We start from the raw sequence: 144179 nt of genomic DNA, 5'->3' as shown, positions 1-144179 counted from the left end.
GTCGCGGTATTTATTCAGATGCCCACATGAAGAAGTGAATTGTAAATGTGTTGGGCATTCCTGGGTAGTTACAGGTGATTGGCTAATCAGACAGAGATGTAACATAGTATAGGTGAGTTATTGGAGTGTCGCTGCAAGTGGTTGCATACAGAGACGTGGAATCGCTCACATTGGAGGCCATACTCAGATGGTCCTAGGATAGGACTGGTACAAGTTTCACTGATGCACCCTACATGGAGAAACCCATTAATATACCATATAGTCCAGGAAAACAAACATTGGCAGTTTCAGTTTTAAAAAAAGTTTGCTTCTGGGGAGGGAGTATCCCACCCCCCTCAACAGATCCTGCCCCTTAACATACTCTTCCTCTGCAACAGACAACACCTCCGCAACAGACCCCACCCCTTAGGGCTGCTTCCAAAAATTTGCCAGGCTGGTTTTCCATCCCAATCCGCCCCTGCTCCCAAATCCTAATTTTTAATATTTTTTGCCCTTAAATTTGGCATGCAGCACTGAGCGACAGTTCTACCCTTCCATGCCAAATTTCAGCTCAGTATGTCCAATACCTTTTGAGGTGTAGCCCCTTAAACATCATGCCCACCCTCTCAGGAATTCTCTATGGGAGAATTCTGTTTTTTTTTAGTCAGCCTTAATACAGTATAAGGGTTTTTGCAGGTGCTGGATTAGATGACACAGGGGAGTATTGTGTAAATATCTTTAAGTGAGAATGGAAGAGCAGTTTTGTCCTGACTTTGCAGAAGTTTTGCAGGCTTAGTCTAGTCCCTTGTGAGTATATTTATTAAAGTGTGTGTTTTTAAAAATGGATATGTTGACCATAGTAACCAATCAGATTGTACCTGTTATCTTCTAGAATGTGCTAGATAAATGATAAGTAGAATGTAATTGGTTACTATAGGCAACATCTCCATTTAAAAATAAAGCAACTTAGTAAATAACCCCTTTAGTATCTCACAGACGTGATATTAGTTGCATCAAACAACACCAGCTACTCGGGTACATCAGCAGGCACTCCAGCATCATTCCTGAAGTAAGATGACGACAACAGCATAATTTTGAAGATTTTAATAACAGGATCCAGCAAATTATCATCTGTGAAGAAGGGTCTTTAGTTTGTTAAGATGTCGAAAGCTGTCAAAAAAAGAAACAAATTAAACATTAAAAAACACAATTTTCTTGAATTATGTATTATTACAATATATTTGAACAAAAGTAGTGGAACAGGTTATTAAATTTTTTTTTTTTAATTATTATTATTTTGTTTTTAAATTTGTCTTGTGGGGTGGGAGTTTGCTACACCATGCATTTGTGAATAAATGTTGCATTGGTGGGATACCTGTCTATTTTTTTTTTTCAATGTCATCTTGACAAGACTAAATGGTCCAACAATTGCCTCCCTCCTGGTATAAATTATTTAATATATAACGTGTTTTTAAAGAATAGTTATCCTAAATTGCCATTCTAATACATTTTTTGGAATTCAAATTGCTAAACTTGAACACAGTTTTACACCCTTCTAAACCAGATGTAGTTAATTTGCCCACTTTTGGGAAGCCACCCATCAAAATCCCGACTCCTGAATCCCAAACCACGGCTAAAGACAGATGCCAGTATCCAGACCTGGGGCCATATTCAATATGGGGTCAAAAGGCCGTTATCGGCGATAATTTATCGCCAATGACATCATTTCAGCCTATTTCCAATATCCCCGTATTCAATTTAATTGACTTTTCGCCTGTGCAAAAAGTCAATATAAAAAAACGTGAATAATTTTTCGCTTGCCTTTAGCATTTGAAAAAAAGTGCAGAATTGGGGTTTAGGGGTGCAGGCTATTTTTTTAACCCTGCACCCCTAAATGATCCCTAAAAATGTTTTTAAAAAAGTAAAAAAAAAAATAGGGACACCCCAAAAAAATCGTTTAAATTTTGGGGTTTAAAAAAAAATAAAATAGGGAACACACTTCTAAATTAGAGGAATGGAGTCCAGAGGGGTTCCCTTATATGCGGAAGGTGTTATCTTCACTGCAGGAGTAACGGCAGGTGCATTTTTGCAGAATTTAAAAAATCATTTAAGGGACTTAAAAATATGCTTGCACCCATTTGATGGGCATAGTTATTTTTCCCCAAAAAAACTTCTAAATGCTCTTCTGCATCACCTTCTTCCAAGCCGCATTTGTGCACCTGCAGCGGCTATTTAAAAACCCAACTTTCTTCTGCAGTCAAAAATGGGGCTACCCAAAGTGATCCCCCATATTTGGACATCTTTAGGTAGGTCCTAGGATTATTTCCCAAAAATTCCCTTTTTTTTTAACGGATGCAAGTTTCGCCTGTTCCCGATTTCGCCTACTTTGAAATTGAATATGGGGAATAGCGGGCACATGCGCGATAATTTTCCACCTGGAAAACAGGCAAAGGCTGCGAGAAGTCCAGCAGGCGAAAAGTCAGGTCTTTTCACCTCAAATTGAATACGGGCCCTGGTATGAGTTGCCGACGCCTGCATCCCGACAGCCGACATCCTCAACGATGTTACAGTGTGAAAGTATAGTTTTATGCTGCGGGGGGGTGGTTTAGATTTTGGCACCACGGGGGGGTTAGGGTAAGGTACTAGGGGGGAGGGTTAGTTTTACGCACTAAGGGGGGAAAATTAGGCTTAGGCACTAATAGTGAGGGTTAGGGGGTGAAGGAGGAAGGGTTAGTGCAATTTTGGAGCCCACCTCAGCATGCTGATGATTGGGATGCTGTTGTACGGCGGCATGCCATCACACATCCCCTACACATACACTGGAAAACAGACAAGAAAAACAGAACAGTAATACAAACACACACAAGCACTCATCACAATGTACTTGCCGTCTGCTCTGCGCCATTACTGCTCTATGCCGGCCTAGAATGTTCTTTTTTGTAGACCGGACCCTTTAAATCCTGCCATTAGGCTGGACTGCAAGCTCCTGGCTGTCATGCAACAGCTCCTGCCAGGTGAAAAGATTACAAAGAACAAAAATTTAGACCTACAAATATATTCAACTCACCACAAACTCCCAGGCCCTAGCTCCATTCCATTTGGCCCCTCTACCTACAAGTACACTGTTTAACAAACAAGAAAAACAGAACAATAAACAAACATACACAAGCACTCATCACAATGTACTTGCCATCTGCTCTACGCCATTAATGCTCTATGCTGGCTTGCAATGTTCTTTCTTGTAGACCAGACCCTTTAAATTCCGCCATTAGGCTGGACCGTGAGCTCCTGGCTTTCCTGCAACTGCTCCTGCCAGGTGAAAAGATGACAAAGAACAGAAATTTAGACCTACAAACATATTCAACTCACCACAGACTCCCAGGCCCTAGCTCCATTCCATTTGGCCCCTGTTCCTATAAGTACACTTGAAAAAAGACATGAAAAAACACAACAATAATACAAACATACACAAGAACTCATCACAATGTACTTGCCATCTGCTCTGCGCCAGTACTGCTCTATGCCGGCCTACAATGTTCTTTTTCGTAGACCGGACCCTTTAAATCCCGCCATTAGGCTGGACCGCGAGCTCCTGGCTGTCCTGCAACAGGTCCTGCCAGGTGAAAAGATGACAAAGAACAGAAATTTAGACCTACAAACATATTCAACTAACCACAAACTCCCAGGCCCTAGCTCCATTCCATTTGGCACCTGTTCTTACAAGTACTCTGGAAAAAAACAAGAATAAAAGAACAAAATACAAACACACACAAGAACTCATCACAATGTACTTGCCGTCTGCTCTGCACCAGTACTGTTCTATGCCGGCCTACCATGTTCTTTTTAATAGACCGGACCCTTTAAATCCCGCTGTTAGGCTGGACCGGGAGCTCCTGGCTGTCCTGCAACAGCTCCTGCCAGGTGAAAAGATGACAAAGAACAGAAATTTAGACCTACAAACATATTCAACTAACCACAGACTCCTAGGCCCTAGATCCATTCCATTTCGCACCTGTTCTTACAAGTACTCTGGAAAAAAGTCAAGAATAAAAGAACAACATACAAACACACACAAGAGCTCATCACAATGTACTTGCCGTCTGCTCTGCGCCAGTACTGCTCTATGCCGGCCTACCATGTTCTTTTTAGTAGACCGGACCCTTTAATTCCCACCATTAGGCTGGACCACGAGCTCCTGCCTTTCTTGCAACAGCTCCTGCCAGGTGAAAAAGATGACAAAGAACAGATATTTAGACCTACAAACATTCAACTCACCACAAACTCCCAGGCCCTAGCTCCGTTCCATTTGGCCCCTGTTCTTACAAGAGCACTGGAAAGAAAGACAAGAATAACAGAACAACATACAAACACACACAAGAACTCATCACAATGTACTTGCCATCTGCTCTGCATCAGTACTGCTCTATGCCGGCCTACCATGTTTTTTTTCCGTAGACCGGACCCTTTAAATATCGCCTTTAGGCTGGACCGTGAGCTCCTGGCTGTCTTGTAATAGCTCCTGCCAGGATGAAAAGATGACAAAGAACAGAAATTTAGACATACAAACATATTCAGCTCACCACAAACTCCCAGGCCCTAGCTCCATTCCATTTGGCCCCTGTTCCTACAAGTACACTGTTTAACAAACAAGAAAAACAGAACAATATACAAACATGCAAGCACTCATCACAATGTACTTGCCTTCTGCTCTGCACCATTACTGCTCTATGCCAGCCTACCATGTTCTTTCTTGTAGACCAGACCCTTTAAATCCCGCCATTAGGCTGGACCACAAGCTTCTGGCTGTCCTGCAACAGCTCCTGCCAGGTGAAAAGATGACAAAGAACAGAAATTTAGACCTACAAACATATTCAACTCACCACAGACTCCCAGGCCCTAGCTCCATTCCATTTGGCCCCTATTCCTACAAGTACACTGGAAAAAATACAAGAAAAACAGAACAATATACAAACACACACAAGCACTCATCACAATGTACTTGCTGTCATCTCTGCACCAGTACTGCTCTATGCCGGCCTACCATGTTCTTTTTAGTAGACCGGACCCTTTAAATCCCGCCGTTAGGCTGGACCGGGAGCTCCTGGCTGTCCTGCAACAGCTCCTGCCAGGTGAAAAGATGACAAAGAACAGAAATTTAGACCTACAAACATATTCAACTAACCACAAACTCCCAGGCCCTAGCTCCATTCCATTTGGCTCCTGTTCTTACAAGTATTTTGGAAAAAAGACAAGAATGAAAGAACAACATACAAACACACACAAGAGCTCATCACAATGTACTTCCCGTCTGCTCTGCACCAGTACTGCTCTATGCCGGCCTACCATGTTCTTTTTAGTAGACCGGACCCTTTAAATCCCGCTGTTAGGCTGGACCGCGAGCTCCTGGCTGTCCTGCAACAGCTCCTGCAGGTGAAAAGATGACAAAGAACAGAAATTTAGAACTACAAACATTCAACTCACCACAAACTCCCAGGCCCTAGCTCCATTCCATTTGGCCCCTGTTCTTATAAGAGCACTGGAAAAAAAGACAAGAAAAACAGAACAATAATACAAACACACACAAGAACTCATCACAATGTACTTGCCATCTGCTCTGCGCCAGTACTGCTCTATGCCGGCCTACCATGTTTTTTTTCTGTAGACCGGACCCTTTAAATCTCGCCGTTAGGCTGGACCGCGAGCTCCTGGCTGTCTTGCAACAGCTCCTGCAGGTGAAAGATGACAAAGAACAGAAATTTAGACCTACAAACATATTCAACTCACCACAAACTCCCAGGCCCTAGCTCCATTCCTTTTGGCCCCTGTTCTTACAAGTACTCTGGAAAAAAGACAAGAAAAACAGAACAACATACAAACACACACAAGAACCCATCACAATGTACTTGCCATCTGCTCTGCGCCAGTACTGCTCTATGCCGGCCTACCATGGTCTTTTTAATAGACCGGACCGTTTAAATCCCGCTGTTAGGCTGGACCGGGAGCTCCTGGCTGTCCTGCAACAGCTCCTGCCAGGTGAAAAGATGACAAAGTGACAAAGAACAGAAATTTAGACCTACAAACATATTCAACTAACCACAGACTCCTAGGCCCTAGATCCATTCCATTTGGCACCTGTTCTTACAAGTACTCTGGAAAAAAGTCAAGAATAAAAGAACAACATACAAACACACACAAGAGCTCATCACAATGTACTTGCCGTCTGCTCTGCGCCAGTACTGCTCTATGCCGGCCTACCATGTTCTTTTTAGTAGACCGGACCCTTTAATTCCCACCATTAGGCTGGACCACGAGCTCCTGCCTTTCTTGCAACAGCTCCTGCCAGGTGAAAAAGATGACAAAGAACAGATCTTTAGACCTACAAACATTCAACTCACCACAAACTCCCAGGCCCTAGCTCCGTTCCATTTGGCCCCTGTTCTTACAAGAGCACTGGAAAGAAAGACAAGAATAACAGAACAACATACAAACACACACAAGAACTCATCACAATGTACTTGCCATCTGCTCTGCATCAGTACTGCTCTATGCCGGCCTACCATGTTTTTTTACCGTAGACCGGACCCTTTAAATCTCACCTTTAGGCTGGACCGTGAGCTCCTGGCTGTCTTGTAATAGCTCCTGCCAGGTGAAAAGATGACAAAGAACAGAAATTTAGACATACAAACATATTCAGCTCACCACAAACTCCCAGGCCCTAGCTCCATTCCATTTGGCCCCTGTTCCTACAAGTACACTGTTTAACAAACAAGAAAAACAGAACAATATACAAACATGCAAGCACTCATCACAATGTACTTGCCTTCTGCTCTGCACCATTACTGCTCTATGCCGGCCTACCATGTTCTTTCTTGTAGACCAAACCCTTTAAATCCCGCCATTAGGCTGGACCATAAGCTTCTGGCTGTCCTGCAACAGCTCCTGCCAGGTGAAAAGATGACAAAGAACAGAAATTTAGACCTACAAACATATTCAACTCACCACAGACTCCCAGGCCCTAGCTCCATTCCATTTGGCCCCTATTCCTACAAGTACACTGGAAAAAATACAAGAAAAACAGAACAATATACAAACACACACAAGCACTCATCACAATGTACTTGCTGTCATCTCTGCACCAGTACTGCTCTATGCCGGCCTACCATGTTCTTTTTAGTAGACCGGACCCTTTAAATCCCGCCGTTAGGCTGGACCGGGAGCTCCTGGCTGTCCTGCAACAGCTCCTGCCAGGTGAAAAGATGACAAAGAACAGAAATTTAGACCTACAAACATATTCAACTCACCACAAACTCCCAGGCCCTAGCTCCATTCCATTTGGCTCCTGTTCTTACAACTATTTTGGAAAAAAGACAAGAATGAAAGAACAACATACAAACACACACAAGAGCTCATCACAATGTACTTCCCGTCTGCTCTGCACCAGTACTGCTCTATGCCGGCCTACCATGTTCTTTTTAGTAGACCGGACCCTTTAAATCCCGCCGTTAGGCTGGACCGCGAGCTCCTGGCTGTCCTGCAACAGCTCCTGCAGGTGAACAGATGACAAAGAACAGAAATTTAGACCTACAAACATTCAACTCACCACAAACTCCCAGGCCCTAGCTCCATTCCATTTGGCCCCTGTTCTTACAAGAGCACAGGAAAAAAAGACAAGAATAACAGAACAATAATACAAACACACACAAGAACTCATCACAATGTACTTGCCATCTGCTCTGCGCCAGTACTGCTCTATGCCGGCCTACCATGGTTTTTTTCTGTAGACCGGACCCTTTAAATCTCGCCGTTAGGCTGGACCGCGAGCTCCTGGCTGTCTTGCAACAGCTCCTGCAGGTGAAAGATGACAAAGAACAGGAGTTTAGACCTACAAACATATTCAACCCACCACAAACTCCCAGCCCTAGCTCCATTCCATTTGGCCCCTGTTCCTACAAGTACACTGGATAACAGACAAGAAAAACAGAACAATAATACAAACACATAAGAACTCATCACAATGTACTTGCCGTCTGTTCTGCGCCTTTACTGCTCTATGCCGGCCTACTATGTTTTTTTCCGTAGACCGGACCCTTTAAATCTCGCCGTTAGGCTGGACTGCGAGCTCCTGGCTGTCTTGCAACAGCTCCTGCAGGTGAAAGATGACAAAGAACAGAAATTTAGACCTACAAACATATTCAACTCACCACAAACTCCCAGGCCCTAGCTCCATTCCTTTTGGCCCCTGTTCTTACAAGTACTCTGGAAAAAAGACAAGAAAAACAGAACAACATACAAACACACACAAGAACCCATCACAATGTACTTGCCATCTGCTCTGCGCCAGTACTGCTCTATGCCGGCCTACCATGGTTTTTGTCGTAGACCGGACCCTTTCAATCCCGCCATTAGGTTGGACCACGAGCTCCTGGCTGTCCTGCAACAGCTATTACCAGGTGAAAAGATGACAAAGAACAGAAATTTAGACCTACAAACATATTCATCTCACCACAAACTCCCAGGCCTCTAGCTCCATTTTTTTTGGCCCCTGTTTCTTTGTGCAATGGAGTGTGGAACTTCTTTATGCGCATTACTGTACGCCATCAACAACCAAGATTTCTTTAAAAACCAATAAGTTCAATACAAAATACTTAAAAAAAATATAATACAGGCGGAAATACCTGATGCTGTCGGCCTCCACACTGAGCTGCAGCAGTACATTGTCCCGGCCTCTCCCCACCACCTCCCAGTTGGCCTGGACCGACACCAGGATGGTGGGCATCGCCATGATACCTCCCTGCACCTGTCACTTCCTTGTAATGGGAGAACTCTGGCTCCGTGGTGCCCCCTGGGGCCTCCTGAGGTCACTGCACTCTGTCCTCTGTCTCTGTCCTATACACAGTATGGGGGCCACTCTGTCACTAACCTAGAAGTTGTATGGGGGCCCTTCTTTCACTGGGCTAAACACTGTATGGGGGCCCCTCTGTCACTGAGCTATACACTTCATGGGGGCCCTTCTTTAACTGACTATACACTGTATGGGGGCCCCTCTGTCACTGAGCTACACTGTAGGGGAGCTTCTCTGTCACTGACCTACACTGTATGGGGCCTCCTCTGTCACTGACCTGCATTGTATGGGGTCCCCTCTATAACTGACATAAACTGTATGGGGGCCTTTTTGTCACTGACCTACACTGTATGGGGGCCCCTCTCTCACTGACCTACACTGTATGAGGGGCCCCTCTGTCACTGATCTACACTGTATGGGAGCCCTTCTGTCACTGACCTACACTGTATGGGGACCTCTGTCACTAACCTACACTGTATGGGGGCCCCTCTGTCACTGACCTACACTGTTTGGGGGCTCCTCTGTCACTGACCAACACTGTATCGGAGCCCCTCTGTCACTGACCTACACTTTATAGGGGCCCCTCTGTCACTGACCTACACTGTATGGGGGTCTCTCTGTCACTAACCTACACTGTATGGGGGCCCTCTGTCACTTACCTACACTGTATGGGGGCCTCTCTGTCACTAACCTACACTGTGAGGGAGCCCCTTTGTCAATGACCTACACTGTATGGGGCCCCTCTATCACTGACCTATACACTGTATGGGAGCCCCTCTGTCACTGACCTACACTGTATGGGGACTCCTCTGTCACTAACCTACACTGTATGGGAGCCCCTCTGTCACTAACCTACACTGTATGGGGGCCCCTCTGTCACTAACCTACACTGTATGGGGGCCCCTCTGTCACTGACCTACACTGTATGGGGGCCCCTCTGTCACTGACGTGGGATCTGTACTGCGCATGTAGCGATCTGTGTCTGTGACGACAGTCACAGTGACCCCCAAGCTGCAGCATGTTAATCATGTTGAGGGTGGGGAAAGTACAGCGACAGCCAGCATCCCAGAAAATGGGGTTGTGATGTTCCTGTTTTCTGGGCGTGCAGAGGCCAGTGTCTGCGTCTTCCTAAGCAGCTTCACTGGACCCGAAGCATAAATTTCAAGCCATCGATGAATGGACCATCCCGTCATCACAACTTTGCATTTCCCTGACCACTGCTCCTCTGGTGGCTGCTGGAATATTATCTTCCCGGCAGCCGCCCAGTGTGTGTTGCTGACTGATGTCGCAAATGATGAGATCACGCTAGGCAAGTGGTTAAAGGAAGGGGAAAACCAGGGGAGCGACTGAGCAGCACATGACATTGGCATTTGGAGCAGTGGCCCACAGGGCATGACCCACATTTGAGTGAGAGTCCCTGGAGAGTCATGCTAAGAGTCAGAGGAGGCAGCCAGTGTCTGGAAGTCTGGTGTACGCTTAATTGCAAATTCACTTGTGCCGTCAGCTGGGTCGTCCCATCTGATGTGCTGCACGTCAAATGGACTGACCACCCTGTCGATGGCATGCAGGTGAATATAGGATGGAAGCGTTGTATACCAGATCATTGGGTGTCAGGTCGGCCAGGAACCAGGTGAGTATTGGTTCTTTTTTTACAGGTACTTCCATAGGATACTTTACGTTGAGAAGGGGACGTGAAGATCTGGGAGAAGGTGAGTATGTGTGTGTATGTATGGATGTAATAACACTTTATTATCATGGTATGCGTGTCTTGTGTTTCTTTACACATATCTTTACAGGTGAACTACACGTACCAGTGGGGCCTTAATGCCCCGCATGCTGGTACTTGTGGTTCTCCAAGTACCAGCATGCAGGGGAGGCTTGCTGGGACCTGTAGTTCCACTGTAAAGACAATGTTGTTAATTCTATTATTAACACTACACATATACTATCAACCCGCCACCCACTGCCCAGGGGTGGCGGGGATAGCCCCAGGCTATCAGCCTAGCCAGGGGTGCCCTGGAGAGGGGGACTCCTTTATTGAAGGGGTCCCCAACTCTCCAAGGATTCCTGGCCTGGGCTGACTAGCAGTCAGGGCTGATGGTGCAGCTGGGGTGCCCGGTGAAAGGGCACCCCTGGCTTTGGCATCAGTCCCCCGCTAGAAAGGGTCCAGGGCTGGTTTTAAATATACGTGGAACCTCACGCCAATTTTTTTCTCCATATATTTAAAACCAGCTCTGTCCCTGCTGCCTGGTGCTGGTTCTTAAACTACAGTGGAACCATACACATTTTTTTCCCCGTAATTTTAGGAACCAGGACTGGCTGGCAAGTCCGTGGCTGGTTAGTCTTTTGGGGAGGGACCTCACATCATTTAAAAAAAAAAAATTAATCAGTTTTTTACAGGTACAACACAAGCAGCTTACACATATCTCACTGATATGTGCAGGCTACTAGCTCGGGAGAGATTTGCAGAGAGAAAACACTGCAATCTCAGGTGAGTAATGTCATCTTCACTTGCAACTCGGGGGAGATATCTCAATCTGCATCACCATCGGCAATCTTACTTTTAGCTAAACTCACTTCTTAGTAAATTTTTGAGTAGAAAAATGGGAAAATCACCCGAGATTCGGCGATGCAAACTCAGATTAAAAAAAACTAAACTCGACCATTCTCGATTCTTAGTAAATTTACCCCTTACACTCATTTGCAGGTATTACATATTTGCTGTTATATTTGTATCTTCTGTATGTTTTATTGCATATTATATACCATATATTTATATACTATACCCCCTTTTTCTAACCCCCAGCTCCTCTAAACACATGACCAAGTATAAAGGGGGGTTGTGCTTTTATTCCTATTATTTTACTTGTAATTATAAAACTTGCAAAAAACCTTCACTGTGTCTTACGTTCGCTTGTTGGCAAGTCCGCGTATCACGGCAGTGAGCGGGTCCTAATGTATGAAGGTTTTCAGGGTGGTAATATGCCTCGCTAGTGCCTCGGGATCTGTGGATGGGGTCGGAGCTTTTGCTGCTTGGCATAGCATTGCCTTTAGAAGGTGTCTGTCAGCTAGGGTATGGTAAATGGCCTGTATGTGTTCACTGTCCCTACACTCGCTGCCCTCTTCCAGTATGATGGCCTTGCAGCCAAGATGGGTCAAGCACTGGATGAGGCAGACCACGGCAGCCGATACCACGTCTGAGTTAGTACTGTGCAGATTTACCATCAGTGACAGGCAATGCTCCTTAACTAGTCTGGTGACAGGACTAAATGGAAATACTCTGCAGCGCTGAACTAGCTCCCCAAACAGCTTGGTTGCATGGCATTGGAGCACGTGGTTTGCATTAGTTAGATGTCTTGCAGTGTAGTGGAGGATTTTATTATATTTCCACCAAGTTTTATCTCCATGCATTTGAACAATGGTCATCAAAGTTCTTAGGATGACGGGAAGCAAGGCTGGATCTTCTTTCTTCATCTCCCGCAGAAGTATCTTCATTAATGCATTCCTGAATTGCATAGCCATGTTTGGTAAGGCCTTTGTGAAATGTTCTGTGCACTCTATGACCTTGAGGCGAGTATTGTTATCCAGTTCATCCATCATGGGCAATATGTTGTTAACAAATGCATTAGGTAGGTCGCTAGAGACACAATCAGGATATGCCATAAGACCCGCACAAATTGTAACACTGGCAAATTTGGTTTGTAAATTATGTGATCTATATAGAGGCCTAAGAAGACCCAGAATCTCTCTCCAGTGTCCGGTCTGGACAATAGTTTTAACAAAGTTGTCAGCATCTTCATATTCATCACACTCCCTGTCAGATACAACGGTCTTATATATCACTTCAGGGCCAAAAGTTGTTAGTGGTTTTGGTGTTACCTCCTGGTTTGTGCTGCTCACATGACTTCTGCAGGGTGTAAATCTGCTGCAATGGCCGGCCAGCAAGGAATTCACTTGGTGTATGGTGGTAATGATGACCCTTTTATCCTCAGTGCTGTTCCCGTTTTGTATTTTCCAGCTGGTGAGTATATCGCAGGCCTTTGTAAATAACAGCTTAATATTCGACTCTTGTATAGCAGGACTCCCAAAGGCCACAGCAGCATTATTAATGAAGATGGATAGAACGATCCGGGTGCAGGGATCAGTTACAGTCTCCATATGTGGACATATCAGAGATAATAGATACACCTTCTGAGTGAAGGGCACGGTGGTATAAGACATTATAGCTGCCAGTGTGGTAAATGCAGACAGTGGAGGGGAGTACCCGTGTACCTGAATAGTAGTCACCAGCTCCACAATGGTGGTCTCCATGTAGTCCTTGGCCAGGTAGAATAGAACTTTGCTTGCTGGTAGCCACTTGCACTCAGTGTTACAGCGCTCTGACGCTGTCATTGCTTTTGTAATAACAGGGATCATATTTTTAAATAAGCCACTTACATCCCTCCTCACCTCCAAGACGTGGCACAGAAAATCATAGATCATATTCACCTCAGTAATGGGCAGCTGCTCCTTGCTGAGGACATCATTTATCATGTTCACCCAACACACAGTTTTTACCAGTGGCATATTGGCAGTCTTCTTCTTTTTGTTGTTCGTCTCAATAATGGCCAACTTCTCCATCTCCTTTGTGAGGACATCATTGATCACGTTAATCCTGCGCACAAGGTTTTCCAGTGGCATAACGGCAATGATTTCAGACAAACAGCCCCGTAGCACCGGAGAGTAGAGGAGCTTGATGTTATGGAGGATCGCCTTGGTGTTATCGGTAACCTCCGCGGGGGGCAGCATGGCCGGTAATTTTTTGTTACCCTCTCCTCCCTTATGCAGCGTCACATCAGATGAATCACTGTCCATCGTGTGGAAATTAGAAACTGCAGATACCAGGGAGGGAGGTGTCTGAGGGGGGTAAGTGTGACAGGCCAAATGTTGTTATTTCATCCTTACCCAAAAGATGATCCTCAGTCTTTTTTGAGTCCTTATTCAAAGATGTCAATCAGGACCTTATTGTAAGATGTTAATCAGGACTCATCAGAAGATGTTAATCCAAGGTCCTTAATCAATTTTCGTTTTCCAAAGTCGCCTAACTAAAATAATCCGGAATTACTCAGTGAGTAGCAATGTGAGACGGAATGTCACCACAAAGTGGCTGCCAGTAGCTGGGCATCCTTTATATAGGGCTGTGGCCTGGATTGTGACATCACAATGCCTGCAGGCAGCAGTAAGAGATGGCTGCCACTTAGATCAGCTCTGTGCCCTACCTGCCACGTTTATATAGCATCAGTACATGTTTGTGTGGGCCCATAAACAGCAAGAATACCATTTCCCGTATATATGTATCAGGTGTTCCTCAAACCTCTTAGAATAGAGCTTACACTCAATGGGAGTGTCATTTGTTTAGGCCATGATCCTATCAGTGTACAGCGCTGTGTAGGATGTCAGCACATTGTGGGTCTCATTTATTAACGAGTTTTATCACCAAAATTAGTGATAAATGTCACTGTGTATGATAATGGTGCTCCAGCCAATCAGCTCCCAACTGTCAACTGTTAGAAAAATGACAGTTGGGAGCTGATTGGCTGGAGCACCATTTATCATACACAACATGTATCACTTATTTTGGTGATAAAACTTGTTAATAAATGGGGGCCTACATATGAGATAATAATAATAACCTGTGTATCGGATGAATGAACATATAAAGGTAGGAAGAGCATTGGTGCCCCCCTCATTTTTCAAACGGACATAATGCACCCAAAAAGGGCTATGGCTTCATGGGGGAAGGGCCAGGGAAGAGATAGGAGAGGCCAGGAGATGATGGGGATGAAATAAGAGGAAGCTACAAGCAAGAATTATAATAAACAGACATTTGACAGGCCCAAACAGCGCCCCCTGACCTTTGGTGCCCTGTGCAATGGCACCGGCCGCACTACCCTAGCTACGGCCCTGACTCTGATGTGATATAAGGGACTCTGTAGCCTGATAGCAGGACCTATGCAGGCCCACAAGGATATTCCATGTATGATTTTTTAGTAAATTTCTGTGTTGTATTGTTTTTTATTGAACGTACTTGTGAGTTGGTTTGGCCTACGTTGGTGAACAATATTGTGTGAGGTGGTAAAAATGTACCGGAAATTAATATTATTGAGGTTAATAATACTGTAGGAACAAACAAAAGCCCAAATTATTTGACTTTAGCTGTTTTTATAATTTTTTGATAAAAAATACAGATCCAAAACACAGATACAGAACCAAACCAAAATGTGGGGGTCGGCGCACAGCTCTAATGTATATGTCCAGACCTGGATTAAGCTCTGTGGGGGCCCCTGGGCAATAAACATGTGGGGGCCCCTAAAAATAAAAGTTTTTATATATATATAATATATATATATATATATATATATATAAGAAATATATATACATACACATATATATACACATATAGTATGTTTCATTCTGAATGGATATGGGATCCCGGCAGTCAGGATGCCGCCAGTCAGAATCCCAACACCATCAGGTAAGTACCCTAATGCTAACCCTTACACTAGCGCATATAGGGGGGGTTTCTGAGTACCCAGACACCCCCCCTACCCCCAGGGCCGGCAACAGAAATCACGGGGCCTGGTACACACATTTATTTAGGGCTCCCCCCATCCCTGAGTGAGAGAGAACAAATTGAGAGTATACTGATAGTAAGGAACTCACCTTTCACCAGTCCTTGTGCAGAAGATGCTGTTTACATCAGGTTACTTCACCTGGCCGCAGTAGGGCGAAGCCAGAGCCCTAGAGTACACAAGCCACCTCTCAACTAGTGTTTGCGTTGGGGCCGGTCACTAGAGTGTGACGTCAGGACCCTGGCAACTGCAGTCTAGGAGAGGAGAAGAAGGTAAGAGGAGGGGAGGGAAAAACAGGAGGAGACGAGAGGGGAGGAGGAGGGTCGGATCACCTCCTCCTTCTTTGCTACGGCCCGCGGCACTGCGCCAGTGCACTGTATACATCAGTCTGACTCATTACAATTAGGATTGTCTGTGGGCCCCTCCGGTACTGCTGTGCCCCTAGTCCCCCCCTGTCGCCGGGCCTGCTGCCCCCCTGACCAACCAAATCTTTTTTTTCAGAGATGGAGACAGCCTTGTCTCCATCTCTGCACAATCAGCCCGGCCGCTGCCTGTTCAGCTGTCAATGCTTCTGCATCAGGAGGCTTTCATACCACCTCATGCTGAAGCGCTGACAGCTGGCCTGGCAGTGGCTGCGCAATGATCACAGCCCTCTCAGAGGGAGCTAGAAAGAAGGAGGATCACGGCCGCCCAGCAGCAGCCCAGCACCGTGTGTGTGTAAGTACATACCTCCCAACTGTCCCACATCCAGCAGGACAGTGCCACGGTGGGGCAGTGGGGGGGAAGTTTGGGGGAGCAGGAGGAGAACAGATGCCGAGCGCATGTGCATCTGTTCACTTGTGTATGGAGACCCTGGAGGCTGCCCAGCATCTTGCGTCCAAAGTGATGTAAATGGGGAAAGCTGTGAGGCTCCACCCCATTTTCCATAGACCACCCCTTTTACAGAAGCCCCGTCCCCTTTTCTGTCCCTCCCCGGGATTCCTAAATGTTGGGAGGTATGCAAGTATACTATGTGTATGTTTGGTGTCTGTGTGTGTGTGTTTGTACATATGCTGTGTGTATGTTTGCTGCATGTATCTCACGTGTGTGCGTATATATATATATATATATATATATATATATTAACCAGTCAGCTCACTGCAACCTTTGGCCAATAATGATGAAAACAATATTATAAGCTGTGAGGTGGTCTAAATTGACTGTAAATGACTGGAAATTAATGTTATAGAGGTTAATAATACTCTAGGACAGTGGTTCCCAAACTGTGCGCCGTGGCACCCTGGGGTGCCCCGGGACACTTGCAGGGGTGCCTCAGGCTGGTGGTCCAGCACCCAAAAAAATTATGTATGGTCAATGTAATGTAAATATGTGAACAAACAGAAGTTGTCCACCACCACATAACTGAGCCTAGGGATGACAGGTCAGCACAATTTACTTCACTTTACTACATTTTTTTCTGAAATACTCAATAGCAAACTTTCGGCTTAGGGGTGCCGTGAAAACAAGGCTGATAGTCTAGGGCACGGTGATTCAAAAAAAGTTTGGGAACCACTGCTCTAGGAACAAAAAAAGCTCAAATTATGTGATTTTAGCTTTTTTTGTAAAAAATCCAAATCCAAAGCCAGACACGGCAGGTTTGGCAAATCCAAATCCAGATGACAAATCAGAGTCAAATCCAAATCTAGCAAAAATGGACCGGCGCACATCCCTAATATATGTATATATATATATATATATATATATATATATATATATAATCCACTCCCAATGTATAGTTGTAACCATGGTGATGGGTCACTTGTGGTTGTACGTGTCTCTGTCGGCTGCTGAGAAGCGGACGCTGCGGCGTAGTCTGATGACGTCATCAGATCTCCACGAGACGATGTACGGTGAAGGTGATGCACGGGGGTGTTGTCTATAAAGGTATGTAATGTTTTATTGTTTATATGTCTTGATAAAGGAGTTAATACTTCGAAACGTTGACGGATTAAACACTGGTCCTAGCGTGTTATTTTCGTATGTTGAGGAAAGCCACGAGTGCCGTCCATTCGTCCTTGTTGTATATACATATATATATATATGAACACATATCCTTTGCAGTATATATATATATATATATTGTGACACAGTTAGGTTAGGGGGTCCCTCTCCTGGGTAGAGGACTCCTTCCTTACACACACACACAGCAGCAGGGAAGCAGCACACCAGTCTGGATGCAAGTACAAGCTGGTCGGCGCCGTCTTTATTGTACAATGTCAGAAATAACACAAAGAAAACATAAACGTAAATCCTAGCCCTGTCGGGGCACTAACTTCACAGGTAGTTCCCTCACTACCAGAACCTGGCAGGGCCTAATGCCCTCGCCAGCAACAAAGCACAGCACAGTACTCACAGATAGGTTTTTCAAGTGTCTCTGAGCAAACTCCCTGTCTGCTCTCCCAGGTGAGACAATCAGCCCTCAACACACTAGGCTTATATTGGCCACTCTCAGGTGGGAACCCAATCAAGCCTGTTACCAGGCTAAGAGAACCAAAACCTGGAGTGGCCGTGGGTGGAGCCCTCCCTCTCCTCTCACCCACATCCCCCAGGTCCCAAACCGGCTTTTCAAAAAGCCGAAACTCAAGCCTGCTACACTGCAGACTTTCTCCTGGGGGTTTAAAACACAAAAGACAGGAATCTGGGACAAATGTACCTGCCACAGACCACTTTACCAGTGATCCTATCACAATATATATAAAAATATATATATATATATACTGTATCTATATATATTATACAAAGAGCCCCATATAGTAGCAACTAACCTTAATACCATATTTATTTTAGTATTGAAGTGATACTTACAAATGTGTCGTGATATTTAACATGACTTACCCCACCGGTAAGTCAGGCGACATCATCCTCCTCGGCGGCATCCTCCACACTGTTACTGACAGCCTACTACTGCCAGCGACAGACTGCTGTGTCATGCGCGATGGCCAGTCTGCACATGACACTTTCACCCAGCGGGGACACAGTAAAGCCTGGAAGGTGTCACTGAAGGCGAAAAGGCTGTTGCTGGGTCCCTATTGGTGGCAATGGGGACCGTATCACTTTCGCCATCTATTGCAGTGACAAACAGCGGTAATCTTAGTTTAAAGATGTTTGTTAAACACTGCGTACATTACATAACCCCTTTAGCGAGTGCTAGAGGCAGTGGCAAACGCAGGATTTCTAGAGGGGGCTTCCAAATGCTTGATTTTAGAGTGAGTGTGGCCAGTCCATGAAGAGGGCATACTTAGCACTTATCCAGCTTTAATATGCGTCATACAATGTGTATTGTATTTCATAATTCCAGCATATTCAGGACCGGTGATCACAGTAAGCCATTAGATGCAGCAGTAGGGCCATCCTGCCTGAGCTGAATGTTTTATTTTAGATGTGAGCACCATCTCAGAGCATTGGAGCAAGTCCGGGAGTCTGGGGGAGCAGCAGAAGAACCTAGCACCAGTGGCGTCCCTCCCCGCGGTGTCACCCGGTGCAGGGAAGGACTTTTTAAGCGTGGCGTAGCTGCACGCGCCCCGAAAAGGGGTGTGACCTCGTGAGAAGGGGCGTGGCCTTGAGGGATGGGGGTGTGGTCTCGCGGCCCGATCCCGATCCCCGGTGGTCCCATTATTAATATTACTGGGGAGGGGGTGCAGGGGGTGCTCACTGCTTGAGTTGCAGTGATGGCTCCCTCACTGTCAGGAGCCGGGTGCTGCACTTAATACTACAGTGCAGCACCTGGCTCCTTTCACTGTGGGGGAGTGTCAGTCTGCACCTTGGTGTCACCCCTCGGCGGGTGACAGCCCGCACCCCCCTTATGACGCCACTGCCTAGCACTGCCCTGGACATATATGTAAATATGGGATGTAGTCAGGATGCCAGCGGTCAGAATCCCGACACTGAAAGCCTGTCATGGGGCTAAAGATAGGTGTCTAAATACCGACGCCTATCATTAGCCCCACGCCGAAATCCCGATGCCCGGCATACCGAACGTAGGTAAGCCGGGCATCATGAGCTGTTGGGGGAGGGTTAGGCACCCCCGGGGGACTTAGAGTTAGGCACCCCCTCGGGAGGGTTAGGGTTAGGCACCCCCCGGGGTCAGGTTTAGGTGGCAGGAATTGGGGGGGTTGGGGTTAGGCACCACGGGGGAGACTTAAGGTTAGGCACCACTCCCGTAGTCTTAGGGTTAGGCACCACTGGAGGGAGGTTAGGGTTAGGCACCCCCGGGGGACTTAGGGTTAGGCACCCCCTCGGGAGGGTTAGGCTAGGGGAAGGGGGGTTAGGGTTAGGCACCACTGGGGGGAGGTTAGGGTTAGGCACCCCCCGGGGTTAGGTTTAGGCGGCAGGAAGGGGGGGTTGCGGTTAGGCACCACGGGGGGAGACTTAAGGTTAGGCACCACCCCCAGAGTCTTAGGGTTAGGCACCCCCCTGGGAGGGTTAGGGTTAGGCTAGGGGAAGGGGGGTTAGGGTTAGGCACCACTGGGGGGAGGTTAGGGTTAGGCACCCCCCAGGGTTAGGTTTAGGCGGCAGGAAGGGGGGGTTTGGAGTTAGGCACCACGGGGGGAGACTTAAGGTTAGGCACCACCCCCAGAGTCTTAGGGTTAGGCACCCCTAAGGGAGGGTTAGGGGGGGATAGGGGAGGGTTAACTATACTTACCAGCCGGTGTCAGGATTTTCTGCTGTCGGGCTTCCAGGGTCAGGATTTGAACCAGCGGCTTTTATTTCATACCCAACCCGTACATATTGGCCTCCTTATGCACTGGATAGTGCATACGGAGACCATATTATACAGTATTAATAATTAAATATGCTATTGACTATATTGATGGTCTATAGCAGTGCATGTTTTCCAGTTCTCCTAGTTCAGGGGTTCCCAACCTCGGTCCTCAAGGCACACTAACAGTCCAGGTTTTGAGGATAGCCATACTGGAGCACAGGTGACTTAATTTGTACCTCAGTTATTTTGATTTAACCATCTGTGCTCCAGCCTGGATATCATAAAACCAGGACTGTTAGTGTGCCTTGAGGACCGAGGTTGGGAATCACTGTCCTAGTTGGTGCACAGGTGTATTTATTACTCACTACATGTTAAAAGATCCACAGGTTATGCTGACTATTTAATTTGTGATCCTGAAAAGAACAGACAGCACTAGTAATAATGACAATTTCTATTGTGGTCACGGTGTAGGCTGGGGAGGGGGGGTTTCCAGGCAACTAGAAACGTCCCCTGCATTTGCCTATGAAAGGGGTTATGTCTCGTTGTTAAATGGGGTTCAAAGTCTGTCATGCATCAGACATGCACAGTGGGGGCTCCTGTACATACTCAATGGCTCCTCCCTGCTACATTTCCCTCCAGCATTACATATGCGGTGCTGGAGAGAATGGCATGATGCCACATGGGCAAATGATGGGCAACCTTTCTGCCCCCTTCATCTTTGCAAGCTAGATAGCGACAGTAATTGCACCACCCTTGGTGCGGCCCTGGTTTAATCCCTGATTTATTTTTTTGGCACTTTCAGCAAGATCCATTTAAAATATTTCAGCTCCCTTCAAGGCAAACATTGACCAATAAGATACTAGAGATGTGCAGTGGTTTGGTTTCGGTTCTGGATCTGGATCTCCCCTTGTTTTGGATCTGGATGGGTTTTGCCAAAACTTCACCTCTGTGTTTTGTTTTTCAGTTTTGGTTTTGGATCTGGATTTTTTAAAAACAGCTAAAATCACATAAAATGGGCCTTTTTTTGTTCCTACAGTATTATTAACCTCAATAACATCTATTTCCACTCGTTTCCAGTCAATTTTGACCACCTCACAGCTCACTATATTGTTTTCATCCAGTTTAGGCCCAAAATTTTCACCAAGCTAGCTGGCTCACAAAGCTAGGCGGCAGCAGTGGGCACAAACACATGGCAGTTCAACTTCAAACATGGCACATCAGGAAACACTTTTATTATTCAAGAGAGGCCTGAGGGAGTTGGAGTATGTACTGTATGTGGATGAAGGCAGGACAGGGACAGGAAGGGTTGATTTGATTGGTAGTAAATTTAATTAAATTTTTTGAATCCGAAGAAAATTTATGAGGGAGAAGGGGAGGTGAGGAGGCATTTGCAAAAAAAATGTGATACATTCACACAGGGCTCCAGAAGGGCCAAATGGGCTGGTCCAGTCAGTGGCCCCGTGCAGCCTTCCCCTCTAGCTCAATTCACTGTTCCATCTCCTCCTCCAGCAGCCCGCCTCTCCTGTCACTCACCGTGATGCTGCCTGCATGACATCCAGATGGCTCCTTTTGCGGCACAGAGTTTGAAACGTCATACTGTCACTCAGAGGCGGGCTGGGCCAGGGGGCAGGGTGACACCGGGTGTCTGCAGCTGCGCGCTGCATCACATACCCTGCATGCGGCTGGGGGACAGAGAGAAGATGCTCCCTGACCGCTCCATTTATGTTATTATATCCAGTCAGAGCGACCGGGGAGCATCTTCTCTCTGTCTCCCGGCCGCCTGTCACATACTTGTGCAGCAGCAACATCCGTCTGTGCTTGGCAGAATGCTGATTGCTGGATGGCTCTAGTCCCGTCCACCAATCACAGTGGTGGGATGTCTCCCCTCACTGATTGGTGGATGGGTGGAGCTATCCACCAATCAGATTTCAGAAGGCTGCAGGAGAACTAGATAACGAGAGAGACTGATTGCTGCAGGGTAAGTAATATGGTGAAGGTTCAGAGTCCTATAGTTGGGTCAACCTCATAGATCTGGGCACTATTTACAATGAGAGAGGGAGGGAGAACATATTTGGACCATAACTTTTAATAAAAAGGGCAGGCAGATTTGGGTAAGATGTTTAATAAAGTGGGTATTTGTGGCATTATTTTTAATTATGGATTTGTTTGCTTGTGTGTGCATGGGGGGGGTTAATCTAGTGCATGTGTGTGGTTTTGTATATCTGTGTGTTTATGTGTGTGTGTAAAATCTGTGGTTTGATTTTTTCATGAGGGAGGTGGGGGATTATCCAAATTGAGGTAAAGCTTTTAATCAGGTGTGTGGGGGGAGGTTATATCTGGGGTAGGAATTTAAATAATGGAAGTTTGGGTCAGTGAAATCTGAGGTCTGATTTTAAACAATAAACCCCTAAATCTGACCACCTCCCCTCGCTCCCCCGTCAGATCTGGTATAAAATGTTTAAAGAGCGAGGAGAGGCGGTCAGATTTGGGGATTTAATTACTAAGTCTGGGGTACTAAACCCAGCGCTTTTGATTGAGTTAATGGCCAAATTTTAAAAGGGCGATGCTATTACTAGCCGGATTTTTCTATGCCTTGGTAGATAAAGCATTGGCCTTTTAAATTTCAGGCATTAACACAAACAGAAGCGCTGAGTGTTAGAACCCGACACTTAGTAAATTAACCCCTTGAAGTCTGATTTTAAATGTGTTTATTGCATAGACAATAGAATAGTACCTGCTTTGTCAGTTTGGCTGGTAGGTTTTGTATTTGTTTATAGGTTTTTGACGTAAGATTGTTTTTATATTTAAATTGCTACTTAAACCATATCCACATTACACAAGCTAAACCCACATTAGATAAACCATACCCACATTACATAAACCATTCCTACAAGATTTTCATTACACTAATTTTCTCATCACAGTGTGCTGGTAGAAAAGCTGGGGCCAAATGCTTGTATTGTCCCCCAGGCTGAAAGTTGCCAGCCAGCCCTTGAGGAGCCACAAAGAGAAGCTGGGGCCAGGAGTGGACAGGATCCGAGAAGACATAGAAGGTGAGTGGGGGCTGCAGAGACTGAGCGACAAGGAACCAGTGGGAGTTGCTACTATACATACAGAAGGGGGGGGAGACACAGGACAGGAAGCTGCTGCTATACAGAAGGGGGTTGGGTATCATCTACTGGGAGAGGAGACACAGGACAGGGAACTGCTGCTATGGGGGGGGGGAATCATCTGCTGGGAGTGGAGACACAGGACAGGGAGCTGATCATCTGCTGGGAGAGGAGACATAAGACAGGGAGCTCTGCTGCTATGGGGGGGGTAATCTGCTGGGAGTGGAGACACAGGACAGGGAGCTGATCATCTGCTGGGAGAGGAAACACAAGACAGGGAGCTGATCATCTGCTGGGAGAGGAGACACAGGACAGGGAGCTGATCATCTGCTGGGAGAGGAGACACAGGACAGAGAGCTGATCATCTGCTGGGAGAGGAGACACAGGACAGAGAGCTGATCATCTGCTGGGAGAGGAGACACAGGACAGAGAGCTGATCATCTGCTGGGAGAGGAGACACAGGACAGAGAGCTGATCATCTGCTGGGAGAGGAGACACAGGACAGAGAGCTGATCATCTGCTGGGAGAGGAGACACAGGACAGGGAGCTGATCATCTGCTGGGAGAGGAGACACAAGACAGGGAGCTGCATCTATGGGGGGGAATCATCTGCTGGGAGTGGAGACTCAGGACAGGGAGCTGATCATCTGCTGGGAGAGGAGACACAAGACAGGGAGCTGATCATCTGCTGGGAGAGGAGACACAGGACAGGGAGCTGATCATCTGCTGGGAGAGGAGACAGGACAGGGAGCTGATCATCTGCTGGGAAAGGAGACAGGATAGGTGGTTGCTGCTATAGGATTGGGGGGATTTACTCTGGTGGGAATGGAGAGACACAGTGACAGGGCGATGCTGCTATAGGTGGGGGGGAATCATCTGTTGGGAGAGGAGACACAGGACAGGGAGCTGATCATCTGCTGGGAGAGGAGACACAGGACAGGAAGCTGCCGCTATAGGGACGGGGGGATCATCTGGTGGGAAAGGAGACACAGGACAGGGAGCTGGTGCTATGCAATGGGGGGGTGGGGTCATCTGTTCGGAGAGGAGACAGAGGATGGAGCTGCTGCTATAAGGATGGGGGGATCATCTGCTGGGAGAGGTTGACACAGGACAGAAGCTGCTGCTATAGGGATGGGGGGGATCATCTTGTAGGAGAGGAGATACAGGATGGAGCTGCTGCTATGGGAGGGGGAATCATCTGCTGGGAGAGGTTGACACAGGACAGGGAGGTGCTGCTATAGGACGAAGGGAGGGGGGTCATCTGGTGGGAGAGGAGACACAGGACAGGGAGCTGGTGCTATAGGATGAAGGGAGGGGGGTCATCTGGTGGGAGAGGAGACACAGGACATGGAGCTGCTGTTATAAGGACGGGATTAGGTCTAGAACAAGATGCTTCACAGGACCTTTGACATCACAACCACGTGACCGGCGACAAAAGGGGAGGGGCAAGGTTTAGAACAGAAATAAAAATTTGGAGGTCCACGCTATTTGTGCGTGTTAATTTATCTTTTATGTGAATTAGATATGAAATATATGGAATGAGTTTTTTAGATTTTGAATTTATTATAAAATCCTTATCGATACCCTGACCGGGATTATTGTGGAGTGGGTGTTACCCTGACCGGGTGAAAAAAGGATAGCTGTCAATTCCCTAATCGGGTGCAGTCTTTACAGGGTTAACTGTATAGTGTACATGCCATCTACTATTAGATATAGGTATGGGTGATGTCCAGGGGGCTGAATGTGGCCGGCCGCTTGTGTTTTGAAGTGTGGCCTCCTGGTCATTAGCTAAGCTGTCGGTTACCACCCACAGCTTTAGCGACCGACCAGGTTGATGGTCGCGATGGTCAAGACCATCGCACCCATCGGGGCTTGCGACGAGACCCTAAGGTTGGGTCTCGGCAACCGCAAGCCCCAGGGAGCTTCCTGCTCTGATCGAGCAGGATGCTCCCTACTGACATCACTGCTGATGTCAGTGCGTCCGCCCACAAAACAGCATGCGCTCCTTAAGGAACGCCTCCATTTGTTAAACCACCCCCCCTCCCCGCCTACTAAACGGGGCGAGCTGTCGATCAACATCGACAGCCGCCCCGTTGGTAGCGAGCCCCGGAGCGAGAGACTTTCTCTCTCGCTCCGGGGCTTGCGCACGCGCAGTGCGGCTGCTGGGCGTGCGCAGGGCCTAAACATCGACCTGCTTGTGAGCGCTCAGCGCTTGCGAGTGGGTCTGAATAAGGTCCTGTGTCTGGTGGAGCGGCGTCCCGTGTCCGCCAGGTGCACAACTTACCCAATGTAGCACTTACCTCCTGGTGAGCGATAGAACTGTCTTCTTTCTTCAGCGTCCTAGCGGGCATGAGTCCGCCTGTTAGCACTCCTTGGCTGCTTGGTCCGTCACTTTCCTTCCGAGGTAACACACTCTCGCGAGATCACGTGGTCCTCGGTATTCCCGCTCCGGAGCCAGTCGCTTTACTTGCTGAAGCGAGGAGACTTGATGGTAAATGGGTATGCTGGATCCTGTGGGTGTAGGTGGGTTAGCTCCGACGTGTATCGGCCACTTGGCCTTCCTCAGGGAGTTGAATGAGCTCCATCTTGGTGTGGTGTCTATTTATAGTGGTTGTGTTCTAGCGCCATCTTTGTTGTGGCATAATTTCATTGTTCTTCCATTCCTGGGATTCTGGGTATTTCTTCATGGGGGCCATTTTGATGAAGGGCAAATAACCATTGTATGTCAGCTTGCTATTGTTATTAGGTGAAGTTGATGATCTCCTTCATTAATCGGTTGCTTAAATGATGGTCATCCCATTTGTAACTGTTTTGTCAGATACATAATGTTTGGAGTATTTCTTCATGCATTTCTAACTCTTGACAATTATTAGGGATATTAGTTTTATTATTTTTTTATTTTTACGGTTTGTGGTTTATTGTGTTGAACTCATTACTGTGTGGCTATAAGGTCATACATTCATGATTACTGCTTTGATTTCGTTGTCTGCATTCAGATCTCGGGACTTGAGGATTTTTAGGGTGAAGATCCATTTCAGTTCATTACAGTTTAACACCTTATCAAAATCACCTCCCCTCCAATTCTTCTCGCTCAGAGCAATCCCTATGAATTTCAGACCCTGTGGATTCTGATTGTGTTTTTCCTTGAAATGGAGCGAAAGGTTGTGTGTATCTACCCCTTTCTTGATGTTACGAATGTGTTCTGAAATTCTCACTTTAAATGTGCAGGTGGTTCGGCCTACATATTGTAAACCACAACGGCATTGGATGAGGTATACTACTCCTGTGCTGTTGCAGCTGATATGGTGTTTGATCTTATAGGTCAAATTGGTAGAAGTGGACTGAAATTGCTCTACCCTCTTGGTAGTGCTTACAATGCTCTTGCAAGTGGAACAAGTGCCACAGTAATAGAATCCCTCCCTTAGATGGAGTTCATTCAACTCCCCGAGCAAGGCCAAGTGGCCGATATGCATCGGAGCTAACCCACCAACACCCACAGGATCCAGCATACCCATTTACCATCAAGTCTCCTCGCTTCAGCGAGTAGAGCGACCGGCTCCGGAGCGGGAACACCGAGGGCCACGCGATCTCGCGAGATCGTGGCACCTCGGAAGGAACGTGACGGAGCGGTGACCATAGCAGCCAAGGAGCGCTAACAGGCGGACGGACGCCCTCTAGGACGCTGAAGAAAGAAGACAGTTCTATCGCTCACCAGGAGGTGAGCGCTACATTAGCTAAGTTGTGCACCTGCCGGACACGGGACACCACTCCACCAGACACAGCCCCCTGGACATCACCCATACTTATATCTAATAGTAGATGGCATGTACACTATACAGTTAACCCTGTAAAGACTGCACCCGATTAGGGAATTGACAGCTATCCTTTTTTCTCCCGGTCAGGGTAACACCCACTCCATAAAAATCCTGTTCAGGGTATTGATAAATATCTTATAAAGTTATAATAAATTCAAAATCTAAAAAACTCATTCCATATAACCTGGTCCATGATAACAACGGGAGCAGTGTGCCTCCCAAGGTCATTTACTCATTGAGCAATAAAAATAGACAATTAATACACAGTTTTGCTGAGTTTATTAATTTCATATCTAATTAACATAAAAGATAAATTAACACGCACACTTCACCACCAAATAGCGTGGACCTCCCAATTTTTATTTTTTACTTCCAGTAATAGGGATGGGTTACCCTATGTAGGTCCAGCAGCTGTTACAACCAAACCCAAAAATCTAGAGAGCACAGGCCATAATTATTCAATCAAGGTTTAGAACAGGGGCTAAAAGTGTTTGCTCGCCACACTTCGGGCACGGTTTATATTTCCTCTCCATGCCCTCGTGTATAGTAACATTAGAAGCTGTCTGGCCTTGTCATAACAGTCACGTGGTTGTGACATCAGAGGTCCTTTCTTCAAGTTGGATCTAGCAACAACCGACGAGGGAGGGGGTATAATCTGGTGGGAGAGGAGACACGGGGCATGGAGCTGCTGCTATGGGGACGGGGTGGTTGGAATATGGTGGGAAAGGAGACACATGGACAGGGAGCTGCTGCCACAGGGATGGGGGGTTTACTTTGGTGCGAATGGAGAGACACAGTGACAAGGAGATGCTGCTAGAAGCACACGTTGGGGGGGTCGAAGCTGCTGGTCGGAGAGGAGACATATACATACTTCATTTGTTTAAAAGGGGCATAATTTGTTTAAGGGGCATTACTGTGTGACATAATGTGTTTTAAAATGCATAATGTGTGGAGACCTGACCATCGAGATCGGTTACACTCCCTCAGGCAGAGGACACAGAGCTGGTATCCCGTGGACAGTGCGGGGTGTTTCAACCAGGCGCAGCTCTGGTCCGCACTGGCAGTGTCTGTGCCCTTGTCTGGAGTCCCTGCTTCTAGACCCCCCTGGGCAACCCCGTATTCCACCTTGATCACCCCAGGTAACGGACGCTTCACTGCGGCATGACAAAGACTAACAGCATCTAGAGGGGGGAGTAGCGGGATACCACTCCGACTCCACACCAAAGTTCTCCAAGTACTGACTCTTAAGGCATCCAGCGCATCACCATTATTATTATGAGACATACTGGGGTGGACTATAATCTACAGCGACTCCAGTGCTATATTTAAATTTGAATTTGTTTTTGTTTCCTACTCTGAACATGTATCCTACTGTTTATTGTTTTTAGTCATGACCATCGAACACTCACACTCCCTTTTTACCCCTGACCTGATATGTACTTTTAGTTTATCAGGTCAAGTATGTACATGTATCTTGAGATTTGATTGCATAAAAGTTTCATCATTTTACAATTTAGCAATAACCCTTTTTTTTGTGGTCAATTAAGGAGCTGACATGACAGGCGGTATAGCTGTATAGTATAGAGGGGTTCTGAGTGCATTTACTACTCCTCTTTACTTTTTGTACATAAACAGTAGGGAGGGCACCCTTCTATGTAAATGCAGCACACCCCGCCTATTACATCAATCCCATGTGCGCAGTGTTAGTACTCAATGTTTTCCATAATGTGTTTTAAGGGGCATTTCTGTGTGTGGCATAATGTGGTTTAAGGAGTACTACTGTGTGGCATAAAGTGTTTTAAGGGGCATTCCTGTGTGTGGCATAACATTTTTAAGGAGTACTACTGTGTGGCATAACGTGAAAGGGCTCTGTGTGGCGTAAAGTGTGAATAAGGGACACTACTGTGTGGTGTCATTTCAATTGGTGGCAGGAGTGGCTCTAGGCCCAGGCGAGCTGGGCCATCGCCAGGAGTGCCAATGTATCCGGCGGGCGCAAGAAACACCCACCCTCCCTCCCGGCGCTATAGTCAATAAGTAAGCTCAAGGGGAGGGAGTGGAGGAGTGAAGGGGTGGCAACACAGGACAGTGCTGGGCGCAGCAAAGCCTAGCACCGGCCCTGATTGGCGGTACTATTGTGTGGTCATGCCTCTTCCCAGTGAGACCAAACCTTCAGCCTGCACTCTCACTACTTCAGTTGTGGATGGCGGCACCAATGTTCCTTATGTGCACAGGGCACCAAAATGTGTACGGCTTTGGTGGCACAGATGTGTCCTCCTCTGTATTCAGCATCCCTGCACTAAAAAATTCCTACAGTGACACTATCTAATCTTATACAATGTTAAGCTGAGGCTTGGTCAATTGGGAAAATCCCTTTCCTGATCCTTGTGTGTAACCTAACCCAAATGAAGTGCTAGCTTTACGTAACAGAATGAACCAAATGTCTGACTATGGCACATGTTTGAATCCCCTGCAGAATGTCTCCTGTTGTGTATATTTTAATACAGAGAATAATGTATACTTGTATGGTGTTCTAATATTAATTATATTTGTAACAGCATAGAATAAGAAGTGGGAGAGTCAGGAATAGTAAGGGGAGGAGTCTATGGTGGCTATTCAAATGAACCGTTCGCTCTTTGCGGTCTGTACACGCCTCTAGGTCTGAACGAGCGAACCAAACATGCGGTCGTTTTTTGGAAAACTACGCCCCCTGGCCGCTCGCATCCTACGTCATGTCCGCTATTTATTAGATTAATCGAGTACATCGACCAGCGTATGAACTGCTCGCTATTCTTGTGGTTGGTTTTTCCTACCGCAGTTCTGACTATAAAATAACCCAGTGACGTGGTCAATGACGCTGCTGAATTAATTATGCACACCCATAAAACACCTATTTTGACCTTTAAGCATGCCTGCGTTCGGATTTCCACTCCCCGTTTTCAAGCACCTTCCCCTGTTACCACCCACATACGCCTCCTCCTGTCACTCAAAATAGCAGGCATTCGCTATTTAGCGAACAAATGATTTTCGGCCGCACTGACAGGTTCGTGCATGCGTATTACGATCTGTACGCATGCGCAGTTGTGCAAACATCGCTCGGAACGAACGAGCGGCCGCTTACGAGTGGCTCTGAATCAGGCCCTATGTCAGGAGCCAGATGTTCATGTGAGGTGGGCCTGTGTGCTTTAAGTGCCAGGGCCTATTTTTAGTCCCAGTCCGGCCCTGCATTCACATCAGTCCTTGCCACAGAAGAATCCTTGAGCATGGCTGCTGCTGCTGGGAGTTGATTTTCCCATCCCAGAAGGGGACCAGGAAGACTTCTAGTAGTGCTTTCCACATGAAAAAGCATTTCCCAACCTGTTCAGGGACATAAAAAAAACATAGTTAGTGGCCTCAAGTGTAAGATCTATGATTTAAGGCAGGGGTAGTCAACTCTGGTCCTCGAGAGCTACTAACAGTGTTTTCCAGGTCTCCTCACAGAATCACAACTATAATAATTAACTTCACCTGTGGATCTTTCTAAATGTGTTGGTGAGTAATGAATACACCTGTGCACCAGCTAGGTTGTCTGGAAAATGTGAGCTCTCGAGGACCGAGGTTGGCTACCCCTGATTTGAGGTCTTTCTTGAGAATCCTGTGCCTGCTTCTGCAGCTAGGAGTGGATTTTCTTCCCAGAAGGGGACCAGGAAGAGTGCTTCCAAAAACAATTGATTTAAATAAACCTTTGGATTATCTTCTGTAAAGGCATTTTCCAACCTGTACAGGGACATTAAAAAAAACAGAGTTAGTTTCAGTGGCCTTTGGGCCTGATTCAGAGCCGCTCACTCGCGCTGTGCATACGCAAGCGGGCCGATGTTCTGTGTACGCGCATGCACATGCTTCTTTCTGCGTGTGCGAGAACTACACAGTGAGATCGCAACCCTCTCGCTCGCCCAGCAAAGGCAGCCCAGGGTAATGAGTGACAGGAGAGGCCGTTTGTGGGTGGTAACAGGGGCAGGACACTAATAACGGGGGGTTGGAGATGCGAACGCAGGTGTGCCTGAGTGTTTCAATGCCGTTTTAGAGGCGTGCATAATTAACAGGCAGCGTCATAGTACACGTCACTTGCCTTTTTTTTACACTGATTTCCTCGTAATGCTTGCGGTAGGGTAAAGCAACAGCAAAGACTGCGTTAGCATCCGATGGTGCTCGATGTACCAATGTTTTAATATACTTCCTGGAGATGACGTGTGCTGGTGGGCGGCTCTGCTTGTGCGTTTGGGCGTACGCTCAGATAAAGTGGCCGCTTGCTAAGACATGTTGGGCGCACTTATGCCTTGGCGAGCGTTTGCTTCCCGTGGTGTCACTTTCACAAATTTGCATACGCATCCAGTGAGCGTATGCAGATAGCGAGCGGGTCTGAATCAGGCCCTTAGTTCAAACTGCCATTGTTCCCACTGTCCACTTAACCATATCAGATATGTGAACAAGCGGAACAAAGCATTAAATGCAACATTTCAGATTAGGTTTAAGTCTTACGTTGTGTCTTTCTTGGGAGTTTTTGAGCACCATGCCTGCTTGCTAGGAGTGTATTTTTTTCATCCCAGAAGGGGACCAGGAAGCGTGCTTTCCAAAAAGAAATAAACAATTCACTTAAATTATCCTTTGCAAACTTTCTGTAAAGGAATTTCCCAAAGTGTACAGGGACATTGAAAAAAAACAGAGTTAGTTAGTGCCCTTCAAATTGCCGTTGTTCCCACTGTCCACTTAACCATATTACTTAGATATGTGAACAAGCGGAACAGAGCATTAAATGCAACATTTCAGTTTAAGGTTTAACTTTTACGTTGTGTCCGGAGATCATTGAGAAAGCAGAAAAAGAGCTCCACCATAAGCGGCAGATGACTAAACTCACTCACAAAGGTTTAATAGAAATAGATACAACACCAGGGGGCCTATTCATCAACACTAAAATAATGTTTTTAAGGACGTTTTCCTTAAATAACGTTATTTTGGTATTCATGAACAGACTTAGCACAGGAGATATCACAGATATCTCCTCGCTAAGTTCCCCTGCGTTAATTTCCACACTCCCCATACATTAGTATGGGGATGTGGAAATTGTGGTATTCATCAAATTCCGAAAATAATGAATTTTCGGAATTTGATGCAGTTACTATTCGCCACTGTGAGGTGGCGAATAGCAGAATCGACTTACCTGTATCCACGTGTGCAGGTCCCCCGATGAGTCCCTCCGGCGCTCTGCTCCGTCCTCAGGCTCCGGAGGCTGGTCAGACATGCGTGCTCCCCAGCAGAGCACAAGAAAGTTTATAAAATAAAAAAAAAGTTTTTTTTTTCTAATCTGTCATGTGGTCTGCTGGGAAACCACATGACAGACCAGCAGGACGGAGCCGGAGGCTGCTGCATGGACAGGTAAGTCGGGGGGGGGGGGGAGGTGAGCGGAGGGGGGAGGGGGATGGGGGGGTCGGAGGGGTACACAAACTTAACGCATCTGTAGGCAGTGCTGCGCATGCGCTGGTTTTACAGATGTAACAGCGCATGCGCAGCACTGTTTCTAGATGCGATGTAGGCAGGGAAAAGTATCTATTTCCCGAAAAGCTGTCATCGCAAAAATGACAGCTTTTCGGAATAGATACTTATGGAGAAGTGGAATGATGAATTCCACCTATAATTAGGTAGAACTCCATGCGAGTTCTAAACCTAATTATCTCTAGAGAATTTTTAGGTTTAATGAATAGGCCCCCAGATCAGATGTTTATCCTGGAGCAGTGATTCCCAACCTCAGTCCTTATGGCACACTACCAGTCCTGGTTTTAGTGATGTCCGTGATTGTGCACAGATGGTTAAATAAAAATAACTCAGGTACTAATTAAGTCATTTGTGCTCTGGTATGGCTATCCATAAAACCTGGACTGTTAGTGTGCCTTGAGGGCCGTGGTTGGGAACCCCTGGAGGATCTGTCTAATTCATCATGGTGCCCCCAAGATTGTGCAAATTCTGCCAAAAGAGAGACTGACACCACAGCTAAACATAAAAGTCATCTTCTGGATGTGAATTGTCTCATTTGCATGGGGAAAACCCAACCCTCAGATGAGATGGATCTCAGACAGTCGACAACATTGAAATCGCCATTAAAAGTCACAATGGAAGACTACAGTGAGGAGAATCTTTCTTAACAGTCAGGAGAGGCCTCAGAGAACATGAAAAAAAGATGCTCTAGGTGCTGAACTTCAAGGGATTTCTCCAGGTTTCATTCACATGTCTTCTCTAAAGCAGTTCAAAGTTACAGCCTTCAAAGTGTCTGGCTATAACACCCTCCCTTGCCAGGAATTACCAAAGATTATCACAAGCAAAGGATTCATCTGTCCGGAATCTGTCTGGGAATTCATGGATCGTATCTGGCCTGAATGCATTAAGACATCCAGTGATTCTGTGTTCTGTAGCCGACTTTATTCCTACCTGAATTGCAAACTGAAATACGGAATAGTGAGCACAGACAACATGGATGCCTTTGTTATTCCGCTGCCTACATGCCAACCAATACCTCCAAGACTACACCCACTGGGGGGACAGGGTCTTGATAATGACCATCCCCATCTGTTGCTAGGCCTTCTTCCTCCAAACCATCCAAAAAGGGTGAGCAGGGTACAGAAAGAGGAGCTAGATGTCCCCGATTACATTTTTTTTCATCTATAACAGATGATGTGGAGAAAGAAGAGCTTCAGATGTTGGAACAGGGGCTCCCACCTATTTGGCTTCCCTTCAGAGAGCAGAGCTCTGTTCCTCAGGAAGTGTCTATGCCTGAGCTGAGAGGTAGTCTCTGTCTGTTGGTCAACACCCTTCAGGAGATGGAAACCCAGAATAACAACAACTATAATAAATAATGTGTCCACTGATAACCAGCCTGATCCATTAACAGCAACATACCCCATATTGCCAACTCATAACATGACACCCAGTTTGCAGCCTCCCCTTCCTTATGACACTAATCCAGTCGCCATGGTTGATCAATCAGCCATGTGTGGTCCACCCAATTGTTGTCCTTCTTCATTCTAACATCATAATAACACACTATAAGACACTAGACTTATAATCTTTGCTTTTATTTACATTTTTGAATAGAACAGTTTTAGAATTTAGGATGTCCACTCTATATAGGTTTGTAAATATAGGCTTTAGTTTTTTAGAGCATATAACTTTATAAGCTGTTAGGATAATATTTCTGCTATGTTTAAGATTAAAAAAAAACAACTTAAAAAAAAAATTTTTTATTGCAATATTCATGTTTGTTTTTAAAAAAAAAAAGATTTTTTATTACTGGTTTTGATTACAAAATGCTAAATATTTATCAAAATTGAAAAAAACAAAACAAAACTGTTTTTATTTTTCCACTGATGGTGTGGCTAACACGCACACAGAAAAAAATTGTTTGTTTATTTTTCACACTGGGGGTGAACCCCTGAAAGAGGCAGCAGCCCCTTGACAGACAGCAGCACAGCACCTCTGCGCACCTACGCCAATGACAGGTGTGGCTAACACGCACACAAAAAAATTTTTTTTTTTTTTTTTTAAGACAGCAGCCCTTGACAGACAGCAGCACAGTACCCCTGTGCAGCTACGCCGATGACAGTGACAGCCAGGTGTGGCTAACATGCACACAAAAAAATAGTTGGTTTTATATTTTGGGCAGCAGCCCTTGACAGACAGCAGCACAGTACCCCTGTGTAGCTACGCTGATGACAGTGACAGCCAGGTGTGGTTAACATGCACACGAAAAAAAATTTAATTTTTTATTTTTGGGCAGAAGTCCTTGGACAGACAGGAGCACAGCACCCCTGCGCACCTACGCGACAGGTGTGGCTAACACGCACACAAAAAATTTTTTTTTTTTTTTTTTTTTAAGACAGCAGCCCTTGACAGACAGCAGCACAGTACCCCTGTGCAGCTACGCCGATGACAGTGACAGCCAGGTGTGGCTAACATGCACACAAAAAAATAGTTGGTTTTATATTTTGGGCAGCAGCCCTTGACAGACAGCAGCACAGTACCCCTGTGTAGCTACGCTGATGACAGTGACAGCCAGGTGTGGTTAACATGCACACGAAAAAAAATTTAATTTTTTATTTTTGGGCAGAAGTCCTTGGACAGACAGGAGCACAGCACCCCTGCGCACCTACGCGACAGGTGTGGCTAACACGCCACACACAAAAAATTGTTTATATATTTTTTTTTTAACACTGGGGTGAACTCCAGAAAGAGACAGCAGCCCCTTAACAGACAGCAGCACAGCACCCCTGCACTGATGACAAGTGTGGTTAACACTAATTTTTTTTAGTTTTTCACACTGGGGGTGGGTGAAGAGCACACCTGAAGGACAAAGCACCCCCTGGGCAACACAGCACTACAGCCAGCCAGCTCCTATGGACAGAACAACAGCCAGCCCCTATGGACAGGACATCGACAGCCAGCCAGCCCCTATGGACACGACAACAGCCAGCCAGCCCCTCTATAGACAACAGCCAGCCAGCCCTTATGGACAGGACAACAGCCAGCCCCTATATGGACAACAGTAGCCAGCCCCTATGCACAGCATCAGCGTGCAATTAACAACAGCACAGGTCCCAGCTCCCTCCCTCTTCACTCTCCACAGCCAAAATTAAAAATGGCGGTGATCGCGGGACCTTTATAGAATCCAAAACCCGCGAGAATCCGACAGCGGGATGATGACATTTTGCCTCGTTTTCAGATCCGAGTCAGGTGGGAAAGCCCGAGGATCTGCCTTGGATCCCCGAAGTTCGGGTGGGTTCGGTTCTCTGGGTACCGAACCCGCTCATCTCTAATTTAAAGTAAGAGGCTTATAACGTAAAATTGTACTGTTCTGTAAATTGCGCCCTTCCCTGACATCGTACTGAGCACGTCAAGTGAGTAAAAAAAGGCAAGAGAACGGAACATTAGCCAAAAAATTAATATATGAATATATATATAGTATACATTATACATGCGTAAAGCAAATGATGATTAGTGCTACGCCTTTTCAGGGTTTGTACAAATCTTCAAAATAATAACAATAATAAAGTCTCTTGTTAAGATCAGTATCCAAGGCTAATACACTCTCCTCTATTCGGGTGCAGGGCCGTAACTAGGGTAGTGCGACCAGTGCCATGGCGCAGGGCAGGGGACACTTTTTGGGCCTATCAATTTTTCTGTTTAATATCATTCTCACTTGTAGCTTCCTCTTCTTTTATCGCCAGCATCTCCTGGCCTCCCGTATCTCTGCAATGGCCCTTCCCCATGAGGCCATGGCCTTTTTTCAGGTGTCCCTATTTAAAAAATGGGAGGGGGTGGGCACCAATGCTCTCTCTGGCACAGGTCACCAAAAAGTCTAGTTACGGCTCTGTTTGGGTTGCTGCTGTTTCTCTTCTCGTTTTGTCAGTCTGTGGTGAGTCTGGCAAATGGATGAGAAATAGTACCATCTAGTGTAGCTTTATGTTCCAAGGCAAGCGCAGGGGCTGGGGCCGATAACCCTTGCTTCTGGCTATCTGGGTACCTGGAACAGCAATCTGCAGTCAGGATCCCTGCTTTGGTGCCGCCAGAGCATGCAGTTTAGACACTCCAGACAGGCACCCTGCAGTGTGTGAAACTGATCTGGATCGTCCTCAGGACGCACAGGTGAGCGCTGCTCTTCCCGATGCTGCTGGCCCCACCCCCACAGCGAGACATACTGACATCATGCGCCCAAGTCATGAAGTTGGGCGCTATGGGGACGGGGCCAACTTAGGGAGCATTTAAGCTCTGTTATAGCTCAGCCTCCTCCCACACGCATAGCCTGACCAGCAGCTCCAATCATAACCACAATAGCAGTAGTATATGACACTAGGGTACCAAAACTGCGACCACAACAAGCAGTATAAGGGAAAACCAATGAAATCTCTCCACAGCCGGCATGTGACAGGCTATTACATAAGCCCCTATAGCTTGTTAAGTGCTAATTATTCCCTCTTCATTTGCTTGCCATACTCACTCTAAAATTAAGCATTTGAAACCCACCCCTCCAGAAATCATGCTTATTAGTGGAACGCCAAAAAGCAGGAAGTCATAACGTGGAGCCCTCCTGCATTTTTTTCATCTCCACAGATTTCAACAATTATATAACTTTGGAAATTAATTTATTTAAGTAGAATGTCTGTATATATAATGAAGACAAGAAAGCTAGGTAATAGTTGCAAAGTATTTGTAATGGAATCAGTATGTAATGCCAGTTGTCGGGATGCCTCCTGTCAGAATACCGACAGCGGAGTCCCGATGGTTGGTATCATGACAGGGTTCGGGTAAGTATACTTACCCTCCCCCCTTCTCCCCCTAACCCTCCCTTCTTGTAGCCTAACCCTAACCCTCCCCACCCCGCACCCTAACCCTCCTCATTAGTGCCTAAACCTAAGTTTCCCCCCTTCGTGCCTAACCCTAACCCCCCCAGTGGTGCCTAACCCCCCCTAGGGGTGCCTAACCCTAACCTCACCCCCAAAACTTGACCCCCTATGCTCCCTAAACCTAATCCTCCCCCCGCGCGGCTAACGCTAAAGGCGCCCCGGACTTATCTCGTCTGGCCTGGCATTCCGGCATCGGGATTAAGATAGGTATCGGTATTTCGACGTCCATCGTAAGTCCCTTGTCGGGATTCCTCTGTCGGTATTGAGACCGGCGGCATCACGGCCGCCGGTCTCATAACAACATCCCTTTTTAACATGTAATAGTATTTGAATTAAACCTCGAGCTCATTTCCTCTACCTATTGGTGTCCCCTGGCTCCCTTCTCTCTACACCCTCCTCCCTTGGAACTGTCATCAGTTCTTCAGGCTCCAATTCCATCTCTGTGCTAATAACACTCAAATCTACCTCTTCTTATGTAAACTTTTTTCCTCCATCCTCTCTCACATCTCTAACTGCCTCTCTGCCCTCTCTAATCCCGGATGTCCCAGCAATTTCTGAAATTTAAGGCAGAACTCATTGTTTTCCAATCTTCCAGGATCACACCTCTTTCCCTCCTCTTCATCCCTGTTGACTCTGTCACTCTCTCTCCTGTCTGCTCAGTCTTGGTGTCATCCTCAACTCCACTCTATCCTTCTCTCCTCACATTCAGGCCATCTCTTAGTCCTGCCACTTCTAGGAGAGGTTCCAGGAGAGGTTCAGTTTCCCACCTCTATAGATCTTTCTACCTTTGTTGGTGAGTCCACAAGGTTCAGAACTGATTATGGCCGCAATTGGATTTTATGGGTCATTCAGCTCAGGAAGTTTCCTTAAAGGAGGCACTGGTAAGGTAATGTCCTTCATGCAAAGAAGGTTAGGAGGTATTTTGGAAACAACCGACCCAATAAACCCAATGTTCTGGTTGACATGGCATCACCACAACTTTTCTCACACCTGGACTTCTTACTTCAGGTTGTGGAGAAAACCTTGCCAGCTTGCCGTTTGTCTGCTCTGTAGTCACGAACAAGCTTATCTTGACCAACAGCAAAATCTTGAGTGGGTCATTGACAGACTTGATGAAACTGTTTACCATGTACTTCTCTCCTCACACCCAGTTTCACAAAGTCCCACTGAGACCTCAAGTTTCTTTGTAGAAACAACATGGCAGATCATTGCCCAGTAGTGGAGTGTATGTATTGCTGTAGATAAACAGAAAGTTATAAGTTTCTCATGACCTAGAGCCTGATTCAGAAATGGACACAATCCCGTTGTTACTGTGTCTTTGTATGCAGCGACTGTGGAAAAACATGCAAATATTGCAGCCGCCGGGATTTGTATTGCGATGCGCACTGGCGGCTTCACAAATCCAACCGATTGTTTCCAAAAATGCAGCATATGATGCAGATCAGTCGATTATCGAAGTTCTGAGAAACCCTAAGGTCACACAGAATGGTCGTGGGAACTGAGACGCCAGAGCTTTTGCAACTGTATAAGGGATTGCATGAGACATGCCACGAAAATGGTTGCGACACGTCTGCATTTGAGTCTCCACTCCCCCATTGCTGACTTCCAAAGGTCCCTGCCTGTCAATCACTTTGCAAAATAAATCCTCACTGCAAGCGACAACGGTAATCCATCGGGACGCACGTGCAGTGTACTTCTGACGCATGCGCAGTAATTAAAGCAAAAAACATTAGCATTGCGTCCATCTCTGAATCAGGCCCCTAGATAGCGCTCTTGAAGGTCTGTATAAATCTTTCAACTAGACCATTGGTGGTAGGATGGCGAGGAGCCGAAGCAAGATGTTTGATTCTATTTTCATTCACGAATCTCGGAATTCAGTTGACACTAACTGTGGACCACTGTCATTATAAGTCTTTTCGAGCAACCCATTCCTGGCAAAGGTAGTTCTAAGAACATGTAATGGATTTAATTTTAATCATCTCAAGCCACTTGGAGTGGGCATCAACTGCAATAAAAACACATGTAGTCCAAGAATGGTCTAAAATCAATCTGCACTTTCTGCCATGGGGAGGATGGCCACTCCCATGGCTGTAAAGGCACCACTGGTGGAGTACTGTGCACCTTCATGCTGCCATAACATCCCATTTTAAATTTCACTATAAAATTCTGCCCACTATGCCTAGTTTCTTGACTTTTCATTTTACCTGTCCCCAGGTGACCTCCAAGCAATTTACTCAGGACCTTACTTTGAAGATTACGGGGGATTATCACTTTTTATACATATATCAAGGTACCATGTCATACAGACAACTGATCTCACCTGCCTGAGAATCCATGGTAGTCCAAAATACTGCCTCTGGGCCAGCCCCTAAGAGTTAGTTCAAAAACTTCAGACAAAACTGGATCGTTCTGTGTTTTTCATCTTTTTGCTCACTGCAAGTTGCTCAGACAATAAATTATAATAGATTCCCAGGGGTTCTCCTCTTCGTCCACCGCAGATTGTGGCAAAGGGGAACGCAAAACATCATCTGCGTTACCATGTAACTTGCTGCCTCTGAATTCAAAGTAACATTGATGGGCACCCAAATGCAGGGACCAACATTTTTTTGCTGCTGTCAAGGATTGGGGTGCTTATGAATCTGGTCATTTTTTACCATTGCTTGAAGTGCATTAGAGGAATGCACCTAAACCATAATTGGAAGCATCACATGCCAACCTGATGGGCAACTTAGGGTCCAAAAGAGTTAAGACTGTGTCAGACATTACCAGTTTCATGATTTCCAAGAATGCTTGTTCACAATCTTTTGGCCACTTCCAGCGTGCATACTTTTGTAGGAGTGCATTCAGTGGGTGTAAAACCGTGGAAATGTTTGGTAAGAATTTAAGGCAGCTATTGACTAAGCCTAAGTACGTTCTGATCTGCGTTAGAAATTGTGGGTGAGGTGCAGGGGCGTATTTATAATGGGTGCAGGGTGTATGGTGCACACGGGCCCCTGGGTCAAGGGGTGCCCATACCGCACACTCTGCACCCATATTTTCTAATACTTACTTCTCCAAGGTCCTGCATCGAGTGTCTTGGCCCTGCACAAAACGCTGAAAAATGTCAGCCATTTTCCTGACATTTTGCTCAGTGAGGAAATCAATGGGAAAATGAGGTGCTTGTAACACAGCCTCTATTTTATCCTCTGATTTGGGCAGCCTCTCCTTGTTGATCACATGACCGTACTACGGTATTCAAATTTTTAGAGAATGTTTGTCTTTATTGGCTCTAAGGCTCAAATGCGCCTGTGATTTCTGTGAGATAGCTACAGCAGCAATAGCAGCAATGAGTTATTAAGGCAAAACCAAAACACCAGCAAATCGCAGACTATAACATTTCGGCCGAGTCCTACATCATCTAGACGGTGGAAGACTTTGTGGTCTATGGGCCTGATTCAGACCCGCTTGCAAGCGGGTCGATGGTGGCCCACGCAAAAAGCACTCGCTCCGTGGCTCACTACAAAAGGGGCGGCTGTCAATGTTGATCGACAGCTGGCCCCGTTTTGTAGGCGTGGCCGGGGGGGTGGCTTCACAAACGGAGGCGTTCCCAAGCGAACGCCTGCCATTTGTGGGCAGCCCCACTGACATCACCAGTGATGTCAGTGAGAGAGCTTCCGGCTCTATTAGAGACAGAAGCTCTCTGGGGCTTGCGGCCACGAGACCCTACCACAAGGGTCTCGTCGCAAGCCCGATGGTCTTGACCATCGTGACCATCATCCTGGGCTGCTCGCAATAGCTATGGGTGGCCACGCACAGCTATGCGAGCGGCCTGGGGGCCGCTCCAAAAAAAAAAACACCCTGATTCAGAGCGAGCGCTCTTTCAGAGCGTCCATCTCTGAATCAGGCCCTATGTACTAAGCCTTGGATTTAATTTAGCCGGTGCTGACCAAGGATATTCCCGAGTGGGCGCCGTTCACCCCGGAGCCGGGTCTTCCGGCGTGGAAGTGGACGCTTGGAGATGATGTCATCTCTAAGCGCCACTGAAGCCGCCCAATCGGCCGGCATTCGGCACACTCCAGGTCATCGTGGCCCGGATCGTGTCATTTACACTGCAGGGTTTCACGGGTCATTCCCGTGTTTAACCCTGCAACTTACCTGGGTTGGATTGCTGGGTCACTCGACTCAGGAATCCAACCCAGTCCCCTTTTACACTAAGGAGCTAACCTGCAATAACCCGGGTTTTAGCTCTGGTGTAAAAGGGGTATAAGTATGGTGAGGTATTCCATGGAACCTTCATCCACCTCCTCCATCTGCATGCTTGTGCCAGGTCTGTTTTTGCAAAATGGTCCTGACCCGATAATACTGCAAAGATATCCATCCACCGGACTTCCTAGAACAAATAGTGCCACAACCACCATACAACACCACACTAATAATCCCATGTTATACTCCAGTTCTGTGTTCTATTTTCTGTTCCAGTCCAAAACCTAATACTAAAGTAACCTGGTTTTTGGTGTGCACATGTAAGGGTCACATGAATCACATGTCTGACATTGCATTTTGTAGTAATATTAATATGGCCAGCAAATAGCTGGTAGCAGTAGAATGTCCAATAATATTACCAGCAGTTATTTATTTATTTATAAAAGTTTCTTATATAGCGCAACATATTCCATTGGCTTCACAATTGGACACTTAAATAAAACGAAACTGGGTAATAACAGGCAGACATAGAGGTAGGAAGGTCCTGCTTGCAAGTTTACAATCTATAGCAGTTGTAATATGATGCTCAATGGCTGATCAATCAATAATCCAATCAGGCTGTAGCCTAGGGCACCGGGACTTGGGTTGGGTGCCACAACATCTTCTCTCTACATCTCAGAAAGATAAAAATGTTTAGAGTATGATTCATCTCCATCGTTTGCTGCCAATAATAATTAAAGGCAGCAGTACGATTATGATGTCTACTATAGCAATGATTGATTCTAGTGCTGGAGGCAATTTTATGGATAGAAAGGGGTCTATGTACTAAGCCTTGGAGAGATAAAAAAAATGAACTGAGATAAAGTACCAACCAATCAGCTCCTAATTGTCACTTTATAGGCTGTGTTTAAAAAATAAATTAGTTAGGAGCTGATTGGTTAGTACTTTATCTCCATACACTTTATCTCTCTCCAAGGCTTTGTACATAGACCCCAAAGTCTGTTGAGACAACCACATAGTCCAGGTCCAAATGGTCACCTATGATATAGGAAACTGTGGAGAGTTCACCTTGTTATACATGAAACAGAAGCACTGGAGTTGTCAATAGAAACTAGTCACTGCTATACCTTCTGTTGTCTTCCCCACAGTTCTCTGTTGTCCTTGGCTTATGATGACTCACAATCCTTCCATTGATTGGAAGATAAGTGTATTGAATGTTTCTTCTGAATTTTACTTCTTTAACCATCACCCTCCGATGCCACTGTTTAGATGCATGGTCTCAGATTTATGGAAATTGATAGATTGTTTCCTCTGCACTTGTATTATTATATACAGCCATGGCCAAAAGTTTTGAGAATGATATAAGTATTTGTTTTCACAAAGTTTGCTGCTTCAGTGTTTTTAGGCCTTTTTGTCAGAAGTTACTATGGTATAATGAAGTAAAATTACAAGCATTTCATAAGTGTCAGTGGCCTCTATTTATTAATTTTTTTTTACAAAAATAAAGTTATTTTAGTTTCACCTAAATTTACTAAAGAGCAATTGGAGTAGAAATAGTAAAATTCTACTCCAAGCCCTAATTATCACATATTTTTATTGGTTACTTCGTTACTGGACTCCTGTTCTACTCTAACTGGCAGAGCAGAGCCCGGAGCCGGCCCCAGTGATCAGCTGTGTGGTCTTAATGGACCACAAGCTGATCACTGCTAAATAAATAAAATAAATAAAAACCTTACCTGAGTCCAGGGCCGGTGATCAGTGCTCCGGTGATGTCCACCGTGGCTCCGGTCAGCTGGTCTCCTATCCTGCACTGTGATCCGGTCATGGGGGGTCGCAATCGCGCAGGGGGTAGCGGCGGCCGATCGGCGCATGCGCTGGCACCTTGTCACTGTATTTTTTATGAAACATACAGTGATAAGGCTGCGGAGGGGATTCGCAGGGACAGAGCTTTATTGCAAGCTCTGTCCCTGCAAGGGATTTTTAATAAATCCCTGTGATTTTGCGAATTTAGTCGGTAATATCACACTACAATCTGCATTTTAATGCGTATTGCAGTAAATAGAGCCCAAAGGCTTTTATTGACAATTACATTAAGTTTATGCAAAGAGTCAATATTTGCAGCGTTGACCATTCTTTTTCAAGACCTCTGCAATTCGCCCTGGCATGCTGTCAATCAAATTCTGGGCCACATACTGACTGATGGCCGCCCATTCTTGCCTAATCAATGCTTGGAGTTTGGCATAATTTGTGGGTTTTTGTTTGTCCACCCGCCTCTTGAGGATTGACCACGGGTTCTCAAAGGGATTAAGGTCTGAGGAGTTTCCTGGCCATGGACCCAAAATTTCGATGTTTTGTTCCCCGAGCCACCTAGTTATCACTTTTGCCTTATTGCAAGGTGCTCCATCATGCTGGAAAAGGCATTGTTCATCACCAAACTGTTCTTGGATGGTTGGGAGAAGTGGCTCTTGGAGGATGTTTTGGTACCATTCTTTATTCATGGCTGTATTCTTAGGCAAAATTGTGAGTGAGCCCACTCCCTTGGCTGAGAAGCAACCCCACACATGAATGGTCTCATGATGCTTTACTAATGGAGAGTTGGGAGCAAATAAAACTAAATGGTGCAATTTACACCTTAACAAAACCATGGTGCATTGCAGGTGGGGCAGATTGAAAATGTACAGAGACATTTAGGGCTAGGACACCTAGCTTAATTCTAAATTTCAGTGTAAAAGCAAAGCTACCCAGTATTAGTTTGCTACATGCAAAAGCAGTCAGTATATCTGATATCGGCTAATTGGCCCAATAACTGCAGAGGTATGTATGCACGAGCCTTAGCCAATAAATGGCTTTAAACGCTCCTCAAATGGTCGGATCGGGAGGTCGCATTTTATGAGGTTAAAAACTGAGATGCCCAACCTCTCGAACAATTGAAGAAAATACACACTGAGTTAAAAGTCCAACGTCGGGGGTCCATCTCTATGGATTTTGTGTAACTTCCCCATTCCAGAGGAAAGACCAGTATTGTAGTGGCTATACTTACTAAAATAGCCCCCTTCATTCCCACTGGCAAAACGTGTTTCATCTGCATGGCATCCCATGCAAATCTGTTTCTGATCAAGAAGTTCAATTTGTCATTATGGAGACATTTTTGTTGGACGCTGAGAAAAAATTTCAGTTCATTTTAAGCCTTTCATCCAACGTCAGTTAGTAAACCCGCGAGGATCTCTGTATTTAGTGTTATTGATCTGTTGCCTTGCTGAGGCAATTGTTATTTGAACTGGGAGGTCTGAGGGATATACTTTAGGTCAATGAAATCCACCAGTTCTCAATCTTTGACCAGTTAGAGGGCACTGATCTATACAAATCCAGGTGATTCGTTTCTCTTTCATGTTTATTGGGATCTCACCTTTCTATGGGGTTTGGGGATGGAGATAAAGTGAACAGAGATAAAGTACCAACCAACCAGCTCCTCACTGTCATTTTTCAAACACAGCCTGTGACATGGCAGTTAGGAGCTGATTGGCTGGTACTTTATCTTTGTTTTCTTTATCTCCATCCAAGACTTAGTAAATAGATCTCTGTGTCTATTATTGTTTCCTATTTACTGAACCAGCTTGTCCTCCACCTATGTAATCACATTGGCTTTAATGAAGGTTATTTAAGACCTGCAATCAAGTGTTGCTCTTGGGCTGGGAGAGTAATAAACTAGGAGTCTTTGTGTGGCTGGTGACGTGCACAGTGAATTTATTTTGTCATGTTTTAAACTGATATATCAATTTACACTAACAGAAATAAAGATACAGTGACATAAGTAGTTCAACAGCTCAGGAGTCACAATAATCAACCATTATACCATTTTAGAACAAGAGCCACGTACAGTACCAGACTCGGGAGTCACAATAATCAACAGTTATATAATTTTAGAACAAGAGCCACGTACAGTACCAGACTCAGCTCTCTGCGGGTTTTACAAAGAGTGAGAGCCCATGGCTGCTTGTGATCAGCAGATGTCTGAGTGGCTGGTGCAAATGGGACAGAAGGAGGAAGAGATAATGAGTGGTGTAGTTGAGGGGAGGGACACAGAGAATGGAGAAGGTGCTCGGTTATTTTAGGGATATGTTTTTAAGGGGTCCTAGGAGCACCTGTGTGACATTTGGTGGAGCAGGGTCAGCCATGGTATCCCTGAGGTGCGAGACGTCATTGAGAGAGCAGGAGTTTCTTCTTCATCCGAGCATTGAGCGAGTCACTTGGATGCTATGGATTCTATTAAGACATTGGTGTGATAGGAGAGGGACATGAGAGTGGAGTAGGCTAAGGAGGGGGAGATGGGTCAAGGTAGAGGAAAGTCAAGCTGGGAATGAATAGGTCAAGAGTGCGTGTCATCTAATCTGCTTAGAGACTGATGTCCCCTCCAGGCAGGGGAGTAGTGAGGGTTCCAGTGGAGCATGAGCTCCGGGCGACAAAATGGACAGAGGGCGCCATCCAGGGTTCCGGAATTTATGGGGCGCTGCACAGTATGATGGCCACGTGTTAATTTTATCTCGTGTTTGTTTGCTCTATATCCTAAATAAGTTACGGATCAGAGATCCAGCTCTACATTTCAGGCTCCCTCAAGCTGCCCAGATTGCTGGCCCTCCGGCCCTCCCTCCTCTGTGATCATCACCTGTCACCTCCCCTTTCCTGTCAGATTGATTACATTCACTTCTCACCTCTTTATTCCCTCCCCTCTACCCTTTGATTGGCTTTTTGCCCCTCCCTTCTCCTTTCTTATTGGCTACTGTCACCACCCCTCCCCTGTCCTTTTCCAATTGGCTTCTATCACCACCCCTCTCTGATCGACTCTTTGCCCCTCCTCACTCCTTTCTTATTGGCTTCTGTCACCACCCCTCTCCACTCCTTTTCTTATTGGCTTCTGTCACTGGCCCTCTCTGATTGGCTTTGCCCTTCCCCTCTCCTTTCTTATTGGCCTCTGTCACCTCCCCTCTCTGATCGGGACTTTCCTCTCCCCTCTCCTCTTTGATCCCCTCCCTCCTTCTCTCCTCATTCATTGTACTTCAATGGACTTAAAAGTAACACATCTGAGCTACAATAATAAACTTCAATTGTAAGGTATGAGCTTAAAAAAAAGTCACTGCTTTGCTATTTAAAGTAATAATGGTGATACTGCCACTGTTTGCTGCTTGTTTTTGTCTTCACTTCAGTATTTCCCCACAGGCCTGCCATACCCCACTGGCACAGTTCAGTACAGGGAAGGTGTGGGGGGGGCGCGCTATGACATGCACTTTCTCCAGGTGCCATTGTTCCACGCTACTCCTCTGCCTCCAGGAGAGACTCAAGGTGTCTCCTGGAGGGGACTGCTCTGCAAGATGTATCAGGGAGAGATAATGTCTAAGTATGAGTAATCTGCAATTTCCGTAAGTGATTGTCCTTGAAAGTGACTGGGGAGACACAAAGCCTGAGATATCTATAAGGTTATCTGAGGCTGAAATCTAATTGCAGAACTTCAAGGAGGAGCAAGAACAGAGAAAGTGTGTTAGGCACTTTAACACAAACTTCCCAAGTGGTTTGGAAGCATGAGTGATCTCATATAAAAAATGTGGTCGACTAAGCACTGAAAGGTGGCTGATGTGTCCTTCATCCCGAATGGCATGACCATAAACTTGTACAAGCCAAATGGGTTGATGAACCTCCAGCATCAGTGGAATCTGCCAACACCAGTTAATCGAGTAAAAGTTGTAAATGTACCTAACTTCTGCTAACTTGTTTAACAAAAGCATCGATAAACGGTAGGGTATAGGCATCAGACATGGTCACTTTGTTCCATAAAAAGTAATCTTGGACCGAAAGAGCAACCGTCTCTCAATGCTATCTCTTGGAACCATCAAGGAATGGATCTATGGTGACTGTCTTCAGGAGAAACACCAAGTGGAACTAAAAGTTGGGCATTTCTATTGCCTGTATGCTACCACATCGATCTATAATTGGGTATGGTCTGACATATCTTAACTCTAGCTACATAAAAGGCATCTTCAGGATGATGTTCTGTTTGAATTGCCCTCAGAGTACACCAGGCTATACCTTGTCCTCTGGACTGCATATAGCTTGTAGTAAGCTACCCTGTAGCCTCTTCCACAGTGTCTTTTAGATGTTGGATGTGTGTGAATGGAACCACAGTGGAGGGTGTGATGACGTACTGGGTAAAAAAAAGTGAATCATTGTAAATATATTGTGGATTTTCTTTGTATCAATCTGTCTCAGGGGTGGGTCAAATCCAAAAGCTTAGCTTTCATAGACATTGCAAAAGCAGCCACATGGAGAGGAGAGAACAGCCTCTCCATTAGAAGTACAGTTTTCCAGTGTGATCTGGTGGGAGATAGCATTAGTCTTCACATGTTTGTAGGTGATAACAAAATAATTAAAGCATGCCATGAAGAGCATTTACTGTGCCTGGAAAGAGTTTAGTCACTAAATTGTAAGCTCTCATGAGCAGAGCTTTCTCCCCTCTGTATTGTTTACTTAATTAGGTAATCTGAGCACTACAATTCGAGAAGAGATATAATAATGGTCAGGAAATCATGGTGTCCAATGTCTTAATTGAGCTTGGTAGATGAGAATCATTTTGAGAGGAAAGTAACTCTTGGATACATCCTCCTCTACAGTGTAGGCATGATTCTGGTCGCGTACCATAGAATGGGTGCCAAAGTTATTAATACTTGAAGTGTATCAGATGTTGTTGTTTTTTTTGTGGGATTGTGGAATTCAGGAATTTCAGTAAAAAAAACCCCAAGAAACTTGAAAAATATCCCGATGAATCTCCAATAGTAATTGCTGAACTCTACAAACCTCTGCACGGCCTTGAAACCTTCGGCACCACGTTGTATTTCCTATGAGCAACAATATTTTTAACACCAGTTTTTAGGAAGTGTAGTTAGGCTTTTGTTCCTTACCCCATTACACAATGGTCCCTGTTTCTACATATCTATTTGCCATGTATGCAAATGCCGCTGCAAAGCCCTTACTTGGTGTACATCCATGAGTCTTAATTTGCAAGGACTGAGACACCCACTGTCAGCATCTGTACACACTATAATACCAATTGGTGCATCTTTAGACGCACCATCGAAACTTGCACCTGCCCTATGGCTGGTACAGTTTCTCCGTCCTAGTATGGCCTCCTAGGTGAGCGGTTGAACGTCTGTACATGCAACCACTTTCACTGACACGCCTGTGGCACTCCTATAACACGCCCATAGACAGACCATCTCCGTGTCTGGCGTTAGGCTGCGGAAATGGGGGAGGGGAGGTTAGGGATTAAGGTTTGGGGTAAAATACTCACTGGAACGCCGGTCCTTCAAACGTCTCCACTGGAAATACTGGTCACCTGCAAAAGTGCTCACAAACCGCCAAGCGACAGTGGAGAAGATCACGCTCTAAGGCAGATTTTTTCCATTTCAAATGTATGTTCTCATCCTACAGTGCTGCCCTTTCCCTCTCTAAACAGCCATATTTCAAGAACCTTATCTCCTCTCAGTCCTGAAATCCCTAGCGTCTCTTCACCACCTTCAACTCTACCCTCCTCACTCTCTGCCCTTGACTTTGCTACCTACTTTTCATCTAAAATTGACTCCATACATCAGGATATCATATCCCCTTGACCCTATCCCTTCACGTCTCCTCCGCTACCTCCCTCCTTCTGCTTGCTCCCATCTTGCCCACCTCCTTAATCTCTCCCTATCATTAGGCACTGTCTCTTCTGCATTCAAACATGCCCTTGTTTCTCCCATTCTTAAAAAACCTACCCTTGATCCAACTACCGTCCCATCCTCCCTTTTTGCCTCTAAGCTCCTTGAGCATATTGTTTACAACCGCCTTATCACCTGTCTATCCTCCCACTCCCCCCTTGACTCTTTTCAGTCTGGCTTCCATTCTCTCCACTCCACTGAAACTACCTTCACAAAAGTCAGCAACGACCTCCTTGCTGCTAAATCCAAGGGCCACTACTCTCTGCTCATTCTCCTTGACCTCTCTGCTGCTTTTTACACTGTGGACCACCCTCTCCTTCTGCAAATCCTCCACTCTCTTGGTCTACGTGACACTGCCCTCTCCTGGCTATCCTCCTATCTTTCTGACTGATCCTTCTCTGTCTCCTCTCATGACTCCTCTCACAGCCTCTTACAGGTGGTGTTCCCCAAGGTTCTGTTATTGGACCTCTCCTATTCTCACTCTATAAGTTCTCACTAGGTGAACTCATTAGCTCTTTTGACCTCCAATATCATCTCTATGCTGATGATACTCAGATCTACCTTTCCTCCCCTGACCTCTCCTCCTCTGTCCTCACTCGCATCTCCAACAATCTCTCTGCTATCTCTTCCTGGATGTCCCAGTGATTTCTTAAACTTCATATGTCCAAGACTGAGCTGATCATTTTCCCAACATAACTCGCACTTCCCACCATTTCTATATCAATTGATAGCACAACTATCTCCTCTGGCCCCAAAGTGCGCTGTCTTGGGGTTATCCTGGACTCCTCCCTCTGCTTAAAGCCACATATCCAGAATCTCTCGCAGTCCTGTCATTTTCATCTTAAAAATATTTCCAAGATTAGACCCTTTGTCACCCAGGATGCCACTAAAACCCTCATACACTCAGTGGTCATCTCCAGATTGGACTACTGTAACCTCCTCCTATCTGGCCTCCCCAACTCCCTTCTCTCCCCTCTCCAGTCAGTTCTCAATGCTGCTGGGCTTATCTTCCTCTCCTAATGCTCTACATCTGCTTCCTCTCTCCTACAAGCTCTCCACTGGCTCCCCTTCCCTTTCAGAACCAAATTCAAGGTTCTCATACTCACTTACAAAGCCCTCACCCATTCCTCTCCCATTTACATCTTGGACCTCATCTCCCTTCGCTCTCCTGTCCGCCCTCTGCATTCAACAAATGTACACTGCCTGTCATGCCAATTGATTACTTCCTCCCACCTCCAAGATTTTGCCCATGTTGCCCCGCACCTTTGGAACTCTCTCCTTCTTCCCATCAGACTCTCCACCTCTCTACAATCCTTCAAACGGGCTCTCAAGACCCACTACTTCATCAAAGCCTTCTAGCTCTCATCTTAACTTGCTGCTACTTATTCTTACCTCCCTGCCTACCCCATCTGTGTCACACCTGTTGTCTGCCCCTCCCCTTTAGAATGTAAGCTCTTTTGAGCAGGGCCCTCTACCCTCATGCTTCTCCTTACTTTACTTTCATCTACTTCTTACTCCTCACTAGAGCACCTAACACTTGGTTACTTTGCTCTGTGGCTTATGTAGGTGTTATGCTTGCTAATATAGCAATGTATATTATCCATGTCCATGTCCTGTATTGTACTGTTCTGTAAGTCACTGGTCAATCTATTTGTTTATGTACTTTGTAAGGCGCTGCGGAACACTTGTGGCGCCATATAAATAAATGATAATAATAATAATAATAAACATGGCCTCTGGGACCAGAAGATGATGCGGGAGACATCTCTACCGCCGCGACCAGGTAAGAGCCCGCTGGAGTACAAGGGACGCGACGTCGACATTCAATCATGTCGACATGCCATCCATGTAGTCATGATGAATGTCGTCATACTAAACATGTCGACATTCACAACATATTGATATGAGAAATGTTGATCTAATATACTACACACAATTTGTCCAGACACAGCCACAGCTTACCTAGACTCTACTTTTATCCCCTGTGAAGAATTGCTGGGGGTACATGTTTGAATACAATAAAGAGAGAGCAAATAGGCAGCTTTCTGGTCAGCTGTTCGTGGTTCTGCAGTGATAGGAGTGCGTGGTCACAAAACAGCCATCCCACGGAAAAGATAAAAAATACTTTAACAAATGTTTTGCCTGCACCAGTATTGTGTAATTCAGTGACGTGTATCCGTCAGCTTCTGTGCAGCAATTTTCTGCATTTATGGCGACTATAAATTTATATTGTTTACAATGTAGTTTCACAAGTGTTACAGAAGGAGTCAGACCTGGGCATAGACCGGTCTATACACACACGAGTGATGTCAGTGGAGAGATTCCGGCTCTGTTAGAGCCGAAGTCTCTCTGGGGCTTGCGGCCACGAGACCCTACCACAAGGGTCTCGTCGCAAGCCCGATGGTCGCGATGGTCTTGACCATCGCGGCCCGATGGTCACCCACAGCTACGCGAGCAGCCAAGAGGCCGATCCAAAAAAAGAAAAGCACAGCCCTGATTCAGAGCGAGCGCTCTGTCAGAGCGAGCGCTCTGTCAGAGCGAGAGGCTCTGAATCGGGCCCACAGTTTCCTCCGAGGACAAGAAACATCCACAACATTTCTTTCTCTTCCTCTACTTTTCCGCATCCCTTTTTATAAATATATTTTGCCAAATTGTGTTGATTGTTGTATTCAGTTATTGCAGTACATGTGGGGCATGCTGCTATTTTAATATCTTGAAATAAAATAGGCTGCTGCTCTGATTACCTGGGCCTGGGCTCTTTAGAGGCACCTGGCAGGTGGTCTGGTTCAGCTGGTGAGGGGAGACTGCTGCTAAGGGGTACTGCGCATAGTATTTCTTTACATCTTTTGGAGGAAGTGTGGTCACACTAGGGATGGACATAGGGCCTGATTCAGAGCCGGACGCTATTTGCGGTCGTTCGTTCAGAAAATAGGGGTGGCTATTCAAATGAACCGTCCGCTCTTTGCGGTCTGTTCACGCCTCTATGTCTGAACGAGCTAACAAAACTTGCGGTCGTAATTTTGAAATAAACGCCCCCTGGCCGCTCACATCATACATCATTTCCGCTATTTATTAGATTAATCGTGTACATCGAACGGCATATGAACTGCTCGCTATTCTTGTGGTTGGATTTTCCTACCGCAATGTTGCGAGCAGTTCTGACTTAAAAAAAAACAAGTGGCGTGGGCAATGACGCTGCTGTATTAATTATGCACACCCATAAAACGCCCGTTTTGACCTTTAAGCACGCCTGCGTTCTGAATTCCACTCCCCGTTTTCAAGCACCTTCCCCTGTTACCACCCACATACACCTCCTCCTGTCACTCAAATTAGCAGGCATTCGCTATTTAGCGAACAAACGATTTTCGGCCGCACTGACTGTACGCATGCGCAGATGTGTGAACATCGCTCGGAACGAGCGAACGGCCGCTTACCAGCTGCTCTGAATCAGGCCCATAGACCATCGATGATTCATAATCATCGATGGTTTATAGCCGATGATGAATGCTTTTGCAATTGATCGGGGAGAACCAGATGGTTTCTCTCCATCAATTTCTAAGCATAACCAGATTTTTTTTGTATTATTTTTACAAGGTGCCGGGACACGGAGCATAGCTCTGCCCCCCCCCCCCCCCCCCAGGCACCCGTGAATCCCAGCTCACGGGCCAGTCAGTCAGAAATCAGGGATGACCATCGGTTGGTGAGATCATCGATGGTCGTCCATTGCATAGTTGGTCACCCTCAATGGGTCCTTGCTATTTTGCCATGGATGTTAACCACACCAATGGCCATCCCTAGGTTACACCTCCCAGATTTGGACACTCCCAGGCCCTTGTCCGCTCTTGACTGCCCTGTCCATACGCCTCATGTTCAGCCATCTAAAGGCCTCAGCAACAGCGGTGATCAGCGGCATCACTAACAGAGAAACAGTGGACTTATACGGCAGTCCAGCCATCAGCTTCCCAGACTCATAAGCTGCCTCTCCTATCAACTGAGGACAGTAGTGTCACATGGTGATCCTGTATAGGCTGCCTGGGTGGTAACTGGGATGTGGCCATTCAGATGCACAGAGATCATCAGTCTTATGGGCGTGCTATGGGCGTGTTTCTGATTCATTTGTGCGCGCAGATGCTTCATCGCTCACAATGGAGGCCTTACACAAAAAAAAAAAAAGTCGCAGGCACGGAGGATGCTGCGACCACCGTTGAATCAGCTGGATCAGGACAGGAGGGGGGAGGGGCCTAGCACAGAACAGCAATTGGCTGCCTCTTCCTCCCCTTCTGTACCTTGTAATCACCTCTTTATTGCCTCACATACCAGCAGCAGGTGAGTGCAGCACCCATTCACCTCTGCTCTCCTATGGACAGCAGCAGTGAATGAGACACAGCTCTCAACTGCTGAGCAGTGGGGTCAATGCACTCCTAATCGTGACAGTGGGACAGAGGATACCTCAAATTGCGCTACTCCCACCGAGGTGACTGGGAGGTATGATTAAGCTGTGGCTGTATTGCTCACCATTTGGGCTTTTTGCAGCAATGGTCTACACTGGATCATTGCCTAACTCTATAATTAGTACTATGCAAAATAAGCAGCAGATATGCTGGGCCCACGTAGAACATCATGTGTTCTTATTTACTAGAATTTAGGCTCTGATTCAGAGCCGGTCGCTCTGACAGAGCGCTCGCTCTGAATCAGGGCCGGTCTTTTTTTTTTTTTTAACAGCCTCCTGGCCGCGCGCATAGCTGTGGGTGACCACCCACAGCTATAGCGAGCGGCCAGGAAGATGGTCGCGATTGTCAAGACCATCGCGACCATCGGGCTTGCGACGAGACCCTTGTGGTAGGGTCTCGTTGCCGCAAGCCCCAGAGAGATTTCGGCTCTAACAGAGCCGAAATCTCTCCCACTGAAATCACTCGTGATGTCAGTGGGGCCGGAACCAAACGGAGGTGTTCACATGGGAACGCCTCAGTTTGGGCAGCCACTCCCCCAGCCCGCCCACCAAAGGGGGCGTGCTGTCATTCAACATCGACAGCATGTCCCCTTTGGTACGAGAATCCGTCGCTATCGAGGGTCTCGCACATGCCCACGACGGAGCCGGCTCCGTCATGTGCATGCGCACTGGCCCACCATCGACATGGTTGCGAGCGCACAGCGCTTGCAACCGGGTCAGAATCAGGCCCTTAGTTTTGGACCTCTATAATTGAAGCTGGCCTGCTAAATTTATACCCAGCGAAAGAGGAGGGGAAAAAACAGAAAAGGGGGAAGACAAAATAAATGAATTAAAAACACAAAGAAAATAAACTGAACAAAAAAATAAAATAAAGCACAGCGATGTAAGACTGGGGGAAGGGGAGAGGATGAATACTTGGTAACTTATCTTCATCGCTCACTCTCACCTTCAGGAAGCTGCACCTGGTGGTCAGTTATGGAACCAGATCCATCACATTCCTATGAGGAGAAACCAGATTAATACCTGACCCCCCGTCTAGTCTGAACAGGGGAAACCTAGCAACTTCACTATCTGGTTGGTTGTAGGATCATCACTGGCACAAGTGCCTCAGGCACCCTTTCTGTCTTTATTAGTGTCAACGCATTTCAGATTAGGGTGTCTATGTACTAAGCCTTGTAGAGAAATAAAGAGGACGGAGATAAAGTACCATCCAACCAGCTCCTAACAGTCACTTTTCAAGCACGTTTTTCAAACACAGCCTGTAAAGTGACAGTTAGTAGCTGGCTGGTTGGTACTCAGGACCTCATTCAGAGTCGGTCGTTGCGGCCGCACGGTCGTACGCCACCGATGTTCGCTAAACTGCACATGCGTAAAGTTCGCAATGCGCGTGCGCAAACTAGCTGCTACGATCAGAAATTTCTCTCTCCTTGAACACAGCCAGATCGGTAGTTTGAGTGATAGAATGAGGCATTTATGGGTGGTAACAGGGGAAGGTGCTTGAAAACGGGGGAGTGGAGATCCGAATGCAGGCGTGCCTAATTATGCGAACGGCGTTTTATGGGAGTGCATAATTAACAAAGTAGTGTCATGACACACGTGACATGGGTGGTTTGTATACTGACCTGATCGTAGAGCTTAAGAGAGGGTATGGTCAACCTTAAGCTCTACAACCAATTCCAATGGTTACCGATGGTCTCGATTAATCTTTATATGGCCGGAGATGACGTGTAATGCGTACGAGAAGGGGGCGTATTTTTTGTCTTACGGCCGCATCCTCCCCTTGGTCGGCCAGCTAACGATCCGATCTTAAGGACGCAACTTGCGAGTACATCATTTGCATATCCGGCCCCTTTTCCCTTACGACCGTGCGGCCGCAACGACCGACTCTGAATGAGGTCCTTAGTCCCCTTTATCTCTCTCCAAAGTCTTAGTACATAGGGGGTCATTCAGACCCGCTCGCGAGCGGCAGTACGCTCGCAAGCGGGTCGATGTTCCCCACTGCGCATGCGCACGACGGAGGGAGCTCCGTCGTGCGCATGCGCGAGACCCGGGGAGCGACGGGCTTTCCATCGCTCCGGGTCTCGCACCAAAGGGGGCGTGCTGTCGATGTTGATTGACAGCACGCCCCCTTTGGTGGGCGTGCCAGGGGCGTGTCTGTCAGACGGAGGCGTTCCCATGGGAACGCCTACCGTCTGAAGCCGGCCCCACTGACATCACTAGTGATGTCAGTGGGAGTGATTTTGGCTCTGATAGAGCCAAAATCACTCCAGGGCTTGTGGCAGGGAGACCCTACCGCAGGGTCTCCGTCACAAGTCCGATGGTCCCGATGGTCAAGACCATCGCGACCATCTTTTTGGCCGCTCGCATATGCTGTGGGTGGTCACCCACAGCTATGCGAGCGGCCAGGAGGCCGCTCCATTTTCATGGAGGAGGGCCCTGATTCAGAGCGAGCGCTCTGGTCAGAGCGTTCAGCTCTGAATCAGGCCCATAGATCCCAATGTCTCCTTTATTGCAGTGTTTTCTTGCTATGATACCTGTAAGAGTAAACAGAACTACTTTCCTACAGACGCTACTCCCTGGCATAACCTGGTGTAGTATACCATCCCCCCTAAGTGCTACCCAAACCCCATGCAGCTTTCTATCTTATACAATGATTTATTTCCTTGTCAGAATTTCACATTAGATATGGTACCAGGCAGGACTGTCCCCACTGGTCTCTAGCATTACACTGGGGAACAGTCAATCTGTTGCCAGGGATTTAAGATTCGATTTCGATTCATTTTGTGCCCCTGATCATGAATAAGCCATGCTTGTTTTTCAATTGGCTCTAGTTTTTGAGATATGCATATGTCTTTAATATTTATGAAAAATGTAATTAAACAATGTTAAAAATAGTTAAGATATTTTTTTTTATTCTGATTAAATTTGATTCATAAAATGTTATAAAAAGACACAGGATAATTACATACATAAGTGTTAGGGAGCTATGAGAACAATTTTTTTGTAGGATTTTCTTTTGTATTCTTCTTGCGGGCAGTCCCTCTGCAGACTCCAACAGTAATCGGCCATCATGTGACGATCCCACCTTCCTTGATATCTTTCTTACATTACCTGAATATCCTGATGGAACCGTTCACCCTGTTCTTTGCTTAAATCTCCTAGATTGGACGGGAAGTGATCTAAATGGCTGTATAAAATATGTACTTTAATACTCATGTTGGCACCTACTTTCTCTAAACATTTTAGCATGTTGTGGACTAATTCATGATAGTTGTCAGTGGCGTAACTTCATCCCAGGTGCCCGGAGGCAAGATAAATGTTGGTGCCCCCCCCCAAACTAAAATGTACCATCCCCCAGCACCTATGCCAGCCCCAGCTGCTGCCGCCCCCCTTATGCAGTTCCATTTATATAATGCCCCCAGTAGTGGTCCCCCTATGCAGTGCCCGCCTATGTAGTGCTCCCCAGTAATGGTCCCCCTATGCAGTACCTCCAGTAGTGAGCCCCCAGTAGTTGCCCCCAGTAGTGAGCCCCCTGTAGTTGCCCCCTGTAGTTGCCCCAAGTAGTGAGCCCCCTGTAGTTGCCCCCTATAGTGAACCCCTTGTAGTTGCCCCCTGTAGTTACCCCCAGTAGTGAGCCCCCTGTAGTTGCCCCCAGTAGTGAGCCCCCTGTAGTGAAGCCCCTGTAGGTACCCCCAGTAGTGAGGCCCCTGTAGTTGCCCCCAGTAGTGAGCACCCTGTAGTTGCCCCCAGTAGTGATGGCCCCCCCGCGCGCGCGCGCACACACACGCGCACACACACACACACAAAAACAAACACTTACCTTTATCCCTGCTTCAGTGCTGCTGCCGTCCATCCCCGGCGTCCGCTCCTCGGCACTATGGGAGTGACGTCATTACGTCACTCCCATAGTGCACTGTGGGACCCGGAAGACGGAGCTCACTCCTGAGCTCCGTCCCCGGCGTCCGCTCTTCGACACTATGGAAGTGACGTTATGACGTCACTCCCATAGTACACTGCGGGACCCGGAAGACAGAGGGAGCTACGTCCTCCGGCTGCAGCCGGCGGTTTGAATAGGAGGCGGGCGCACGCTGGTAACACACTCAGCGGGCGCCCGGCAAATGGAGGGTGCAGGGGGTGCGACCACACCCCTTGCACCCTCCGTAGTTACGCCAATGGAGGTGGAGCGCCGATCAGCGGCGCTCCTTCTCCATGCAGCTCCCGGGGACAATGGAGCTAGGTGCCCCCTTCAGGGCTGACGCCCGGCGGCAAATGACTCCATTGTCTCCGGGAGTTCCGCCACTGATAGTTGTCTGTCTTGTGATTGCCTAAAACTTTTTGAATGGCAGACATCTAACTCAGCCATGCTTCATATTCGGTTTCAGTCATAGATGTGGCAACAGTTGGATCCTTCACCAGTTTCCGTATCTGTGGGCCGTCAAAAACTCCTGCCTTTAATTTTTCAATACTAAGAGATGGAAATGTTTGAGAAATATACGTGAAACAATCGCCTGACTTGTCCAATGCTTTTACAAATTGTTTCATTAGACCCAGTTTGATATGAAGATAGGCGGCATAATTATTTTATTTCCTGTCAATTAAGGGCTCATGAATGATGTTGGCTTCTCCTACAGTTATAACTTCTCTTGGAGGCCATACGGCTTTTCTGCCAGTGCTTTTGTTTTGCACGACTATCTCATAAGCATATGTGACAAGGATACTTAGTATATCCACTTTGCTGCCCAAGAAGAAAGTTTACCATTTTTAAAACGACACAAACAGACCACTGATGCTGAGAATAAGCAATCTTTACTAAGACTAACTTGATATTTTCATACTGTTCTTTAAGTTTTGTTGAATGACCAATAGGAGTCAATGCAAATGTATTCCCATTGTGCAGCACTATGTATTTTAAGCTCCTTTGTGAACTATCCAAAAAGAGCCGCCAGTCTTCTGCTCGATATTCTGGTAAGTCCATCATCTGGAGAAGTTCCGGAATATTGTTGCAATACACAAGATTGTTATCTTGGCTAAAGAACGCCAGTATGGCTTGCTCTCTCTTTCGATACGACGTTATAATAACATCCGGCTCAAGACAGTGCTTTTCTTGAAGTTTGGATGCTAAAACCTCAGCTCCTTTTTTCGATAAATTCAAGTCACAAATGAAATCGTTTAGTTCCTTTTAAGAAAATTTGTTTGGAGTAGAGGAACTTTCTTCAAACTCACTTTCATCTGTGTTGTCACTTGCAATGGATGAAATGAACATTTCCACATCATCACATTCAACTTTGCACAAATAACTGAATGATGGTACAGGTAAATCTTCGTTATGTGGTATCGGTTGTTTTGCAGAATTCATACCTGGGTATTCCCATTTGCGTTTCTTAAATCGATTCATACCCTTCACATTTACAGCACAAAAATAACTGTCACTCAAGTGATCTTTTGGCCCACACCACATCATAGGTATGCCAAAATTAAGTCCTTTTCGATCACCTTTAGTCCAATTGCAGAGTGATTCCACTCAGGTTTTACAAACTTTGGGCCTGATTCAGAGCCGCTCGTTCGTTCCTACCGATGTTCGCACAACTGCGCATGCGTACGGATTTTAATACGCATGCGCGAACCAGTCAGTGCGGCCGAAAATCGTGTGCTCGCTAAATAGCGAATGCCTGCTATTTTGAGTGACAGAATGAGGCGTTTGTGGGTGGTAACAGGGGAAGGTGCTTGAAAACGGGGAGTGGAGATCCGAACGCAGGCGTGTTGAAAGGTCAAAACGGGCGTTTTAAGGGTGTGCATAATTAACAAAGCAGCGGTTGTGGTGGGACAGAGGGCCTGATTCAGAGCCGCTCGCTCTGAATCAGGGCCGGGTTTTTTTTTTTGGAGCGACCTCCTGGCCGCTCGCATAGCTGTGGGTGTCCACCCACAGCTATAGCGAGCGGCCATGATGATGGTTGCGATGGTCAAGACTATCGCGACCATTGGGCTTGCGACGAGACCCTTGTGGTAGGGTCTCGTGGCCGCAAGCCCCAGAGAGCTTTGGCTCTAACAGAGCCAGAAGCTCTCCACTGACATCACTTGTGATGTCAGTGGGGCCGCCCCCAAATGGCAGGCTTTGTCATGGGAATGCCTCCGTTTGGACAGCCACCCTCCCCCGGCCCGCCCACCAAAGGGGCCGAGCTGTCACTCAACATCGACAGCTCACCCCCTTTGGTGCGAGACTCGGAGCGACGGAGTGCCCGTCGCTAGCCAGGTCTCACGCATGCACACAACGGAGCCGGCTCCGTCGTGCACATGCGGTGTGGGCCACCATCGACCCGGTTGCGAGTGCTCAGCGCTTGCGACCGGGTCTGAATCAGGCCCAGAGAGAGGGCCGAACAAAGGAACAGGAGGTGTGCTAACTGCGTCACTCGGTCCTCTCGGTTGCTCCTCGCTGTATGCTGGGAGAAGGCGTGGCTGTGGTCTGAGGATGTCCCAGCAGGCTCAGCAGTGCACTGCCACGCCTCCTCCCAGCGTTAGGGAGGAGATATGAATGTGTTATGTGTTGCTCCTCTCTGTATGCTGGGAGGAGGCGTGGCTGTGGTCTGAGGATGTCCCAGCAGGCTCAGTAGTGCTCTGCCACGCCTCCTCCCAGCGTTAGTGAGGAGATATGAATGTGTTATGTGTTGCTCCTCTCTGTATGCTGGGAGGAGGCGTGGCTGTGGCTTACAATCTATGCTGGACATCCTGTGTCACTTTGCCCTATATTTTGCTGGGGCTGTTTAAAAAATAAACTACATTTTGGAAAAGCCTGTGCTGCCTTTTTCAGGCAATACTTAATTTCTTTCCTCCTGGGTCTTGTCAGTATTTTTGCTATCTATCCCTATTTCAGCAGTATCGAAACACACCCAATAACTCAGTTGGCAGATATTGAACACAGCTACCTGTTAATTAGCCAAATAGTGGAAGTGTCCTGACATGCCCTCTGTTTTCTCCATTATTATTAATAGAGTATATTCCATTTTTCTAATGGAATACATTATGAGTGTACTACATAATACCCCTCAGGGCCGTAGCTAGGGTAGTGCGGCCGGTGCCATCGCACAGGGCACCACAGGTCAGGGGGCACTGTTTGGGCCTGTCAAATTTCTCTTTATTATCATTCTCACTTGTAGCTTCCTCTTATTTCATCCCCAGCATCTCCTGACCTCTCCTATCTCTTCCCTGGCCCTTTTTTTGGTGCACTATGTCCATTTGAAAACTGAGGGGGGCGCCAATGCTCTTTCTGGCACAGGGCACCAAAAAGTCTAGTTACGGCTCTGATACCCCTAATAGCTATATGATTATGTGGTCAGCTTGGACCTCGCATTTTGAGGTCCCAAAAACAACAATTACATTAGATTCCTTTTCTCTCATTACTTAATGTCTGTCAAAGTGACCCCTAAATTCTTTAGAATGGGACTGTGATTTAGTGCTACTAGTATTTTTGGATTGAACCCACTGTGGACTGTGTGTCATAATACAGTGGCCCCTTTTTGTTACCAACCTGCATTAACTGTTGCAGACGGTACACAGATTTAACAGTCAACGGCTTCCAAATAAAATTAGCAATTACCAGGATATGTCAGTCTATTGCTGCCCCCAATAAAATGGGTGTGGGTATTTTCACCAATAAAATTAAAAAGATCCAAGACTTTTCAGTGTATTTACCTAAGAACTATAACTGTTATTGAATGAATAACAAGAAAGGTAAACCATAATATAACAAATATCTTCAAGACATTGGGCATGATGCAGACTTGGGAATGGAGTAAGATAGAGCAAGTCATTGTGTACCTGGACAAACCATGTTGCAATGCAGGGGCTACAAATCACACTTACCGACTTTGGGCCTGATTCAGAGCCACTCGTAAGCGGCAGCTCGTTCGCTCCGAGCGATGTTTGCCCAACTGCGCATGCGTACGGATCGTTATACGCATGCGCGAACCATTCAGTGCGGCCGAAATTCATGTGCTCGCAAAATAGCGAATGCCTGCTAATTTGAGTGACAGGATGAGGCGTATGTGGGTGGTAACAGGGGAAGGTGCTTGAAAACGGGGAGTGGAGATCCGATCGCAGGCGTGCTTAAAGGTCAAAACGGGCGTTTTATGGGTGTGCATATTTAAAACAGCAGCGTCATTGACCACGTCACTGGGTTATTTTAGAGCCAGAACTGCTCGCAAAATTGTGGTAGCAAAAACCAACCACAAGAATAGCGAGCAGCTCATACCCTGGTCGATGTACTCGATTAATCTAATAAATAGCGGACATGATGTAGGATGCGAGCGGCCAGGGGGCGTAGTTTCCCAAAAAACGTCCGCAAGTTTTGTTCGCTCGTTCAGACCTAGAGGCGTGAACAGACCGCAAACAGCGAACGGTTGATTTGAATAGCCACCCCTATTTTCAGGACGAGCGAGCGCTATTTGCGTCCGGCTCTGAATCAGGCCCTTTGTTTTAATCCTTTCCGGGAGCAACCCGGAGATCTGCTGCTAAGGGCCGGTTTGGGGGGCGGGACCAGATTGGTGACATAATTAGGACCAACCCCTCTATCGGTAAAGTCCACGATTCGTGGGTCCACGACGAGGAGGCAGAGCTAAACAATGCAAATCATACCATTTAGTCCTGCCCCCTCCTGGCAGTCCTGCAAATTCGCCATTAAATCTCCCCATCCTGCCTGCTTCACTAGTAAGAGGGCAGGATGTGGGATATCTGTCTACACTTCCCGGGGGTGCTACCCGAAAAATCGGGAGCATCCCGCGACTTCTGGGAGAGTAGGCAAGTATGCTGCAAATAGATATATTTATTTTTTTATGTGAGTAAATACTGGCAGCTTTTGCATGTAGCCCACAAATGCTGGACAGCTTTATTTTTACACTGCACTTTAGATTTCAGGGCCTGATTAATTAAGGATCGCTATTGCGATAGCAGCTCCGTAATGACACGCAAGTCTGCTGTGAAAATGTGCTAATGATTGCCATCGCACTGCCAGCATAGAGACTCCCACTGTCTCCCACTACCGCTATCTCACATCTGTAATACCTGACAAATCTCCATAAACAGCGGTAACATTGAGCACCATCGGCCCCTCACGTAGAATTACAGCAGCCCTGACCCTACTAAGAAATTGCTAACCTCGTTGCCCACAGTAAGTACTCAAGCTGCATATGCAATTGCACTGGCTAATTTATGCACGCCTATGCAACGGCTTTCAAACAGACAGGCTGCGTTTAGCCGACCTCCCCCATCACCACCCCCTAACACTTGCTGTCTATCAATCTCTCTGCGATGGCTCTACGTGGTCTGTGTGATCGCAGTGTGATCGCAGTGGTGCCTTTGCATGCGCAGTACACAACAATTGGCCAACTGCTGTTGCAGTTGCGATCCTTAATGAATCAGGCTCTCAGTTTGGACACGCCCCTCCCAAATCTAATCTCTCTGCACATTTTATATCTGCCCAACCTGCAGCGCAGCATAGTGTTACCAAGGTGCACAATTACGTAAGAATGTAAGCTCTCACGAGCAGGGCCCTCTTCCCTTATGTGCTTTTCCTTCCCTCACTCATACGATCATCTCCTCAAAACTCTCCATAAGGGCACTTAACACTTGGTAGCTGACGCCCTACTGCTCTTTTGAGTGTTATGATCGCTGCAGCAATGTTTATAAACCATGTTCTTATTCTGTATTGTCTTGTACTGTAAGTCGCTGTTTTACAAGTTTGCTCATTTGTTAATGTACTGTGTGAGGCAATGCGGAACTCTTGTGGCGCCATATAAATAAAGGATAATAATAATAATAATTACGTGTTCTTTTTTAAGCCGCCCATACACGGTGTGATATGCACCTTGCGACGCAACAGGGGATCCGAAAGCCGACATATCAGGCGATCCCCACAAACACACCCCCCCCCCCCCGCATGGGACCACACATCGCATCCCCAGATCAAGTGAACCTGCAGTAAGATCTAGTGGTGCGATGTACGACCCCACGGGTGCGCGCAATATCCGGTATCAGGCCTATACACGGTACGATATAGCTGCAATATCGTACCAATCTGTCGGATTGGCTGCTTTATCACACCGTGTATGGGCACCTTTACTCTATTCCCAAACCTGAGTCAGACCCATTGTCTGGAATATTTGTGGCTCTTGCTTTCTTCTACTGCCAGCAAGGCAACTACTAAGCCCAACGTTAGCAAGATTTTGGCAGGCACACCGCAGTGAGTGTTCAGTGTAGTTCAGAGAGATACAATTGTAAGAGAACAAGCACCAACTAATCAGCTCCTGTCATTGTTCAGACTGTGGAGCCCATTTATTAACAAATCTAAATAACATCGGCATATTTCATTGAGTATCGCAGTGATACAAACAAATATGTCACAGGCATTCATCCGCCTCCTCGGAAGCAGTCGGGAAGCCGACGGATGGAATCCCGACCGTCTAATCCCTGCAAGGGGTTAAATGACAGCCGCGGGATTTGGGTTAGGTGCAGGGTCCATGGGGGGGACTTGGGGTTACTTACCCCCCTGGGAGTTTAGGGTTAAGCTAGAGGAAGAGAGGGTTAGGCACACCCGGGGGGAGGTTAGGGTTAGGCACCCCCCCAGGGAACTTATGTTTAGGCGGCGGGGAAGGAGGGTTAGGTTTAGGCACTTAGAGGGGGGATTAGGGTTAGGCACTTGGGGGGGAGGTTAGGCACCCCTAAGGAAGGGTTAGGGGGTAGAATAGGGTAGGAAATACTTACCTTGGGACGATCGGGATATTCACTCCTGCCGGGATGCTGCTGTCGGGATTTGAATCCCCTCGGAGGGTCCTCCAGTCAGCTGCTGGCAGCCTATCGATGCCAGCAATGGACTTCTATGTCATGTGCGACGGTCAGTCTGCGCATACGCATCACTGTTTTCAGGGCCGGCTCTAGGGGTATTCGACCTGTGCATAGAGGGCGCACCCCTCCCCAACATCCTGATTTCAGCTGTTCCACCCGTGGGCCCGAGGTTGGGGACCCCCACCGCCGCAGCTGCGCGCGACATCCATTCAGTGATGGGAGAGGGGCTGGGGGAAGCCCAGCTAGTGAGGCTCCCCGCAGCCTGACATTATTTGGAGGCGGGCACGCCTCCTAATAACGTTACGTAGAGGGTGTGGCCTATGGTAAGTAGATAGGGCGCACTGAAGAGGGCCGGCACAGGGTGCTCCGACCCCTGGAGCCGGCCCTGACTGTTTTACCTGGCAGGGACCCAGCAGTGCCTGGAAGGCTTCGCTGAAGCCGGGAAGGCTGCTGGGGACTGCAGCGATGCAGTAACAAAAAGCGGTAATATTAGATTACCGTTGTTTGTTAAATATTATAAGGATAACATAACCCCTTTAGTGAGTACTAAAGGGGTTATGTCTCATTGATAAATGGGGCCCTGCGTTTGAAAAATGGCAGTTATCAGCTGATTGATTGCTTCTTTGGGGTCTATGTGCTAAGCCTTGGAGAGTGATAAAGTGGATGTAGATAAAGTATAAACCAATCAGCTCCTGTCACTTTACAGGCTGTTTGACAAATGACAGTTAGGAGCTGATTGGTTGGTACTTTATCTCCGTCCACTTTATCTCTCTCCAAGGCTTAGTACATAGAGCCTGATTCAGCAAGGGAGAGAATGCACACACTCGGTCGCTGCGTGTATTTGCTAATCAATGCATACGCACGGTAACCACAGCACAAGGATGCAGACGCCCAGCAATACATAGTGCCGCCCATCTCCCTTTACTCAATGCTCAATCTGTATGCAGGATAACACAAACATTATTATTATTATCCTTTATTTATATGGCGCCTTACAAAGTACAGAAAGCAATGAGCACACAAGACAACAGTTATTAACAGTACAGACAATGCAGGACAAGTACAAGATTTATAAACAATGCTGCATAATACCTAAATAAGCAGCAGGGTGTCAGTACCCAAGTTTTAGGTGCCATTGTAAATGAAAGTAAAAGTAAGGCAAGAAGAAGCACGTGAGGGAAGAGGGCCCTGCTCGCAAGAGCTTACATTCTAAGGGGAGGTTCAGACAAAAAAGGGTGACACAGATGGGCTAGATAGTGAGGAAGGAGCATAGAGTAGTGGGTTAGGATGAGCACGGGAAAGCATTGAGGAAGAAATGGGTCTTGAGAGCCCATTTGAAGATTAAGAGCCAGGAAGCCAAGTGATGGAGGAATTTTGAACGAAGGCCAGGGAGACAAAAAAAGGCAGCTACTCGGAGAAGTTAGAAGAGGCAAATGTCATTAGTGTCGAATGGAAAGAATGAGATGGAGGGTTCAGAAGGTAAGACTTGGTAGGAGTGACCCAAGGATAGCAGGACCCCAAGACCACCACCCTGGAAACCTCCAGGCCAGGGTGTGTGAGAGAATGTGAGGACCCCAAAGGAGATAGCTGCAGGAGCAGTGGTGTCAGATGGGTAAATCCAGGGTTTGGTGATGGCAAGGAGAATCAAGGCATTGCAGATGGTAACATCGAGAACCATCGGACCCAGACGCACAATAGAGGGTGGCCTGAACTTGCGCAGGATTTGGCCACTTCCTGCGTGCATCGAGTCGTCTGGCTGCGTATGCTGCCGCACTGCCTTAATTATGCACGGCCCTATAATGGCATTCCAATGCACAGGCATCCCCCCCTCGTCAATCAATATCGGAAGGGTCTGTGTACCCTTACCCGATCGCACTGGTTAGTTCATGCACGCTTAGTGTGATCCATGCGCCGTGCGAAAACATCAGCCGAGTGCGCGCATTCTCTCCTTTGCGTCCCTTGCTGAATTAGGCCCATAGACCCCTGTATCTTTCACAATTTTATTACTCTCCAAGCTTTAATAAATACCCCCCTAAGAGGCTTAGCAATACTTGATTTGGGTCTTAGAGGTAAGAATTCCCATGTATACTCACTTTCCATAAGTGTTGGAGCTAACAGGTTTTTCCACTCTTTCTCTTTTAAGATGGAGATAAGAAAACAAAAATAACGGCAAGACACTGGGGTAGATTTTGTTACTGGCAAAAGTGTCGGTATTATGGATGGATTTGAATGAAGTCCGGACACATAACAAGTAATGCATTCCAGTTACAAATCTTGCTATGTGAGAATTTAGGGCATATGTAAGGGTGAGTACACACCTGCACGATATCGGCCCGATTTAGCCAAATTGGAATGACAAATCGGGCATATCGTGCAGTGTGTATGCCTGATTTGCACGCTCCCGCGTTCGCATACGATATTGTGTAATTGGCTGTGCTGTACCTCCAATCATACGATATCGCATGAGGTGCCATACATATTAATGAAGGACGGAACAAGTAATCGTTCATTAAATCGTGCAGTGTGTGCTGGCACTCATGCGATGTCCAGGGTGAAGGCAAAATCGCCCTGAACATCGGCACGATGTACCCACCCTAAGTCATATGTCAATCCCAAATTGTTGGGCTGAGCATCTGTCTTGTGCAGCTACTAGTATACCTGTACAATCTCACTCTTCATTCTCAGTTGGAAGGAAGTTGCCAGCACATGGAAAGAAAGTAAACATTGAAAACTAAACTAAAAATGAACCATTGTTGTCATCAACAATATACCTAATATCTAAAATATATTTTTTGTTTGTTACAGGCTCATTTAAAGGAAAACTCCATTTGTAAAATGATGGAACATTTATTTTCCGTTCCATCTTTTGCACTACAGATGGAGGATATCGCTGAAGTAGCATAAGCACAGACTAAAGGCACACATCCACTAGGCGATTTCTATGAGCGATTGAACGATATCGATATCGTTATCGTTCAATTGCTCATGAATCGTCCACATTAATGTCGGAAACAACCAGCGATGCGTGCTCCCGCTGGTCGTTTCCGACATCAATCATCGGCCAAACATTCTGAACAACCTGAGGATAACGTCAGGTTGAACATGTTAGGGGATGATGGATGTGCCTACACTGAACGACTGCTCGCTCAGTGTACGCACAGCACAGACTGACAAACGACTGCACGATTACAATGTCGTATCGTGCAGTCGTTTTTAGATCTGTAAGTGGATGTGTGCCTTAAGGCTCCACTCTCTCTCCTATTTGAAATCTCTCAACCCCTCCCAATCCTCTAACCCGCTCTGCCTTCAATTCTCTTCTCTGCTCCCCGCCTCCAACCCCTCATGGCCTGTGGCTTCTATACTTACTTTTCCTCCAAATCGCTGCTATCCCTCAAGATGTTTCCTCTATAAACCTAATCTTCATACTCCCTCTCCATCTAACGCTGGGCAATTCACCTTCTGTTCCTACTCCCTCACCATTGGTATGAAGTCCGCTCTCTCCTCTCATTCCTTCTTACCTCCTCCACATCCCGCCCTCTATCTTTCTATCTTTGCGCATGTGCAATAGAGACACCAGGAAAATGGTGCCGATTCCGGGGGATTTGCACAAGTGTGGTAGACTCTGGCACTGTGCCAGTGTTCACACTGCACGTGCACCAGCATGGGGGGTGGCCCTATCAGGCACTGCACACGGGGCCCTTACCCGCATGAGAGGGCCCAGCTTTCTCCTGTCCCTCAAGTCCGCTGATTCGGGGTCATCCTTGGCCTCCTTCACCCTCCACATGCTTTCTCCCATTCCTGCCACTTCCAGAACGTCTGTAGAATACTGCCCTTCTTCACATGTGAGACTACCAACTGTCTTATTCGTGCCCTTGTCATGTCTCACCTAGACTATTGCAACCTCGTACTCTCTTACATCCTCAATACTGCAGCTCTTCTTATCTGCCAATTCTATCGCCTTAATTCAACCTCTCCTCTCCTTCAAATCCTTCACTTGCTCCCCTATAGAATCCAGTTTAAACTCCTCACCCTAACATTCAAAGCACTTCATCGATCCTTCCTATACCTCTGACCTCATCTCATTCCACACGCCCTCTAGCTCTCTGTCACCCCGTTTGAAACATACCATGAAACCACACCCGTTTATCAAAGCATATCAGCTCTTCCCCATTTTTAATTCTCAACTCACTGCCCCCTGCTTCATTTCCTCACAGTTCACCCACCAGCTATACCTAAACTGTTAATCCATTGTGTTTCCATTCACATTCTATGTCTATGATCCTTTCTGTCTGTCCACCCTATGGCACAATTTATCCGCTTGTTCAACCTGTTTGTATTTCTTTATATCGATATTGCTTGTGTTTCTCTGTAATGTTATTTTTCTGAACAGTGCCTGGAACACATTAATATATAAATAAATGACAATAATAATGATACTAATAATATTAAAATATACCAATTCGTATTTTGATGCTTATTTAAAGCTAGAAAAAAGCATATAAAACACAAATATGTTTGACTTACGGTTGATGTGCATTTTTATTGCTTTCCATCATGTGAAAACAAAAAATGGCGGACATAGAACAGGTAGTATTCCGAAGATGCTCCCAGAATGCAACTGAATACAATACAGTAAAAATGCCATTGGCTACGGAAACACTAGGAAGCATGATGTTTTGTGTCAGATCTGTATACATGCATTTTACAAATATTAAATATGCATGTAAAACGTATTTGCAAAATACCTGTAGGTATATCCCCTAAGGACGTGACAAAGAGCATATTGTATGAGCTGGTGTCATGGAGCATATTGTATGAGCTGGTGTCATGGAGCATATTGTATGCCTGCCTGCATTTCGGCTGTGCTGAGCTTTGTGCGTTAACGTCACTGCATCCATCCCTTCTCAGGAATGTGTCTAAGAAAAACAAGATAAGTGAGAGGTGACACTTGCAGATCCAGAGAAAGTCCATGCATGCAGCTCTAGTGCATGGCAGGTCTATACATCTTTCCTTTCTACAGTCATTTAAATTAACATTTTTAAAGGTGTAAATGGCTGATTGGAATTGCATGCTGCTACTGCAACCGATTTAACGTCTTTTTGCTGTAGTTGCATCTGCAACTTAATGCTAGTAAATGCACTCACAGCCGTGCGCCTGACTGTGTAAGGCAGTGATTCCCGACCTCGGTCCTCAAGGCACACTAACAGTCCTGGTTTTGGTGATATCCATGCTAAAGCACAGATGGTTTAATCAAAATAACTGAGGTACTACTTAAGTCACCTATGCTCAACTATGGCTATCCTTAAAACCTGGACTGTTAGTGTGCCTTGAGGACCGTGGTTGGGAACTCCTGGTGTAAGGACTGAGACGCCCACTTTGCTTCTGTAGACTCCACCACCGGAACTTGCACTTACCCCATGCTAGGTGCATATTCTCCGTCAGACTATAGCCTCCAATGTAAGCATCTGAGGGCCTGATTCAGAGAAGTACGTAGACCCCATGGTTTGTGTACATTTCTGATGGCTGGCAGACTGTGCATGTGCAGAACGTGACAGTCGTCGCACGCAGTTCCCTCTAAGCCACAGCCTGATTGACAAGCTGCAGCCGTTTGAAGACGGGGAGGTGGCGGCGCTGACCGCGTTTCTAGGAAACGGTCATGTCAGCCCCATTTTCTGGGTTTGCCGACGGCAGTGTCTGTGTCTTTAGGTGCAGATTTACTGACCTGGCAAGCGGGCAGGTGGTGGCCATACTGAGTAAGCTTAGGTTTACTCAGATGGCCAATGCTGCAAATCGATGGTCATGATTTTGGTGCGATCCATCAAGCCCTGAGTTCGATACCAGTCATGCGACACACCCAATAAGATTGTACATCTCCAGGTGTCTGAATAGCCACTGCCCAGGAACCAATACCATGAGACCATGCTTCTCAATCGATAACTTGACTTCGTGCGTACACACCGTGGGACACATGTGCTATGCATCTTTTTGGCAATTTAGACGCAAATGAAAAACATCGTCCATTTGTGCGAATATCGGCAGTGCTCAGAACCAGGCCCTAAAAATCTTTATTGAAGTCTACAAAAAATGAAAGTGTCTGCCTCATGAAGATTTATTTGTTCGGAAATTTAAATATGTGAATAAAAAAAGAAAATATACAAGGGCTAAATTTACTAACCGTCGGGTTATCAAATCTCGATGATCGGCGGCTTTGACCGATAGTTTTTAAACGGCAATAGATATAAAAGCTAGACCAGCCTGGCTTAGCATTAATGCCTAGTGCGGTTTTAAATTATTCATGATCGGTGGCTTTGACAAATCATCGATTATTAAATCTAGCCCTTTCACAAAGTGCTCGTTAGTAAATCTACCCCCCAAGCCTATTAAAAAAAAAAAAAACACAAACAAAAATAAAACCGTTGCTGTAACCTAGAAAGCGTTTTTTAGCTAAAGTGTCCCCAGATGGTATTGATTGGCTTACAATGAGGAAGGAAACAGTTCAAAGGAATTTGTGATGTTCCCAAAGGAATTGACAATCTTCTCAAGATGGGGCCTCTAGGTCGAGCCAGGTAGAAAGTGGAATTAAGAAAAGCGAAGTTTAGGAGGGGCGACTATTTCGGGCATGTATACCACATTATATCATATGTCTTTATTTTCAGAGTATTTATTCCTCTCTCATCCCATTCAGGATATAAAACCCACAACTTGGACTTGCTGTAAGTGGGTGCTTTTAAGGTCAACAAGCTACGCCTTTAGAGCCAAGCTCTTTGCAGAACGAATAGTTACATGCATCCCGGGCATTGAGATTAAAAAATAGACATCAGATCAAATAAGATCCTAACATCAACGCAGCTAAAAGCATGTACAGATTCTCTGCATGAATTGGAGTATTAAACAGCACTGCTAAACATATAACCACACAATGCACTTAATCTCCCCACTACTTGGATATTTGAGCATGCATTAAAAGCATAGCTGACCTGGGAGCCGATGAGTGTTTGGATAAAACTTAACCATAATTAAAAGTGTAGCTCTTCTTTCCAAACTTTCACATTAGACCAAAAAGTATGTGTTTATCTTTTTTTAAGCTTAAATATTCCCACTTTTTTTCTTCTGTAACAGAAGTACTCATATCCAAACAGATGTCTTCTGGACAGTTGTGCTAACATTGCATTCAGTGCAGAAAACAGACACGAGAAAGGCGCTCCGAAAACAAAACCAGATCAGGGTTAATTGCAGTGATGTGACCACACCCCAACAGATGGGGAAATTGGAGCAGTTGTCTTGTTACATTGTGAGCATGTCACACACCTATGGGGTATGCCTAGAGCTTGTAAATCCCCAACCCTTTCTTCCATCACTGTTCAATTATCCCTCATGAGTCCTGACTATCTCTCCATGGTATCCCTCATCTTTGCAATGGTACTCTATATACCACTCTAATAACAAGTTTTTACATACCCTATGTACCATGTTAGCACTGAACTCCCTGCCTCTCTATGCACACAAACTGGACCTAGGAATCACTTTAGGGTGACATCATATGCACTAACAGATTCCCCTTGGCCCTGGACACCACATGCCACTTAATACTCTACATCAGGGCTGGGCCAGGTCGACTCGCGCAACCCTGTGCGAGAAATTTTGGTGTGTGCAAACACACATATACAGGAAACAAAAAACAGATTGGGCCCCCCCCCCAACGTAAAACAAAATTAAACCCACACACATTGGCCCATACAGGAAAAAAAAATAGAACCTACACTGGAAAATAAAACCCACATTCATTTCCCCCACTAACAAAATAAAAACACACAGAAGACTGACCTACAGTATATGAAAACAAACTCTATAGAGGAACTTAAAAGTTTTAAGCCGGGTACATATTAGACGATATTATTGGACGATTTGCTAACTTCCAGCAAATTGTCCACATAGTCCTGTGTACACACTATTGCGTGCTCCTGCGCGTCATTTGTCACATCTTCAGCTCGGCGTGCGCTGCAGGTCAATCTGAAGATTCGAGGAAAGACGCCATGCTTCTGGATGCGGTGGAGGAACAACATATCGGACGGTCGTACACCAGATCATGCAGTATGTACGACCACCCGCATCTGCCTTCACTGGGTGCACACATCGTGCTGCAAGGTCAATCAAACGATATTGTGTGTGCGGTAGTGCAACAAGGTATTGTTCAGTTGTTCATTACCATTACATCGTGTAGTATGTACCAGCAATCTGTGATGGTCCTGGGCTAAGGACGACCATCTGCATGACTGCCGGTCATTGTAATGCGTACCCACTTTTACAGTAGCCCCCTTCCTGGGCAAGTCACTCCTGCTTAGCTGCAGTTTGCTGAAACCTCAGTGAGTCATTGCACTGAACTGTGCGGTGGCGTGACCTATGTCACACCACCGTGTCACTGTTTAAAGATCACTGATCAGGCTGCATTTGAGCCACCCAGAATAGGAGCCCACCGCTGTCTGGGCCAGAAGTTAGTTTATGGGCATGGAGAAGTATGGAGGTCGTGCGACTGGCGAATGCCGCCAGTCATTGGTCCCTGGCCTCGGTGGTGGCTCTACTCGAACAGCCCTCGAGTCGGCCCTGCTCTACATCACCTACTTTGTGCACTGATTAGACAGACCTGGCCACAACCACCTTAATACGCAATTATTTATGGTAAACTTACCTAGACAATTCCTTTTCTTCGAGGTCCATAGGGTCCACAGGGATACCATGGGGATATTATGGTTGGAGACCAGGCACCAAACAGTTAAAGCTTCAGCTCCCAGGATGCCTCAGGGTCCTCCTCAATATATACCCCGCCCCTAACTATAGGACTTCAGTTGTTAGTTTGGTGCGGCAGGATCAAGATGAACCTTTTGTAACGGGACTGCTCTGGCAGTCCTAAGCTTTTATTTTATTCTATGTTTTTGGGTTGGCAGTACTAAGGGTCTGAACTAAGACGTATATACTGTGACTCCATCTACCTCCACCGGGTGGCAAAACCAGTAACACATATAATATGAGGGAATCTGTGACCAAAAGAAAAAATACCTAATCAAGCCAGGTGAGTCTGGGTGGGTGCCCTGTGGACCTCGAAAAAAAGGGAGTAATCTAGGTAAGTCTACCATAACTCTAATTTTCTTCTTCAGGGTCCCTAGGCATTGACAGGGATACCATGGGGATGTCCTAAAGCAGTTCCCTGAGGGTGGGGGGACACTCCTGAGCAGAAAGGAGACCGTGGCCCAAAGGAAGCATCCTGAGGCAAAAGTATCAAAGGCATAGAACTTAAGAAAAGTGTGGACAGATGACCACGAGGCTGCCTTGCACAGTTGTTCAGCAGAGGCACCACGACTAAATGCCCACGATGGCCCTACAGAGAGTAGAATGTGCTGTCATTGTGCTTGGGACAGGGAGATCAGCCTGTGCGTACACCTGAGAGATAGTCATGCTAGCCATCTCACCAGAGGTTGCTTATTAGCTAGCCATCCTCATTTGTGAAAACCATATAATACAAAAAAAGCATCCTTATTTTCTAACAGTTTGTGCGCTCCACATAGATACGGAGAGCACGGACTACATCCAGAGAGGCTTTACCTACAGAAAGATCTGAAGCCTGAAAAGCTGGAACTACAATTTCTTTATTAACATGAAAACGGGACACTGCCTTAGAAAAGGAAAGCCTCCCTTGTACAAAGAACAGCTTTATCTTGGTGAAACATAAAAAATGGAGAGCGACAAGAAAGCACTGCGAAATCAGAGACTCTGCAAGCAGAAGAGATAGCTAGAAGAAAAAGTGTCTAGACGTTCAAATGGACGAGCTTATAGCCCCTTCAGAACCAAAGACAAATCCCACGGTGCAAAAAGGAGGCTGAACTCACAGAACTCCTTGGAAAAAAAATTCTATCATTTGGTAATGAGGCAATCTTCCTCTGGAACCAGACTGACAGTGCAGAAACTGCACTCTCAAAGTAGCCAGACAGAGACTACAGTCTAAACCTGTCTGGAGAAAAGCCAGTATCCCGGAAATCCTAAACACCTTAGGACTAGGGGTGTGCACCGGCCACTTTTCGTGTTTTGTGTTTTGGTTTTGGATCTGGATCTTTCTTCGTGTTTTGGATCTGGATTGGTTTTGCCAAAACCACCCTTCCGTGTTTTGGGTTCTGGGTTTTGTGTTTTGGATCTGTATTTTTTTGAAAAAAAGCATAAAAACAGCTAAAATCACAGAATTTGTAGGTTTTTCTGCTCCTATGCTATTATTAACCTCAATAACCTTAATTTCCACTCATTTCCAGTCTATTCTGAACACCTCACACCTCACAATAGTGTTTTTATGTCCAAAAGGTTGCACCGAGGTAGCTGGATGACTATGCTAAGCGACACGAGTGGGCGGCACAAACACGTGACCCATCTAGGAGTGACACTGCAGTGGCAGACAGGATGGCAGTTAGAAAAACTAGGCCCCAAACTGTACATAATGCAAAGAAAAAAAGAGGTGCAAGATGGAATTGTCCTTGGGCCCTCCCACCCACCCTTATGTTGTATAAACAGGACATGCACACTTTAACAAATCAATCATTTCAGCGCCAGGGTCTGCCACACAACTGTGGCTGAAATGATTGGTTCGTTTGGGCCCCCACAAAACAAGCTGGCAATTAATGTGTCCCTGCACAAACTGGCTCTACGGAGGCAAGATGTCATCCTCATCCTCCTCATCCACCGATTCCTCACCCTCTTCAGTGTGTACATCCTCATCCTCACAAAGTATTAACTCGTCCCCACTTGAATCCACCACCACAGGTCCCTCTGTACCTTCTGGAGGCTGGTCTCCCTGGAAGAGCTGATAATTCATTTTGATGAACATCATCTTCTCCACATTCTGTGGAAGCAACCTCCTACGCCTTTCACTGACAAGGTTCCCGGCTGCACTAAACACTCTTTCGGAGTACACACTGGAGGGGGGGCAACTCAGGTAAAATAGAGCCAGTTTGTACAGGGGCCTCCAAATTGCCTCTTTTTCCTGCCAGTACAGGTATGGACTGTCTGACATGCCTACTTGGATGCTGTCACCGATGTAATCCTCCACCATTCTGTCAATGGTGACAGTATCATATGCAGTGACAGTAGACATGTCAGAAATTGTTGCCAGGTCCTTCAGTCCGGACCAGATGTCCAAACTTGGTCCTGCCTGCCCTGCATCACCGCCAGCGGGTTGCTTAGGATACCTAAGTTTTTTCCTGGCAGCCCCAGTTGCGGGAGAAAATGAAGAAGGAGCCGTTGACGTGTCACGTTCCGCTTCAGCTGACAGTGTGTTCACCAGCAGGTCTTTGCACCTCTGCAGGCTTGTGTCGGCCGGAAAGAGAGACACCACATAGGCTTTAAACCTAGGATCGAGCACGGTGGCCAAAATGTAGTGGTCTGATTTCAACAGATTGACCACCCTGGAATCCTGGCAAAGCGAATGAAGGGCTTCATCCACAAGTCCCACATGCCGAGCGGAATCGCTCCGTCTTAGCTCCTCCTTCACTTTCTCCAGCTGCTTCTGCAAAAGCCTGATGAGGGGAATGACCTGACTCAAGCTGGCAGTGTCTGAACTGACTTCACGTGTGGCAAGTTCGAAGGGCTGAAGAACCTTGCACAACACGGAAATCATTCTCCACTGCGCTTGAGTCAGGTGCATACCCCCTCCTTTGCCTATGTCATAGGTGGATGTATAGGCTTGTATGGCCTTTTGCTGCTCCTCCATCCTCTGAAGCATATAGAGGGTTGAGTTCCACCGCGTCACAACCTCTTGCTTCAGGTGATGGCGGGGCAGGTTCAAGAGTGTTTGCTGGCGCTCCAGTCTTCGGCACGCAGTCGCTGAATGGCGAAAGTGGCCAGAAATTTTTCGGGCCACCCAAAGCGTCTCCTGCACGCCCCTGTCGCTTTTCAGAAAATTCTGCACCACCAAGTTTATTGTGTGAGCAAAACATGGGACGTGCTGGAATTTGCCCAGATGTAATGCCCGCACAATATTGGTGGCGTTGTCAGATATCACAAATCCCCAGGAGAGTCTAAGTGGGGTAAGCCACTGGGCGATGATTTCCCTCAGTTTCTCTAAGAGGTTGTCGGCGGTGTGCCTCTTACTGAAACCGGTGATACACAGCGTAGCCTGCCTTGTAACGAGCTGGCGTTTCTGAGATGCTGCTACTGGTGACGCTGCTGCTGTTGCTGCGTAAGGTGATACATCTACCCAGTGGGCTGTCACAGTCATATAGTCCTTAGTCTGCCCTGTTCCACTTGTCCACATGTCCGTGGTTAAGTGGACATTGTGTACAACGGCATTTTTCAGGACACTGAGGACACTTTTTCTGACGTTTCTGTACAGTCTCGGTATCGCCTGCCTAGTGAAGTGGAATCTAGACGGGATTTGGAACCGGGGACACACTACCTCCATCAATTGTCTAAATCCCACTGCACTAATGGCGGATACCGGACGCACGTCTAACACCAACATAGCAGTCAAGGCCTCAGTTATACGTTTTGCTTCAGGATGACTGCTGTCGTACTTCATCCTCCTCGCTAAGGACTGTTGGAGGGTCAATTGTTTAGTAAAAGTAGTGGTGTTCCTACTTCCTCTCTGGGATGATGAACGACTCCCAGCAGCAGCAACAGCAGCAGCGGCAGCAGTAGGCGTAGCAATGCAGGATCCTCCAGAGGAATCCCGGATAGGAGAGTCAGTCATGCCAGTGACATGGCCTGCAGGACTACTTCCGATCCTGACTAAGGAGGAAATTGACGAGGAGGGAGTTGACGGTGTGGTTTGCAGGCGCTTGGATACAACAGGACAACGGGATTTAGGTGTCCCTGGACTGCTTACGGTCTTAGCCAAAGTTTCTGAACTTGACAGTAACTTTTTATGAACGCGCTGCAGGTGCCGTATAAGGGAGGATGTTCCTAGGTGGTTGACGTCCCTACCCCTACTTATTTCACCTTTACATATGGTACATATGGCAAGACAGTTGTTGTCCGGATTTGGATAGAAATATTGCCAGACCAAAGAGGTGGAATGTTTGGTCTTCTGCCCAGGCATGACCGTGATGGGCTTTTTCATCCCACGGACAACAACTGTCTCCCCCGGAGCCTGATTTAAACAAACCACATCACCATCAGAATCCTCCTCGCCAACTTCCTCCTCAGCGCCAGCTACACCAGTATCCTCATCCTGTTGTACTTCAACAGTGACATCTTCAATTTGCATATCAGCAAGTGGACTGTGGGTGCTCCTTTCAGCACTTGCAGGGGGCGTGCAAATGGTGGAAAGAGCCACCTCTTCCCGTCCAGTGCTGGGAAGGTCAGGCATCGCAACCACCACCACACTTGGACTCTCCTTGGGGATTTGTGATATCTTCTTAGAAAGCACAGTTCTTCGCTGTGCTTTTGCCAGCTTAACTCTTTTGATTTTTTTAGTGGGAGGAGGGCTTCCATCGTCATGTGAAGCTGAACCACTAGTCATGAACATACTAGGGATCGACCTTAACCGTTCCTTGCCACTCCGTGTCGTAAATGGCATATTGGCAAGTTTACGTTTCTCTTCAGCTGATTTAAATGTCTTTTTCAAGGTCATTTTCCTGAACTTTGCCATTTGGGATTGTATGTGCCCTCTACTATGACATTGGGCATCGGCCTTGGCAGACGACGTTGATGGCATGTTATCGTCTATGTCATGACTAGTGGCAGCAGCTTCAGCACTAGGAGGAAGTGGTTCTTGATCTTTCTCTATTTTATTTTTATCGGAGAAAGTTTGGTCCTCCATTTATGTTATATCGATTTGATATATACGTGCGGCTAAACACAGAAAATAATTTTTTTTTTGGTTTGGACTGGAGTGTACTTTCAGGGGTTACAGCACCCTTTAACGGTCAAGCCAGCCGGCCCTTTACTTATGACACAGGCGCACGCTTGGCACTACTTTGTTGATGCACGTGCGGCTACTGCGCACACAATTCACAAACACAGAAAATAATTTTTTTTTTGGTTTGGACTGGAGTGTACTTTGGGGGTTACAGCACCCTTTAACGGTCAAGCCAGCCGGCCCTTTACTTATGACACAGGCGCACTCTTGGCACTACTTTGTTGATGCACGTGCGGCTACTGCGCACACAATTCACAAACACAGAAAATAATTTTTTTTTTGGTTTGGACTGGAGTGTACTTTCGGGGGTTACAGCACCCTTTAACGGTCAAGCCAGCCGGCCCTTTACTTATGACACAGGCGCACGCTTGGCACTACTTTGTTGATGCACGTGCGGCTACTGCGCACACAATTCACAAACACAGAAAATAATTTTTTTTTTGGTTTGGACTGGAGTGTACTTTGGGGGTTACAGCACCCTTTAACGGTCAAGCCAGCCGGCCCTTTACTTATGACACAGGCGCACTCTTGGCACTACTTTGTTGATGCACGTGCGGCTACTGCGCACACAATTCACAAACACAGAAAATAATTTTTTTTTTGGTTTGGACTGGAGTGTACTTTCGGGGGTTACAGCACCCTTTAACGGTCAAGCCAGCCGGCCCTTTACTTATGACACAGGCGCACGCTTGGCACTACTTTGTTGATGCACGTGCGGCTACTGCGCACACAATTCACAAACACAGAAAATAATTTTTTTTTTGGTTTGGACTGGAGTGTACTTTGGGGGTTACAGCACCCTTTAACGGTCAAGCCAGCCGGCCCTTTACTTATGACACAGGCGCACTCTTGGCACTACTTTGTTGATGCACGTGCGGCTACTGCGCACACAATTCACAAACACAGAAAATAATTTTTTTTTTGGTTTGGACTGGAGTGTACTTTCGGGGGTTACAGCACCCTTTAACGGTCAAGCCAGCCGGCCCTTTACTTATGACACAGGCGCACGCTTGGCACTACTTTGTTGATGCACGTGCGGCTACTGCGCACACAATTCACAAACACAGAAAATAATTTTTTTTTTGGTTTGGACTGGAGTGTACTTTCGGGGGTTACAGCACCCTTAACGGTCAAGCCAGCCGGCCCTTTACTTATGACACAGGCGCACGCTTGGCACTACTTTGTTGATGCACGTGCGGCTACTGCGCACACAATTCACAAACACAGAAAATAATTTTTTTTTTGGTTTGGACTGGAGTGTACTTTCGGGGGTTACAGCACCCTTAACGGTCAAGCCAGCCGGCCCTTTACTTATGACACAGGCGCACGCTTGGCACTACTTTGTTGATGCACGTGCGGCTACTGCGCACACAATTCACAAACACAGAAAATAATTTTTTTTTTGGTTTGGACTGGAGTGTACTTTCGGGGGTTACAGCACCCTTTAATGGTCAAGCCAGCCGGCCCTTTACTTATGACACAGGCGCACGCTTGGCACTACTTTGTTGATGCACGTGCGGCTACTGCGCACACAATTCACAAACACAGAAAATAATTTTTTTTTTGGTTTGGACTGGAGTGTACTTTCGGGGGTTACAGCACCCTTAACGGTCAAGCCAGCCGGCCCTTTACTTATGACACAGGCGCACGCTTGGCACTACTTTGTTGATGCACGTGCGGCTACTGCGCACACAATTCACAAACACAGAAAATAATTTTTTTTTTGGTTTGGACTGGAGTGTACTTTGGGGGTTACAGCACCCTTTAACGGTCAAGCCAGCCGGCCCTTTACTTATGACACAGGCGCACGCTTGGCACTACTTTGTTGATGCACGTGCGGCTACTGCGCACACAATTCACAAACACAGAAAATAATTTTTTTTTTGGTTTGGACTGGAGTGTACTTTCGGGGGTTACAGCACCCTTAACGGTCAAGCCAGCCGGCCCTTTACTTATGACACAGGCGCACGCTTGGCACTACTTTGTTGATGCACGTGCGGCTACTGCGCACACAATTCACAAACACAGAAAATAATTTTTTTTTTTGTTTGGATTGGAGTGTACTTTCGGGGGTTACAGCACCCTTAACGGTCAAGCCAGCCGGCCCTTTACTTATGACACAGGCGCACGCTTGGCACTACTTTGTTGATGCACGTGCGGCTACTGCGCACACAATTCACAAACACAGAAAATAATTTTTTTTTTGGTTTGGACTGGAGTGTACTTTCGGGGGTTACAGCACCCTTAACGGTCAAGCCAGCCGGCCCTTTACTTATGACACAGGCGCACGCTTGGCACTACTTTGTTGATGCACGTGCGGCTACTGCGCACACAATTCACAAACACAGAAAATAATTTTTTTTTTTTGTTTGGACTGGAGTGTACTTTCGGGGGTTACAGCACCCTTAACGGTCAAGCCAGCCGGCCCTTTACTTATGACACAGGCGCACGCTTGGCACTACTTTGTTGATGCACGTGCGGCTACTGCGCACACAATTCACAAACACAGAAAATAATTTTTTTTTGGTTTGGACTGGAGTGTACTTTGGGGGTTACAGCACCCTTTAACGGTCAAGCCAGCCGGCCCTTTACTTATGACACAGGCGCACGCTTGGCACTACTTTGTTGATGCACGTGCGGCTACTGCGCACACAATTCACAAACACAGAAAATAATTTTTTTTTTGGTTTGGACTGGAGTGTACTTTTGGGGGTTACAGCACCCTTAACGGTCAAGCCAGCCGGCCCTTTACTTATGACACAGGCGCACGCTTGGCACTACTTTGTTGATGCACGTGCGGCTACTGCGCACACAATTCACAAACACAGAAAATAATTTTTTTTTTTGTTTGGACTGGAGTGTACTTTCGGGGGTTACAGCACCCTTAACGGTCAAGCCAGCCGGCCCTTTACTTATGACACAGGCGCACGCTTGGCACTACTTTGTTGATGCACGTGCGGCTACTGCGCACACAATTCACAAACACAGAAAATAATTTTTTTTTTGGTTTGGACTGGAGTGTACTTTCGGGGGTTACAGCACCCTTAACGGTCAAGCCAGCCGGCCCTTTACTTATGACACAGGCGCACGCTTGGCACTACTTTGTTGATGCACGTGCGGCTACTGCGCACACAATTCACAAACACAGAAAATAATTTTTTTTTGGTTTGGACTGGAGTGTACTTTCGGGGGTTACAGCACCCTTTAACGGTCAAGCCAGCCGGCCCTTTACTTATGACACAGGCGCACGCTTGGCACTACTTTGTTGATGCACGTGCGGCTACTGCGCACACAATTCACAAACACAGAAAATATATTATTTTTTTAGCACTTGGGGGGAGCACCCCTGATGGACAGAGCACCCCCTGGACAACACTACAGCACTCCTTTAGGACTGGGACACTGCACAGGACTTTGGAGTGGACACAGCCCCTATGGAGAACTGACTGCACAACACAGTCCAGCCAGCCCCTATGGACTTTGAAGTAGTGGACACAGCCCCTATTAACAACAGCAGCACAGCACAACACAGCCAGCCCCTATGGACTTTGAAGTAGTGGACAACAGCAGCACTACACTACACTACACTACACAGCCCTAACTCCCACCCTCCCTCTTCACTGTCCACAGCCGAGTGAGAAAATGGCGCCGACGCGGGTACCTTATATAGGATCCAAAACCCGCGAGACTCGGAAGGCGGGATGATGACGTTTTGCCTCGGGATGATGACGTTTTGCCTCGATTTCAGATCCGAGTCAGGCGGGAAAAGTCGAGCCTGACTCGGATCAGACTCGGATCGGGGGGGTTCGGGGGGGTTCGGATTTCAGAAATCCGAACCCGCTCACCCCTACTTAGGACCATACTTTCTGTGGGAACACCATTGACTAACAGAATGCTAAACTAATATATGCTGGCAGAGGCAGGCTTCCGTGCCCTAAGCATAGTTTGAATTACAGAATTGGAAAAACCTTTTGCTCTTAGGATGGAAGATTCAAGAGCCATGCCGTCAAAGCCACGAGGTAAGTCCGGATGCCGGCAGGAACCATGCGTTACCAGATCCTGCCATAGAGGAAGAAGATACGGACTGTCTATTGACAGATTCTGTATGTCGTGAACCAATGACGTCTGGGCCACATCGGAGCCACCAGTATTACTGTTCTGCCTTCTTGCTTGAATTTCCTGAGAACTCTTGGAGGAGGGAAATCGGTGGAAAGAGATACGCCAACTTTAAGTCCCATCTTACTGATGTAAACCCCACCCTTTACAAGCACCTGTGCAATGTCATTAAGTTGATGTGAGCGACCACCATACTTTTTGTTTGCAGTTTTGTGAGGCATGAAAGGAGCCAGCATTGGGAGGATGTGTTGGTCTGAATAGTGCCATTAGGGTTGTTTCTGGGGTACCTTCTAGGTGAGTCTGCTCTCAACTTATACATGTACTGTTATTATGCAGTACATTAATTTGTAATTATATGACCCCAGAGTGGGTGCTACTATTAGGTAGCAACAATTAATTTGGGGAGAACGTTTGGGCGTGGGGCCCCCGAAGTTGCTCTGGCTGGGGCTTTTTTTCAGGGCATCACCACTTAATTCACATAAAAAAATATCTATCACCTTTCTTTTTGTTTGTCTATTATTTATGTAATTTTAACCCCTTACCATTAACACTTATTGATTTATCTTTACACAACTTCACTTTCACCTTTTTTCCATTTTTCGTGTGATGCCCTGGGGATAGTCCTTGGCTGGATTCTTTTGGGGTTCCCTGCATCTCGGACGTGAACCCCATAATGTTAGGGACGCTGGTATAGAGGAGCCTTGACGTTGGCCCAGCGCTTATTCATATATTTGCAAATGTATGTAAACCAATACCTCTGAATTCTATTATCATGTAGGATTCAAGTATTTTTGTTGATTTTGCTGCAGTGTGCTGGAGGGAAAATCCCTTTTTTTTCCTTTGCCTGGGGACCTTGTGGATGTGACATGATGCCATGGGATCTCTCTCGTAGACCCAATTTGTTACCAAGAGCTGAAACACTCCCGGATGGAGAGACCACTCTCCGGCGTGTATGTCCTGGCGACTTAGGAAGTCTGCTTCCCAATTGAGTTACTCCCGGTATGAATATTGCAGAGATGGCCTGAAGAGGCTCTTCTGCCCAAATCAGAAACCTTATCACTTCTTTCATGGCTGCGTAACTTCTTGTGCTTCCCCTGATGATTGAGGTAGGCCACTCTGGCAGAAACACTGTCTGTGCCCGAGAATCCAGCAACGCTCCCAGATGTACCATCTGCTGTATTGGAGAAAGTGACTATTTATTCCAATTGATTATCCAGCCGTGCTTTCGTAAGCAGGCTATGGTCAGTTGATGGTTTTGTAAAACAACCAGAGTCTGTGCCATTATCAGAATGTTGTCCAGATATGGCAGAATTCAGACTCCCTGACACCTGAGAAAGGCAGTCATGACTGCAATTGTTTTGGTAAATACCTGGGGAGCTATAGCTAGGCCAAAGGGTAGAGCCTGAAATGGTAATGTTGCTGAAGGACAGCAAACTGTAAAAATTGCTGGTGGGATGGTATAATAGGAACATGCAGATATGCATCCTGAATGTCCAGGGAAACAATAAAACAATATAATCCCCAGGCTCCATTGCCAAAATAATTGATCGGAGAGTTTCCATACGAAACTTGGGTACATAGATAAACCTGTTGAGGGTTTTTAGATTTAGTATAGGACAATAAGCCCCAATCGGTTTCTGAACCAGAATAGATTGGAATAATAATCCCTTCCCTGTTGAGACACAGGAACAGGGACTATTACCCCCGTCTGCAGCAGGGAGTGAATGGGTTCATTAAGGGCCGAAGCCTTTACTGCATCTGAGATGATCTGTGCAAAACAACTTCTGGGGAGGATGCCTCCTGAAAGTGAGGGCATACCAGAGAGACCACTTCTCGGACTCAGGCATCTGTTGTTTGACGCCAACAATCTGCAAATTGAAGAAGTCAGCCTCCCACCCCTGGATCCCCCAGGAGATACCCACCCCATCAGGCATAGGGTTTGTCGTCCAGTTTAGAAGCTGTACGTCTTGCCAGGCCTCTTAGTTTGTCACCTTGATATTTTGTGAAAACTAGACATTTTAGAGGAAGGCTGTTCCGTTCTCTGGGACGTGCAAGAGAAGGACCGAAAAGAAACCCGCCTAGACTTTAGTCGCCGTAGGTGGCAGACCTGCTAATTTTGAAGCTGCCAGAGTAGCTATTTTATCCAACTCTGCTCCAAAAAGTATTTCTCCATAGAAAGGTAAAACTTCCAGCACCTTCTTTGATCCTGTTTAGCTTTCCATGATCTTAACCAAAGGGAACGGTGTGTCACTATTGAAGCTGATGTTTTAGAAGCTAAAATTCCAGCATCTACAGCAGCTCCTCCCAGATAGGAAGCAGTTTCCCGTATATGGGCGCTATACATCTGCTCTCTGGTAGCATTTGGTAGAGAATTTTCCAATGCTCCCATCCATTCTTCAACAGCTTTGGCTACCCAGGCTCCAGCCATAGCTGGACAAGTAACTGCTCCAGATGATGAAAAGATCATTTTAAGACATGCTTCAATTTTTTATATCCGTGGAATTCTTAAGGGAAGATGCCGACTGAATAGGCAATGTAGCATTCCTGATTAAATGTGTCACATGAGCATCCACAGTAGGAGGTACCTCCCGCTTAGTACATACAGAAGCCGGGAAAGGATACAACAATGTTATTCTCTTATTCACATAAAAAAAATTGTCAGGGTTACTCCATGCCTCATCCATAAGCTCAGTGAGCTGTTCAGATACAGGTAACTCCTTTCTGACCACCTTCCGGTGGTCATTAAACACTGGAGCCTTCTTACTACGAGCTGGATCATCATCCTGAATGTCTAGGATTGATTTAACTGCCTTCACCAAAGAAGGAACATCCACTGTAGACAGATGGTCCTCCTCCTCCTCCAAGCTAGACCACGGAGAGGAACTTTGTGCATCATCTGGAGGATTCTGAATCCATATGTTGGGCAGACTGACAAAAAGCTAACTTGCACTTAGGCGCCTTAGTAACTACCGGTCTGCTATCAACATTAGATGGTGCCATACTCTAACTAGAATGGCCATCAACATCCTTCCAGGAAAAATGCATAGGAGGTGCAAACATAGCCTGCTGTGGACACCCCATCCAAGGAGGCATAGTGGGAGCAGCCATACGATCCACAAACTGCTTCATTACCTGGGACAAAGAGGCTACCCTACCTGTCTACAGTTATCTTTTGACATGCTCAGTAAAGGTAATAATTGCAAGGTTATGCGATAGCCTTAACAAAAGCTAAATGAATGTGAAGTACTCAGCAAAACCTCAAACCCAAGAGGATGGAGAGAAAAAACAGTTATAATTGACGGACAGAAATAAAAAATAAAAAAAAGTGTCAATACAGCAGCTAGCAAACAGTCACATACAATGCATATGTAAGAAAATTACAAATTGACTCAAAATCAACTACACAAACACAACCAAGGGAGAGGTATACAGGGAGACTGACAAAAACCCTTCTGAGACCAACAGCTACAGGGCACACTGAGCGTGGACCGTGAGCGTCTCATACATGTGGAGGGTAGGCGGAGCAACCAAGTCACGCGAAACCCTTCGTAGAGACTGCATCTGAGTCGGAGCTGCCGGGGGAGCGCCTACCTCCCCTAAGCTGCGTTAACCAGACGGGTACGCTGGGCTTGTGGCAGAAGAGTTTGCTGCCGATCCCCGGCATCAGACTATAAAAGGCCCCGGTGATGTAGTGAGGACGAGGACATTCCCGAGCCCTGACAGCAGCGGCTTCTGGCGCGTCTGACACCAGAAGCAAGGACTGCTGCGAGCGATTGCCCGTAAGGGAGGAATCGCCTTACCCGTCTTCTCCGTGCATCCGGTTGCAGTACAGGTCGCAGCATTGAGGTTAGCAAACTTAGCCGCGACCCGACAAAATCACCAGCCCGGTTACTGGTGTTGCCACCCGGTGGAGGTAGATGGAGTCACAGTATATACGACTTAATTCAGGCGCTTAGTACTGCCAACCCAAAAACATAGAATAAAATAAAACATAAAATAAAAGCTTAGGACTGCCAGAGCAGTCCCGTTACAAAAGGTTCATCTTGATCCTGCCGCTCCAAACTAACTTAAGTCCTATGGCTAGGGGCGGGGTATATATTGAGGAGGACCCTGAGGCATCCTGGGAGCTGAAGCTTTAACTGTTTGGTGCCTGGTCTCCAACCAGAATATCCCCATGGTATCCCTGTGGATCCCTATGGACCCTGAATAAAGAATAGCCACAGATAAAATTGAGTCCACATAAAGCTAATCACATTGTAATTTTGTATTTTAACACAATCTGAGTTTGACATTCTTAGATCTTTCCCACCTCTCTAATTACAGGATAAAAGGAGACGTGTGTTCCTACTGTTTTCAAACAAAAAGGTATCCCCATGCCTTCTCCCTTCCTAAAGCTGGGTACACACTGACAGATATATTGGGCGATCAATTGATCGGCCAAAATATCTGTCGGCCAGTGTGTACCAGCAATATGTCTGAACGACGTAGTTCACAGACATATTGCGTTGGCATGTCCTTCGCAGGCTGCCCATAAACATGCAGCGACAGCCGGGGGGGCGGACACGTCCCCAGCCAGCGGGACTTGCCCCCTCCCACACACTGAACACAGATGATGGTTGTTTAGTGTGTACAAACAACAATCATCTGCAGATCACTCGATGTATGGCCACATAAGTTGAAATTGGAACGATTGGGTGAGCAAGTTAGCAGTGTCCCTCTAATTATAAGAGAAAAAAAAATTTCTACAGGGGCTTCAGAATTCCATGTGTTTGTAACTAGAAATAGTCGTCAATCTAAAATTACCACTGAGTTGGCTGTTTGTTGACAAGTGGAGATCTTTTAATTGCAGCGCATGCTGAGTGGGACTGTCTCCCCACCGCCATTGTAGCATGTCATGAGCGCTAAGCACAACAAGAATATGCATGCACCCTCCACCCCGACACTAGGTATAACCCCTAAACAAATTAGAGCTTTAATGGTTAAAATAACTGCTAATAGAATTCCTAGGTAGGATATAGTGTGTTCCCTTTATTGTCCTGAAGAGCACTCTTGAAAATATATATAATATTTCAGGCATAACATACTTAATTTTATTTAAGCTCCAATGTTCACAAGGCATCAGGGCCATCAACCCCATCATCTTCTTTCTCCATAAAAGTTATTAAAAGGTACAGCTCGCCCAGTTATTTAATATGGCTTTGTCAACAGGGAGAGAGCAGTAATAAAACCATGTAAAGTCTTATTTTTTTTTTTTTTTTTTTATAAAAGGTTTATTTTGTTTTCAGACTCTGAATCCCTACAACAATATAATTTATGATGCAACAAGAGCAAATGGAAATAACAAAACATCACAAAGTTACAGCAAATTGGACTGTCACCAGGTACCCGCAAAGTCTAGCCCAAATATCTGCCATCATCAAGGTTTACATGTATTTTTCAGCCAGTGGATTTGCTGTTGTGGTCTTTGTTGCAGGTGACTATACTAACCAGGTGCGAGAAATACCGGGGAAAAGGAAATGTCAATCTCTAGCTAGACAAAAGCTTGATGAGTCTTTCCAGACTTTGAACTACATGTTCGTTTGTAATCACAGTGATGGAGTTGGTTAGGGAGTGTGATTGACAGCTACATAAAGCACAAGGAAAGCTGCTGGTAGATGCCTACCCATAAGGGCGCTGCATATCCATACCATTGACGTTAAATATTTCTCCATGCACACAGCATGGAAGAGGATGGTCAAAGTTGCACTGACCTGATGAGCCCCAAGCAGATATTTAGGTTAGAATGCAAATGTTGAACAGTATCCGCTGCAGTAGAAGCAGCCATTTTGCTGGCTGAACGAGTATTTGTCAGCTTTTGTAGCTTATTTGACTAGGAACCAGCGACATCAGACACTTCTGTGCCCCAGTGATGTCACTAGTTACCAGTAACAGGTTATTGAATGATGGATGGGTCAGCCCACATGATAGCTGCTTCTACAACATCTAGGTGACAGGCACACTTAAGTCCACTGAATAGCACAGACCAACAGCAGGAAGGTTTAACACTGGGTTTAAATCTGTCATTATGCTTTGACTCAACCTGGGACTCTCCCCCTCTCAATGTCATGTAATACAAGAAAGAAAAAAAAAGATGATTAACAGAACAGTGGAGATTCACAAAAAAAAACAACCTAAAAATAAAAATGAAAGTGCAATAGTAAAATTTTAAATGCTCATCAACAAGTTCTGTTGAGCTAGGAAAGCACACAAAGCAAAAGATATATGTATATATTTATATTTACATATGTGTGTACACACAGTAGACTGACAAGATCCTAGAACCTGCTCAAAGTAGACTCAGTTTGTTTTTTGGTCCGTAAGGTCCACTTTATTAGAGTGATGGTGGCTTAACAGAAACCAAGGACAGCATGCATGGTATCGGGAGCATAAACATGCTTTCTAGAACCAAATAAGCATGTGCTGCATTGTTTAGGGAGAACTCTTGTTTAAATATATGAGGAGCAAAAACAATTCATGACGCCTCAGGGAGATAAAGTTATTTCAGTCAGACAAACCAAGCAGTTAATAAAAAATAAAAAAACAATAAACACACCATCTGCTGTCTAATAATATTTTCTAAAGTTTCGTGATTTTTTTTCTCTTCTAGGATTAATACATTGAAGTTTGGAAGAGTTTGGCAATACTATATTTTTCTGCTTTTGAAAACATTTTAAAAATTAAAGAAACAGTACAGTTAGTTTTTGTTACACTGCATATTTCCACAGAGAAGTCAACCAAGGTCAAATACAGAAATTAAAGGATGTGTTTAGCCACATTGGCGATTGCAAATTTTGTACAGTTTAAATTCAGCTGCAACGTGTGGGCGACAACATCTTGTAGCTTTAGTGTATGAAGAACCAGGGTGGTGGTTTTTCATGGCGACTCTGTAGAAACTGCAAGCTTCTTTATATTAAACTTTTGCCAAATATTCAAGTTCATTGGTAGATTTCCTTCACAGATATTTAATCTCTTCGTGATTTTCGATTTCTCGGAGATCGTCTCAAGGTGTCGTCCTCCTGTTCAAAGGAATGCAGAAATTTAAGTCAGGAAAATTGCAATCGTTTGTGACTTTTGAAGGAATTTTAGCTATTGTAACAAAATAAAGACAACCAAACTAGGTATGGGTAGCTATGGGTCCAAAGCAGCCTGGTCACACTCACCTATAATGTTCTAGCAGCCATTTAAAGTATTATGGCGGGAACTCAATTAGATGCAAAAAAAAGAAACCGTAACGTCTGAGAAGTTCTCAAAATGTGCGTGTTTTAGGGCGATATTTTAGCGTTTATCCTATTACAAAAGATGCGCAAACGTATTTGTGCGGAAACTGCGCATCGTGAACCAAGCGAAAAGTACAGCACATTTTGAGAAAGTCACTCTGTACCTCATAAAAAGGCTAACCGACATAGTAAATCAATATAAAAGTATTAGTGGACCTAATAAAACTATTTTGTGTTCTTAAATTGTCAAATGGATGTTATATGCATATTTGCAGAAGTGTGGAAAAACGAAAACTTTTTTGGAGAAAATTATTGCTGCAGTTAAATTGGAGGTACATTAAAATGGTTGCAAGTATATTTTTGGGTCTATATACTGCACTTTCAAAAAAAAAAAATAAATAAAAAAATACATTTTTAAAAATACACCTGCTGCAGTCACCTGTTTACAACACCTGTCCCATCCATACAGCCACCCCCCGAAATACCAGACCCACTACTTTAAACATTTTGACCCCAAAAATTATATGTCATTAATAAAAAAATATTTTTGCCTAATTAGTGATTGGGGTGTGGGTATACAAAGGGTTCTGAACCAAGTCCCCACATTTCTGCACAAGTTTTCACCCGCTCTGAGATGGTAAAAACAGTTTGCAGGTTTTGGTCTGTTGAGAAAGCTTTGGCAATAGGATTGCACGCTACGCATTTTTGTGCAAAGAGTTTTCGCCAAACCGCTAATTAAATCCGGCATTAAATATCTGCTCTTTGACGCACATTATTCAGAGATCTAGCAGCAAAAGAGAAAAATTTCCTCTCAGATCAGCCACCGCTAATCCTAACAAGTTCCGGACACTTAACTATTGAACAAGTATTGTATATACTTATGTGTACACCCCTTCTTATTATTGTGTTTGCCCATTTCAGCTGCACACATTGAGAACAGGAGAATAAAACACAGTTATAATAATAATAATAATAGCTCAATAATCAAACATTAGCAATGGAATGTGTGGTACTGAAAATCCACCTTTCCAACAAGTTTGAGGCAGATCTAGCAGGGCAGAAATCTTTGCAGTCAAATGAAAGGTGTCGATCCAATCAGGTGCGAGTTTGTTTTATGAAATTCGCACACTTCCCACTAATGCTCGCTGCAGAGAAACGCAAAATCCAATCAGAAATGCCAATTTGTGCTACTTGCAACAAAGTGACGACTGAGATGGCAGGACTATACAGAAGGCGGTTAGTGGCCTAAAGGAAAGTGTACAGGAGATTTTTAAAAGGAGTCAATGGCATATATCTTACACTTACATTTTTTTTTTTCTTAAACCATACTTAAAAATTGTAAAAAAAAAAAAAAGATCATTTGTTACATTTCTTTAACATTCTTAAATAATTTACACACAATTATTGCTTGTTTAAATAAATACTTTTATTACATTTAGGGTGCCTAAACTAATGATTTAGGGGTAATTTTAGCCCATTCTTTTACAACCAAAAATCACATTGGCCAATTAAAAACTAATAGGTGAATAAATAGTCATTATGGAGCGAGCCCAAGGGGTTCTAAAGCAATTCTCAACATTTTCACATTAAATTAAATATTTTTACCCAACCTTTTCACTTGCTTAGGGTGGGTGCGCACAGAAAAAATTTGACTTTCCCCTGGAAAAGCAGGGAGAGTCTTTAATTGATTGGCAACTGCAATTTGCAGTGAGTTTGCCATGAAAAATATGGAGATACAATATTGTTTGAAGCTACTGCAGCAAACAGGTCTATACTCAAAAGGCAACAACAGTGCCACCTAGAGGGTCATAACATTAACACCCACACTTCCATAAATACATGTCATGCAATTGTGCATCAAGCCTTTAGAAGGCACACTCACTAGGGCAGGACTAAACAACTTCTAGCTCTCCAGGCGTTGTGAAACTACAAGCCTCCGCATCAGCCCACTTCCCACAGTCTGAGAAGCTGCACTATAATTCTAGTGGCCGGACAACAGTGCCATTTGCAGCCATCTTATTGCATTTTGCAATAGTTCCCCCCGTGTGCAGATCTCAATTACCAAACCATGCTCTGGGTAAGACTTAAATTGTCCCTCTGGTCATCAGAGTGATACATATTTTATACATCACCGCTTACCTGAGATTTATTTCCCTCCTCGTCGTCCTCTTCTTCCTCATCCTCCTCGTCTTCCTGGCATCCATCCTCAGCATTTCCTTTATCATCGTCTTTACCATCTCCAAATGCTGCAAGACAGATAGATAAGCAGTGAGTTACTGAAATACAAGTATAAAACAAACCTGTCATAGCTCCATCTGTCTCATCATACAAGCGGACTGTATCAATCCACCTATGGCACCTGTAACTCTCCTGGCGCAATATACAAAATGCTGCAAAGGAGCTTTAAATACACATAGATGAACCTCTCATGGCGAGGTGTGTATCAGACAGCACTATGACGTGTTCACAGGCTGCTGCAAAAATAGCACCTTTACATTACTATTACAGTACCTTTACCACCAAACTCCAAAATGCAAGTATCCCCATTAGATTACTTTTATGAAGTACCACTGCCAGAGAGCTCCATGTAACCTACGGCCTGGTAAAAGGAGACGACAACTGATTAGATGGCAACATGACTCATCCAATCAGGATCCAACACAGATCTGTTTCTGAAGACACCAGATATTCTGCAGAGAACCTAGGTCTGTGTAAACATTACCTGCTATATGCATAAATGGTCACCCATAAGGTGAAATAGAACAGTGCCCCCTAGTGGCTGACTCATTGTGCCAGTACAGGTTGAGTCTCCCATATCCAAATATTCCGAAATACGGAATATTCCGAAATACGGAATATTTTTAGCATGACAGATAGTGAAACCATTGATTTTTGATGGTCCAATGTACACAAACTTTGTTTAAGGCAAAAATTATTAAAAATATTGTATAAAATGACCTATAGGCTGTGTGTATAAGGTGTATATGACATATAAATGAATTTCATGTATCTACACAAACTTTGTTTCAGCCACAAAATTATTGAAAATATTGTATAAAATTACCTTCTGGCTGTGTGTATAAGGTGTATATAAATGCATTCTGTGTTTATATTTGGTCTCTATTCCTAAGATATTTCATTATGATATGCAATTATTCCAAAATACGGAATATTCCGATATCCAAAATACCCCTGGTCCCAAGCATTTTGGATATGGGAGACTCAACCTGTACTAATTAAAAGTAAAATACCAGATACAGCAACATATGAGAGAAGGTGTTACAGCTAACACCTAGTTACAAAACAAATCCTATGGATTTTTCCCATATAATCCCTAAAAAAAAAAAAAAAAAAAAAGTAAACAGAGGTGACTTAAAATGCACTATAATGTGTGACCAGCATCACTAGGGCGTCACTCAGTTTGCTGCTTAGCTAGTCCTCACCCTCTTTTTCAGGCTCCTCCTCATCAGCAGGCTCATCCTCTGCATTCTCCTCTTCCTCCTCCTCGGCTTCCTTATCTGCCTCCTTTTCTTCCTCCTTCACATCAGGCTGTGGGGCATCAGTCTTCTTGTAGCTGGAGTCTGCTGGCTGCTTCTGGAAGAACCAATACAACCAGCCGTCAGTTACGCTACAAATCTTCACACTCTTAAGGCGGGTACACACTGGACAATGTGGCCCGGGACAATATGTCAGCCAGTCATATAGTTTGACGGGTCCAAATCTAAGTGATGCAATGAACGATGGAATAATCACTTGTTCCTTCATGCATGCAATATCAGGCTTGATGTGTAGCACATCAAAGCTGACGTCTTTTGCGACTGCGCATATAGTGCGTACACACTGCACAATATGTTGTTCCGATTTGGCCAAATCTTAACAGTCACAGTGTGTGCCCAGCATAGCACACATGTAAGTGATGCACGTTTTTAGGATGCAAGAGTGAGGCGTTTCATACATGAATAATTCACGCACTCTTTGCACGCCATACTAATGCTCTTAGAATATACAGCCCCAAAAAAATACTATCAGTGCCCAAATGGATTTTATGAAAATTGATGCGATTTATAAACTAGCATAATATATCATCATCCATAAGGTGGGAGAAGCTGCCCATAGAAACTAAACAGTTTGTAGCTATGATATATGTAGCACCGTTAATGGTCATTTCAATAAGGTGCGAATTACTCGTGGCCATAAATAAGTGCGGCTGTATGCTGCACTCACAGAACCTCCTGACTTGCGGAATGTTGTTTGCAGCCCTATAGGGCACCTTACAAATATCAACGAGACCGGATGGAGATTAGCCACGAGGGGGGAGCTGCAGTGTAATGACAGCTCGCACTCCTCGCTTCTAATTGAAGTGACCCCTTAGAAGATGATTGGTTAACATGGGTCATTTCTCTCTCGACGGTTTGATACATCTCCCCCTTAACCCTTTTAGAATTGGTTGAGGTAAAATAATGGGTTAAAGCACTTCGATTGGAGACTACACGACTGACTGACTGGCATAATAATAATAATAATATGAAAAGCCGAACAAATAAATTAAAAAGCAACTAGCAAAAAAACAAAGGTGGGGTCACACAGGCACTTAACACATTTTATCCAGCCACACACAGTGTTTAGTAACTCTGAAACCGGCACACAGTATTCAAAGATCTCTCTGAATCACAAACAGAATTCATTTTGGTGTTTCTACAGCGTATTGTAAGTGCTACTGCGAGAAAAGGATTTTGGTAACCGAATCAATACAAGCGCTCCTAAACTAGCTCCTGAACAAATATTACATTACCAACAAAGGGTGGACAATCAAACGCAGACAATCTTTTTTTTTTGTTTTTTTTATTTTATTACCTCCCACCGCTGCGTGTCCCTGAATAACAAATTACTGCAAAGATCAACATTCTGGACAATGTTGAATAAATCCAACACTCAATTTAACTATCAAGAGTACTAAAATACTATTTTTTTCCCCATAGATGTCAATTCTCCTTCCCCCATCAGACAATGGCCATGGTTAATACGGCATGGCCTTCTTGTGCTTCTCGGGTCACCCCTGCCTCTGTGGATAATGTTCAATTCTCAAGTACTTGACAATGTGGAAAATCTAGACTAAGGGCCTGATTCAGAGCCGGACGCTCTGACCAGAGCGCTCGCTCTGAATCAGGGCCCTCCTCCATTAAAATGGATCATCCTCCTGGACGCTCGTATAGCTGTGGGTCACCACCCACAGCATATATGAGCGTCCAAAAAGATGGTCGCGATGGTCTTGACCATTGCGACCATCGGACTTGCGAGGGAAACTCTGCGGTCGGATTTCCCAGCCACAAGCCTTGGAGTGATTTTGGCTCTATCAGAGCCAAAATCACTCCCACTGACATCACTAGTGATGTCAGTGGGGCCGGCTTCAGACGGTAGGCATTCCCATGGGAACGCCTCCGTCTGGCAGGCACGCCCCCGGCACGCCCACCAAAGGGGGCGTGCTGTCAATCAACATCGACAGCACGCCCCCTTTGGTGCCCTCGCACATCAACTTAACCTTTAAAAAGAGAAAACTAGAGCATAAAAAGGAAAAGTAATAGGGTCCTAAATAGCCTTTGCCTACTAGGAGTGCTCATCCAAGTACGTGGAATCCTCAAGGCCCAAATCATCAGCCCCTTCATCTTCCCAGGACTGGGCAACTGCAGGACTCTGGTGTTTGCAGGGCGTTACTGTACAGTTACTGTTTCCCTGCGAGAGGGGTTTGGAGAGAGGAGCCTACTACCTTAGCTATCTATCCAGTGCGCAGTCTGGTGGCAATATTGGATCCTGAAAACAATCAATAAAAAAAAAAAAACCCAGGGAGCGGTCGTGGCACCATTCAAGTTACATACATACAGGTGCACATTGTAAGATAGCCACTGGAGCAGCAAAAGTCTTGTAGGAAAAATTAATTTACACTGCCATAGGTAACAGTTACAATGCCCAAAGTCAACTTATACACAATAGTTTGTGTCTTTGGATGAGGGGAAAAAAATGCTAACACTATAAATCTCCATCAGATCAAACATAAAACAAGGTGTTCAAACTTAAGAGATCTTTTAAAAAGGTCCTGGGCTTACCTTGCCTGAGCAGCAGAATAGAATTATCAGGAATACCGGCAAGGCCACAGTCAGAATGTAGACTACCCAAAGCCAGGGTCTTTCCTCCGCTGCAGCCATCATCTGACCGACCACACTAGGCTGGAAATAAAGGATTTGGTCAGATGCAAAATGAAATAAAAGGGATCATTATTCTATCACCATTCTCATTACAAACACTATGGATTGCCAAAACAGTTCCATTAATTTGGGCCTCCCCTAATGTGATGGGCAATATTAGCAATGTTGTTGTACGCACCAACGTACATTAGGACCGGGACTAGATTTCAGCTATAGTGATTAAGGTGCATTCTCTCTAGGAGAGGATTCTTGCATTGTGTGCAGTGAATGTAAGAGAGCAGACTGGGCCCTGATTCAGATCCACTCGCAAAAAGCGAGCACTCGCTCTGCATCGGGATGGCCGCTTTTTTTTTTTTTTTTTTAATAAACCCAGCCTCCTGGCCGCTCGCTAAGCTGTGGGTGACCACCCACAGTTTTTGCAAGCTGCCAGGTGATGGTCGCGACCATCGGGCTTGCGACGAGACCCTTGTGGTAGGGTCTCGTCTGCCGCAAGCCCCAGTGAGCTTCCCGCTCTAACAGAGCCGGAAGCTCACTACTGGCATCACGAGTGATGTCAGTAGCGCCGCCCTCAAACGGCAGGCGTTCCTTCGGGAATGCCTCAGTTTGGCCAGCCAACCCCCCCCCAACTCACCTACAAAACAGGGCGAGCTGTCGATCAACATCGACTGCCGCCCCGTTTGTAGCGAGCACTGGAGCGAGTGAATTTCTCACTCGCTCCGGGGCGAGCGCACGCGCAGTGCCCCACCGTCGACCCGCTTGCGAGCGGGTCTGAATGAGGCCCTTAGTCATACAGCATCAGATTTATGAACAAGTTCAATCGTTATGTAAAATGGGTCAATCCAATTGTGTGCTAAGGGTGCAATGTGCCATTGCCGGCGGTTTAACACCGGCAACTACACCGCATCTCGAGTTCCTCTCTGAGCCCAAATTTGCATCATTTTGCTCTGTGCTCTATGGAGCTGCGAGCACTGTTATGCGAATTTGGGCTGCCGTAAAGGGCTGACTCACACCTGCAAGATCATCGAGGCCAGGTGGATCGAACCCTGCGGGCGCTTCCTTTGTGTTTTTTTTTTACAAAATTAATACAAAAGCGTAACTTTTGCTATAGGCCCTCATGGATCTGGAGCAGGATGTTTCAGTCTGCCACAGAAGAGTTTTCATATTTGGAAATGACAGCAAATGCTCTTTAATAAGCACAATTCAAGGTTTCACATAAATAAGATCAAAAGAACCAAAAACAATTCTTGGAATAGCTGAAATTATTATTGGCCGGTCAAACAGCAAAAAAAAATAAAAATAAAATCAAAACAAATGTTGGTTACTACAGTGTTGCTCTGATCATGTAGCAGGACCTTTACAGTATCAGTCCCTTGTGGGTAGTCCAGACTTACCTCTGCAGCTCCATCAGCTGCTTTCTTCAGCCCCCAGCCAGCATTTGCCCAGTCATCAGCCACAGCCCTGTCGGAGCACACAATGAAGTTGTCAAAGAAGATGTCAGGCGTCATAGACCACAGCTCCAGACCCATGGCATAGAATGGAGTCATCCTGAAGGGTTCCAGATCCTCAAAGAAATCTGGATTTGGGATCTTTCTTGGTTTCCAGATACCCTGCAAAAGAAAATTGATAACATTCATTTGTGCCGCTCAAGTTACTTTGCAGCTTCCCGTAATGTCCTGAGAAATGAGATTAGACATTAATGGGCACTTAAGCTGCAGGCCCTACATTAATCAGCTAGCAGATGAATGAGCATGGACAGTGACAGATGCCAGAAGCTGGTACCGCCTGGTACTCTTTGAAATAATGGCAAAAAAAAAAATCAGACAAATGTGAACATTTTTATTTTATCATCAAAAAGGTTTAAAATTCATTCAAAATTAAAAAAAGTTAAAAGTTGCAAAATGCATTAGCATCACTGTGACGATTAAACCTTGAAAGCTCAAACCTGGTAACTGGGGTTATCAATCATTGGTGACTTCCATTTTCCTTTATAGTTAGGGTTGTCAATGGTTGGGCGCTGCCAGGCTCCACAGCCAGCTGCGGACTCACATTTGGGATTTGCCACTTGTGGTGCCTCCCACTCGCCATCCATATCTTCATCCCTGTTAAGAGGTTAAAGGAGGACTCTAACAAAAGTCAAACACGTACAAGCAGCATAAACATTACACCTTATAGACACCCATTATGCACCAGTATCTTCATACCACTGCCGGGTCGCGACTTAGTGGAAAAGGGTCTCTGAAAAATAAACCTGGTCTAGTGACCCGGGAATCAGACCCTGGTAGCAACCAGGGTTGAACCCAGGAAAGTCCTGGGTAACAGTCAGTGTAAACGGTATAACTTAGGTCACGATGACCTGGGTCATGCCTCAAACTAGCAGCTTCTGTCGTGCTTGGAGAAGACATCTTCAAGTGTCCACTGTAACGGCGGAATACCCTGGTCACGAAAGACCCGGGGGTTTGGTGGCCAGGTCCGGCCGCCAGTGTAAAATCCAGCTCCGACCAGTGTTCACTCTGTGCTTAGTGTCCTGTGTTGGAGCTGGGTTTTTGGTGGAAAAAGGGTATTACAGAAACCCAGGCACCTACCAGTCTTCCGGTTTCTCGGCATCAGGGTCAGCAATGTACTCTGGTTCATCATCCAGCCAGCCAGCGGGTTTCACTGCATTTTCATCTGGGATCTTTGCTAGTGCGTCCTCATCCCTAAACACAGGGGACACAGCACAGTCAGCAGTTGTTGGAGAATTACACGCTCATTTTGGAGTGGTCCCCAGCCAGCATAGACAACCATAGTGATGTACTACAATGTGTGTCAATCATGTCACCCCTCGGGACAGATTTACAATGCTATGTTGCATGCGCTCTTCCGATTCTTCCTTTTCTGTTCCATTAAAAGATAACGATTCTAAGATAACTAAATAAGTACAGTTTATTCAATAGGTAAATGCTTGTTTGCGTGGAGGTGCATATTAAAAGGCAAAACAATTTAAGTTGTGAATTTTTTGGCATAAACAAATTGACATATTTGAAACTGGACTGAACATAAACACTAACATAGAAAATGTCTAATAAGTTAAGGTTCCAAAATATAGGTGTTCTGAGCAAACTGCTGGACATTCTTCCTTGGGATCTTATTTACAAAGCTACAAATGGATTGTGTCATACAGATGTGCAACACCAAAATCTCCCATCTTCAATGTGACGTTGTACTTCAAGATCTTACACTGAAGCATAGTGCTTCCCTTCCTCGTTACTAACAATCACGACAAGACTATCATGGCAAGTCTGGAAACACTTGGCTAAGCTGGAGAAAGGCTACAGACGAAAAGGTGTTTGACCTGCATCGAACACACAGCTGGCAGCTTTAGCCAAAGGGTGTAAAACGGCTGAGAATGACTAGGAAGAAAAGTGTATGAATACCACTGAAGTCAGTAAAAATGACAGAACTTTCACTTCAATACCTACATTATATAAAACATATCTTAGTACCTTATTGCATGCATCAACTCATGAACTGCAGTCACTTACCAGTCATCTGGCTTCACAGCATCAGGATCTGCAACTTTGGGTCTCTCGTCCCAGTCTTCAGGCTTCCTGTCCTCAGGGTCCTCAATCTCTTTGGGTGGGTTGACAGGGGGGTTTACATCTTCAAGCAGGTTTCCGCTGTTCACCACAGTTTGGTCAATCAGGACTTCAAATGAGTTGTCTGGATTCAAGACTGTATTGAAGAGGAGGACACTTTAGGGTCAAATTATACTACACAGCGGACAGTGCTTATTGATCCCATTGATAGCCCCCTAAATCAGTGCAGGATCAAGCAATCAACTCCAGAGAAAGACTGGCATTAATAAGCCAGCACAAAAAAGACTTGTAAGAAACTGTATTTGACGTCTTACATGTTACATGTAACTGGTTGAATACAAGAGTCCTCATTTCTAACAGTCTAGCATCTGATTAACCTGCAGATCTAATGAGTTCAATCCAGTTCATTATGTATAAAACCTCCACTGCCAAGGACAAGTGGGACTTTCCCAAGCACTGCAGTTTAAATGGGGGAGGAAAGGTCCTCCTTACAGTTATTGTCACTTGGACATGGAAATGGGTAGGGCTTGATGGTGTAATCACACCAGGAATGTGAGGTTATTGAACCCACTCTTCAGGGGAAATTCCACATGCCAAGAAATAGGGGAGAGAGAACAAGGTCCCTCTCCATCCTGACACCCACAGACTCCGGGAGTATGCTCGTTTGTAAGGTAAAGATGGGGGCTGTGGTTTGGGCTTATAGTCCTCTCTTTCAGATTGATGTGAGCCCTGATAAAGTTATTCTCTGGTGATGTGTGATCAGAGGAACAACCCAGCACTGCATAAATCATAATGAAATCCAAGGATGGGGAAATATTTCTATTGCCAGTCTCCAAAATAAAAACCATGAACAGACACGTTTTCATAGCTACGTATTGCAGTTATATGCAAAAATTGTGCAGTGATGGAAATCACACAGAATTTGGTTGTTCTAGTATGGGGGGTGGGGGAGAAGAATGTGCAACCCAGTTTTAATACAGTAATCTTACAATCCTTTAACTGGAGATCATCATTTACGTCCTCTTTGATTAATACTGTTCAACGTGTCTTACTTTTTAAAATAGCTTTTTTTTTTTTACGCATCAAATTTTTTTTAAAAGGTCTTCAATAAAATAACAAAAATGGGAGGGGGAGAATGGATGAACAGAAGGCAAAAAGGGGAAGGAAAGATGGGAGGGAAAACTTGATCTTACATCCATGCAAGACTTACTCACATGTTAGTGAGGTCATAACATTAATCAGCCGAAAACAATTACAAATAATGAATCAAAAAACAATAAAACGGCTAAACTCTAACAGATACACACAAACACACACAAGAGGACTAGCGGCACCTAGGGATAAATTAGAGAGGGCACTATAGTTATAACCCACACAGACATAGGTTGGGGGGCTTTGTGCGACAGCCAAGGGGACCAGGTGGAGGACAAGAGAGCAGCCTTGTTGTCAATTATACTAGAAATGAACTACATTTGGTGAGTAAACCAGATTGCTTCCACTATTGAATTTGAACAGAGGAGACTTCCAATTACATGCAATGGGGATGCGCATTCTTAAGTGCTAGGGCCCATTCCCTGGAAACACAGATCGGATAAACATAATAGGCAAATGGTCAATCCAATGAGATGGATGTGACCTTCCAAAGCTTTTTGTGTGGCCCCCAATCCCTTCCTGACAACTACAACTGTCAGCAAGAGCCGGCAGGTGCAGCAATAGACCAGCAATCATGTAGCTTCTGGCACTGAGAAGGGAGTACAAGAATGTTCTAAATGGACCTGTTTGAGCCTCTTGGAGGAATTTAATGGGGAGTGCCGCAGGGCATTGCTGCGCCATTTACTACTAGTAGTGCCAACATCACAGGTTTTCCCTCACAGCTCTAGAGGGTTGTTAGGGAAAACTTGCGATGACAGCGGGCGCGATGTGCTGTTTCACAATGGCACATTGCGTCGATGTCAGCAACTGAATTCCCCCACGATTCCTAACAATTTTCCTGGTATAGAAATAATAATTAAAACAAAATGAAACAAATAACCTCTTTCCTTTCCCTACAACTGCCCGAGACATGAAATATAGATTACTTTGCCAACATTTCAGAGTTTTCTGGGGTTGACCAAATATGTATAACTAACCATGAGATTTATGAAGAGAGTGGATTTGGTTTGTCCATTTTCCTGGAGCTAATGGATGTCCAATAAACCGCTATTCCTTACAGTGCTACCAACAAGTCCTTACAATTTGGGTAGGGTAAGAGTGACTAAAGTAAAGCACAAAACCATAATATGGGTTTGGTGATAAAGGTGTAAACCATCGGCCACCATGGAATATATCGCTGTAGCACATGGCGTAGCACTGACCTAGTGTGTAGAGGTGAGTTTTCTTGTCGGTGAAATACGATTTCAGATCGGCATCCGGCTTTTTCGCGTGTTTCTCCTCATACTCTCCAGTTTGGGGGTTTTTGTGACGGAAGATAAAGTGCAGTTTGTAATCTTCACCGCACTTATCAGGACCAAACATGATGGTGTAATGCGTCTTATCATGGAACTGATCCTGGAAGGAAAGAAAGATGTAAAGGCTGGGACACACTACTAAACGATGTCTAGTGTGTACCGACCTCATTAGCGATGGGACCCGGCATCGGCAAGTGCATACACACCTGCCGATGCCGGGAGCGACGGTGCGGGCCATGCTGCATTCGGCAGCATGGCTCCCGCTGACTATATGCACGCAGGTCAGATGGGCGATGCCGACGACGCATAGTCAGTGACATAGCAGGTACACACTGCACGATGTCTCATATCGTCTAGGGTGTACCCAGCATAACTCTTAACAGACTGGAGAGAATCACTGAATGGACATGTAGCAGGAGTCTAGAAGTACATCCCATCACACCATCACCAAATAAACCATTATGTAAGCAAGGCAAGACTCATAGCATTGTATCTTCATCTTTATAAGCAAATCATTTACTGGTGATAAATGTAATATTTAAGCCCAAGCTATAGTAATACAAAAGTATACAAAACCTACTTACCAGGTTCTGCTCGGAGGTCTTGGACAGCAGCTTCACGTAAGCTCCCCCGCACTCAATTCCACTCTGAAAATTTACCTCATACCTGAAAAAAAAAAAAAATACAAGGATTTGGTACCAAACCAAGCAGCTGATTAAGTATCAGTATCACAGGCAACCATGGGCATTGAGACAATTCCACCCCTGCATGGAAATCAGTTACTCCCAATGTTTAAGCCATCATACTAAATGTTTCTCATAGTCTCACTTCTCCCCACACTGCTGTCCAGAACCACCAGCCACCAGTCTGCAGGTGAACCCTCTTGTCCGTAAACGCCGCGCCATGCTTTGAAAACTGCTATGTAAATGTCATTTTCCAGAACTCGCATACATATTTTGGAAAGGCCCATTCTAATACGAGGAAATATTCAGTGATGTCCACTTTGAGCCACGAAAAAAATACTTGCCTTAGCCTCAAAACATTACATTCCTACTTTATAATTTTTATAATTATCAAAGCAGACTGTAAAACAAGAGATATGGTAAGAACTTACCTTTGTTATCTCTGTTTCTACGAAGTCCATAGGGTCCACAGGGTTGACCTTGGGGTATAGGTTGGGAACCAAATCCGGGCACCACGCAGTTAAAGCTTTTAGCTCCCAGGATGCACTTGGGTCCACTCTCCCTATAACCCCACCCCCAAGCCAGAGGCACCTCAGTTTGTAAGTAGCCAAAGGCCGGAGGAGGAGAAAAAAAGAGAGAGAAAACTGGAACACTCGATAACCATACTCACAGAAATGGGAGACGGAAAACCGGTGACCAGCCACACAGCCCATTTGAAGCCAGGTGCGTCAGGGCGGGCGCCCTGTGGACCCTATGGACTTCGTAGAAACAGAGATAAAGGCAAGTTCTTACCATATCTCTTGTTTTCTACTTCAGGGTCCATAGGGGGTCCACAGGGTTGACCTTGGGGATGTCCCAAAGCAGTTCAACCAAGGGAGGGGACGCTCCTGTGCTGAGAGGAGAATCCGCCGCCAAAAAGGAAGCATCCGGAGAGGCAAAGGAAACCAATGCCTAGAACCTTAAAAAGGTGTGGGCAGAAGACCACGTGGCCATCTAGCAAGGCAAAACAGCCAAGGCGCCACAGCGAGCCACCCACGAGGGTTACATGGGCCGAGAAAAAACAAGCATCAACAACAGAAAGGCCTACCCATGGGTAGGCCCCTGAAGAAGACATACGAGGCCGTCCAGCCAACATTTGGCCATAGGCCGGCCATCCTTTCCTGTTAAAACCAGAAATCTCAGACCACCAATAAGGAGTCCGATTTCCGTCAGGAACTTGAACGGATCACATAAATCCACAGAGGCCGGACCACAGTCAATGAGGCCACACCAGCCGATAAGACCGGGGACTGAATGGCCTCACCATAAGTTCCAGAATAATATGGAACCTAAAAATCACTAAGAAGAAACACAGGGTGAGAGCAACTCACACCCTGACAAGATGCCCTCCAGAAGAGGGAGCCACATGAGAACGCTCCCAATTCCGACACTCACCTGGGTGATATAAACTCCCTGAGAGAAAGAGAGAAAGCCAAAGCAATAGACCATGTAATGGCAATCACAACCAGCGGTTCCATTAACTTTCCCCGGAGTCAACGAAGAACCACTACTAACTCCCAAGGAGTCCCTAGGGAGGACAAATGGAGGCATAATCCAGAAAACACTCCAAAGGATGAACTGGATACCAGAGCGGAGCAATTCCATATCTTAATCATACTGACAGTGTAGAGATCCGCACTGTCAGGAAGGCCAGGCCGAGGGTGAAACCCAAGCCAGCCAGAAGGAATGCCAGAATATCTGGAAATCCTGGACACCAGAGGATCATATCGACAGGTATAATACCATAAGAATTATGGCTGCCACAGTTTGTGGTAGGTCCCAGCAAAAACTGATCCATGTGCTCTAATCATTCCAACGATGACAAAGCCAGGGAAGCCGTAAGACCACTGTAGGGACGCAGTCAAAGACAAACGACCCAGGTCCAAGACAAACCCCAGGACCCTGAGACAACAGGTCTGGGCAGTGAAGCATCAGGAATGGAGTATCGATGGAGAGACTCCGAAAAACCAAGTACCCCTGACATCTGGGGCAATCAGGAGCCACCAGCAGGAAAGCATCTCCGTCTCGATTGAAACACTTCCCTCGAGGAAGAATGGAGACCGGAGAACACAGGAACGCAAATTGGAAGAACTACTTCACCGACAAAGAGTCACTGAAGGTTGCTTCAGAATCCCCAGAGTTGGACTGTAACACCATAGTGTGATAGAGTCAGAAGGCCATGAGGGTCACCTCAGGAGGACCCCCCCCCCTGCTCACCAGGAGATGAAACCTCTCTTGGGGAAGAGACTAGTCCCCTGGATGCACGTCGTGACGGCTGAGGACTCCCGCTTACCAATGGAGAGCACCTGAAATGAACACTGTCGAGATGGTCGGGAGGAGACCCTCAGACAATGTCCGAATGTATGACATACCTGACATTGGCTTCCTTTTTAGCAATACTGTTCGTTGGGTGGCACTGTTCTGACCCTGTCGGACTGAACTTTTCAGGTTCACCGGGAAACAAGGGTTATGCCAGAGTGAAGGCCCAAGACAGGCTAAAGTTCCAACCAGTTAATTGACAGGGTGGAATCGACAGACATCCAACTGCACTGAAATGGATGCGAACCAGACACTGTCCTTAGCAAAGAATACCCTGGACGAGATGGCCATAGTCACCCGTAAAGGGACCGACTTGCCTCCGGGGAGAGCATCATCGTTTGAACAGTGATCAGACAGAAATAACTTGTTCCATCTGGAGATAAGCCAATTATGGAAAGGCCTGGAATGGAACTAAGCCCATTCCACCCTTCCAAAGGCAGACACTGAATAGTGGACCATGCATCCCAGAGTGTAAAGACATATGTCGACTGCGCAGACATCCATGTACTCCTAATGGAAGAGTGGAGATGCCGTCTTATGCCAGAAGAATTCTCAGATTCTGAGAATCCAGCAGGGCTCCTAGGTGAAGAATACCCAGAGAGGGATGCAGGGAGGACTTTTTCCCCATTGATTAAACGTCTGCAGTCAACCCCCCTGTCAGTCAGTCAGACCCGGCTGTAAAGTACCCCGGTGATCCTGCTAAGAGCAGGAGGCCATCCAGGTACAGGAGCATTGGGATATACTGAACAGAAGAACTGTCAGAAAATCCAAAACGCTGGTAAACCCCTGTGGGGCTGAGAGCAGTCCCAACAGGCAGAGCCCGAAAAATCGTAAGTGCTGTGATACAGCAAACCTCAGTCCATGCTGAGGTAAGGTCTCTGTAAGTACCCGTAGGCACGCGTCCTGTATATCCAGTGATACCATAAAGTCCCCAGGTTCCAAACATAGTATGATGGAGCATAGGGATTGCTTCCTGAGCCCAGGTAGCTTTAGGAACTGGTTCGGGGAATTGAGACAGAGAATAGGCCAAAGAGGACCATTCAGCCACCGCACCAGAAAGAAAGCAGAACAACCAGTCCCTCGCTGAGAAAGTGGGGATGGCCCAATTAGCTCCGCTTACCGCAACAACTGTATAGCTTTCTGGATTTGTAAGGCCCTGTTCCGAATAAGGGCCTGCGTACCATCACATGGAAATAGGCCGCCTGAGCAAAGAGAGTGCGTACCCTCCTACCCACGTAGCCGCGGCAACTAGACACTAGTACCGGGCAAACTGAGAAATCGCCATCTCCCAGTGGTAGGCCTGTCTCGTCAGGCTGACAATATATCCGTAGGTTCAGAAGCAGGATCGGCTGGCAGTCCAGGTCTGCTCGGAACTGGATATGTCGGCCCTTGTAAAGGCCGACAGTCTATGAAGAAACAGACCTTTAGGCTGACCCAGAGGACAAAAAGACTTAATAGTCTGAGGCCCCGTAGTGAGCATAGCTGACGGCGGGAAATTTGTACTGCCACTGTCAAGGTCAGGACCCAACAAGATATACCCTATAGATGGTATCTGCACCTCTGCATTCCCAGAGCGCAGCCATAGGGTATTACGGAGGATACCGTCGCAGCCGGAACTCTGAAAATTAGGAGCTGGTATCCAATATAGGCATGTCCACCTATGACAACTGCATATATTACGTGAGCAACCAAATACATTTGAACCCCAGACGTGTTGGAGGGGAAAAAACATTACAAATGCATCAGCTCAGTATGCAATAGTATTAACCAACCATGCTATCGCCATGGTAGGATGGGTAACAACCCCTGAAAGCGAGTATACTGATTTCAGGCAGAGTTACCACCTACGGATCAGAAGAATCCGACCACGCAGGAATGGGATGCGTAGTAACGTCTGTAATCCGACGAGTAACACGCCCATCCACCCCAGGAGGGGCTCATGATGACCCTCAGGGAATTTGGGACAGGAGACCAAACACTGTTGTAATACCTCATATCTGGCAACAGCCAGAGTCCCGCCATGCGATCCACCCGCTAGTCAGCAACAGGGACCCAAAAGGCACGTAATACTGAGGGTGTATGATACAGGTGCAGAATAGACCTGCTACCAGCCCTAAAACAGGGATAATAATACTTGAGATAGGCTTCCCCCCGTGTAAGAGGGAAAGAGCCCAAAACAGTATCCAGTTCACGGTAGAGCCAAGTGGGAAGTAAGCACAGGGCGTCAACCACGCCAATTTGCGTTTCATAGAAAAACGACATCCACCCAGGGTGGCTGTTGTGGTAATCCCTGCAAGGGGCATGACAGACTATTGTGGCACCAGGGGGAATTCATATACTCGAAAAACCCCTGTAGGGAGCGGTAGTCTGTGTCACAGGCGAAGAGTGCAAGAAACTGCGAGATACCCTGAGATGAAAAAGGGCAGTATGGTGAAGTAACCCCAAGTGAGGTACAACAATGGGGCCCGCCCGGCGATCCGCAATTAAGAGGATCCCGAGAAAACAAACCGCCCAAGGGGGTCGTGAAAGGGGCCGGCACCCGATGACGCCACATACAGAACCCTTTAAGAGTTAAATCCTCCGCACTAACACCTGCAGCACATGGCTTGCAGGATAGTAAAAATGGGTGCAGTATAACGCTCTATCTCCTGGTCAGACATATCTGACCAAGCCTTGTGATCAAGCAGCGCTATACTGGTCCTGACTGAAACTAAAAATTAGCTGCAGGGACCCATTTTCAGCGTATGCAACACACAGTTCCACTCAAAATATGGCAACGTGCAGCACGCAACAGTATGTGACAAACCTCACAAATATTAACAAGTATATAAATGTGAGGTCTCAGAACCACCCCAAGTACAGCTGTATTAGGGCAGATAAGGAAAGGGATAGATATACACTGACAGGTGAGAGAATAAAGTACAGTCAGCACTAGCATAAGTCACATACAATGCAGATATATACATATATACATAAACATGTCATATAATATACTGCACTATTACACTGCATGCAACTTACCCAGATTCAGTGTCTGGGAAGGCTACAGCGCTGTGTACACTGACCTGATGGTGAGGTACGCAGGGGGACTGGACCAACTGCCATCTCCAGAGATCTCTGCTGCACCACAGAGAAAATGGCCGCTGGAGACCTCAGAAGAAGCGTGGCCCGCGGAGGAAGCAGCTCAGCGACGCCAGACTATAGATACTGAAAGGCGCGCTGAGCTGAGGGGAGGAGCCGCTGTAACAGGGAAGGCTGTCTCCCCTGGCCGGCTATTAACCCCCGGGACGCCGGCTCCCTGCACCGAACACTAAGTCCCTGGTGGTCTAGTGGACACACGGGGTATGGGGGGCCCGCCGCCACTGCCGGCGCCTCCGGTCTGTCCCCAGAGACCGGAGGCACAGGACTGCATTTCAAATGCGCGGATTACCGCAAGCGGTGACCCGCGCCTTACCTGCTCCCCGTGGATCCGGCAGCAGTCCTGGGCGCCCGCAGAGTCCGGCTAGTACAGACTCTGGGGTCCCACTGAGATCCCCAGATCTGTACTGGCGTCTCAGCGCCAGCGGGGTGACGGAGCGGCAGCTTAGACGTCCTATGGACAGTCTGACGCTGCCGCTCTGAAGAATCCAAAGGAAAAATAAAAAACTCTGTCCTTTAGAAAAAATAAAGCTTAGGGGCTGCTAATCAGCTCCCCACTGCACTAAACGGTGACCCGATTCCGGCCGGGCACCAACTTAAACTGAGGTGCCTCTGGCTTGGGGGTGGGGTTATAGGGAGAGTGGACCCAAGTGCATCCTGGGAGCTAAAAGCTTTAACTGCGTGGTGCCCGGATTTGGTTCCCAACCTATACCCCAAGGTCAACCCTGTGGACCCCCTATGGACCCTGAAGTAGAAAGTGGAGAATTAAATATATTTGAAGACACTGATGTTCACATAAACACCAACATGGAAATCTAATCTATATAAAAGAGCTGCACTGATATCAATGCAGAAGGTGGAACCACAGAGCTCATTTAACTTTGATATAGTCCTTAATACAATCATCCCTCACAAGGGACAACAAGAGCTCACTTTTACTTACTGCACAATTAAAGGTTTCTTATCGAAGACGAATGGCCTCTTAAGCTTGCAGCCAATGGCATGGTGCTTGGCGCGTGACATCAGCACAAGTCCTGTGTCCCCAGGGAGTTTGGTCTCTTTCATCTCGGCCACTTCCCATTTGCCTGGAGAAAAACACCAGAGACCAAGAATGACTTTGGCCTTTTGCATTGTCCACAAAAGTAACACGATACCTTTAGGACCTAGTCATGCTTTCCACCTGAAGAGTACTATTTGTTTCATACAATTTAAAAATGGAGGTTTAACAGTTTATTCCACAATATGTAAAGACAGAATAAAACGACACCAAGACACATTCAAAACAGCCCCTCGGGGTACTTTATCAGAGCACTATCTGTGAACTAGTCCACTACTCGGGCACATGGCTGATTGAACAATAATATACAGCAGGTAGTTTAATCTAACAATTTTCATGGTATCTTGGCACAAATTTAATTTACCGACACTTACTGGTGTCCCGAGATCTGACTAAGGATTAGAACTCAGTTCCAAACAAGCAAGAAACATGTTTTGCTGCTTAAGGAAGAGGCTGGCCATACACACTTACATCCAGTAGAAGGTAAATGCTGAAACTACTGTCACATGAATGTAAGTGCTGTGTGTCAATGGGGATCAGTATATACCATTTTCAGTTTGTATGAAAGGTCTGTAATCGTGACTGCTAGACTAAATGATGTGGGTTAGGTGTTTGTTCTCAAACGACACCAATTCAATCTACAGTTCTTATATGCGGTGTATAGGGATTTGTCTTTTATTGTAGTGATCACTGATCCCATCACCTAAAGTGAATAAAGGAGCCCTGTGATCTGTTGAGAACATAATACACCAAAGCGCACAGGACATATGAAGGAGCGCTGAATCGGAAGCTTCAAAAGAGATTTTGCACACAGAGGGCCTCATTAATAGACAAGTTATATAATTCACAAGTGATAGAACTCGTTGTGTATGATAATGGTGTTCCAGCCAATCAGCTCCCTACTGTCACCAGTTTGAAAAATGACAGTTGGGAGCCGATTGGCTGGAGCACCATTTATCAAACGCAACAAGCTTTATCACTAGTTGTGGAGGATGAAACGCGTTGATAAATGAGGCCCAGAATGGGATCAAGTTGAGATATTAGAGAATGCCATTCATCGGTTTCCCATTTAATTCTTTGTTAAAATCCATTACTCACAGATTGCGTACCAAGTTACTGGGGATACTGTGAGGTTGCTAACGTTAACCCTTCACTTGCATAGGTATTGAAGGGGTTTTAGATTTGTGTGTTAAATCCATATGCTTTAGAGAGGACGTGATCGGTACATAGAAAGTGGTCACTGATTTCAGCACAGAAAGTGCAGATAATGTGAGACCGTGAATCAGTTCCTACCATCATATTTGGCAATCTCATCATCGGTGTCATCTTTCTTAGCCTTGGAGATAACCCACCTACAAAAGATTGTGCGCTGTTAGTCTGGCAGCACATACATCCAACTATTTATTGCAAATCAATAGCTTATTTAGAGAGTTTAAACCCTGTAAATAGAGAGTAACCAGCAACTTACAGCACTGTGCACCAAGTGCTGCAGAGAAGGACAAGAGAAGAGAGGCATATTTCTACAGGTAAAGAGAGATACTGTTCATTTGTATGCTACATTTAGGGCCATATCCAATTAGACCCAAAAACGGTAAGTTTTCGCACGTGCGATCTTCTCGCACCCTTTGCCTGAATGTGCCACTTTTCGCCGCTATCAAGTGTGCCGGTATTTCACACAATCCTATTCCAAAGAAACCCGAAAAAATCTCAGTGTGTTACATGCGAAAAGTGCAGGTGACATTGGGGAAATCTGCCTGTACCCCCAAATAAGTCAAACTAAGATAAGGTAATAGTGTATTAGTGACCATGACTATAAGCAAAGGAAATTGTCAACTTAAATTGTGACAAATCGCTATTATATGCATTTTTCTGTAACAATGGCAAAATGATAGAACGTTTTTTTTTTTTTTTTTACATATTATATATATTTTTATGTATATTAAAATGGGTGCAAGTATATTTTTGCGTCATAAAAGTACACTTTTAAAAAATGTTAATACACCTGCTGCAGCCACCTGCAATGTTTAAAACACATTTCCCATCCATACAGCCCCCAAAATGCCAGACTCACTACTTTAAACCCATTTTCCATCACTTTTTTTCACCCCAAAATTCACATTATTATCGGGCAAATTAAGCTACATTTTTAGCCAAAAAAATAGGGATTTTGCTAAAAAATTTTCACCTGCTCTGAGATGGTGAATAAATTTACACGGTTTTTGTCTATGGAGATTTCGCAGGTGTGAAAAGTACGGCAATTGGATAGCGTGATACGCATTTTGCGCGAAAAGTACGGACGTGAGAACTTATAGCAAAAACAAGAGATATGGTAAGAACTTACCTTTGTTATCTCTGTTTCTACGAAGTCCATAGGGTCCACAGGGTTGACCTTGGGGTATAGGTTGGGAACCAAATCCGGGCACCACGCAGTTAAAGCTTTTAGCTCCCAGGATGCACTGGGTCCACTCTCCCTATAACCCCACCCCCAAGCCAGAGGCACCTCAGTTTGTAAGTAGCCAAAGGCCGGAGGAGGAGAGAAAAAGAGAGAGAAAACTGGAACACTCAATAACCATACTCACCGAAATGGGAGACGGAAAACCGGTGACCAGCCACACAGCCCATATGAAGCCAGGTGCGTCAGGGCGGGCGCCCTGTGGACCCTATGGACTTCGTAGAAACAGAGATAACAAAGGTAAGTTCTTACCATATCTCTTGTTTTCTACTTCAGGGTCCATAGGGGGTCCACAGGGTTGACCTTGGGGATGTCCCAAAGCAGTTCAACCAAGGGTGGGGACGCTCCTGTGCTGAGAGGAGAATCCGTCGCCAAAAAGGAAGCATCCTGAGAGGCAAAGGAAACCAATGCCTAGAACCTTAAAAAGGTGTGGACAGAAGACCACGTGGCCACCTAGTAAGGCAAAACAGCCGAGGCGCCACAGCGAGCCGCACACGAGGGTCACATGGCCCGAGAAAAAACAAGCATCAACAACAGGAAGGCCTACCCATGGGTAGGCCCCTGAGGAAGACCTACGAGGCCATCCAAGTCAACATTTGGTTATAGGCCGGCCATCCTTTCCTGTGAAAACCAGAAATCTCAGACCACCAATAAGGAGTCCGATTTCCGTAAGGAACCTGAACGGATCACATAAATCCAAAGAGGCCAGACCACAGTCAATGAGGCCACACCAGCCGAGAGGACTGGGGACAGAACGGCCGTACCATAAGTTCCAGAATAATATGGAACCTGAAAACCACTAAGAAGAAACACAGGGCGAGAGCAACTCCCACCCTGACATGATGCCCTCCAGAAGAGGGAGCCACATGAGAACGCTCCCAATTCAGACACTCTCCTGGTTGATATAAACACCCTGAGAGAAAGAGAGAGCCTAAGCAATAGACCATGTAATGGCTATCACAACCAGCGGTTCCATTGACTGTCCCCGGAGGTAACGAAGAACCACTACTTACTCCCAAGGAGTCCCTAGGGAGGACAAATGGAGGCATAATCAAGAAAACACTCCAAAGGATGAACTGGATACCAGAGTGAAGCAATTCCATATCTTAACCATACTGACAGTGTAGAGATCCGCACTGTCAGGAAGACCAGGCCAAGTGTGAAACCCAAGCCAGCCGGAAGGAATGCCAGAATATCTGGAAATCCTGGACACCGGAGGATTGTATCGACAGGTACAATACCATAAGATTTATGGCTGCCACAGTTTGTGGTAGGTCCCAGCAAAAGCTGATCCATGTGCTCTAATCATTCCAACGATGACAAAGCCAGGGAAGCCGTAAGACCACTGTAAGGACACAGTCAAAGACAAACGACCCAGGTCCAAGGCAAAACCAAGGACCCTGAGACAACAGGTCCGGGCAGTGAAGCATCAGGGATGGAGTATCGATGTAGAGACTCCGAAGATCCAAGTACCCCTGACATCTGGGGCAATCAGGAGCCACCAGCAGGAAAGCATCTCCGTCTCGATTGAAAACACTTCCAAAGACCTCGAGGAAGAAGGGAGACCGGAGAACACAGGTACACAAAGTGGAAGGACCACTTCACCGACAAAGAGTCGCTGAAGTTTGCTTCAGAATCCCCAGAGCTGAACTGTAACACCATAGTGTGATAAAGTCAGAAGGCCATGAGGGTCACCTCAGGGGGGCCCCCCCTGCTCACCAGGAGATGAAACCTCTCTTGGGGAAGAGACTAGTCCCCGGGATGCACGTCGTGACGGCTGAGGACTCCCGCTTCCCAATGGAGAGCTCCTGAAATGAACGCTGCCGAGATGGTCGGGAGGAGACCCTCGGACTATGTCCGAATATGTGACATACCTGTCATTGCCACCCAACGAACAGTGTTGCTAAAAAGGAAGCCACTGTCCTGACCCTGTCGGACTGAACCTTTTCAGGTTCACCGGGAAACAAGAGTTATGCCAGAGTAAGTTAATTGACAGGGTGGAATCGACAGACGTCCAACTGCACTGAAAAGGATTCGGTCCAGACACTGTCCCTAGCAAAGAAAACCCTGGACGAGATGGCCATAGCCACCCGGACAGGGACCGACTTGCCTCCGGAGAGAGCATCATCGTTTGAACAGTTATCCGACAGAAAAAACTCATTCCATCTGGAGATGAGCCAATTATGGAAAGGCCTGGAATGGAACTGAGCCCATTCCACCATGCATCCCAGAGTGTAAAGACATCTGTCGACTGCGCAGACAACCATGTACTCCTAATGGAAGAGAGGAGATTCCGTCTTACGCCAGAAGAATTCTCAGATTCTGAGAATCCAGCAGGGATCCTAGATGAAGAATACCCAGAGAGGGATGCAGGGAGGACTTTTTCCCCGTTGATTAAACGTCTGCACCCTGAAGAAGCCACAGTCATCCTGACCTGGCCGTAAAGTACCCCGGTGATCCCGCTAAGAGCAGGAGGCCGTCCAGGTACAGGAGCATTGGGATATACTGAACAGAAGAACTGACAGAAAATCCAAAACGCTGGTAAACCCCTGTGGGGCTGAGGACAGTCCCAACAGGCAGAGCCCGAAAAATTGTAAGTGTTGCTGTGATACAGCAAACCTCAGCCCATGCTGAGGAAAGGTCTCTGTAAGTACCCGTAGGCACGCGTCCTGTATATCCATTGATACCCTAAAGTCCCCAGGTTCCAAACATCGTATGATGGAGCATAGGGATTTCCTCCTGAGCCCAGGTAGCTTTAGGAACTGGTTCAGGGAATTGAGACAGAGAACAGGCCAAAGAGGACCATTCAGCCACCGCACCAGAAAGAAAACAGAACAACCAGTCCCTCACTGAGATAGTGGGGATGGCCCAATTAGCTCCGCTTACCGCAACAACTGCATAGCTTTCTGGATCTGTAAGGCCCTTGTAAAGAGGGCGTACCCTCCTACCCACGTAGCCGCGGCAACTTGACACTAATACCGGGCGAACTGAGAAAATCGGTATCTCCCAGTTGTAGGCCTGTCCCGTCAGACTGAAGAGATATCCGTAGGTTCAGAAGCAGGATCGGCTGGCAGTCCAGGCCTGCTCGGTACTGGATATGTCGGCCCTTGTAGATGCCGACAGTCTACGAAGAAACAGACCTTTAGGCTGACCCAGAGGACAAAAAGACTTAACAGACTTAGTCTGAGGCCTTGTAGTGTGCATAGCTGAAAACGGTAAACTTGTCGTTAGTAATACTGCCAATGTTACTACAATCTTGTCAAGGTCAGGACCAAACAATATCAACCCTAAAGATGGTATCTGCACCTCTGCATTCTCAGAGCGCAGCCATAGGGTATTACGGAGGATACAGTCGCAGCCGGAACTCTGAAAGTTAGGAGACTGGTATCCAATATAGGCATGTCCACCTATGACAACTGCATATATTACCTGAGCGACCAAATACATTTGAACCCCCGACGTGTTGGAGGGGAAAAAACGTTACAAATGCATCAACCCAATATGCAATAGTATTAACCAACCATGCTATAGCCATGGTAGGATGGGTAACAACTCCTGAAAGCAAGTATACTGATTTCAGGCAGAGTTACCACCTACGGATCCGAAGAATCCGACCACGCAGGAATGGGAGGCGTAGTAACGTCTGTAATCAGACGAGTAACACGCCCATCCCCCCCAGGAGGGGCTCGTGATGACCCTCAGGGAATTTGGGACAGGAGGCCAAACACTGTTGTAACACCTCCTATCTGGCAACAGCCAGAGTCCCGCTATGCGATCCACCCGCTAGTCAGCAACAGGTAACCCGAAGGCACGCAATACTGAGGGTGTATGATACAGGTGCAGGTCAACATTCACTCTAACCAGAATGGACCTGCTACCAGCCCTAAAGCAGGGATAATAATACCTGAAATAGGCTTCCCCCCGTGTAAGAGGGAAAGAGCCCCGAACAGTACCCAGTTCACGGCAGAGCCAACTGGGAAGTAACCACAGGGCGTCAACCACGCCAATTAGCGTTTCGTAGAAAACGACATCCACCCAGGGTGGCTGTTGTGGTAATCCCTGCAAGGGGAATGACAGACTATTGTGGCACCAGGGGGAATTCATATACTGCGAAAAACCCCTGCAGGGAGCGGTAGTCTGTGTCACAGGGGAAGAGTGCAAGAAGCTGCGAGATACCCTGAGATGAAAAGGGCAGTATGGTGAAGTAACCCCAAGTGAGGTACAACAATGGGGCCCGCCCGGCGATCCGCAATTGAGAGGATCCCGAGAAAACAAACCGCCCAAGGGGGTCGTGAAAGAGGCCGGCACCAGATGACGCCACATACAGAACCCTTTATGAGTCAAATCCTCCGCACTAACACCTGCAGCACATGGCTTGCAGGATAGTAAAAATGGGTGCAGTATAACGCTCTATCTCCTGGTCAGACATATCTGACCAATCTTGGCGGAAATATTAAGCAGCACTATACTGGTCCTGACTGATGCCAAAAATTAGCTGCAGGGACCCATTTTCAGCGTATGCAACACACAGTTCCATCTAAAATATGGCAACGTGCAGCACGCAACAGTATGTGACAAACCACACAAATATTAACAAGTATATAAATGTGAGGTCTCAGAACCACCCTAAGTACAGCTGTATTAGGGCAGATAAAGAAAAGGGATAGATATACACTGACAGGTGAGAGAATAAAGTACAGTCAGCACTAGCATAAGTCACATACAATGCAGATATATACATATATACATAAACATGTCATATAATATACTGCACTATTACACTGCATTCAACTGCCCAGATTCAGTGTCTGGGAAGGCTACAGCGCTGTGTACACTGACCTGATGGTGAGGTACGCAGGGGGACTGGACTCACTGCCATCCTGAGAGATTTCTGCTGCACCACAGAGATAAAATGGCCGCTGGAGACCTCAGAGGAAGCGTGGCCCGCGGAGGAAGCAGCTCAGCGACGCCAGACTATGGATACTGAAAGGCGCGCTGAGCTGAGGGGAGGAGCCGCTGTAACAGGGAAGGCTGCCTCCCCTGGCCGGCTATTAACCTCCCGGGACGCCGGCTCCCTGCACCGATCGTTAAGTCCCTGGTGGTCTAGTGGACACACGGGGTATGGGGGGCCCGCCGCCACTGCCGGCGCCTCCGGTCTGTCCCCTGAGACCGGAGGCACAGGACTGCATTTGAAATGCGCGGATCACCGCAAGCGGTGATCCGCGACCTTACCTGCTCCCCGTGGATCCGGCAGCAGTCCTGGGCGCCCGCAGAGTCCGGCTAGTACAGACTCTGGGGTCCCGCTGAGATCCCCAGATCTGTACTGGCGTCTCAGCGCCAGCGGGGTGACGGAGCGGCAGCTTAGACGTCCTATGGACAGTCCGACGCTGCCGCTCTGAAGAGTCCAAAGTCCATGAAAAAACTTTGTCCCTATAAAAATAAAATAAGCTTAGGGGCTGCTAATCAGCTCCCCCTGCGCTAACGGTGACCCGACTCCGGCCGGGCACCAACTTAAACTGAGGTGCCTCTGGCTTGGGGGTGGGGTTATAGGGAGAGTGAACCCAGTGCATCCTGGGAGCTAAAAGCTTTAACTGCGTGGTGCCCGGATTTGGTTCCCAACCTATACCCCAAGGTCAACCCTGTGGACCCCCTATGGACCCTGAAGTAGAAATTGTGGCTTTTCGCATGTAATTGGCTATGGCCCTTAATGTGTTATTACATGGGTTGCTTTTCACAACACCTGCAACATCTCCCCCCCTAAATCCACATCTGGTTGGGCATGTGACACTCAACTACCAAACGGTGCCTTTGGGCCAGCCGCTGGTGCTATACCAAAGACTGGTGTTTTTACATAATGATATAGGGAGTGGAAGGGATTCTGCTGGAGGCACACTCTATAACCTTTCTATTTTGGTTCACCTGTACTAATAAACATCACAGCAATCACTAGGTGACCTATACTTTTGGTTAAACCTGGTGGATAACCAATGGCCTTCCAGGTGTTGTGCAACTACAAGACCCAGCATGCTCTGACAGCTGATACTGGTGCCCAGGCCTGTTTTAGATGGTGGAACTCACTTCTAGATTAATATTCCAATGCTGGAAGAGGATGGTTGCAGTTCTCTTTGCTAAACGCAAGCACTGCATTAATAAGGGAAGCTGGGCAATATCGTGTAACAGTGTTTGCAAAATATGTGCTACAGCGCGTTTTTACACGCTACAGCGCACTGGGGATCCGGTTTTAAAATCTGATCGGGTCCTGTAGGACACGTTGGCGCTGTGTGCGCTGCAGTAGCCTCCCTGCGCGGCAGGGTGTCTCCCCGGCCAATAACCACGGGGCGGCGACTCCCCGGCCAATCACTGTGCGCCGTCTTTCTGACGGCGACTATGCACTGCATCCATCGGGCATCTCTTCCTTGGCTGCAGCAGCGTTGTCGTTGGTGCCGGGCCCCTCTAGAAGCCTGCTCTCCTTCAGCCAGGAGGTGGACACTTCACAGGAGGGTGCCGCAACAGTGACCCGGCCAGGGGGCTCCCAGCAAAAGCAAGGCGGTAACCAGTACCTTATGTGCTGTCTTATCTTTACCCACTCCCTACCCTCAGTACTGCCCCAGCTACTGTCCTTTTCCCCTCCCTGACCCCAGTACTGCCCTAGTTATCTACCCTTACCCCTCCCTACACCCAGTATTGCCTGCCCCTAACCTCTTCCTTGCCCGCAGTACTGCCCTAGCTGCTAACAACTTTCCCCCTCTCTGCCTCCCATACTGCCCCAGCTGCAATCTACACTTGCCCTCTCTACCCCCAGTGCGGCCCCAGCTGCTATCCTGACCCAGCACCAGCAGCGTATCTACCCACTGGCCAGGATGGCACTCGCCAGGGGCGCCGACCAAAGGGGGCGGCGCCGCCCGGCAGTGCCACCAGTAGCCAAGGGGTGGACAAGTCCCCCGGGCCCCACAAGTGTAGGGCAGATCGCAGTGAGAGTGGTCTGCCCTACACAGTTTACAAACAGACAGCGACCAGCGGCAGCTGTGTGTTTGTAATAGCTGCCAGCTAATGAGAGTCTGCCTGACTCATTAGCTGCTGCGTCGTCCGCGGAGGGAGCCGGCTGGAGCTCACTCATGAGCTCAGTGTTCCGGCTCCCCCCGCAGCATGTGAGGGGAGAGACGTCATACGTCATGACGTCTCTCCCAGGCACGAGAAGAGCGGGCCGGGACTCGGCCAGCGGCGGTCGCATCAGGAGCGGGGACCAGTTAAGTTGAATTTTTTTTTGTTCTTTGTGTGTGTAAGCCTGGCAGGGGGGACACTGAAATAGGGGGTGTCCGCTACTGGGGGCAATTTATGGGGGTGGCCTCTACTGGGGGCACTGTATAGGGGGTCTACAACTGGGTGCACTGTATAGGGGGGTCTACAACTGGGGCACTGTATAGGGGACTGCTACTGGGGGCACTGTATAGGGGGGCTACTACTGGGGGCACTGTATCGGGGGGCTACTACTGGGGGCACTGTATCGGGGGGCTACTACTGGGGGCACTGTACAGGGGTGACTACTACTGGGGGCAATGCAGCATAGGGGGGATTACTACTGGGGGCACTGTATAGGGGGTGCTACTACTGGGAGCAATGCAGCATAGGGGGGATTACTACTGGGGGCACTGCATAAGGGGGGTAGGGGGCGCCAGTACATTACCAGGGGCGCTTGGAGCCCTAGATACTGTCCCTAACCCACTCCTTACCACCACCAGTACTACCCTAGTTGCCATTTACCCTTGCCCCTGCCCACCCCAAGCCCTGCCTGCCCTTACTCCCCTCTAGCTGCAGCTCTACCCAAACTTCTCCCTGCCTTTACCCCCAGCTCTGTCCCAACTGCTGTCTGCCCTCAACTCCCATAATATGTGACGGGTCCCAGAAAAAGTGGTGTAGGACCCCAATTTTTTAAAGTGAGGTGTTCCTGAGACCCACAATTTTTTTTGCTCAACGCGATCACTGGTACAACAGGGATATTCAACATGCGGTCCTCCAGATGCTGTGGACTCCAGATGCTGTGGAACTACACATACTTTTTTCTTGTTCACCTATTAGTTCTATGTACTATGTAAGGCGCTGCGGAACACTTGTGGCCCCATATAAATAAAGGATAATAATAATAATAATAATAATAATAATAATAATGCCCGGCCAGTTTTAGCATGCCCAAACAGCAAAACAACAGCTGGAGGGCCTGGTGTATAGTAAATGTCTATACACACACTTGCAGAAAGACATAACAGACCACTTACCCATCCAACGTTCCCTTGTCAAATGACTCCGCAAGATAAACATCACCAGTTGGGACAGGAGCTTTGTAAGTAACCTGCAAAAAAAAAAAAAAGTCAAAGGATGCAGACAAGCTGGTCATTACTGATAAGTTTTACCATGCAATGAAAAATACATAATAGGTGACACAGGAAAACTGGTGCGCAGGTAGATGGTAAAAAGACCCTTCTGGCACAGTTTAGAAAATAAAAAGAAACATCTGACTGGTTGTTAAGGGGACAGCACTTTTTAAAATTAATGGAAGATTCTGACCCTGAACAGACAAGCTTTGCAAGAGAAAAGGAACTCCTCTCAGAGATCGCGTTTACTCGCTATAGTGCGTCTTTTACGCACTATAGACATTTTCCATCACTGAGTCTCACCATACGTGCTGTCGCCTATATGATCTGGCTGTGCACGCCGGGGCCAATAGCAATCCTGCAGTGTCTTTCAATCCAATCATATGAGGTCTCACTCTCCATTCTGGCTCGCAGTGCCTGTTCCACGCTATCAGGAGTCGTCCCCACTACTGGGCTGACTCAGCAGCTTACCCCCAAGCTTTTCTATGGCAACGGGATCTCGTCTAAAGATGAAGGTCCTACTCAATCTCTGTGCTGCTAGTGCATAACATTGCGGCCGGAACTCTCACTGCAGCAACTGGGTCTCTGCTTCTCAATTTCCAGGCAAGCGTACCTGACATCCAGGTGCCAGCTGCCTCTTACCTGCTCCCTGGCTGCATTCTTCCACGGAAGTGTCCCTCTGTCACCAGACATTCCTGTGCTGCTATTCTAATGGACAGCAAGAACTGGGAAGCTTTGCAACTCTGCCTTCCAGCTGTCCTGGACAGCTCCTTCAGGGGTCTACCTGGAGTGCGCCACCACTGCTGGCCGCCAACACCCTGGTGTCACTTGGTCCTGGACTACAACATATGCCTGAGCTCCTTGTACGGCCTTGCAACCACTGGGTTTCATACCGCCAAGTATTTGCTGCAGTATGAATGGCAGCAGAGAGCTACAAAGCAAGTGTCCAATGACCGTGACAGCCTGGAGAAAATGATTTTATTCAGCTGGCGATTGAGTGCCAGACCTGCATAGTAGGGCCAGACTGCCACCATCAAGAAGCTGGGCAAAAGGTTGCTGGACATCCACTTCTGGAAATCTGACCTGGAGATGGATATCTGGAATGTGACAGCTGAGAATGAGCTTCTGGTGCAGCAGAAGGACTGACTGGAGAGGAGCCTGAACACCACCAAGGTCCCACTTAGCACCCCCTGTAACATCTTCCAGATGAAACGTGGAGGAGTGAAAGGGGAACAGCTAAACACACGTGGCCTCCTTCCTCAAAAATACATGTCTACAAGATATAGGGCCAGATTTATCACAATACGCATTTTTAATGCAGATGTGATCATGCCTAAATTCACAGGGTGAAAATGTTACATTTTCATGGGATTTTGGCCATATCCTCTTGCAGGGAAATGCTCATCACCCTGTTTCCTTCTTCGGGACCTCCACGGGGCGCAAAGGACAGGGAGGAACCCTATCAGAAAACTGGTGCTATAGCAACCAATCGGCTAATGCCATCTTCAGGCATTCTGGAGCTTGGCAATTCCAACTGCATAGCAGCCCCCATAGAAGCCTTTTAGTAGCATGGGGTGATCTGATGCCATATGATGGGGATCAGACAGGCATTTTAGGAGAATGTGGGGTGGTCTGATACTACTGTATGTAGTGGGATCAGATGGGCATTTTAGGGGCATGTGGGGGGGGGGGGGGAGGGGTGATAGCATGTGAGGAAGCATAAACTGTGAATTGATCCGGAAACTGAAGTAGGACCCCATATTTTTTATTTTAGAGGATTGGTCCCGGGATCCACATAATTTTGGCAAACCCAGGATCTAGCTGAAAAACAAGTGAAGAGGCTCAGTAGTAGGCGCTGAAGACGACAGATTAGGAGAAACTTGTTTGTGCACATTCCCTTGTTCTTGTGCAAAGAGTTTAAACTCATTAGCGTCTTTCATAACTTCCACAGTGAAGCGTCCACTGGAACGGAGTAATAGTAAAACCGTGACACACAGTACTATTTCTGAGCAGTACTTCCCACGCAAAGCTTTGCGCACGTGTGACAATACATTTGTTTGACAAAGCAAGAGAACTTAGATGAGAAATTTTCTATGAGTTGCGTATAAAAACTAAATATTGTGTCTAATATGAAACTTTGCTTTTTCTGCCTATAACGCTTAAAGGGGGGAATTCAATTGTTTTTCTCGTGCCCACCACTAGTTGGTGTCCACCGGTAGCAATTCAATTGTTCTGCCATTTGGGCGCCCATAGTCGTGGCTGCACACATTTCTGATCGCAGCCTCCTGAGGTGGCAAGCTGAAATGTGCAAGAAGTCCATGGTTTGGGCGGCCCAACATGGACTTTAGAAGGGTTTAGCTGCTTTGCGTGACCAAATCCACTGCTTGAAGTAATGGACGCCCGATCAGAGCAACAACTGCAATGCTCTGACGGGCACCAATTACTTTGGGTGCCCAAAACAATTGAGTTCCCCCCCAAATAGTCCATCTATCAAGTCTATTCTCTACCTATAGGGCTGCATAAACCAAACAGGATTCTGGTCAGTAAATACACAAAAGCTATACAAGCTTAGAAATAAAATGGCAATGTATGATCTCAACGTATAATTGGAATACCATAAAACCAGAGCCCAGGCTTTTTGGTATGTGTAATCCCAGTTGCATGTGATTGGACATTTACATTATCCAATTGGTGCCACCACGCCATGTACACACCCAGAGCTGCTGAGCCAACTCTTGCTGGCAGCATGCTATCTGTGGACAACATCTGGCTGACAGACATTGCAGGACTTCCCGCATAGCCAAACTATTGGTACTCCATCAAGTGGCAGTGAGCACACCAGCGCCTAGTGCATAAAAGAGGTCAGGGGACTATGCTAGTAATAACATTTATAATATTATTGTGTTTGCCAAACCCAGTCCTTACCAACTCACAGTACAGGTACCAAGGATAATCATGCATGAGAACAGGTGGTTTATTACCTCATTCAGTTTGATTTATACACCTGTACTAAAGGACATGGTTTGGGAAACACTAGAAAAGAGAATATAAGAAAAGAGATCCTTTTTTTTTTTAGATCTTTGACCATAGGACTACAAACACTACTGAATAACTCTGCTGGGAACACTTTGGAGCCTAACTATTGATAACGAAAAAAAAACACATCTCGACCTTACAGGGGGAATACTGTAATTATGTTAAACATCTTAACCATTGACATTGTAGAGGAACTTCTACATCAGTTATAGGTAACCTCATTCCCTGCCTCTAACCTTCAAAAAGAGTTGCACATTACTCTTAACCTCAATAGCAATTAAAACAATATTTGATCACTAAAAAAACACCTCTCTGTAATGTATCAACATTCCTTTTAAATACAAGTTACAAATTACAACAAATATGGCAACAAGCAGGAAGGAGCTGGGGCATCCAAGTGAGGGTTCGGAGGGCCACATGCGGCCCAATCCTGTTCTACATACGGAGGGAGATTCAATTGGTTATTTTTAGGCACGCTAATTAACGGGCACCTAATGTAGCAATTCAATTGTTTTTGGCGCCCATTATTGAGCTGGTCGCGCCCAATTAGACCAGGTTTAGCCACGTAAGGCGGCTAAACCCATCTAAAGTCCTGGTTAGGGCGACATAACGGACATATCGCTCATTTCTGCTCGCTTCCTCAGGAGGGAGCGAGCAGAAATGCCAGCAGCCCAAACAGAGCAACAATTGAATTGCTCCATCTGGCTCCCATTAGTTAGAGCCACCGGCAAAAACAGTTAAATCGCCCCCATAGAGTTTGTAATGTACACGTTAATGCAGCTTCATATTAGAGCAATAGTAACTTTAGAGAAAGGACACACCTTTGGAGCAGGGGGCGGGGTGCTGGGATCCGGCTTAGCCTCTTCTGCATCATCAAGGAGATCGTCCAAGTCATCTATGTCTAGCCCATCATCGTGGTCATGATCGTGATGATGGTGGTGATCGTGGTCGTGATGATGGTGATCGTGGTCGTGATGATGGTGATCCCCACCGTGGGCTTTTATGGATATTACACCAAGAACCAGAATGGTCGCACAGAGAATCCACTTCAGATCCATGGTCTAGAAAGAGGAGAGAACAAAAAACGAGTCACAAACCTTCAGTTCTGACAAATAGGAAAACAATAAGAAACTTATGAAATTGATGGCGCTTGCTCCCCAAGTGATCTGCACCGCTACAGAGTAGGGAATACTAGGCAGGAGAACTAGGTAGGAACCGTGTGAACCAGGTGTCTGGGATTTGGAAACCACCAATTGCTGCCCAATGCTCCAATTGAAAAACTGAAAATAAAAAACAGGGGGCATTATATGAAGCAGGGGTGACTGGTGCTCAGGCCCCAAAACTAAGAGCCATCTCCAAAACCTGGGCCAGAGGCTGTTAATTTATTTCACTTATGCTCCAGAGCCAGAAGGGAAGTGGCATATTGTAGCCGAGCCCAAATCAGAAATCAAGCAAAGCTCCAGAGCTTAGTGTTCAGCTGCCGTAGATTCTCCATCTGCTACTGTGTAAATCTAATGTAAACTGAAGCTTATTTTCAATCATTGTAGTGTCATATCATTGGTGTAAATAAGTTTTTCTTGCTTATGTTGTCAGTCGCCGACAGTGGGCATATGGTGTGGTAGTGACGTGAGGGTCAGGTATATGTTGAGGACTGTATGAGACAACCCCAAATGAGGTGATATTTCAGATTTCTCTTCTATAGATTATAACTACAACAGTTAAAAGTAGACAAGGCCTTGTATTCACAAAGTGGTGAATGAGACGCTCGGATCTATTGAAGTCAGCGTGCTGTTAAGACGACTAAACGATTTCTTCTCACTCCCTCCTGAAGGTGCGAGGAGAAATCCGACAAAGTGCCGGCATTGAGGTTGTTATCCAGCTTAACGCAGCGCTAACAGCTTCAAAGCTAGCATTTTAGTCGAAGAATGCTGGTTCTCGCGAGAACCGGCATTAACTTCTGTCGGACTCAACAGCACACTGAATTGACTTCCCTCCTTTTGGTCCTATTCATATTTTTGAGGGATTAAAAAAAAAATAAAAAAAAAAAATGAAGGAAACTAATGCATCCTTCAAAAAGGGTTTTTCTTTTAAAATAGTACTGTGCCCAAATGCCCCACTAGGGACCTGGTGATCCCTGCTGTCTCGCTTGGGTTTCTACAGAGTAACCTTTTCGATTCGCGACTGATCGTGTTAAACACTCGATTAGCCAAGCAGTGTGCCCTCAACTCAGTGTGGGCTTCTATGGGATCGGGAGCTCGAACCGAGAAATATTAAACAGCCCATAAGATGTGACCTCCCAATCCAGACCGATGCTGGAGCGTTATAAGCCGTTAATCAGCCAATACTCTTGAAACGGTACTACATACACAACTATACCATCATTGGTCTGATGGGTGATCGGGCAGAGAATTGTATAGGTGTGGACCCATACACTGGTCACTTGTGATTGTGTCAGGGCAGCCATGAGGTCCACCTCTGGGAAACCCCATTTGTCCACTAGGACCGGTCACTGCGCCCCATCCCCGGAGACTGGCGTCCGTTGTTAGGTTATCCTGACTGCGCAGATGGGCTGCCATGACAGCCATAATTTTTGTAAATACCCTTGAGGCCGTGGATAGGCCAAAGGGCAGAGCCTGAAACTGGAAGTGTCGTTGCAGTATAGCAAACCACAGATAACGCTGGTGAGAATGCGTTATGGGAACATGTAGGTATGCATCCTGAAAGTCCAGTGATACCAAGTTCTATAGCCACTATGACGGATCGTAAGGTTTCCATCCTGATCCTGGGCACCCTGAGAAATGTATTCAGAGATTTGAGGTTGAGGATAGGCCGATGAGACCCATTCGGCATCTGAACCAGAAAGAGAGAACAACCAGTCCCCTTTTGAGACAGTGGAACTGGTACAATTACCCCTGCTTGCAGCAAGGACTGTGTGGCTTTCTGGATCTGCAAGGCCTTGATTTTGTCCGAAGGAGGGCCTCTGCAGAAAAACTGGTGTGGACGTCTTCGAAGAAATGAGAGGGCGTACCCCTGAGAGACCACTTCTCTTACCCAAGCATCCTTGGTGGTTTGACACCAGTACTGGGCGAACTGAAGAAGTCAGCCTCCCACTCTAGGGTCCCCCAGAGGGAGGCCCGCCCTGTTAGGCTGCGGGTTTATCCTCCGGTCTTGGGCTCCAGGCCTGTTTCTTAGGCTTGTCAGTATTTTTGGCAGCGGACTGCCTAGGAAAAGGACTGCCCTTTGGATTTTCCTTGGGGATGAAAGGACCTAAATGAGGAGCTTCGAGACTTTGCAGGAGCAGATGCTGAGGGCAGATATGCAGATTTGGACTTGGCCAACATGTCAACAATCTTGTCCAGGTCTGGCCCAAACAAAATCTCCCCATTATTGGGTAAGGCCTCCAGGCCTTTCTTAGAATCTGCATCCGTGCTCCAATAGCATAGCCACAGGGAACAGCGAGCAGACACGGCCGCGACCCTAGATGTCAGAAGACTAGCATTCAGAGCGGCCTCACCGATATATGCAGCTGCATCCCTATTATGGCCCACCAGTGACACCTGATCCTCTGGAACTTCCAAGGAGTATACAAGTGCGTCGTCCCAACTCTCTATAGTCTTAGCTACCTAGGAGATAGCCATGGACGGGAGGGCTATAGCTCCTGAAAGAGTATATAGACTTTAGGCAAGTTTCCACCTTCCTATCCATAGGATCCTTTAAAAGGAAGAAATGGAGGGCATAGGTAACATTGCACTTTTAAATAATTGTGTAATGTGAGAATCTACAGCAGGGGGAGATACCCATTTCCAGAGGCTCATTGTAAGAAGTGGGAAACAGGAGGCCAAACATTTTTGAGGTCGATACCTCTTACCAGGCATCAGCCATGTGATCCTTCTGTGAGATCAGCTGGTGGAACAATGCCGAAGACACCTTCACTTGTTTAAACAGGGGGTGCATGGATATAGGGGCAGGCTCGTCATCCTCTATAATCCAGTACGGATCTAACCGCACGCAACAAGGCAGGGATATTAATCCTCGACTTAGGCTCCGCCTCTTGCAGAGGGGAGTCATGGTTAGAGTCATCAGCCACCTCTCCATCATCAGAAGACATCTCAGACAGATAGTTGTGGATTGAGATGAACACAAAGGACGCTTAGCTGGCCTAACAGGCTTCTCACTCTGCAACATGGTCTGAAGAGCAGTAGAGGTCACTGCCAGACTTTGTACTGAGGTAGAGAAAACATCCACCCATTATGGAGGTCCACCCTGTAAAATCCCAATGTGGGTATGACCATCTGTTGTGGTACAGAAGGAGTCTGCATAATCAGTGGTAGTCCCTGTGAGGGAGGGACGGGCTGCTGTGGTACTCCCATAGGAGAAGAAACAGCCCGGACCCATGGGGGCGAGGTGTACGAGGTACCTGACGGGTTATAACACCTCACACATAACCCATCTCGAACCACATTCTCCTCGCTGAAAACTGCAGTACAGAATCTACAAGATTGCGTCATTAGTACAGGAATGTGTTCATTACCCTTGTCAGACAGGTCTGTAGGGAAAATGACGCACAATATGGTATTGAGTACAAAGCAACCCCAAGTATCTAAAAATACCAGTCTCGTGCTTAGAGAAGCTGCAAGAACCTGTTGCCTAAATATGGCACAGTGCAGTGGCCAGCAGTAAGTGACAGACCTCACAAATATAGATAGATATCTATCTCAAGCATAAACCACCCTAACAGCTGTATTAGGGCAGAATTAGAGAAAGGGTATAGCCATAAGATGACAGACAGAAAAAAAGACAAAGACAGGCAGCGCTAGCACAAGTCACATACAATGCAGCAAACACCCTGCAAACTCAGTGCCTGGTAGGCAATAGCGCTACATACGCTGACCCTGGGGAGAGGTATGCAGGGGGACCGGACCACGTGTTGTCCACGGAGAACTGCGACTACACCATGAGAAAACGGCCGCCAGAGACCTCAGAGCAGGTGTGTCCAGAGGAGGAGAGCAGTTCAGGGAAGCCAGATTGCAGTGGAAAGGCGCGCTTGGCTGAGGGGAGGAGCCGCTTAAACAGGGAAGCTGGTTCTCCTGGGACGCTGGTTTCCCGCTCCAATTTGTGTCTGGTGGTCCCATGGAGCGCGATGGCCTGAGCCTATGTCCACACACTCAGCCACCTCTGGTCTGTCCCCTGAGACTGAAGGTATAGGCTGCCATACACATGGGTCACAGCGAAAATACACCTTACCTGTCCCGATGTCAGTGTGCAGTCTGGATCCACTCCGGGGGCCCTGGCTAGCGCTGACCCCCGGAACACCTGCCGAGATTCGCAGATCAATACTGGCGTCGCGGCACCGATTAGGTGGCGGAGCGGCAGAACAGACGTCCCACGGACAGTCTGCTGCTGCTCGCTCTCTTCTTGTAAAATGAAAATAAATAAAATAAGCTTTAGAGGCTGTTAAACAGCCCCCCTGCGAAATGGTGACAAGACTCCGTCCAGGCACCAACGAAACGGAGGTGCCTCTGGCTCGAGGGATTGGTTCCCATCACCTACTCCTCAAGGCCTCCCTGTGGAGCATATGGACCCTGACCTTCTAAAAAATGTATTTCTTCTTCAAACACTGGCTTTACATGCTTCTTAAATTCACAATTACCATCCTCAAGTCTGAAGCTTGACTTAATAAAGGATATAAGCCTTAAGTGCAGGTACATTTTACCGTAGGATATAATGAAGGTGTTGACAGTGTTTAAACCATGTCTATCACTGGTGGCACAGACCTTTTCCAAGAGATGACAGCATTTCGGGTAATAATAATACAAACAGCTTATTTCTTCAGCAAACAGCTCTCACAGCCAAAGATATCGCAGTGTAGTTCAGCGCTGTAATATACAGCAAGGGTGGCCAGACTTTTGAACCTCATGATCTACTCGAATGACAAAATAAACATTGTGTGACCTATCATAGTACATAATCTAAGATTTACTCGGTCAACAATGCGGCATGTTGAAAGTTATAACACCTGCACTGTTATAAAAAGAATTACATCAGTTTTTCCTCTACATAAACTTGTGAATGATCACCATTATAATGGCATCCATGAAGAAGACAAAAGCGCTCATGGAAAAAGTGCCCATACATGGTTCGATATAGCAGCCGATCCGACAGATTGGTACGATATCACTGCTATATTGTACCGTGTATGGGTAAATGATATCGGACAGAGTGCGCTCCCGTGGGGTCGTACATCGCACCGCCAGACCTTACTGCAGGTTCATTTGATCTGGGGGATGTGATGTACGATCCCATGCAGCACTATGTTGGGGAGGGGGGGGGGGGGGGAAGGGGTTGAAGGATGCTGGCATATCGGGCATATGTTAAGCCTCCTATGATATACAATTCAATAAAACCTACCTCTCTACACTTGTATCCACTATATACAGAACAGTGACAAAAAAAGTGTCCCTAAGCTCTGGAAAAGCTCATCATTAAGTGTCAAGCCTGTGGCAGAATTACTGACAAGAAAACTTAATGGTTTCTTAATTTAATATGTATCTGTCTGGAAAATACATTACATTATGAGTCATTGTATGTATGATCAGTACAAACTGTTTCCACAATACCTGTACAAAAAAAAAAGGTAGATCATTTGAAATCATGTATGTGACAGTCCATACAACGGACTCCAACTTTTTAGCCAAAAAGGGTTTCATCACTTATGGGTTTAAAAACGTTAAAATTTTCATATAAATACAAAACACAAACTGCAAGCTCATCGGGAAATAATTTCAAGCACGTGTGAGGGAGAATATAAACAAATGTATGCCAAGTATCCACATTATCTACAAATCAATAGTCTTATCTACTACTTAGAACCTGAATAGATAACGATAGTGTGCGCAACCAAAAAAACCCAAACATTTTACTGTGGTCAAGTCCGAAAATAATGACAAAGGTCTAAAAATGCTCTACTATATATAGGTCTGCCAGCATCTGTAATGCTAGCACAGTATGTAAGCGGGTATGACAACTGGTTCCAATCTGCTGTTTATTTGCGTTGGCTGCACTGAGCACTTCTTACCCCATTGCATGAAACGCAAGGTAAACACCCTAAAGCCAGTGGAGTTGCCTGCTAGAACCACCCAAATGCTAACAACACTAGGCAGTTATTGCACTGAGCAAAAAATTGTGGGTCCCAGGTACCCCATAATTTATAAAATTGGGATCCTAATCCACTGTTTCTGGGTCCCATCACATATTATGGGGGGGTGAAGGCAGACAGCAGTTGCAACAGAGCTGGGGGCAAGGGTAGATAGCAGCTGGCGCATTACGGTGGTGGCATAGAGGGGGTTAGAAGCAGGCAGAACTGGGTGTAGGGATGGAGGAAAGGGTATACTGCAGCTGGCACTGTACTGGGGCAAAGAGGGAATTAGGGGATGGCAGTACTGGGGTTAGGGAGGGTGTTAGGGGCAGCAATGGGGGTAGTGAGGGGGTCAGGGTAGCAGCTGGGGCAGCACTGGGGGTAGGGATGAGGCAAGTGTAGATAACAGCTGGAGCAGTACAGGGGAGCAGGGAGGGGGGCAATGGTAGATAGCTGGCGCAGTACTGGGGGGAAAAGGGGGTTAGTGGCAGGCAGTACAGGGGGTAGGGAGGGGGCAAGGGTAGATAGCAGCTGGCGCAGTACTGGGGGACAAGGAGGAGGTTAGGTGCAGGCAGCACTAGGAGTAGGGAGGGGGTAAGGGTTGATAGTAGCTAGGGCAGTCCTGGGGGTAAGGAGGTGGTCAGGATAGCAGCTGGGGCAGAACTGGGTGAAGGGAGGGGGCTAGGGTAGATAGCAGCTAGGGCAGTATGTGGTGACAAGAAAGAGGTTAGGGGCAGGCAGTATTGGGGGTAAGGGTAGATAGCACTTGGGGTAGCGCTTCCGCCTATGCTTCTGCTTGGAGCCCTTGGCCCAGGTCACTTGTCTGCCTGAAGCTCCCTTCTGCCCTGTGCAGTGTCCGCCTCCTGTGTGCAGAGTGCTCAGCTGGTTGAAGCAGCGCAGGCTGCTAGAGGGTCCCAGCACCACTGACAATGCTGCTGCAGCCAAATCACCACTGGACTTCTGTGCAGGTGATGACGCAGTCATTCAGAGACCTGCTCCACCATCTGCCTCTACTTCCGATGCTCTGCCTCCTGCCCAGCCTGCAGGAACCGCGCTCCTCTCTGCTGCTGCCCAACCTATGTTGGCTTCACCACTTCTTTATTTACTCTCCCCGGGTAGCTCATCCGGGAATGGATGCATTACAGTGCAGAATATGGAGAGTGCACTGGAGGGAAAGAGGTGTCAAGACTGAAACGGCAAGGGCGAATGGCTAGGGAGAAGACGCCACGCTGTGATTGGCTATTGCGGCATACACAGTGCCAGCGCATCCTGCAGGACCCGATCAGTTTTAAAAAGTGGGTCCCCAGCTTCCTATAGCACGTATTAAGCGATCACTGATAGGTAACAGACATGTCAAACCTACAGCTGACATTTTATATTTGCATTAGAATTACAGTAAAGTAATCATTACAGCGTATTTATGAGGGTTCTGCATTCTACATATCAGAATTATAATCATATATTCATCCCAACAAACCTAACAAGTTTGACTATGGACAAAAAACCTGCAACACGGTTTGTTAGAACACATGAAGCTACAGATGTGCCCACATACAGCTAGCTTCCCTGCGCGTTAAACAGCCCTTCTAGTCGTGCCATGCTGTAGCGTTCCCACTAGGCTGTTTCAGCAGGGCACCGCACCCTGCCCGATTTCAAAAGGGCAGAAAGAGTCCTAGTTTTAGCGGCCTGCTAAAACTACCTGGCGGGTGTCGTCCCCACCTGCGGGCCAAAGTGTCTCGCAGGGGAAAAATAGCGGTGCCGTGATCACTGCCGGTGAATTCACCTAAGTGGGTTCACTTATACCAAGTCCCCTCCTAATGTGTGTATTTAAAGAACTTTGTAATCTGAGCCAGTGAATACAAAACCACTCCTTGTACATTTCTAATTAGTCGTATGTTTTACTTCATACTAATACATGTTATGCTATTTAAGGCTGTACCTGAGAAACCCCTTGTGTTACATATTGCATGGGCTGAGAACCTTGGCTTTACGATATCGGTTTTTATTGGCAAATGCAAGCTTACTCCATTGTTGTAGGTCCAGGATTGCATTGGCCATACAAACAGACCTCTCTAAGGGGGCAATCTATCTCTACGAGATGTAATGTGTGGGTGCACACATTGCGGTAGTCCAACATCGCTGATTTTACTGCGCACTTCTTTGGGAGTGAAAAGCAAAAGTGTCAATGTCAGCTGCTGCAACGTGCCATTCCAGAATGCACATCATGGCAGTGCAGAATTTAATTGCTCCCTAAATATATCAAGTGATTTAAAATAAACACTGCAGTCTGGTAAAGTACCCATAGCTGGTGGAAGTGTAGAAATGGATCCAAACAAGAGCTTCATCATAAAGAAAAATGACTGAAACCAAAAAAAATAAAAAGGTTATAGAAAAGCTAAGAACTAAGAAACTTGGCAAAACACGGTCAAATTAACAAATCATCATATAAAGCAAATATCAATGGGAGAGGAATTATATAAGAGCAATATTGGAGGGGATTAAATGGAAGTAAAAAACAAAAAAGAAAACCAATGTACTGAAGTGGACATTGAACTTAAACAGAGCACTTTAAATTGGTAAATGATAAGAATTAAAGCAATCCATTTTAAAATCTGAAAGTAAGGGAAGAAAATGGAAAAAAAGCCATAGGGATGTAGATTCTTGTTATAATCACTCCATATCTCCATAATCCAGCGCGATGTGAATGGAGTTCTCGGAGCTATTCAATTAACCGCGCTGTTAGGTCCGACTAAAACCACTTATGTCGGAGAATGGCGGTTACCGTGCCTAAAGCTGGGTGTTTAGTCGTGCTAACCGGCATTCTCAGGCTATAATGCTGACGCAAGGCTGTTGGCACTGCTCTAAGTCGGAAAATAGCATTGAGGTCGGCACTTAAGTCGGATTTCTGCTACATAGACTTAACAGCGCTGTCAATTGAATAGCTCCAGTAACTCCTTCCAAGGGCTATTAGCGTGCCTAATTGAACCGCCACCTTTATGTAAGGAAATAGTACATAGGTTATGGTTCAACTGCTGGCAGAAAATTTGCTTACAGTTTTACCATGTATAAAGTACTGATGCACCCTGGACCATTCTTGGAAATAGAAACATGTAATGCACGTCCAATAGTGGGGGGCATCAGCATAGGTCACAAATGGTTTTACTTGCAGTGGCTAACTCAGGGAAAACCTTGTTTGAAAGATGAAAGTCCCCCCTTTTAAATGATTTGACCCCTGAGAAGTCATCATAGTGATCACAGATCACCCCTGCACTGCAAAAATCATTAGGATATCCAAAGATGATGGAATCTCTCCTATCTTGGCATTAATAAACTCAGGGCACCCTTATTTGAATCTCCCCTCTCTAATGACGTGGCCGCTTAGTGGTTATTGTCTGGTGATAACCAGACAATAAAAATCTGCACTGAAGAAATACTATCAGTAGTGTTCATTCTAGCACTCTGCAACGGTCACTTCCTCTTTCCTGTCTGGGGTGTCGCTCTCCGCTTTGGTGCTTCTAGCACATTCCGCTGATGCAACAAACTGCTGAGATATACAGATTAGAGGAGTGTGCTAGAAGCCCCAGAGCAGAGAGAGACTCCACAGGCAGGAAAGAGGAACAGCATGTGTTGTGACAGGTGCAGGGTGCTAGAATGAACACTATCAGATCCAGCAGATGGGGGAGGGCATGATCTCTCAGCCTAGCATCTAAACATTCAGGTGGGCCCTTATTTGAAAAGATGGGAGTCTCCTCTCTGAATGTTCACCTTTAGTAGTTATGGTCCGGTAATCACCAGACATTATTACCTTATACGACAGAAAGAGCCAAGTCGTCCAGAGATGATTTTGTTCTAATGCTCAGATCTCTCACATCCTGACATCAACATAGGAGTGCCCTCATTTAATGCAGTACATTGTCTATTTCTCTAAATGGTATGACTTGGTGGCTACTGTATTATTCCTCCACATTTTACGTTTTTCATTCAGACTCCTAAAAATAAATATATAGAAAAATGCATCAGCATCTGTTTTTATGAAAACCTAAGCACCTCTATGGAAAGATGGATTAATGCCGAAGCAAAAGCCACAACATATAAAATTATTTCTTCCCCCAAAGAAATGTGCCTGGACATAAACGTCCATCAGTCTGAGGATGTCTAAGTTTGTACAGCACCAACTGATGTCTGAGTTGGGGTCCACTTGCTGCATTGTTTGGCCGGCTATCACCTCACACAATACCTCATTATCACACACTGTGGGACAGCCGTTCTCACAGCATTGCTGCATGAATTATCTGGGTATGTATAAAAACGACACCACAGCAGATACATGCAGTCCCTATGGTGACTGCAGGAATGGCCAATATATCAAGCTCCAAAAAGTACCGTTTTTCCAAGCTTTCCTCATAAAAACTTACACCATCTTTTCATGGCTTAAGCTACCGTAGCTTATAGGCTACAACAGTGGTTCCCAAACTGGGTGAACTTGCAATGATGTCACAAATTAATTATGGTCAATGTGACTGGTAGTTACCAGCATTGGTTTTGCCCATCATTTAATCTGTGGACAAACAGAAGCGCAGCCCTGTCCGCCAGCACATAATGCGATTGATTTAATAATTTTGCCGAGTTTCAAAACAAGAACCTTTTGGCCTAGAGGCGCCAAGGAAACAATTCTGATACTCTAGGGCGCCGTGATTCAAAAATGTCTGGGAACCACTTGCTTAAGTGATCACTTTATTTTTTCTCTTTTCGCAGGCACAGCCTCTTATCGGAGCCCCATGTCACTGTAAGACATTGAGACATATCCCCCCAAAAAGAATTACCGTGATATTAAACTATGCTCACCATGGTAAATGATACATCGGCCCCAATAAACAGGTCTTATTTAATACTGCATTACTGTAAACAAACTTAAAACTTCTAAATGGTAAATGTTGAATCACCAATTCAGCAGATTCAATTAACAGGCAGGATCTATTTGAACCTTGCATGATATGCAGCTGTGGATATTTACAGTTACTAGCATTCATGCTAGGCTGTTTCAGCGGGGTGCTGCACCCTGCCCAATTTTAAAACCCTAAAATGCACCCTGCCCTTAAGGAGGCTCCCCACTGATAGGCTGAAGCTGGTGGGTCTGCGGCACCCTGCCTCCTGCTCCCACAATGTCCCGCGGGGTGGGGGGAGAAAGTAGATGCCGCGCGCATCTATTTACGGTGGAGGGAGAGCTTGGGAGCAGCCCAGCATCTCCGTGAGTGCTGGACCACCTGCTAGAGTAATGGAAGGGGAGCATGCAGCGAGGCCACGTCCCTGCCCACAAAAGCCCACGTCCCCTTTTCGGGTGCGTGTAGATGTGCCCTCTTTATTGATTGGTGCCCTGCCGGATCAAGACCCGAGAGTGAACACTAGTTACTGTAGGAAAGTCTCACTTTTTTATGGGCTGCATGCAAGGTTTTCCTGGCGGCATAACACAGTGCACGATCTGGTGTACACAATTTATACAAGTACACAAGCACTGCTTAAAAACACTCTCTACAGGGTATTGTTATACGGTTACAAAATTCACTGGTAATTTAACCACATAGGGGGGAATTCAACGGTGTGTGAGGTCGCTGGGCTTCGCCGACATGCAAGGATGCCAACATTTAGGTCAGTAGTGTCAATATAGAAAGTTTCCCTCACACCTCTATATGTGGTGCAAGGTAAAACTTGCAATACTGGCGGACACGCACTGCCTTTTTGAAACGTCACAGCACCAATGTCGGGAATTTTAATCCCCCCCCCCATAGTTTAAGATATTATGAGGTAATGTGCTCTCCATTCTTTAAAAACATTAACATATTATGCAGTGATGTACAGAGAATTTCACTCCTTCACGTTGGTACCTGCACCGATGGAGCCTACAACCTAAATTCTAGGGCCAGCTCAGTCAGGAGCAAAATAATCTAGCGGTTTGTCCTAGAACACAGATTTTTGCACATTCAGCCAGAATGAAAGGAGTAATGCTGGGCACACACTGACAAATAATGCCACACAGCAGATAGCAGCACATATGACACAATCAGTCCCCGCCAGCCTCACAAAGGAGTGCTAGCAGTCATCTGTACATTGCCTGATCGCTCAGACTTTCATCATTGTGAGGGAAAGGCAACCTTTTCTTTTTCATGAAGGCTATTACATAAGAAGCATTTGATGGGTGGAGATTAGGGAAGCAGGAAGATGGAAGTCACATCAGGTTACATACAAATGTCATTTCAGCAGGAACAAATGAATTATTGTTTCAAGATTAAGTTATAGCAATATTTCAGATGGTTCTATGGCAAGCTTTTAACCGATGCACCTGTACTACAAAGGGAGAGGATTAAAAGTAAGTGCAAGGAAAACCTGATTATATTAATACTGATATTTCCGAACTACAAAAGATTACTCAAGATCTGAAACACTTTTTGGAACATTTGTTCTGTATCTCGTCCTGGCAAGTTCCATGCTGCAGCTGGACGCGTTCGTACACCCCCGGATCACCATAAATACTTGTGTGCACTGTTGATGAGTTCTACACAGGGATCAATCACCTTTATATTTGGAAGCATTTAATGAATTACAGCTTACCGGAGCATTAGAAAACTTCTGCGAGAAAACCGACATCTATGAAAAATTAACGGCGACACCTAAAAAGCACCTAAAATATCCCCCACACACACAGGAAAATTCAATTCTGTGGGATGTGCTGCCAAACATTGTTGCAATGCTTGGCTACGTACATATCCGCCGTAAATGATGCCCTCAACATCACTAGATTTCCCATGTACTTCCAAGGGTTCTGAGAAAAAACTAGCAATGTTGCTGGTCGCGATGTGCTGTTTCAGAAAAACACATTGCACCCATCACAGCTAATTGAATCTCCCCCATTAAGGCCCGTATTAAATTACAGGCGAAAACCAGTTACCAGCGATAATTTATCGCCGATGACATCATTTTCGCCTGTTTGCTTTATCCCCATATTCAATTTCAAAGACTTTTCGTCGGTGCGAAAAAAGTCTTTGGGCTCGATTCTTTTTTTGCGCGAGGTGAATAGCGCCGGGAATCAGCTCCCGAAGCCATTCAATACACCGCGTTGCTAAGCCCAACTAAGGATTTCTTCTCGCACCCCTCTGGGAATGTGAGCAGAAATCCGACAAAAGTCCAGGCACGAGGCTGTTTTCTGCCCTTCGTGCCTGGAAAACAGCATCGCGCGGGGAAGTTAGGTCGGGGAATACCCGTTCTCGTGCCTTAAACAGGGTGTTTAGTCGCGAGAACGGGCATTCTCCGACTAAACACCGCACAAAATAGAATAGCTCCGGGAGCTATCTCCCGGCGCAATTTACATTGCGGGCAATTGAACCGAGCCCTTTGTAAATAAAACGGGGATAACTTTTCTCCAGTATTTTGCTGGCGAAAAAAAGTGCAGAATTGGGGTTTAGGGGTGCAGGCTTAAAGAAAAATAGCCTGCATCCCTGGGAATGGTCCCTAAAATGAATGTATGTTGAAAAAAATAAATAAAAAAATAAAAACTGGGACACCCCAAAAAAATATTTGACATTTTTTGGGGTTAAAAAAAAAAAAAGTAGGGAAAAGACTTCTAAAATACATAAATTTAATCCAGAGGGGTTCCAAAGTATGTGGCAGGTGTTTTCTTCAATGCGGGTGATGGCGGCAGTTTTTTAAAAATCATTTTAGGGACTTAAAAATATGCTTGCAGACATTTTCAAGTACCCCAAATTTGATGGGCATAGTTCTTTTTCCCCAAAAAAATGGCTAAATGCTCATCTGCATCACCTTCTTCAAAGCTGCATTTATGCACCTGCCACGGCTATGTAAAAACCCGACTTCCCTTCAGCAAAAAAGGGGATACCCATAGTGATCCCCCATGTCTGGACATCTTTAGGGGGGTCCAAGGATGCTTTCCCGAAAATCGGCAATTTTTTTCGCCGCTTCCAGTTTCACTGGGTCCCGTTTTCGCGTCCTTTGAAATTGAATATGGGGATAATCGAGCATACGCACGATACTTTTCCGCCTGGAAAACAGGCGAAGGTGGCGAAAAGTCCTGCAGGCGAAAAGTCTGGACTTTCGCCTCAATTTGAATACGGGCCTAAGCTGGATAGGATGCTACCAAGTGATAACAAGTGGGGGATATATACCATATTCTCTACTGTACTAATCACCAGATGTCCCTTTTGACCTTGGGACAGTTATGTCCCAAGCATAATTAGAATACAAGCTCAAGTGATTAGAACTTTTGCTATATCTATAGTGCATTTTATCATACTACACAAAATACAGAAATGCCCCACAGCCAAATAGGTTCACAGGTGCTTTACTTATATAATTCCTTCTAATAGGTTTAGAATGACTAATAATAATATGGTTGAGTAGTAAATGTATTCTGAGACTACTGAACAATTCATTTGCCCATTAATAAGATTACAGAAAATCTCCTGGAAAATACATAGTACGTGAGAGGATCATTAGCAACATAGGAAGAAAAAGACCGTCTGACCAGGTGGTAACTTTCTATTTTAGTATCAAAATGACTTCTGACGTCCTAAAAATTCAACTTCAATAGAAACATGTGAAATGTATTAATAAAATTCCTACCAACGTGGGGGCATACTTATTAAAGTTGAGCTAGAGACAAAAGCTAACGGTCCTTATTGTCAATGTTTACTACAACTTGGCAACAAGTTTCGGGGTTATCCATCATTCCCCTCCCGCGGGGACAGCTGCTGCCTGAATCCTAAAAGCGACACTTTCACTGAGAAAATTTATTAATTTAACCAAAAAAAAAAAAATATATATATATATATATATAGGACAGGTTAAACAACTACCCAGACTACATATTAGTGCCAATTTAGGACCTTTAACATCCAACTCAAGGCTACTTAAGGTGTATACAAAAAGCAAAAGTGACCTCATGACTCTGTCCCCAACAAACAACGAGTGTGATGGCACTAGAGAGCTTTCGAGCGTTAAGTCTCGGAAGGATGATTCTGCTTGCAGCCAATGGAGGTGCATGCAGAATTAAGCAACTGGCCGATGGCAATGTGTGTAAGAGAATCTGCCCAATAGTGGCTGTTACAGGCAGAGACCATATGACGAAAATTGATGCCTCTTGGAGAGCATATGCCATTACCATAGGTATCTAGAAGACCGCTTTAAAATGTAACACTATGTAACTTTCCATTCTGATGTATCAAATATAAACCAACTCACCCCCAACTACTTTTTACTTTTCAAGTTACAGGCACAGCATCCTAGCAACCAGAAAGTTGCAGGATATGGTCACTAACAACCACAGGGGCTTCTGCTGACCTCCCCCACATCTCATCCTAACAGACACCAGGAAACTGTGAGCCTGAATTGCTGCTATTAGTGCTGGTAGTTTGAATCCTGACATCAAGGATGACTCAGCTAAGGATTTCAGGGGGGGGGGGGGGATTGGTGTACAGGGCTCCATGCTGGTTTTCCATGACAACCAGTAAGAAGCTTGCTTACTGGCACCTGTGATAGAAAGCAGAGTAGCTGGAGAGGTCACTGCCTTAGGGAAGAGACTACATAAATTACACCTAGGGGGGGGGGGGGGATTAAATTTAGAGCGTTGTGCCACCGGGCATCTCAGCAGTGACTGGCTGCACACATATCTGCCACTTACAGTAGTACCAACATCACAAGTAACCCACAGATGTGAAAAGGAAACCTTGCAATGACAGCGGGTGCGTTGTGCCTATACAGAACAGGCACTTCACGCCCATCACTTGGAATTAAATGCCCCACCAATGTGGGCACAAATCAGCAACTATGGACCAGGCCTGTCAACTACACAGGGCAGGATGTAAGCTGCGCTGGGGCAGGGACTGAGGCGAATGACTAAATACCCTATGCAAAGCACTGTGTAATATATGTGCACTAGATAAATAGCTGTTAAAAATGAATAATGAACAGTGGCTTGGGCAGAGCCATCTCTACAGCCTCATGTCTTTTGTACGATGAGGCCATCAATGGGCAGCACCGCATAGATTGCTGGAGGCTTTATTAAAGAGCATACGTCTACAAGAGGCATGGCAGTCAGGGCACTGCTGGTTCCCTCTGATCATTGCTGTTATGCAATAGGCCCCCGAGATGCCATAAGATGGGGATGAGCTGCACTGATCAGTGCCGAGAACTGCCCCATAAGGCACACATGATACATGACAATGAGCACAGAGCCATTGCATTCATGTGTGACGGCTACTAGAGGAAGGGGCCGCTGAGACTATATGAGGTCAGGTGACAGCGCGCAGTATGTATAGATAGATGTATACAGAGGGCGTTAGGCCCGGGGGCAGGCCATGACAGGACGGACGCTGCCGGTGCACCCCTGAGCCAGCCCTCCCCCACTCACTCACCGCCTGGTCACGGTACACTGCCGCCGCCTCCTTAGTCACCCGCCCGCCGCTGCCGCCGCTGCACCAACCGCTCCGTCACGTGTCCTGCCGGGAGTGAAGCAGAGAGGGGTGGAGCCACGCACTGTCAGGGAGGTGGTCACCGCGCCAGGACCCCCTCGCCGCTCGTTCCCGTAACTCGCCTCGCTATTGGCCGTCCCTCGCCCCGACCGCGGGATTGAGAGAAGTCAACGCGGTACCATTGGTTGAAGCGGCTGCCAATCAGTGGCCGGGCGGAGACCTTCCAGGACCTTCTCTGCGTGGATCGCCCGGATTGGCTGCCAACGAGGTGGATGGTGGGCGCTGATTGGCTGCGGGGAAGGGCAGTTATGCGGAAAGAGGAAGTGAGATAGCAGCTGCCTCTGATAGTCCATTCATTCCCCTCACATGCCCGTAAACAATTTGGCGCCGCCTCTGTAATCACATGATATCAGCTCATCATTTAGCACTCTGTATAGTACATGAGACGGGTAGCCTGTGGCTCCATAATAGCGGTTGTGGTACTACAAGTCTCAGCAATCACTGTCATATCCTTGTGCCTAAGCAATAAGCATCTCCTGTCCTCTGCTCACTTCTAGGCTTAAACATTTATTTTTCTAACAAAGAAATCCAATTACATTGCAGCCAGAGTTAGTGTCACAGGCCACATCCATAGCGCTGAATGGGGGCGGTGAACATTATTTGGTCATTATTTTGGTGTCTACTGTGACCTGCATTCCTTTCTTGCTGTTTTCAGCAGGATTGTAGGGATGGTTATTGGAAACTGGTGGTTAGCTGCCATCGCTAGACATGATAATTCCATTGGATGCTGGGATTGCTGCTGACGCGTTCCTGTTTGCAACGCTTATCCAGTGACGCATTATGCCAGTTGAGTTGCGAGCATCTGGAAGCGGTGTCTGCAGCCCAGCTCCTTTGTGCATACGTAGAAATGCCTACCCTCCAACATGACCCCTTCCATCAGGTACAAAATGCTATGCTCCTGGATTTCCCACCTATTTATGATTGCAGACACCTGTGTTGCAGAGCATTCTGTACCTGATGGGAGGGGTCATGTTGGAGGGTCTGGAAATGCGGATTACACTGCCCTTGCATACTGGCTAACTGACGATGGTTAAGTCATTAAATGGTTAACTTGCCAATAGCTTTTATACCGCGTGGCATGGTTAGGGAATCTGCACAATGGTCGGAGAGCCGAGGACTGGTCCCCCTTTTTCCCCAGTTTTTTTTTTGTGTGTGTCTGAAGCACAATCAGGTTTGGACCACATGAAATAAGGGGTTGGGTATGGGTTCCCGGCGATCGGGATGAGGCTGGTCAGAATACAGACTGCATCATTCCCGGCCATCAGAATCCCGTCACCCATACGTAAGTATAGTAGCACTAACCCTTCCCGGTGTCTAAACCTAACCTCCCCCCTAGTGCCTAACCCTAACCTCCCCACACCCTCAACCTAACACTCCCTCCCCGATGCCTAAACTTAACCTCCCCGAACCCTAAACCTAACCCCCCTTAGTGCCTAACCCTCCCTCCTTAGTGTCTAAACCTAACCCTCCCCTAACTCCCGACACTTACCGTCGGGATGGCGGCGGTCAGGATACTGGAGCCTGGATCGCGGCGCCGGTATTTATTGTTGATCTATACAGTACGTCTCATAATACTAAATATACATACTATCTTATTCACTAGCTTTTATTTTTTTAAAAGTCCAATTAAAGAATATCTTCTGTTTTCTTGCATTTGATCTTAAGAGTTGTGGAGCTGACTTTGCTTTAAGTCTACCGGCCGGATCGAATGACATATCGGGCACATCGTCTAGTGTGTACCTGCTATGTCGCTGATGATGCGCGCTCCCGCACGTCATTAGCGACCTCGCCTGTTGGACCTGCATGCAGGTCCAACGGGCGACATTGTTAGCAAGGGCCTTGCTGCCGAATACAGTATGGCTCCCGCCGTCGCTGCTGGCATCGGCAAGTGTGTACGCCGGCACCCCGCCAGGTCCCGTCGCTAACGAGGTCACTACACACTAGACATCGTCTAGTGCAGGGGTGTCAAACTCGTGGCCATCCAGCTGGGGACTACATATCCCAACATGCCCTGCCACAGTTTTAGCATGCCCTAACAACAAAACTGGCAGTGCACGCTGGGTTGTGTAGTTCCACTGCAGCTGGATGGCCCAAGTTTGACACCACTGGCTGCGTACCGGCCTTAAGCGACTGAAATGCATGCATCCATTTGATGATGAAGAGATATGAAAATGGAGTCAGGTTGCTAAAGTAGAAGTCATAACCAGCATGTCTGCCAGAACTACAATTCCCTTGAAGATGGGAGGGACCTGTTAGAGATTCCATGGAGAGGAGTACATATTTCTTTGGGAACCACACTGAAATCAATCACCATAGCTTCATTAGTAAAAGCTTTAAGATTATGGGGGGATATACTCCAGACGGATATCGAATAGGAGGCAAAAAGGCAATACCTAATAAGGATGGTAATAAAAATGTAACTCTCTGCAAAGCCTCTTTAGACACAATTGCTTCTTAAGAAAACTCTATGGCAACAAAAGTAGTGGCAAAAAAGAGCCTTCTGGCTATGCCTATGGGCAGACTAAAAAGAGCACGATTGTATTATACTGAAATCCTCTGGTGGGAAATCTAACAGATAGCCCCAAGATTGAAGGTCTAAGGCAGAGGTTCCCAAATGCGGTCCTCGAGGCTCCCCGACAGCTCAGGTTTTAGAGCTATCCATGGCTGAACACAGGTGACTTAATTAGTACCTAAGTCAATTTGATTTAACCACCTGTGCTCAACCATGGATATCTCTAAAACCTGAACTGTTGTGGAGCCTCGAGGACCGTGTTTGGGAACCTCTGGTCCCAAGGGGTATGTTTACTAAAGTGCGGGTTAATAGAACTGGAGATGGTGCCCATAGCAACCAGTCAGATTCTAGCTATTATCTTCTAGAAGGTGCTAGATAAATGATAAGTAGAATTTGATTGGTTTCTATGGGCAACATCTCCACTTCTATAAACCTGCACTTTAGTAAATTTACCCCAAAGCATTTTCAACATCCTTCATCACATCATCAATGCAGATACACAGCTAGCTATTGACTAGGAAGGCAATACAATAGGCAGATTATTCCTTCTACCGCTAGACAGCCATCTTGAGCCCTCCTGAATAAGAGTGAAAAAACAAAATCAAAGGTCCCCACAATGGTCGTTATCCAGATCAGTCCCCTCTGACACCAGTTTGGAACAAAATTGCACAGTGCAAAATATCGT

At 46.3% G+C, this 144179-nt stretch overlaps 1 protein-coding gene across 2 annotated transcripts; it reads right to left on the bottom strand.

The window, feature by feature from the left end:
- Positions 1 to 87977: 87977 nt before the first annotated feature.
- Positions 87978 to 141044, bottom strand: CANX (calnexin). Of its 2 annotated transcripts, none has more exons than XM_088454749.1 (15): positions 140866 to 141044; positions 124131 to 124370; positions 120178 to 120251; positions 110746 to 110804; positions 109339 to 109480; positions 102801 to 102882; positions 102124 to 102316; positions 99716 to 99905; positions 98777 to 98890; positions 98137 to 98293; positions 97586 to 97801; positions 96096 to 96215; positions 93438 to 93588; positions 92134 to 92240; positions 87978 to 89793 (listed from the first exon to the last, which is right to left on the bottom strand). In XM_088454749.1, the coding sequence occupies exons 2-15, from the start codon at positions 124365 to 124367 to the stop codon at positions 89740 to 89742; spliced, it is 1896 nt and encodes a 631-aa protein (XP_088310875.1). In that variant the 5' UTR covers positions 124368 to 124370; positions 140866 to 141044; the 3' UTR covers positions 87978 to 89739. The 2 variants fall into 2 exon arrangements, with proteins under 2 accessions (XP_088310875.1, XP_088310876.1); XM_088454750.1 differs by lacking the exon at positions 140866 to 141044 and adding an exon at positions 134250 to 134403.
- Between the last annotated feature and the right edge of the window lie 3135 nt (positions 141045 to 144179).

This window comes from Taudactylus pleione, unplaced genomic scaffold (assembly GCF_031769625.1).
Source record: "Taudactylus pleione unplaced genomic scaffold, aTauple2 ptg000629l, whole genome shotgun sequence".
NCBI lineage: Eukaryota > Metazoa > Chordata > Amphibia > Anura > Myobatrachidae > Taudactylus > Taudactylus pleione.
The sequence above is the reverse complement of the archived record's forward strand: the minus strand, read 5'-3'. Positions and strand labels throughout refer to the sequence as shown.

What these genes read in the sequence shown, in the direction of transcription:
- CANX (XM_088454749.1), bottom strand. Translation starts at nt 124,367, where the DNA reads ATGGATCTGAAGTGGATTCTCTGTGCGACCATTCTGGTTCTTGGTGTA. An exon ending in CCCCGCCCCCTGCTCCAAAG is followed by an intron (nt 120,252 to 124,130) that starts GTGTGTCCTTTC and finishes TTTTTTTTGCAG; the next exon opens with GTTACTTACAAAGCTCCTGT. An exon ending in TATTCTGCTGCTCAGGCAAG is followed by an intron (nt 93,589 to 96,095) that starts GTAAGCCCAGGA and finishes TGGTTCTTCCAG; the next exon opens with AAGCAGCCAGCAGACTCCAG.